Source organism: Mercenaria mercenaria, chromosome 3, assembly GCF_021730395.1.
Source record: "Mercenaria mercenaria strain notata chromosome 3, MADL_Memer_1, whole genome shotgun sequence".
Classification (NCBI taxonomy): Eukaryota; Metazoa; Mollusca; class Bivalvia; order Venerida; family Veneridae; genus Mercenaria; species Mercenaria mercenaria.
This window is the reverse complement of record NC_069363.1, coordinates 43,360,093-43,504,271: the sequence shown is the minus strand read 5'-3', so window position 1 is coordinate 43,504,271 and position 144,179 is coordinate 43,360,093. Positions and strand designations below refer to the sequence as shown.

Below are 144,179 nucleotides of genomic sequence, written 5' to 3'. Positions count from 1 at the left end.
TTTTGTATTTACTACCGGCCGATTCACTCTGATTATGTGAAAAAAAAACCATTTTTGGTCAGTTTCGGCAAGAAAATTATCATTATATCTGCATTATTCAAAACAATTGCTTTGTTTCTTTACGTTATTATTATGTGAACAACTTTTCATCTATAAGTCAATATCAATGTCTACTTTTTATTTCCACGGAATGCAATCAGAGAAATTAATTGATTTTGACATTTTTGAAATAAACGTTTTAAATCTAAGACAGTGCCTGAAAGTCTGTAAATACTCTGACACTCATTGGATCAAAATTAGCGAAAGAGGTGAGGTCAAGGCCTATAGGCAAATAATAAAGTCAATATCGTCAAATTTATTGCTTCATATCATTTCAGCGAAGTCCTTGCTACAAGTTAGTAAACATATGACACTACCTTTTCGTCTGTGTAAAATAAAGGTCCTATTACGGAAATTTATGCTAGTTTATTCTGTTTCTCCGTTTTGCTTTGAATAGTCTACGGATTTAGTTTGCAAATCCGGAATTTTCGCACTCAGCTACCTTTTATCTTTGACATTTAGGTGATTTTTTTGACATCTTACAATAGTTCGGATCTCATAGAGAAATAATTGGCCGTTTCCTTTTACATATCTCAAACAATAAAATCTTGGGACGACTTCAAAGTCGGTCCTCCCATGGGGGTACTTTTTTATCCCGCGGGGTTTTCGCTACCCTATGGGAGGTCCCACGGAGGTTTTCTCCCACTTTAAGAATTGCGGGAGAAATCCCTCATTGGGTTTTAACAAAATTTCTGAAATTCATTGTTTATTGCTGGTAAGTATTTCATAGTCTTAAATGTCGTGTTGTTTCTATATTAAACCTGAAAATAAGCGTTTTAAAAATCTCCACACTGGAGGTTTCCTCCCACATGTGATACTGGCGAACTCCCGCTGGAGAGTTCACCTGCGGGAGATTTTCTCCTGTTTTGAAAATTGGGCTATTCCTCCATTTTTATTGCAGGATTTATTCTTACTTTCATATACAGAATCTATTCTCGGTAGTTTACGCAACAATTTATAATTACAACTGACTTTCTTAAAATAATAATAATAACAACAACAAAAATAACAACAATAATGAAAATAATAATACTAGTAATAACAAGAACTCTAAATGTTATTTTCGTGTGAAGTTATTTATCCTTATACGAAATCTCGCTCAATTAAATGTATGTTAGCTATCTTTTATGAGAGGTTATAAATATGTTAATGCACACTGTATTAGCCTGCGGGCGGGTTATATAGCTACAGCAGGAAACCACCCGTCTCCTGTTACCTGTATGGTCAAAATTAAGATTTTCCTTATTTCTTTGCTAAACCTCAGTTTTTTATGTCAGATTTTTTTCAATGCTTTTGCAGGAACTTTGTTTAGGCGCATCGTTTTATCTAACTGAATTTAGCGGGACTTTTTGGCAGTCAACTCCTAATTTTCAGTCTGCTCTGCTTTTCAAGTTTGAATTTTGTTTCATTCAGGCCTGCTGTTTGTTTCTTTTGTTTTCCGTTTCTTTTAAATAACTTAGCCACACTGTGTTCCTATATTTGTTTGTTTAGCCCTTGTGTGTTTATTTCATGTGTATGTGGTGTGCGAGTGTTGTTCGTGTGTGCCTATGGGGAGGCTGCGTTTTTGGAACGTGGCTTTCCCTGTTGGATATTCTTCATTGTTTTGATTTCTTTTTTATATTTTAATATTTCATTTTTACATTGGTATATTGTAGTGTTTATGAATAAAATATTTGTAGTTTGTTTAGTTAACTTTACATGTTTATTTCTAAACAGACTGTTTGAGATTTTAAACACCGAATCTATTAAGGAATCTAAAAAGGTTAAGGTAGTTCTGCACGTTCAGATCAAAAGTTTTCTTCTACAATGTAGAGTTTGATTAAACCCTGATTTTTTTTTAATTTTGAAATATACTAAGAAAATTCGGCATACAAAAGAAATAGTGTTGTGTGCTCGACCCTTTGCAAGACTAATTTAAAAACAATTGACGTCAGACAAGTTTTTGTAATGGTAGGCTATGGGAAAATAACAATTCTGATAACATTTTTGAGAAAATAATTGTTCCTACAATGTAGATAAAACCTCACACCGTCTTAAATGTATAGGCTTTTTCAAAAGGATATTTGCCCACGCTGATTTTAAAACATTTTTTGGAATGACATAACGTGTCAAATGCTTTAATAACATATTTTATCTTAAGAAAGATAGAAACGTTGCTCTTGTAATAAATTTATTTACCGATTACGATTAATTCATAAAGTGGATTTCATTCAGGCATCAATCACCTTAAAACATTACTTACGGTTTATCAAACTGTAGAACTACCTTATATTAGAGTTACTATTGTAAAATGAGAACGTCTTCATAATGTTTCAGACGTATTTAAAGAATGAACTGTTACAAATTAACATTCTATTTGTTTGCATAAAAATACCATATTTAATATAAATCCTACTTATCAATAAATAATATTGGAACACAAAAAGATACATGTCTGTGTCATAAAATCACCTGGTAACAAAGTACGTAAAACTAATTATAGTATTCAACAAAATATTTATACATATGTATGTGCGCTGTGCGTGTGAGCGACAGTACGTGTGCGCACAAAAAGTGTGTGTTTGTGAGTGTGTGTGTTTAATAGAGATGTTTTGCAAGATGATTTCATTTGTATTTGAATTAGTGTTTGAATTAGATAATTTATATTTCAGGTCGAAGAGAAATAGTCTCCTTGCGGTCTTCAAATATTTATATATCAGGATACAGCACGGCATTTTGCTTAATATACGTGTTGAAAGCTCAAAAGACAACAACAGTTTAAAGCCAAGGAAACCAAATCTAACAAGATGATTTAATTATACTTGTGTCAATCGTTGGACATTCTAAATCATGATATTGTTTGAATATCTGATATATCGTTTGGAAATTTGCCCCTGTGCTGATGAAATACCTTCTTTCATTTAAGGGATATGTAACTAGAACGGAAAAGAACATTCTACTTATGATTTAAACTTTACAGTTTCTCATCTATAAACATAATACCAAAAGACAGCAATTACGGTACTCTCTGTGTACATCGTTATTTCCAATTAATTTATTATATTATACGATTTAGGACTGATCTGTTTATCATCAGAACATTTTGCTGGCCAGTCTCATAGACTGTCAAAAGGAGGAATTAAACTTGTGCCCATACAAAGGCATTATGTGGATTAAAATCATTACTCTGATAGTCTGCGGATTCTGAAGAAAATGCACCGTAATTGATACATAGACATTTTCTTGACAAAATATTGATAAATCAATTGATAGATCAATATCGAAGTTGGATTTTGCTGTAATCCGAAAGCAGCATAATACAAAAAGTACAGTAATTATTAGGATTTACAAAAATTGTTTCACCTTGAGTTATTTTGACTTAGGAAATTCTACACGTCTGATAAACCGGAAGTAATGGCGTGACGTCAATTATCCGGAAATATAACACAAAAACTAGGCGTATGGATTCTCCTTTTCGTTTGCCTACTTTTCTTAAAATATTCATGAGTTTGAAAACTTAAAATTTCCACAATTCGAACAAAAAACAAAAACAACAACAACAACAAAAAACACCATAATGTAAATGTTGGCAAAATTTACATATATCATATGCATGCAGGAGTATAAATGTGTGCATGATATTTTAAATTAATTGTTGAGAATATTATATACATTTGTGATACAATAGTTAAATCTAATATATGTAGTTAATACATATCTGTGTTTTATTTGACATTTGTCACTTTTTTGGTACCTTGGACAGTGTCTTGGATACCATAACATCATTAACCTCGTTTCGCGCATGTTACTGACATAACAGGAATTTTTGAGGACGAATTCTTTACAGAATTTTCCTGGAGACATATGCTTCAACATGATTTAGAGTTTGAAAGTGTCTTGTCATACTATAGAGCAAATCACTTCACATACCAAATATCTTTAAAAAGTATTGTTTGATACATTTAATCGAGTTGCTTCCTGTAGGTTAACCTAGACGTTCATAACGTCGGCTTTTAATTTTACAAATACGTTTTGTATGTGCATGTGCAAATTCTATGGAAATTCTTGACACCTCATACGCTTAGTCGTGCCCACACAATCACTGTAATGTGTATTTGTAAGTTTCATTATCTGTACTGTAAGGCTGTACATGTTCCTCCTCCGGCTACATTCATGTACTACATTTAACAATGAAATCATGATGTTGATGTAGCGAAGTCACGACATGTAACAGAGAAGCAATACTACGATGTCACGATGGTGATAGAGCGATCTTGTGACAGCAAATATCACTTCTCGCCTCCATCATGATAGGTGCATTTTACCACATTTTAGAGTCGTACCATTACCGTTGAGTTGCGTCAGCGCCAAGGTGACATTTAACTGTCGTGAACATTTCGTGTCCCAAATTCGACAGCGATAGATCGGCGGCCATTAATCTATCGTATTATTGCGTCCTGTCGGACATGCTTAATCAAATGGAAAAAAGGAAAAACATAATGGATTAACTACGGAGGGTTATGGTATTTTCTTTTTTACGCAGATATCACAAAAGGAAGTTGAATATGCGACAGTGTTAGAGGATCAGGTGCACGCAGTAGTTCGATGACTCGGTAGTGATTTCTTGCACAACTGACTAGACTAAACTCGAAAACGTTTCTATAACATTAATATTGTTACGCTATGGCCGATGTATTTTCTGTGTAAACTTCAATTGATGGAATCTATTTCTATGATTATGCTGACTTGGTATGATGCAATTGGCAGTTAGTTGTAGCCTGATTATAAGTGTTGCACCATGGCTGAAGTGTAAGCCCTTTGGGAAACTTATATAGACAATTCTTCTATAATTATGTTAAACAACTGGAGGTACTAATAGGCTGGCCGGTTTTCTTGCACTTGACTACAGAAATTATCAACTCCCTTGACAGTTAAACTATAGTTTATTGAAGTAAGAATTTCAACAGAAACAGTTCATGTCAGCAACAATCATCATTTAATAAAATTCACACAATAATTCTGTAAATAATTCACAGTTCTCAAGAATAGTGTGATAATATGGTATTTTTACTTATAAGGTCTATTATTCATTAAAGATAATAATCAAGCCCAGCCTCTGATAATTTTGATAACTGACAGTAAGCTTCTAATACATAACTCAGAGCAACAGTTAAAATTTAAAGTTGATCCAATGAAAAATAGCAGTTTTATTCAACTAAGAGTTCAAAAATGCTTATCAAAAGTTAAAATATTAAAATACTGCAGGTAAAAAACACACCAAGTATGACTATATTTGTATAAAATTTGCTAGACTTCTTTAAATATTTCTTTAAATTTATCTGACTATAACAGCCACTCAAGGCCAGAGATTTAAGATTGTGAACCCTGAAAACAGGCAGAGTAGGGTATTTATACCTCCCAGACTTCACAAAAATAGTTGTGGAAGTGCACACACAAAAGTGTGAGGATATGTGAACTCCACACAAATAAATGTGAACCCAGCTTCACATTAAAAACTGTGGAGTTGTGGAAGCTGTGAACTTTGACTGTAAGGAAACTAAAGCCAATATTTCTATTAAAACATTAAAGATCATAAATACAATTAGTATGAAAAGAAAGAAAAATGAATAATCTAAAAGATTATAACCTTAAATTTCCTTTTAAGGGCGTTTCTAGGAAGCATATTTGCTTTAAAGTTAAATGACATTTCTATCTACAGAAGAGTAAACAAAGCCTCCAGGCAGCAGTTGCTAAGCAACTACCCACAGTGCATTGCAAGTACAACAACAACAGTATGTCTGCAAAACCAGGAAGTCAGCTGTTTCTAGTGATTTAACAACAATTATCACTTTTATAAATTAATAAAGTAGGTGAGGCTGGGCTAAATCAACAGTTTCAAGATCAAACTAGATAAATAATTACTTAAAGTAGTCTGAAACCTTATAATAAAATTACAGTTAAACTTGAAGTCCCAATGAGTAAAGTAGGTCACAATATCCTGAAGTATTACATTATCCCCCTCTAATTATGTCAAAGTCCCAACTGACATACAGTTATCATATAACAAAACATCAACCAACTTTGAAATAGTAAGTTAACACTTGTTCAGTTTACACTTTAAGAGTCATTAATGTGTGCAATCACCTTAAAGTCAACAATGTGAATAATCACCTTAAGAATCATTAAACTTTTAAATTTATTAATTCACTTAATGTTTAATATCAAATTAATTGTCCTTTCCATGCTCATCTAAAATGACAGTACAACTTTAGCCCTTAAAATGTCTTGGTATAGATTAACCATTTTCATAGTACAATGTATTGTCATTTTCACACTTAAGACAAAATCTTCATTCACAATAATAGTCTTTTACTGTCACTATGCACAAGTATCAAATTCTGCTTTTACTCAGACCTTAGAGTTTTCTAAAGTTTCTCTGGAAAATGATTTCAGTTATAATTGGTTTTGTTAAATATTTCAGTTCAATTCAATTCGAATCACTTCGTTAAGTTAAACATCAAGTCTTAATGTTCAGTATTACTTTAACAAGTCCAATACTCCTCAATATGATTGTACATATGTAAGTTACCGCCATCTTAATAAAACAATTCTATAATTTTGAAGTTCATTTTTTCTTAACAACCGTTTTGAAGACCTTGCGGTTTGGACTCCGAGGCGAAGTATTTTCTTTGTGTCGGGGTGAAGAACTCCTCTTATGTAGGTCATCGGAAATATTCTCCACTGACTTTGACAGTCTAGATAATCGTCGACAACTTGACAAAGTGTTTTGTCTTGGTTCCGAATAGCACGGCTGTTCCAGTCTATGGCGGAAGTAATTTTGCCAAGTGTCTCTAGAAGGGACCTAGATGTTGTGTCTTCTGTCCTAGCTCTTCGGCTCAGGTGTTTGGCTCAGCTTTGGGTCAGTTTGGCTCAGCTTTGATACCATTATAGGTGGTTGAGTCTCGTTAGACTTGGTAGCTCCTACCTCACTAAAAGTTGGCGAGTTAGGTACCTTCTCTAAAAGCTGCCCCATTATGTTCTCTGGAGAATCAGGCTTTGGCGTATTTAGCTGTGTACTTTTCGGTGTCGCCTCCTTAGTGTTGGTCACTGGTTTTATTGTTGGAAAACCAATGATGGTATTACTAGGTTCATCCATTAGTGGTGTGCTGCAAAGAGAGCTGGGCATCTGTTGATTAAAAGCTGATTGTTGTGTGAGGGTAGGTGCTTGCCATATATTTGAAGTGGTAGGTACCGTATTTCTAGGGAATGACAGGCTGTTTACTGGTTGACTGACTTGTACCTGCGTGCATGATGGTTGAGGTGGAAGTACCTGTCGTTGGATAGGTGGTGGATGCTGCATCATTAGATTTCCGAACCCATGTGCGGTAGCGGCTGCTGGCTGCACCAGACCAAACTGAGAAAACATCTCTGGGGTGATCTGTACAGTCAACTTCTGGCTCTCGGCTGAACCCCTGTTGGCTAAACATGTTTGCGTTGGCATATTAGACAGACCGACGCTAGGCATAAGCTGCTCATCCTGAGCATCAAACTCATTTAACAGGCATTCATCTATGATGCTTAGCGGATCTTCTTCAGGTTCCCCAGTACAATACTGCTCTCTCAGTGTCAGAACCCTGAACTCTGTACCATCATCAATACTCCTTGCGGAAGGATTTTCCACTAAGAAGCGGCTGCTGTCAGAGTGTCCTCCCTAGGCCATTAGCGTATGGCGCTTGTAGCTGGTGACATGTTTCTTGAGGGCATCTAACGTTGTGCACCTGAACATGCAGAGACTGCAGTAATAAGGCGTCTCATCAAGTGAGCTATGATGTTTCAGGACATGGCCTATCACCCGATATCTAGCTTCCTTGTACGATTTGCCGGCCTTCTCGCAATAGACACAGCAGTAGAGTCTTCCCTTCTTTGCAGGCCTGCTATCCATATCAACCTAGAAAGATAAACCGAAACCAACTTTACTTTACTGACTTCAATACCCAAGTGAATACATAATTGAATGTGCACCATAACTTACTGACAGTTTCATCCAAGTCCGAAAGATTTGATTTAAAGTGTTCAACATAATGTTACAGTTACCATGGCCTTCTAGACGGGTTCTGACATAATATTTACAGTTAGCTGTTTAAATGTTCATTAATGACTTGAAATACTTCACAAATCATATCAGTTACAGAGTTAACACGTATTTACTCAATATTTAATTCTTTATTCACTGTTAATAGCTTGAAAATAACAAAATAACATGGCACATTCAAACTCATGTGTCCCTAGAATATTCTGTTATCCTTTATAAACACTAATGTTTTAAGAGGGCCTTTTTCACTTTAAGGGCCCATTTTGGCGGGTTCTGTCCTTCATAAGGCTTAAGCTTATCATGATGCACCAATCTTTCTTGGCCATTCTGGTTCAATTGTAGGATGAAATTGAACGCAGAACTCTTCTGCTTTATTACAAAATGCCCATCATAATTCTTTTCCAACTTTTGACTTATGCCAACTTTTCGCGTTTCGTGACGACACCAGACCAAATCTCCCTTTCGATAGTTATGGTAGTTTAACTTGGTATCATACAACTCTTTACTTCTTTTAGCACTCGCTTTCAGATACTTCCTTTCTACACTTTGGGCATGCAGCATTTGGCCTCTTTTTTTTCGACATGGTCGCAGTATTTCGGTACTTGGCCATTCTGCTTGCTCTGTAGGTCATACACCAAATCTCCAGGCAGTCGCACTTCACGGCCTAAGCTTAACAAATTTGGTGTTAACTTTGTGGATTCATGTGGGGTTGCCCTATACGCTCCAGCTAAACAACCGAGATGGACGTCCCATTCATCTTGTGTACCTGTCAAATAGGCTTTTATCATCTTTAGCATTGTCCTGTTAAATCTTTCGGTCTGGCCATTTCCGCGAGCATGCCTGGCACTTGTTCTGGTCTTTCTCACTTCAAATAATTTGCACAGCTCCTTAAACACTCTGCTTTCAAAGGAGGAACCCTGGTCACTGTGTATGGATAGAGGGGAGCCCCACCTTGCTACGAAGTCGTTGGCAATTCTTGAAGCACATTCTTCTGCAGATTGATTTGGCACTGGCAGGATTTCCACATACTTCGTGAAATGGTCTGTCATGACAAGGATAAATCGATTCCCGCGACATGTTATAGGGAATGGGCCTACATAATCCACCGCCAAAGTATCCCATGGTGCCCCACTTCTGAGGTGACCCAAAGGAGCTTTAGGTGTCTTGTGTGGGGGCTTATCTGCTGCACATGTGTCACACCTTTTAATAAACAGGCTGATATCTTGTTTCATGTTGAACCAGTAGTAATGCTGCTTGGTCTTTTCTGCAGTCTTTTTGGTGCCTAAATGTCTAGAAAGAAGAGACGAATGCATCTGGTATAGAATTTCATCTTCAAGTTCTTTTGGGACCAATAGTTGTTTATGTTCACCAGTACCATTCTGTCGTATGAAAGCTCTGAAGAGTACATCATTAAGTAAATGCAGGTTTTCCCACTGTATCCAATAATGCCTTGTGGCTTGGCCTTCTTCTGACATTTCCTCACTAGATGGCTTGTTTCCTGACTTCATGGCAATCATCACTGGCTTGAGGTCTGGATCTCTCTCTTGCATAGAAGACATCTCACTGGGAGACTTGACACTTAGCCAAGTATTGGAAGGCTCATCTTGTTGCCCCAGCTTTGAAGGTGCTGGTTTTTCTTTATCTTGAACTGTACGTGTCCTAGCCTGCTGGTCCTGTTTGTCTCCCTTTAACTCGAGCATCATGATTTCTGCCCTTCGGCGGCACTTTCTGCATGGTCCACACTTCAAAGGCTAGCTAGTGTCTACATCATGGCATGTGCAGTCCTTTGGTGTCTCGCATCTTGAAAGTGCATCGCAATGACCCTGTTTGACTCCTGGCCTGTATTCAATAGAAAAATCATATGGGGCTAATATTTCTAACCACCTAGCAATTTTACCATTTGGCTCTTTTAGGCTAAAGAGCCAAACTAATGCTTGATGGTCACTTCTCACTAAAAAGTGCCTGCCTAATAGGTACTGGCGAAAGTATTGAACAAAGAACACAACTGCCAACAATTCTTTCTCAGTAATGCAGTAGTAACGTTCTGATTTATTTAAGGCTCGACTAGCATATGAAATGACTCTTTCTCTGTCATCCTGAATTTGACTGCATACCGCCCCAATTCCGACACCAGAAGCATCGACATCAAGGATAAAACCTCCCTTGTTTAGAGGATACCCCATGATATCGGGACTGACTAATGCCTTCTTTAAATCTTCAAAAGCCGCCTCGCACTCTTCTGTCCAGACAAATGGCTTGTCCTTCTTCGTCAATTCTACCAGTGGTCTTGACCTTTTTGCAAAGTCTTTAACAAATTTTCGATAATAAGACACTGTTGCGATGAACTGTTTAGCCTGTCTTGAGGTCTGTGGTCGAGGCCATTGTATGATTTTTGAAATATTAGTCGGGTCAGGCCGAATGCCATCCTTAGATACAACATGGCCCAGAAACACCACCTCTGTTTGGAGCAAGTTGCACTTTTCAGGCTTGAACTTGAGACCTGCATCCCTGATTCTTCCAAGTACCTAATCTACTCTTTGTAAGTGCTCGTCAAAAGTTGACCCAAACACGATAATATCGTCTATGTATACTAAACAGGTCACCCATTGAAGTCCCTGTAATGCAATTTCCATTGTGCGCTGAAAAGTACTAGCAGCATTGTTAAGGCCAAAAGGCATGCGGACCATTTCGTACTGCCCGAACTTACAAAACAAAGGCGCTTTTTGGTATATCTTCTTTCTTCAGTGGTATTTGGAAGTAACCAATGGTCAGATCGAAACTGCTAAAGTACTTAGCACCGGCTACAGCATCTAGACAGTCTTGCACTCTTGGCAATGGATAGCCATCAGGTTTCACAAGAAGGTTGACGCCGCGGTAATCCACACATGGCCTGACTGCTCCCGATTTCTTACGTACTAAGACAATTGCAGAAGCCCAGGGTGAGGTACTTTTTTGGATTACGCCTTTTTGCATTAACTCCTCAATAGCCTTTTTTTCTTCATCAGCATGAGCCAGAGGGATCCTGCGCGGTCTCTGTCTGACAGGAGGGGCGTCACCTGTATCAATGGTGTGTTCAGTGAGATGCGTAAGACCAAGATCCCATTCGTTTCTTGAAAATGTGTCTTGATATTTCACAAGCAGACCTGCTATGGCCTCCTTTCTCTCTCGGGTCATGCCAATGGTTGACTTTTCATACAAAGCGGTCAGATGTTCTGGAACCTCCGTTTCTGTCGCCTTAGACTTTAGTTTGTCAGCAGTAACAGTATGGACCTTATTTACAGTGATGCGCCGCACCGACCCTTGGTTATCTTCTTCCCCTTCATGTTCCTGCCCTTGGACTATGCTTACCACCTTTTCAATCCTTTCCGCTTGACCTATCTCAGCATCTTGTTTTAAGACCATCTCTGAAGGGAATGGGTTCAAGACCCTGATCTTGCATGTGGCTGCTCTATTAATATTAACCAGTGTGGTAGCCATCATGAGCCGATATGTTTTCCTAGAAGTGTTCAGTTGGTTCAACAATGTAGTCTGCCCTCTTATCCCTGTCATCTGCTTCAAGACGTTCGACTGGTCCATTGAAGTTTAAAGGACTGGTCTGATCGTCTGAGTTCTGGTTACTAGCTTGTCCATATTTGTGTTCTGGTCTCTGTACCCTAAATCCTTTGGGCTTCGGGCATTCCCTAGCATAATGACCGGTTTCGTGGCAGTTAAAGCACTCACTACTCCGTTTCTGGGCTCTGGCTTCACTGAACCTAGTATTGTTTCGGGCCGACTGTGTCTGAGACTTTTCAAGCTTTTCTAGTCTTTGTAGAAGCTGTTGAATAATAGCTGTCTGACTATTTTTTAAACATCTGTAGGTTTTGTGTCATGGTTTCTCTTCTGTTCTGGAACTTTCTTAATATCTTTAAAGTGTTCTCTGCTTACTCTCGCATGGCTATAGCCTTCAATGATACTTTCATCGGTTGTAACAGCACATTCTGCAACTGCTCTTCTTGTACCTTTTCTATTTCTTCTGTCGTAATCGCTCATAGGAGTATTTCTTGTTTGTATAAAGTTGACGACATGGAACACCGCTTCATCTATATTGTTCGGCTCCTTATGGTACTCAACTTCAAACCTAACTTCATCATCATATAAGCCATCGAGAAAACGCCTTGTCAAATCTTCATCTCTTGTTCTTTGGTCACAAAACCCATGGGCCTTATCGTAAAGTCTCTTGAGATCAGCTGCAAACTCTTCTGCTGTTTCGCCTGGTTTCTGCATTCGTCTGCTGAACTTGGCAGCAAATGCCCTAGAGGTCTCAATGACCCTATACCTGCTGTTCATTTCAGAAACTAAAGTATCATAGTTGTGTAACACAGCTGGCCTCAACTGTGCAAACACAAACTGAGCTGCTTGACCCTCAAGTCTAGGGAGTAGCTGGTCTAATCTATCTTCTGTGCTCCACCCATACTTAGTAGCAATTGCCTCAAATCTTGAGTGCCAAACAGTCCAGTCTTCCTTCCCAGTAAATGAAGGTATCTTGACATCAGTTCTAGAGCGACTTAACGGCCTAAAACCCGGCTCATACGTCGGAGAATTCATTGTGCTGATACTGTACTGGGGCTGACCAACGGCTTGGTCTTGATATTGTCTAAATGGATTATATCTTGTGGCCTCATCAGTAGGTACCTGTCTGTTGTTGCTCTGAGACATGTTATAATATGCATGCTCATCAGCTACTGTATAACCATGTCCCCTACCATAGTTGCCATAGCTGACCGGTTGTCTCTCATATTCTGCAGGAGGTTGACGCTGAGTTTGCGCTGCAGGTGAGTTTGACTGATGGACTCTACGCTCCTTACTGTGACCCTCCTTCAGTGTGTGTAACTCCTTAACAACAGCTTTAAGTATCCCTGCCATACTATATACAGCCTGACCTATATCTTGTAGTGGACTATCACCCTGTTCATGACTGTTTTGAAACTGAAAAGATGTGTTAACAGCAGCATTTTCAACAGATACCCTATACTGATCTTCTACATCAGTATCAGCATTGCTAGCCGCAGAGTGTTGAGATGTAAAGGATGTTGGTAAACAAGCCGATCGCGGGAGGCGGAGTGTAACTTCGTCATCAACTTCATGTTGAGTCACGCTCTCCGTATTGAAGATTGGTCTCTCATCATTAGACATTTTAGACGCAGATTCGTATCACTAGATCCGAAAGAAAATTAAGGATCCCACTTCTGACACCAAAAATAGTGTTACGCTATGGCCGATGTAGTTTCTGTGTAAACTTCAATTGATGGAATCTATTTCTATGATTATGCTGACTTGGTATGATGCAATTGGCAGTTAGTTGTAGTCTGATTATAAGTGTTGCACCATGGCTGAAGTGTAAGCCCTTTGGGAAACTTATATAGACAATTCTTCTATAAGTATGTTAAACAACTGGAGGTACTAATAGGCTGGCCGGTTTTCTTGCACTTGACTACAGAAATTATCAACTCCCTTGACAGTTAAACTATAGTTTATTGAAGTAAGAATTTCAACAGAAACAGTTCATGTTCAGCAACAATCATCATTTAATAAAACTCACACAATAATTCTGTAAATAATTCACAGTTCTCAAGAATAGTGTGATAATATGGTATTTTTACTTATAAGGTCTATTATTCATTAAAGATAATAATCAAGCCCAGCCTCTGATAATTTTGATAACTGTCAGTAAGCTTCTAATACATAACTCAGAGCAACAGTTAAAATTTAAAGTTGATCCAAAGAAAAATAGCAGTTTTATTCAGCTAAGAGTTCAAAAATGCTTATCAAAAGTTAAAATATTAAAATACTGCAGGTAAAAAACACACCAAGTATGACTATCTTTGTATAAAATTTGCTAGATTTCTTTAAATATTTCTTTAAAATTATCTGACTATAACAGCCACTCAAGGCCAGAGATTTAAGATTGTGAACCCTGAAAACAGGCAGAGTGGGGTATTTATACCTCCCAGACTTCACAAAAATAGTTGTGGAAGTGCACACACAAAAGTGTGAGGATATGTGAACTCCACACAAATAAATGTGAACCCAGCTTCACATTAAAAACTTTGGAGTTGTGGAAGCTGTGAACTTAGACTGTAAGGAAACTAAAGCCAATATTTCTATTAAAACATTAAAGATCATAAATACAATTAGTATGAAAAGAAAGAAAATTGAATAATCTAAAAGATTATAACCTCAAATTTCCTTTTAAGGGCGTTTCTAGGAAGCATATTTGCTTTAAAGTTAAATGACATTTCTATCTACAGTAGAGTAAACAAAGTCTCCAGGCAGCAGTTGCTAAGCAACTACCCACAGTGCATTGCAAGTACAACAACAACAGTATGTCTGCAAAACCAGGAAGTCAGCTGTTTCTAGTGATTTAACAACAATTACTACTTTTATAAATTAATAAAGTAGGTGAGGCTGGGCTAAATCAACAGTTTCAAGATCAAACTAGATAAATAATTACTTAAAGTAGTCTGAAACCTTATAATAAAATTACAGTTAAACTTGAAGTCCCAATGAGTAAAGTAGGTCACAATATCCTGAAGTATTACAATATGAATTATAAAAAATACATGCACGTTCGTTAAATTATTATGGAAAGAGTGACAAGAAAGGCGCGTTCAGTTTTTTCCCGTGAAAATGCTTGTTTGAAATTAAAGTATGTGTTCAGACCCTGTGTTTTGTTCACAGGAGATAACTCCTGAGGTTACACATTTTTTTTTTTATAATTATGTCCCATTTCTTCTCAAAAAGACCAGATAATCAGAGACAAGACTAATAAAGTCAGAATATTTAAAAAACTTATCTTTCTAAAAAAATTACTATCTAGCCGGTAGCCAGACTTAAATGATTCCTATTTCCTGCAGGTTATAAAGAAGTAATTCGGTCAAAATATGCTTCCGTGTTGTAGTTCGAAAAAAGACCCCTAATGATATATGTAGATCTTATTTGTTCCATTTTAGCGCATTTGTGCGTAAACCGGGAGCCAAATGGGCATTATTTCACTCATTGAATGTATTTCATATAAAATAAGACACTTTGCATGCGTTCGGATTGTTTATTTGAAAACAAAAGTAGGGTGTTTATTCTACGGGCAGCTTTCCGAAATGCGGCAATATGAGGGTACATGACGTCTTCACTGCGTACTATTCAATACTCCTTTTTCTTTTCGTTTTCTTGTTGCAAATACTTTGATTGATGTTTTGTTGAAAATGGGTCTATCTAAAAACTGTATCGAACTGGATCTGACGTTTTAGATGAAACAAAGAGCAATTTCCTTTATTGGTATATACCTTGCAAAGATTCGGAGTTATTAATTTAAACACAACAATCTGATTTCATCCCATTTTGTTATATTTCAATTTCAGTGGTTGCATATATTTGATAAAATCAGATTACAGTTTTTATAAGTTTGGTATATAAAAGACTGGATTTGTGTTATTTCCGAGTGCAAACATTTTTCATATTGAAAAAATGTAATTAATTAGTAAAAATGAAACATTAAGTGCAATTTTTAAAATTCATCCAATCTCCCGTGGGGGTTTTCTCACGTAATGAATATGGGAGGTTTTTTTTCAAAAGTCATTTTTCAACGCGAAATAATGTCAAAACAGTTTTTTATTACATAAATTATTAATTTGAGTTAAAATATTTTGATTTGAAAATTCTAGAAAAAAACACACGTTTATTTTTCTCCCGTAATTGGTAAAGTGGGAGAAAACCTCCCGCGGGACCTCCCATGGGCTAGCAAAAACCCCGTGGCAGGATAAAATACTCGGGGTCATGGGAGGACCAACTTTGAAATCGTCCCTGGAATTCATTGTTTAAGATATCAAGAAGGAAACGGTCAATTATTGCTTTATGAGACCCGAACCATCGTTAAATGTCAAAAAATCAGAGAAAAGTCAGAGACAAAAGGTCGCTGAGTTTGTGAAAATTCCGGACTTGCAAACTAAATCCGGATACTGTTTTTGTAAGAAATATGCAAATAACTGTATATGACGTAGTGCAAATAAAGGGATAATTTGACCTGCCGTCTGATATGCGTGTAGTAAACTGTATGAGATTGAAACTATTCACAGCTGTTGTATTATTTCTGTTGTTTGTACTGGTCATTGATACACTAATACATGTTAATTGATGTAACCATCAACATGATTTATATATTAAGGAGGCAGTAACCAGTTTTCAGGGCTTCTCAGATTAGAGTCGCCTACTTGACTTTCAAATCCTCACACAATTTTTAAGCCTGTAACCACACACCTGAAATAAAAATATTTCCATATTAACATGACTGTATAATTGTGTGTCATTACAAACCATTAGCAATACATGTCCAATATCTGGTTTTCAGTTTACAAAAATGTTAAATTTGCCAATCTTTAAATCGCTAAAAATGTCCCCTGCAAATGATAGCACAGTAACCTTGTAAAATCTTAATATAAGCTCAAATAACCTTTTCGCACCTGTAACGTAATTAAACGTATTAGCGTCTGATGGCCCTTTCACGCTTCCGTAGAATAAACCTTTATTGCACGAAATTCATTTTGAAAAAATCTGAAATGTCTAGGTCTGAAGCTCTCAAATACGGAAAAATCTTACATCCGGGGCATATACTTTCAGACAATACAAAAAGGGACCTTTTGAGCGATTTGACAAAGTTCCAAAAAAAAATCTAATTTTCCATATCCTCATTAATTACATTTAGTATCAAACAAGGAAAAAGTATAATTTAGTAATATTGTCAATTTTCAAAATCGGCTTAAAAATGTGAAAGTTATGAGCATTTAAATATTTGATAAAAATGGCAGCCATTTTGTTTCCATGGCAACAAAAAACAAAATAACGGATTTATTCAGTTTCTAGATATTTGAACTGTACTTACTTATTTCTGTAAAATAAAATAAGTTCTCTACTGTTTCCAGCTATAACGAAGGACATTACCATGTTTTACATCTTACACTCAAGAAACGTATGAAGTTAATCTATCTTAAAGGTTATTTGCTAAAGAATTCAGGAGTTAGTAAATGACGTCATATACGCCTCCATTATCTGCCATTTTCTTAAATTTAAAACTGCCATATCTTTTTCAATAGTGGTCCGATTTTGAACATTCTGTCAGCATTATGAAAGGCTTGAGGATGGGTGTCATATGAAATTTACTTACTTCAGGTTTTCCTTGCACTTTAAGGGTCGCTCACTTCTTATCACCGTCCACTCACCGCTGAAGATGAAGAAAATTAAGATCGAAAACCACATTGAAAACGCAGCGTCTCCAAACCGCAACCTCAACTCACAAGACATGGATATGCGCACTTACACAGAAAACACACACGAGGACAAAACGAACAAAATTAATAGGAAACCTTGCTTCGAAACCTCTCTTGGGGCGTAGAACTTCTTCGAGAGAAGAAATCATGTTTGTTATTCTACTCGGGTATCCGCCCGTGATGAAATAATGCTCGGAGGAGTACCTTGGATCTTCCTACGCCATCAAAAATCGCCCTATTACATGTGCCTGTATTGATTTGACGTTAAACCTAACACAGAAAAAAGCGTTGCAGTTTTGAATTTACAAAGATGAACCCGATGCTTGATAGAATAATGTCAAGGCAATATTAAAGTTTATTACATACACTATTCTATTCGCCGTTAAGTTACACTGGTACCGGAAACGCCAATATTTTTCCACACACTGACGCCTGAATTTCATATCGGGTGCGTGACGTAATTCAGTGTGTGTTGTTGCACTAGTTTTTTTCTATTTAGTTCAGTATTGTCAGTCCTGTTCAGGCTATTGAACATATTAATGATATTTACATAATCTTTATACGTGTAGATGCGTATGTAATAAAAAGGTTATACTCGTTCTTCAGCGGAAGAATATTGCGCTCCTAAAGTCGCGCAATATTTCCACTGAAGAACTCGTGCATATTTCCCGATACAAAGCTAATAACCTATAAATGCTTAATACTTCATTGTCACCGTGTGATTTTTGTTATTGTTTCGTCAGTTTTTCTCATCCAGAGAGTGTGATGACATTCATATTTTATGACCTTTCAAAAAACATATTAGGCCTGACACAGTACAGTCATATTTCTGGGATAAATGTATGCTAGATATTTGACACTGGCATGCAATCCCGATGGGAGTATTCACTACTTTGACTATGCTTGCCAGCAGCTGATGTATGATTTTCTTTTCTAGAATCAATTTTTATTTTCCTTTAGTTTCAATAATTGATACAGTAAGTGCCAACCAATTAACTAATTAATCGTAGCCAAACGCTCCTCCGTCGTATCAAAAATGTCATCATTTCATTTCATTAGGAAAATTTGAAGTTTGAACCAACACAGGATTTTATGTTTTACACTTTTTTAAAATGATTAATAGTTCAGGTCAATTTTAAAATAAATGAATAGAATTTCGAACAAGAGTCTAATCATGGTATAATGTTAGAGTTGTGGCATTCTTGTATTTGTTATTTATTATATTTATTGCCATGTAAGAGGTTACTGAAAGATAATTATTTATTGATAAGTTTGACGATTTATATACAATCTTCGCACGTTGCATGATGCAGTTACCAGTACATAAGATGTGAAAGGTAAGAATAGACTCTGTGTAACATGCAATTCATCATGCATTGAATGACTATACACCTTCATCTGAAGCATTGTATTGTTTTGCATACATCTTTTAATGCAGTCAAAGAGTTTTCTTGTGCAAGTATAAAGTTTTAATTATACAGTTCATTGAATTGATGTGTAATGGTGTTTACTATTGAGGAAACGCATGCTTATGCACCAGCAGTTCGTCAGAATCCCGAGACGCGGGAACCATGGTAGACCCCTGGCATGTGAGAATGAAGGACTAATGTAAGAAAGTGAATTTACCGTGTCCATAGATTTAAGAGACAAGTATATCATATATATCATATACTATATGTATAGGTGTCGCATCTCATTAAAGTAATTGTTCTATCTATTTCTTTACGTGAATAGAAATCATACAAGTTTTAAAAGCGAAGTAAAAAAGCATTTGTTTTTATAGTAGATATCTTAGATGTACGATAAAATTCATGTTTTTAGGGACAGTACAGCTCTACTAGTTACACAGTCAATGAGAAAACAAGGATTTTTAACAACATAGTAACAATATGGTTTACTTCCTTTTTACGATGTCTTGCATAATGTTTGTGCTTGTCTAAGACTGTCCGTACGTTCTAGGCATTATCCAAGTGATCAGTGACATTCTATAATTATAGAAATCTGAAGCATAGTCTAAATACACGATTATTATCCGTAGGTTCTAGGCATTATCCAAATGATCAGTGACATTCTATAATTATATCAATCTAAAGCATAGTCTAAATACACGATTATTATCCGTAGGTTCTAGGCATTATCCAAATGATCAGTGACATTCTATAATTATATCAATCTAAAGCATAGTCTAAATACACGATTATTATCCGTAGGTTCTAGGCATTATCCAAGTGATCAGTGACATTCTATAATTATATCAATCTAAAGCATAGTCTAAATACACGATTATAATTAGTTTTCATTATATTATAAAATATGAGCTGGATTATTTTCCTTATCAGTAATTTACTCAATAGTCGAAATATTTTCATTTGTAAAAGTATGCAATGTAATATATTTGACATATTTGATAAATTAGAGCACTTGTTTTTTGCATTTTATTTTATTATATTTTATTTTGATTTGATTTTGAAATTTTATTACGAGTACATATATAATTGACTAATGTATATGAGCAACTCAGGTCGATTTAAGTACATTCTTAAACACATCGTGTAAATATTTAGCTAAACTATTTCATTTCGAAAATACTACGAACTTTTTTATGAAATACCATAAAGAGCCTAAACATCTTTTTGACAGTGATGATTATTATTCCCTTTGAAAAACGTACTAATAGTTTTTGCGTTCTCATGGTTGCGTATGTTAACCCCTACGTCCGTTTGCTCTTGTTTGTTTGCAAAAAAAAAACAAAAAAAAAAAAAACACTTTTCTTATTGTCGCCTTTCAGTAACCCACAAGGTTCCTTTGTTCTTTAACGTGACCGGTTCATAATGTAGTACCCATATCCGGAACTTTTATAGGGCGAGGGGTGGGGGTCAAACACATGACCCTTGGTTTTTGTAATCGGATAGTTTTAGCTCTTTACCACTTCCGCTAGTCCGTCAGTTCTTCTGCAGATATAAGTCCTCTTCAGTTTACATTTGATTTGGATGTTTGTATGAACTCACAGTTGTTATCCTACAAATGTTGGCAAGTCCAGAGAAATTGCCACTGATTTCATTAACTTTATTTGATGGAAATAAAACCACTATTCATTATTTTCAAGATGGATATAATGATACGAGTAGAGCATTTTATTTTATGCTAACTAATGAAATACTGTATTCTATCAGTTAAATATTTTCATATATCATCACTCACACTGTGAAAACATGAAATCTATATTTTCACACTGTGAGAGATATAGCTCCGATCCCTTGTGTATTATGTATAAATCTTAAATCGTTTGCTTAAAACAGGATGTAAATTGTATTCGCACTTTGTTCTTTATAGTATATTTCTCAATTCAAATTATTTTACATAATGAAAATTTCATAACGTTATGCAGCAAATAATAAAATAAAATGGAACTTTATGTTGTGTGCGTCTTTCTAACGTCATAACAAGTCTGACGTCATGTCTGTTTACGCGCGTCTGTTTCCCGCGCTGAGATTAAAAGTTGATGCAATTACTCAACGTAATTAAGCATAAAATAAAAAGAAAATTCGTTTGTTTTTCGTGAATATAGAATATATCTCACCTCGAAGTGAGAAAATTTTCACATTTTCACATCATCAACATACGAGTCCTATCGCATAGATTCTCGGCCTCTGTCCTCTTAATTGAAGTTGCAACTCTATATGATTGCCCTAACTCCTGGATGCTCAGCGCCTATATGCTATCACATGTAGCATTCAACTAACATATAGGTATATCCCCGATGCCTTGGCTGTACTTCGCCAATAACGCTGAACCGTCTATAAGCTGGAACTCTCCTACTATCTCAGTAGACTACCAAACTCTGGGTCTCTGTCTCAGCTTTCCGGTGCTCAGCCTATATTTGCTATTGTCTATAGCATTCAACTACCGTTAAGGTAAAGCTCCTATGCACTGGCCCTATAGCTGGAAACCTTGTTGAAATTCTGCAACTCTTCTTTAGTCTATGGACTTCACACGTCTTCGTTTTAATAATTTATCCGCCCTGACAGTTGCAATAACTTCCTTATCAAGGTACTGGGATACTGGGTACTTGAATCCTCGATGTGTCTTCTTCGATCGCTGGATACAGAATGATCTCTCACCAATCTACCTATTTATACCTTAGCAGACGTGAGCTGTGATTGGTGCTATTTATAGAACGTGTTCTGATTGGTCCAAATTTATACATAGGGTTTTACAACGAGTACTTGCTCTAACAAATATCTGGTTTACCTTAGCTATTGTATATGATATAATGTGTGATGCTGGCATCCAGGTATCGACATAATAAACCCAAATTAAATCTGCCACAAATGACCCAAATCCTATTATAAACAGCAATTCAACGATAATTATAGCAATGATGGCATGAAAAGGGAGAGAAGCACTATCTGTGTTTATATATTACGTTATCAATATATCAAACATACAGACTATTCTGACATATAGATTAATATTATATTTTGATAACTTATTTGTTACTACAAAATGTATATAATAGTTGTTTTGTTTATTTTACGACTTGCAAGGATAACTGTTTTCATTTTTCTGTCTTGTACCCATATTCATTCTGTGTGTGGCTTCTATCAAGACAACGATATAAGAATGCAGTCAGAGTTATACGAGGCTGTTACAGTCAATATCATAAATGAATTTTAGGGGATACTATAACGTTGCATGATAGTCAAGCTTGTGTAGCTGTATTTCATTTGATTTTATCTATTTCATGTTAGCAAAAGTAACTACAACAAATGTTGCACTAAATGTAGTAATTGATCAAGTTGTTAAAAGGTAAAAAGGGGGGGCTTAATTGCTTTCAATGGGCAGCTGTTCTGTGCTAAAATCAATGAGTACTTCCATTTTCACAGGAGTTGTCCCATACTGTTAATGATTTAAAAGTCTTAAAGCTCGTTGCAAATAGTTACGAAGAGGGCCTATGAGGAAACATTCAGTCTTTATTTCCATTGGTTTATTCATATAATCTTTCTCATCGAATCACACATGTACATCTTACTGGTCTCCATTATACAAGCCGTGCCATGAGAAAACCAACATAATGGCTTTGCGACCAGCATGGATCCAGACCAGCCTGCGCATGCTGGTCTCTAACAGTATCTCTAATACCAATAGGCTTTGAAAGCGAACAGCATGGATCCTGACCAGACTGCGCGGATGCGCAGGCTGGTCTGGATCCATGCTGGTCGCAAACCCACTATGTTGGTTTTCTCATGGCACGGCTCATTATAACTTATTCAATGTTTCCCATTTCGCAGATATCATGCAGATTGTCACCTAGCTTAAATTAAGTTTAGTCATTTAAAAATAATTCAAACCATTCAAAATTTAGAAACCGAAATGATATTAATGTTTATGTTCCTTCATTTAAAGATAAGGACAATATTAATATGTTTTAGCAAAATAATGAAATATCTTGCTTTGAGAAAACATCAAATGCATTTTTAACGAGCAACATTACAATATCATGATTAAAAAGTGAACAACGTCTTTTTAAAATACATTTTATTACATTCAAAGTTACGTTTTTTAGTAATTTATTTCCTTGTTAATCTTTCTTTTGAGCTGTGAAAGATAATAGCATATTTGTTTGGTACCAGTCATTTTGTTAAATCTGTTCATGCAACTCGGGTATTTATTTAGTTCATAACATTGATCTGAAGCTACTTCATCATCTGTTTTATCTGATGTAATATTAAAAATGATGTTTGGATATGAAAATGTTGTAAACGATAGGAGCAGTTATGTCTATTTTTTTTTTTTTGGTATAATCACATTCGTAGAAATTTATCACGATTTTTTTTTACCGCCCCGATAGCCTAATGGTAGAGCGCCCGCTATGAGTGCGGGAGATCGAGGGTTTGATCCCTGGCCGCATCATACCAAAGATGTATAAAATGGCACTTGAAGCTTCCTCGCTTGGCGCTCAGCATTAAGAGAATAGTGCTAGGACAGGTCAGCCCGATCTCAGTGTAATGCGACTGGATGGGATATCATGTCACAAAGCAGCACTTTAAAGTCGGGCATTGTGCTCACTGCTACAAGTAGACTGGCTGAAAAATTGTTGTAAAAGACGTTAAACCCGAAAACACACACACACGCGCGCAGCACACATACACGCACGCAGGCACAAACACAGAGAGGATTAAAAAAATGATTGGGGTTGAAGGAGGGGTCATAATGTAGTTTTGTTTAAACACCAGAAAAACAAAGGTGATAATTTTTACTTTAGATCAGACCAATAATTATATACATTTATATGTAAAGTATTGAAGGAAGTTTCTCAACTCTTCTTACTAAAACAATGTTTGAAGAATGAACTTAAGAATCTTTCACTGGCTGTGGGTTAAGTTCGTTAAAATAGTCAACCAAGAGCTGGATGTTTACATAATTATGCAACCTCTTCCAGTATTAATTACCGTATCATACAAATAAGAGAGAGAGAGAGAGAGAGGATACGTGCGTGCGTGTGTTTAGAATTAGCGTTTGTAGAACCATTTTCACAGCCATATTAACGACGGTTAGCCATTGTCCAAAGAAGCAATAGAAGAAATAAAATGAAATAAACGAACGCTCTTAAGGTAATATGCGCCACCTAACGAAAGTCAACGGACCGTAATGAAATTTTGCCGAATCAAAATTGACGATATTCCCGATTGACTGGTATTTTTTTTTCATTTTTCTGTTATTCTCCATTTTGCTGCTGTAAATCTTTAAACATGACCACTAACGTAATTTTTTCAGCAGAGCGCAAAATGACGTACATGACTAGTTCTTCGATTATCGTTTTTATATACAACTAAAATACGAAAAAAATTCTTTATTTTCAAGTTTATATTAAAATTATCTCTCTGATGATATATAATTTGTCAAGTTTCTTTCAACGTCACATCAGAGGCAAACGATTTATGAACGCAAAAGACGCAAAACTGACGTCGAGCTTCACCCAAAATTTTGCGTGAAGACGCCTATATTTCAGAAACTGCCAGATAGTTTTTTGAATAAATTTGAGCAAGCGTGCAAAATTTCAATCGCTATCGATTCCATAAAAGAAAAATGGGGGTCACCGTTTTAGATTTCGCTCTATTTACCGTGGCTCTACCCCTACCCCCAGTAAAAAATAACAACGTTTTTATACTTATTTCGTAAATTTTCATAAATTTTAATTCCGTTTCTGTTTCTGTTGGTGGATATAATGCTATTAAATTCCAGTAATGATAAAAAGAAGATATGATTAAATGAAATTATTGAAATAAATGAATGATTTCAGGAAATTGCTCTCCTATACATGACACAGAAACACAAAGAGTCCTTTTTATTGAAACACATATCGGTAAAGTAAAGTGCATTTTAGCCGAAAGTTGTATTCACCTAGAATATCGTCAATTTTGATTAACAGCATAATTTCCTCATGCACGCGTATTTAATTGATTCGCGGGAAATTTACATCCGTAAACGCGATGGCGTAATGATATTACAACCCGAACAACAGGGTGGGTTCTACTGTTACTGTAACAGTAGCGTAGCGCTACATTTCTCGTATAACATTTTCCTACTCGAGAACTGTACTGCAACTATCAAGGGATTGATTGTAATCATGTTTAACATAAAAAAGTGAAACTAAAACAAGAATCGTTTTCATAAATGTAGCGCTTTATGATGTAATTTACAGGACACAATTATCTTACAGTTATAAAGTCGGAGTATACCAGCCCTGGTGAATAACTCAGACCAGTATGCAAACAAATAAGATAGATTTTTTCTTTATTTGTATGTGAAGATAGGAATATGTGCATTAGAGGTAACTGTTTAGGCGGTAAAACGAGACTCTGTCGAGATACCGCTTATCCAAGTTTCTGAATGCCGGGTATTTCCTTTTGAAACTTCTTACAATGAAAAATGCATTTTTGTTGCATACCGTATTATACAAATAACAGTAAAAATGAAACAGATGTATAGATGTGCTTGTTTTTTTATCTTTGTTGTTGTTGTTGCTGCTGCTGCTGTTGTTGTTGTTGTTGTTAAACAAATTTGAAAATATCGCATATGGAAAAAAAGTCTGCACTGTAGACTTCAATAAAACGTTTCATAGTTGCGTATTAACCTATTTTCAATTACATGGCAAAATAAAATACACTAGTCGTATTGCTAAATGTTTCACAATTTGCGTAATGCCTGTCGGAGTACTTACATTGTTGCTTACTTTAGGTCATTATTTGTTTTACGTCAAAAACTATCCGTTGTCAAAAGGTAGTAGCGCATATAAAATGGATACGAGATACATGGGATTCACGGCAAAATCTATGCTGCCAGTATAATGGCTACCAGACATTATTTTACGCTTTCTGGATAAATGACGTTACGCCATCACTTCCAGTTAACCATGCAAATATGTTTAAAACAAATTAAAGAAGAAATAAAATAAAACGAATTGCTTTCTTTTCAGCGTTTTTGCTAATAGGCACGTATTTATACGAATCGCGTGAAACGTATGTTCGTAAACAAAATGTCGTCATGGTGTTTCAAATACAAACAACATCATTAAAGTTTTTAATGTTGTGATGCGCTTGGCATTTCTCATATGAATCGAGAACTTTTTTATTAGGAATAAAGCAGAATTTCTGTTGTATTTATATTAATCATGTTCACATAAAATTTAGAAAGTAGTACACCTTAATTTCTAAAGAAAGCTCCGAGACTGTGGGTTGATCTTATATATAAAGCAATTACTGTTTCAAATTTTATCTACGCGTTTTGAACAACGGCAGAGAAGAGACGGAGATAATACGAAATGACATAGAATCCATGAACAAAATTCCAACGGAAGTAGCAACGTTCCAAGAATAATGCAACGGTGTGCGAATGATAAACATTTACACAATAATGAAATAAATGGTCCAGATGTAAGGAAACTGTTTTATCCCAATGCATGTTAGGCCAAGTGTGGTGAACAATTCAAAACAGTAAAGACATATGAATGATATTTTACCCCGCATGAAAACAATCAAACTTATTCTGCAATTATGCTGAATTAAACATGCTTTGCGTGCAAAGAATAGCCTGCCTGATGTGTTTATTAAAACGATTTAAAAATAAGGCAATGTAGCAATATATCTTTCTTGAAACACCTTATAATTAGTAAACACTTTGATGTAAGAAGGCTTCCCAGCAGATCTCTGATAATTTGAGGCGCCTATCAGCTCCTAATACACTTTGATTTGCTTCTGATATTGCTTATAGTGTATTTTTCCTGATACAGTATGTACTTAACATACTCGTCTCGATGTACAGTTTGTTTTTTCGGACAGAGCGTTAAAAAGTTAAATAAACTGGTTTGTTGCTTAAATGAAAACTTATTTAAACGTTATTTTTTCTTTATCAATGTATGTTATATTTCAAATATTTACATCTTCAAAATATAGTCACACCTGTGCTAACACCACATTTGAACAGAGACCAGCTGACTCTAAAGACCGCTGGTTTGTTTCTGTTTTAACATTTATATGTTGTCATATTTCTGCATCCGCTTAACCAGATAGTTTTCGAGAGTATTTGTGCGGTTTTCGTGAATTTTTAAAAACTTTTCATGAAAAGAAACTTTTGTTTTACATGTAAGTGAAAAAAAAATCAATAAAGGGAGTTAAAACACGTTGATTTAGTAACCCACCTGAATGTTATAATTAAATATCTATAACACACTTTATTCCGTAGAGGGGACTATTGAGTCATCTTTATGCAGTACAGGGCACTATTTTGACTTATAGTCTCGATAACCAGATAATATTTTCACGAAAACGTTCTCCTAATTTCACGAATGTTTATTCATTTTTTCGAGAAAAGTATTGTTGTTTTTTTTTCGCGAAAGGTCATACAATTTTCATGAAAATTTTAAAATTATCGTATGCAGAAATATGCCACCATACATTTACAATGTATTTTAGCCTGTTTTAAAGATAACCTGCCAATAAAGACTATTTTTGTCTCTCACAAGGGTGTCCTTATAGATAGGATTGACATTAATCCTTAGTGGTTATGCCTATAGTTATGCCTATATTTTGTATTAACTTTCACGAATTATTCAACATGCATTTTTTCTGAAGCATAGAATTGATTGTGATTTCTATACTCTTATATGCTTGCGAATCTTGGACACTAACTTCTCAACTAGAAAAAAGGAATAAATGCAATGGAGATGAGATGTTACAGACGACTGCTTGGAATTTCATACAGGGACCACATTACAAATATAGAAGAAGTCAGGTCACAAATAACACAAGCTATTGGGCCTCATCTTGATCTACTGACAATAATCAAAAGAAGTACGGCCATGTCACAAGAAGTTCCGGACTGGCAAAGACTACCTTACAAGGGACAGTAGATAGGGGAAGGAAACAGGGAAGACCAAAGAAAAGCTGGGCGTATAATGTTAAAGAATGGGCAGGGCTTGATTTCGCAGTATCCCAAAGAGCAGCAGAGGACCGAGTAGAATGGCGCAAGTTGGTCAACATGTCGTTATTAATGCCCCAACGACCACCTCGGTTAAGGGATATGTGAAGTGAGGTGAGAGAATTGAAAAAAAATAATTGAAAGGAGGAAGCTTTGAACCTGAATTGATGAAACTTGTATATTTAGGAACAATTACCGTCTGAGGTTAATTACAATTTTCGCATAAATATAGGTCTGTCTTTTATTTGTAACATAAGGTTTCAATTTAGCTCTTTAAAATCGTAATGAAGCGAATGGGTAAGTAACTGAGAAAAATAATAAATAAACCCTTGTTTTAATGGCATTTATAACAAGAAAAAGCAAAATTGAATTAATCGTCGATCTATAACAGATGTTTCAATGCCAATGTGTGAGATTCATTCACTTTCCATTTTGTAAGGGAAGGATTATCAAGAATAATCTGGTTTCAATTAAATAATTTACTGTATTAAAAAAATTCTTTTCAATTTCCAACATATTCCAAAGTAAGCCTTTCTTTCATTTACGCTATAATATACTATCAATGCCAGCTAAAAATTTCAAAAAAGAGAAATGTATTGATTTTCTACCAAACATTAGTTAGGAACACCAAAATATGTCTTAAAAGATTCAACAAATGACAAGGTGTTATTATCAAGATAACATTTTACCTGTAACAGTTAAACATGAAACTTGCCTGTATACGTGTACCAAATGTGTATGTTTATTATGCTTTAAAAGGCGACCGAAAGAAAATTTTACTTTAGGCCTACATTTTATTAGTATTTATATAATGCACTTAATAGTACTTAATATTACCAACATGCATAATCTCTTTTCACTGAAAAAATAAAACACCGAGGCACTGCGAATATGTATGGAAGAGTCGAATTCGTTTATGCCATTTTTTCTTGCAACTGTATTTGACGTCAAATTAAATGTAGGCATTGGTTGTGCGTGAGATTGCCGCTAAACAAGTTAATATCAAACAAATCACGATAGTCCTCATACTAGCCTATCCACAATCAATATTTAAATGAGACATATTTGGCTTATCATTACCTAAAATAATGGAACTGATTTTATCACGCACGCATCAAAACATAGTGCAGTGTCTTCTTCATGAGATATATTTGATACTTCTCAAAATCACTTGTGGCAGAAGCATTTCATATGCTTATCGGAAAAAAAACGTTGAAAGTCAATTAATTCCGTGTAAAGCTTTCAGACACTTAATTTAAAATTAAGTGTATTGTTTTTTGTCACATTTTTAGTGCAAAAGAGGGAAACTATACGTATATGAAACCTCGAAAAATGTTTTTACGCTTTAACGAAATGTTGAAATGGAACTACTTAATTGCTTGACTGATTTTAATTCCAGTGAGAATAAAAACACACTTGTAAATGTGTATGTTTCTGACAGTCGATCTGTTGTCAGTTAAAACATAGCAATCACTATAAAATGTCCCCACTTGTTTCTCATATAGTTTGTAATTTAGTCCCATGAATAAACATAATGTTATTTTTTTTATTAAATACTAATGAGGTCATTGATGAGGTTTTATTTTTCATTCAAATTAATGCAGTTTCTGAGCGAGCTGCTGTAACTAAGTTTCAGCAACTATGCCAAATTGCTATACCAGCAAAATGTTTGCCTTTATCTCTAGATCTGTTTATGCATACTGACCGATATGTTCTATCGTAACATCGTTGCTCTGCATGAACCAAACATTTGAACTTTATATTATTACAATGATATATGTCACTTAAGGGAATTGTGTTACCCACCATCAAGTTTTGATACAGGCCTATACCTAGGGGCGACCCCACCCCTAAATCAGAAAAAAATTGTTGCATTTTATACAGTTTTGATTTCAGTTTAAGTAACTAATTTCCAAATATTTTGATACAAGTCTTCAAATTGTGCATCAACAAGGAGTATACCCGCCTCCCACTAGTCAAAATTGTTTGTTTCCTCAAGCAATAAATAGTGAAAAATCTGCAATAAAACTGTTTGGTTTTGGATGTTATCCCCAGCTGGGTTTTTAATATTTATTAGATAATTTGTCGTGTTTTCACTCCATTTAATGACTTGGGGATGTAGGGTCGTTCTTTTAACGTTAAGATTTTTTTCATATCCTGTGAGCTTGAAGAACTTAAGTCACAGGTCACCGAACTAGTTTTAATTTTATAGGGCATTTTCTTCACCCACTGTTTAAGCATTCTGAAATTTTGTAATATTCTGACGTTGATATTTTAGAAATATTTCGCAGCTTAATGACACGCAAAAATGCTTCAAAATAAAAAGAAAAAAAAGTTGGAGTTGTTAAGAGATTTATTTAGAAAACAATGTATAAAAATTGGTGAATTTTTATATTTTTATTTATTATTATTATTTTTTTTTTCTTTTTTTTTTAATTTATTTTTCCTGGAAAAAACAGAGTGCTATGTTGAAAACTTTTATTTCGTTTGTAGTTTGTCATTACACGAATCAGTCAGAAAAATATCAGAACCAAACCTGACCTAAATTCATAGATATTTGAAATTACCGACCCCTACCCCATTGTACATCTTACATCAATTTTCGGCAAACGTCAGCCAAAATAAAGGGTGAAAAAATCGCAACAAGTAGAATCTGTTAGGTAAAATGGTACATTATTAGCCATATATTAGCATTATTTTTTGGCAAACATTTTGTAAGAAAGAAATATTCAAAGAAACATTTATCAAAATGGCGGATATCCTGAAAAACCGCCACTCGTACATCCTTAATACACTTTTGTATGTATAAACTACCACCAGGTTTGGTAGATGTTTAGGAATTTCAATAGCTCTTTCCACAAACTTATAGGTATATACTTCCTTAATCCTTAACCTGCTAAATTTCTATAATGAATTTGTCCATCTTTCAATTTGGCCAGTACCATTAACTGTTTAAAGGGGTGCTTACATAAAACATATTGACTGAATGGCGAACAATGCAGATCTTGATCGGACTGCACGGACGTGCAGTCTGATCATGATCTACACTGGTTGCAAAGGTAAACTCATTCGAGCCCACCATGATAAGGCTTAAGGAGAAGCAGACCTCTTACGACTTCAGTGTGAATAACATAAATGTAAAGTGTTAAAGCTGCCACCTCAAGTTCACATCCAGTTTACTTTATTTCCGTTTAAGACGGTGTAAAACAACGGAATCAAGCAAACCAGTCTTTAACGATGGTCGTATTTGACCTCAGTGTTGGTATTATTCTACTCAGTTCTACTGTATATCGAACTTCTGTGTACTAATATCTGTGTAAAATATGAAAGTCTTCAAGTATTACAGTTCTTTATGACTTTGATCATGTCTAAATGAAGGTACATGCATGACCTAGTTCCCCATCCATTATCTTTTTTATTATCACATATTATCACACGCGTTCGTGTATTTTTCCAAATATAATATACAAATAGCTGTAAGACTTACCCTGAGCCCTCTTTACATAAGGGAAACAAAATGTTTATAGAGCGGAATTTTTGAGTGAACACTGTCTGTCAATCTTAATTCTGTTTATGTTATATCAGTGCATTGGAAAAGTAAGCTATCTAAGTTACCTGCTATACAGGATAACACAGTCTTGCATCTAACAGTCCTGAAATTATTTTCTTTGATTTTCTCATATTTCTAGATATTTCCCCATACTTTGACGCATATATATGCGTAGCAGAGATTGTTCTCTTTCCAGCAATTGCTTTCTCAAGCTATTTTACCTTGTGAAATTCTTTGTGTTTAACTTATTTAAAAAGATCGTCTGTTTGTTGACAAATTTCACAACAAAAAATGTCACACTTTCCCCTAGGGTATTAAATGATTTGATATTCACGTAATTTTTTTTACAAACTGCTGACCATTGTGTAATTATGCATTATTTTTTCGTGCCTAAAAAAAAAGTGCATGGTTTGCATGAGATATTATGTACATACTCACCTAAGCCTACGATTAAGTTTAAGGTGATGTCACTTTTTGAATTTCCGGTGAATAACAAAAAACCAAAGAATATTCAGTTCTTTCCAAAAACCGTTATATTATGATTCAACCAAACAGTTTCCTTTGTCTACCAGAAAGGAACAATTCGTATATCTTAATATTGAGATTTGGTACCTTTATAACAGACAATAAACTAAAACAATAGAAATTCATATGCTCCGGTGAGCTCAACAAAGCAATTTCAAGCAAAAATATTAATGTGGAATGTAAAGTAAGTTACACACTACAATATCCGACCAAGATACTTTCAAAAACAATGCATTTGCAGAATAGAGAGATAAAAATAAGTTGGAAGTCGGAAGTCAGGAAGTAATAAGTCAGAAGTGTGGAAGTTAGAAGTCAGAAGTGCAGAAGTTAGAAGAGGGAAGTAAGAAGTCAAGAAGTCGGAAGAAAGGCGTGTGGAAGTTGGAAAGCAGAAGTCGAAAGTCAGGAAGTTAGAAGTCAGAAGTGCGGAAGATAAAAGAGGGAAGTAAGAAGTCAAAAAGTAGGAAGTTAGAAGTGTTGAAGTTGGAAATCCGAAGTCGAAAGTCAGGAAGTTGGAAGTTAGAAGTGCGGAAGATAGAAGAAGGAAGTAAGAAGTCAAGAAGTCGGCAGTAAGAAGTGTGGAAGTTGGAAATCAGAAGTCAAAAGTCAGGAAGTTGGAAGTCAGAAGTGTGGAAGTTAGAAGTAGGAAGTAGGAAGTCAAGAAGTTGGAAGTGAGAAGTGCAAAAATTAGAAGGCAGAAGTGGGAAGTACGGAAATCAATTGTCCCTCCAGGGCTTCCATAGTAATAAGAGCAACTCACAGTGTTGCAATCATACAAAACACATCCATTATTTTCACATAGATATTGAGAATTTATCTAATGAGCACATGTATTGGAAACACAATTTCAATTCCGACTGTGTATTGTAGTAATGCTAAACTATCTCAGCCGTGACGTGCCTTAAGCGGAGTTGTCTTCATTTTTTTTTCAAATATTTTATTTCTTTCAGCTCAAATAACTTGTTTTCAGAAAATGATATTTAAAATATTTTAGACTGCAGTTAGCTACACATTATATGTAAAACAGATAGCGCCTACTTGAATTTTGTATTTTAGTTCGTGTGCCTAAATAACAATAATTCATACAGGAGTTTGGATTAAAATTGACAGTAATAGAAAAGGAAATAATATTATAACAATTTGACACAACATACACCCACACTGGACACTAATACCAAACTTTATATATATATACATTTTTTTTTTCAAACACCATATATGAACTAAAGAATTTAAATGATTTAAAGGCAACGACCGTATAAGCATGAAAGTATCAAATAACTTCACCGCTTGATTAATTGTGCAGGACAAATTAATACATTGAAATGAATAAATGATAAGTTCAGTGGACCAACTATATTTTTCTTCTAACTTCAATCAATTTCAAAGAAGCGTTGTCAGAACGATAGGAAATAATATAAGTATGACTTGTTGATCATACAATTCAATATCATTAGATCACTGGAGTAAAAAACAAAAGAGCCGCGCCACGGGAAAACCAACATAGTGGGTATGCGACCAGCATGGATCCAGACCAGCCTGCGCATCCGCGCAGTCTGGTCAGGCTCCATGCTGTTCGCTTTTAAAGCCTTTTGGAATTGGAGAAACTGTTAGCGAACATCATGGATCCTGACCAGACTGCGCGGATGCGCAGGCTGGTCTGGATCCATGCTGGTCGCATACCCACTATGTTGGTTTTCCCGTGGCGCGGCTCAAAAACTTATATTCTAATGTTCATAATATGACCAAACTTCAATTTGAAAGAAAGACCATTTTTTATCTAAAATTTGCATATCAGTGCCTTTAAATTCATAACTCATTGGAAGCATCTTTATACATATAAATATTGATGTTGTAATAAAATCAACAATTATACTATGCATTACAGTGAGAAATCACTAGTACAAGCTTCTTTTGATTGATATAATTAATTCTAACAGGTTTGCGTCATAAATATGCGATGCTCTCGTGAAAATCCATTTCAAACACATGCTTGTCAATTATAACCTATGATAAATCATCACGATTAGGTTTCATCTACTTAACTGAATGTGGCATAAAGTGTAATTACTTATTGCGAAGCCAAGAACTGTGATACTTGGTATTTAAGCACTTTTACAAGTAATTATCTGTGCTCATAAGTAAAATAAATGAGTAGAAATAAACAACAAGAAGTATAAGTTCAAGTTTTTATTTCAAGAAAAGGCAACTGTAATATATATTATTTAGGTTTTGAATTATATTTTAAGAGCTGGCAATTGTTTGTTTTTTTTGTTGTTTTTTTTTTTTGTTTAATTTTTCGTATAAAAATTTAAAAAATGCTTTGAATTCAGAATTTGAGCAAATAAAAATATGGACATGTAATATACATTAGGAACAAATAAACAAGAAAGTAATTAACAACAGTGTATTGGAAAGACATATGAAAGGTTTTGAAAAAGTATAAAGAAATATTTTAAAACTGTACCACATTTCTTGAAAAAACATCATTAACAGTAGATTATTTTACTGTTTGTAGGAGAAGATACAATAATAAATAACATATGGTTGACAAAGTTTGCTAATCATGACAAATATACAAACATTATTGTGACTTTATGATCTTTTTAAATATTTTTCATTCGTAAAACACTTGAAAAAAAATCATAAAATTCGTAAGCTACGTCCAACGTCTCACATAAAACTTAAGTACTTTGCTCCAAATGAATTTTTTTCCCACCACCAGTTGTTTCACACACGAAAATGCGATTTCCATTTCTACATTGAAGAAGATAATGAAACTGTTGCAGGTTTCGAAGATATAGCTCTATGTTGTCAATCTAACTCTTTAACCTTTACCATGCTGGACACAATAGATTCTGCAGTCTAGATCATGATCAGCCTGCACATCCTTGCAGTCTTGCTAATGATCTGCAACGTTCGCCATTCAATCAGTATCTCTTTGATAAGCGTCCAATTTTAACAGTAAAGTGTAATGTCCAAATTGAAATTGAAATTGAAAGAAGTTCATTATAGAAATTTTGCAGGGAAAGGGTTAATTTGGCTTTGTAAAGATATTATCGATATTAATACAATACTAGTCTCTTCGAAAATAAAACTCTGTGTTTGTCAAGGAAACCTAGTATCATTCTGAAGACTTTTTGAACTCGATTTTTAAGGACTGTCATGAAAGTTAGATATAAGCTGATGTTGTTTTCAAAGTATGTATTGTTTTTAGAACGTATGATTCACGATAAGTATAATGATTGTCAATTCATCTTCGTAACTTTTAAAGAGATAAAAAATATACAAAAAGTTGTTAAAATCAAAATGAATTAAAAATATGCAGACTATTTCGTTTTAAACCAAACAACAAATCATGTAACATGGCATGACCCTGGATATAAACTAAATGACTCAAACGTTTAAAATGAATATGAAATACGATAGGTTTGACCTGAAAACCACATTTGAATCTGCCTTTGAGGCCACTTGTATATGTTTTGAATATTATTTAATTTGCATTACCCGGCACCCGGGATGCATTTTTGTCAACGCTTCTTAGAATTATCACAATAGCCATGATAAATCTGTCCAATATTTACAACTGACAGGTTTATGGCGATAACTTGTACAGTAAAAACATAACGTATGGCAAGTGGAAGAAGAAAACCGATCGTTGTCACGCCTCAGCAAGTTTCAGTAACACTATTTGATGCTGCAGTCAAAGATCGCATCCATTCTGCTAATCACGGTAACAGCAGAAAGTTGTAAACCATAATTATAATAGATGCAATACATCTTCGTTGGCACCGTATGTATGTGAATAAAAACTGTATATAAATTTGTATTAAGAAAACTAAAAATGATACTATGTAACGTCATACAATGGATTAAAATTGAAAAGACCGACTGAAAATGGATTAGGGACATTATTATTAACATATAATTTTAATCTGATACTTGCGTATGATGTTATAAGGGTTTCAGATAATCTAGTTGCCCAAATCTAAATGTTTCATTGATAGTTTGTGTTTTGATCAGTAAAAGTGAAAATGTCTATTTCAAATGCAAGTGTTTCAGTACAAAACGGAACTTTAAGTAATGACACGGACTGGAACGTCGGGGGCGAATTCATCAACCCATTCAACACACCGCATGTGCGAATTATCTTCACCATTTGTTATGCTACAGTTTTCACGTTGTGTATTGCCGGTAGGTCATTTTGTATTAAAATGATTTATATCTCCTGTTCTTTCTAATAAGTAGTACAAGATTTAGCGTACCAAAAGGTTCCTTCTAGCGCATATTAAATATTCTTTTTAAGGGATCTTTAATAAAATAATTATGAACTATGTTTTTTGCTAGTGTACTTGCATTCTTATCTATTCATTATAAGAGTACTTAAAGTTATTTCACACAAACATGTATTTAACTTAAAATAATAAACAAATACCTTTAGATGAGCGATCCTACCTAAATATTATCAGCGGAAAATAGGCTAAATACCATCACTCTGTCAAAAATTCGGGAACCAATGTCGACAGCTGTCCTGGCACACCGCACAGATCAGAATTTGGTCGTATGTTTGCCTAATTTCACTTAGCAATACAATGGAAGAAAAGTTCTGCCATATGCCAGTAATTGCATTGCATGAATGGATACTTATAGCTCCAGTACGACTAAACTAGGAGAAAAAGGGCTTTTATATAAGTCGGCACCAACAAACTGATGGATTTGAAAAAAGTGCGTACAAAAAGTTCAAAACTTGAAAATTACAAAACAATTAATCAAAAGGTATGAAATTACAAAGTTCGAAATATTTATAGCTCAGTAAAGTGAAGAAATGCATTATACAGTTCTAGATAAAAACAAGGGAAGTAATGAAATGTTGTAATCCGGTGACGGTACGTATCGTGCAATAAATAGCATTCACAGCCAAGTAAAAAATCTCGAATAACTTTATTAGTACAGTATGTTTTGATGGTTATACTTAAAATGTTAAAATAAGAAAGTTGGTATGAAATAAAATCGTAAAAAGAAGCAGCAAAGAATGCAACCGAGAAGAATAATAGTAGACGACATTTTTGGGCGGGAGTCTATTTTTAGATGATGAATATACATTTAGTTAATCTCGATTCTACAATATGACATGTAAGATTTAAGAGTTAGATAGTTTAAACTAAATTATTGTTTTTGTAGGTCTGTTTATAACGTAGTCGTATTTCACTAAAAATTGACTTAAAGATGCGTAAAAACACATTGGCAAAGAGGCTATTTGTAATGAATATGCATGAGTACAAAATGGCGGCGCCTACTGGAATTCGGATGCCTTTGATGATAGCCTTGTATCCATTACCTGCTCAGTCAAGTGTGTCATGTTCACCATAAGTGTTCCTTCTCATGAGAAGAAACAATAAGAAACTGCACTTTACTTAGCATTAGATTTGTTTTTGTTTATTAATTATATCTTATTCACAAAATAATCTTTCGTCTTAACTTCGCACAGCTAGCTATGACATACAGGATATTTCATTTTTGTTTATTTTAGTGTAAGATCGAAATATATTTCACCCAGTGAACACTAAAATGCAATATTTTCACGAGTGGCGCAGCCACGAGTGAAAAAGTAAATCATGGTGTTCACGAGTGAAATGAATTTAGATCTTACACTGAAACAAACAAAGTTTTGATTTATTTTATGCATTTTTAACGGTTTTAACCAAATTATATCCCGGTTGTTCGCGCAATGTCACGTGCATCGCATCGTGACGTCATAATAATAATTATGTTTCCTGGTTTCTTTTACATTTATTTATAATAGAATGTAAATCTTTATGATCCTGTATTATTTTTATACATTGATACCTTTACTGGAGAATATTTTGCAAGGATTTTTTTATCATTTATAATTCATATCATTTCGCATCCAATTGTTCCGAACCAGTGAAAAATAAAAATGATCACTATTTGAAACAGTAAAAATATCAATTTCACTGTTTGAAACAGTGAAAATATCAATTTTATTTGACTGATAAATTTCAGTATTTCACTGAAGAGCATAAAATAAAATGTACGGATCCGTCTGGCCATTATGGATGAAAAACGTATAAAGCTGAAACAGTAATTGTTTGATGAAAGGTATGGCAAGGTGTGAAACATAGAAAAAGAACATTATTTCGGCACTCTATTTCAACAGAAGACGCGATCATATTTTACATATTTATATATTTTCATAAACTGGATCAAAAAATTGTACGATCTTTTAAATTTGTAAAGGTCACAAATAGGTAAATAGTTTTCCCTATATATTCTATATAAAACTGACATTTCTTAAAGAGCTACCAAACATAGCTAGACCCATTTCAGTGACAAATCATTACCTCATTTTAAAGAGTTATGATAAAACTGATATAAAATGAAGAGAAAAGTAGGGGTCGTGTATCCTCTAAGAGAGATTTCTCTGGTCACATTTGTATACTGTAAAATCACATCAAAATCACACTGCTGTGACCTGGAAGTACTACTCATACTAAAATTGAGCTTCACTTCACCAAATACAACCTGCTCTCCCATTTTTCCTACCAAAATATCAAAAATACATCTACAATGAAATTTAAACAGAAACTAGCTTTAATTTAGACCTCTGTTGCCATGCCAGGTGATAAATTAGTGTTCAAATACCTGGCAGCCATTACGCGACTAGACCAGATGGCTCCCACGCTGGTTCCTTTACTTTAGTACTTTAGTGAGTTAGGCCTATATACGTCAAACGTTACAACCATTTTATTGATAAAAGGTTTTACAACCTTCTTTCCTGTATCCAGTGCTACAGTCACAACATTTGCATGGTGAATATACTCTTCTTCTTCGAGCATTTAATTATGGATTTACGGTACTGAGAAGATAATAATAATACTAATTAACAAAGGCTATCCGTTGATTGGTACCACATGCCAGTAAAGTAACATGTATCATTATTCACGACATGGAAAAAAAACAAATATATCAAAGTTAGCATGACACTTTTATGTGCATAAAAGTAAATTGATTGTATTTAAATGCTTTATTAAAACATTGAATTTAAATGATGGCTACGATTTCTTTGTAAATAAAGTCAAAAAGAAATACAAATATGTATTTTTATGTACAATGGACAGTAATTCATTCGAATCTGTAAATAGTTTTAAAAACAATGCAAAGACCCCTCCAGTTTGTGCAAAATTTAAAATCGTTAAAAAAATTATAATTTGAGGCTTTTTAAAATACTTTAAAATATTCTGTTGCAGTTGATGTGTACATACATTGTGCTTAATGTGCTTTTATATTTGTACCTTATTCTGTTAAGATGTAAAAACTCGTAAATTTGGATTATTAAAGTTGATATTTAAGAGTACGGTAAAATGGATTAAAATGTTAAATTGTCATTAATAGTATATTATAATTAATCCTTCATATTAGATCTTGAAATACCGATAGTCTCTGTGGCTTAGAGGTCGCAACTTTGGACTAGTAGTTTTGCATGTTTTCAGATCGTTGTTTCAGACATTTTAGTCTTGATATTTTATCTATTCCTTTATAAAACATATTATGGTAGATTACTCGCCGGGGCGAGTGCAGATGTCTTTCTTATTCTTAGTCGAGCTGAAAGTCTTCAGTTGACATAGATAGTATATAAGTCTTATCAGACCTTCAAATATCAGTTGCCTCTGTGCCTGACAGTATTCTTACATGTTTTCGGAATATGGGTTCAACTCAAACTGGAGCCACAATTTTAACCATGTTTTTCCCTTGTTTTTACATTTTTAAAATTATTTCAGTAGGTTTGTGGCATAAATTGAGAAATAATATTTACTTTCTACAGACCAGAAACAGTAATGATAATAAATATGTGAAGAAGAGCCTTGGTATGAACAACTAGAATCTAGAATACTTTGTTTCAACATCTGCACGGTAACTTTCAAATTATTCTGCTTAGAAGGGTTCCATAAATTCTATACATGTTTTCTAATATAACGTTGGTTTCAATTTTTATGAATTTCAGTTTAAAAAACAACAAAAAAACAACAGTTTATAAAGTGCGTTTTATTGGGGCTAGAGGGCGTGGACGGTACCTTGCTTCCCCACTACTGTCCATGAACAGGCTCAATCAAACCGAGCCTGTTACATTTTCGTTTATGTTGTGTTGGGCGACCTGTGGTTTTCCACTTTTTTATTTTCATTATATTATGTATGTAACACGCAAAAAACACCTTTTATCTTTATTTTGTTTTCATCAAGTTCCATTATAAGTTATCTAATGTATTTTTATCAATAAAATTAATGATTAATGTTGGAAAAGAATAATAGCAATTATGATTTAATTTATTAAAGTATGCACACGGGCAGAATGTTGAGCCTGCCAGCTGTCAAGTGTGACATTGGCCTTACCACTAGGGACCTGGTTCTTGTGCATGACACTCCGTCTCATAATGGTGAACATTCATGTAAAGTTATATCAAAGTCCCACCATGCATGAAGAAGAAATGCTCCGGACAAACTTCAATTTGACCTTTGACTTCCAACTGTGACCTTGACCTTTGAGGTGGGAACATGGGGTTTGTGTCTGACACTCCTTCGTATTGAGGTAAACATTTATGCCAAATATAAACAAGATTGGTCCATGCATGTTAAAGTTATGGTCCGGACAAAATCGGACGGACGCACATACACCGACCCGCCAAAAGTGACGACTGTATCTTGCTATCCCCAAGCGGGCTCGATAAAAATCGCGAAATTCCATACTTGCTCTAATCGATAAAATCAACGAAAAGAATCTTTTGAAGCAAAGAACGCAACCAAGTAACATGATAGCAGACTCGGTTTGGTTGAGTCTGTTCTAGATTGGTAATATATTGTGCAGCATCCCACACGCCTCTACCACTGGATTAAGGGAAATAATTAAATGGTCTCCATAAACCTAAAGGATCGAAAATATAGCAACGCTTAGTCCAAAAATGGTTGTATTTCAGTTTACTATATTCAGCTTTCACTGTGTGTTTGAAAATAAATCTAAAACATTCTTGTAGGTTTATAAACATTCAGATTTACAAGTAATGAAGAATAATATTGTCAAACTAATATAACAACATAAGAGAGTCAATCCTTGGCGGATATCTTTCGAGATTTCTTTCAAAGTCTGGTCATGTTATAAATCGGGAAGATGCCCTATACTAAAACCTAGTTTTTAACTTCATTTTCATACTAGTATATTATCACGTGGAATCATGGTATTTAAAAATAGATATAAAAGTAACAAAATGTAGCATTAACTTATATTTTCATTTTAATTTCATGAAGCAAAATTAAAACAAAACAAAAACATAATGCAGATCCGTAATTATTTCGTTTTAAAACAGTTCATTTTTGTTTTAGAATTTTGGAATAAAATAGGCTAAAACACTAATGGAAAACAACCATTATACACATGGAACCAGAAGTCCGGATTATTAAGTGAAACTTTAGACCTTTTCTCTATGAAAATATATATGAGCCGTGCCATGAGAAAACCAACATAGTGGGTGTGCGACCAGCATGGATCCAGACCAGCCTGCGCATCCGCGCAGTCTGGTCAGGATCCATGCTGTTCGCTAACAGTTTCTCTAATTGCAGTAGGCTTTAAAAGCGAACAGCATGGATCCTGACCAGACTGCGCGGATGCGCAGGTTGGTCTGGATCCATGCTGGTCGCAAACCCACTATGTTGGTTTTCTCATGGCACGGCTCATATTTAGTTTTAGATTGATCTAAAAGCAATGGTCGTAAAATCATGCTTGTAAATAGTTGAACAAACTAATATTTTGTTCTGACTTCAATAATTTGCGAAGTAGTATATTTTAGAGGAATTGTATAGAAGCTTGGAAAAAAAACATATAAACACACGTATAATGAATATACGGTGTATAATTAGTTCAACGAAGCAAATGCAAACTTTCTGGGTATTTTTTTATTATTATTTATTTCACCATAACAACCTACAAAAGTATTGTATGTTGTAATAAAATATTATTGACAATTTGCATTGGGATGAGAAATAAATAGGTAGGAAATTAATTCTTACATCACTACTTGAAGCACATGCCATTAAAAGGGTCATGAAATTGGCCTTAATTTTTTCAAACGTTTTTAACAGAGTTTTAACAGGTCACCATTAAAATTCACCCATTACTACTTACTATTTAATGGGATTTTCATGACCACAGTTTTAATGCCATATATTAAAAAGCCATGAAATAAGTGTATTAAAACCCTGGTACAATGTACCTCGTTAAAATGACTTTGATTGCCATGTAAAGCTGCTTAATATAAACCATTAAAACTCCTGAAAACTCCATGAAAATTTTTAATTGGCATGAAATTAATGGGCCATTAAAAAAATACCACTTAATTCCGCATTAATTAGTAAATACTAATGAGGCCATTAATTTTTTTAATACTCTGTTAATGGCCGTTAATTATTTAAAACTTGATTAATGGTCTCATTAAATAGGTCAGATTCAATTTTAATGAGTTCGTAATGTTTTAATGGTATAGCAAATAAAGGGCCATGAAAATTTACCATCAGAATTAGACATCTTAAGATAATCAACTTCATTGTCGTATTGTTAAACTACGTATTACTACACATGTAATAGTATCTATACATATGTACTATTTTGTAAAATGCTAGAAGAATATTTTATTCTTCTTTTTTCTCTCATTATTTTGTAATGTAAACACATGTAACAGCCTCGTACAAACACTTGTCATATTGTATCCTCATTCTGTCATATGTTCATATGAAATGAGAAAATAAATTGATATTGTATTGTATTGTGTTGTACTGAGAAGGATTTACAGGTACCGGTTTAATAGATCAAGTGACCATGTGGGTAGTTTTAACAGTTTATTTAACTATTCAACATTTTTATATTGACAAACATTCTGACCAAGTTTTGATTGGTACAGACATTAGGCGTCAGGTGTATCCAAAAAGCAACTGTTGATGACAATGTCAGCGCACAATGGGCGATCACAATTTAGCTCTTCTTCAGTACTTTGTGCTCAGGTGCATGCATTTAAACAGCTAAGAACAAATGTTTGAGGGATTGCATCACAAGTAGCTCCCCAATCAAGAGTACCACACTCTTTGATTCATTGAAACGAAAAAGCCATTGGTCTGCCCATGCCCCGAATGAATTTAAATCAGACTGTAAATCTTCACAATCATGTGTACTGTTAACTTCTCTATAAACTTTAGTTTCTACTCAAGGATTGGAAAATTTGAAAATCTAAACTGGTCTGAACACATTTTATAATGTACATTCCTTACCCCACCCACTTTCTTATACAAATGCTGCTTATTTGGACAGGAAAAACAAACAACAGAGAACGTGGCATGCATCAATACGCATTAGCCCTTACCAAAATTATGTAGATTGTTGTTATCAGATAAATTAATATGTTTTCATCCGACTTTCATTGAAATAAATCCGATTTTTTGTAGGAACACAATTTGGCAAACATTCAAAAAAAATGGCGTAACTGTATCAAGGGGAAATAACTTTAATGCAACTAAATATAACATCATGATATAGTATAGACGATGTGTGTGTAGTATGTATTTATTGTGATTAAAGTCCATTTTAGAACAATATGGGACTGGCACTTTAAGCATTCAATGGGACGACTGCAAGCCAGAAACAAAAGCAAAATATTTTTTGTGCTTCTGAAAATATACGAGTCACATTTTACAGAATGTAAGATTTAATGGGCATCAAATAGCTGTTAAGGGCCATTAAGTTTACTGTTAAATGAAATTGAACCGAACCTGAACATTTAATTGGCATTAAAGCAAATTTAAGGGCCATGCATAATCCTGTTAAATTCAAAATATACAGAATTTCACTATATTTTCAAAGCCATTAACATTTTTAGCTACAAACAAAATTTTTAACGGCATGATTCATTGGTCAAAAATGGGTGTTTTAATGGTATTTTAACATGTAACCCATTAATATTGTGAACCCTGTTAAATAAAGTGATGCAAGAATTAATGTGGTTAATTAACGGTTTTTACTATTTTAATGGGTATTTTACAGGGTTTTAAACCATGTTTAATGGTATGTGCATCCAGTAGTGCATGTTTGCGTCATAACTATAAAGCCTCGTATATTAAGGAAGATGTGTACGTTCGAAAATCACTCAAACACTTGCCATTTGAAATTACTAGTATTAAATAAATGCAAAAATATCATAACAGATACCAAAAATGACATATGTCTGTACCGGTTGTGAAAAAAATAAAAATATCCAACAGGAAATCTCCACACTCAAAGAATGCAGCCGTCCATACAGCACTTCACGTGGAAACACGGTTACGTGTTAGTGTATAAACGTACACTGCGGCTGCACACATAGTCATTAATACAAATGAATGCAACAGTAACAAAGAGACACAAGCATGCATACGTACATAAAGCAATATACCGCTTTGGATTGGTCAGTAGCCGAGACGCCACTTCGGAGTTTGAACTTCTTTGGTGGCGCCGAACCTCCAATTTTCACCCCTACCAAGTTCCTAACAAGGCACATTTAGAAAAATCCTTCCTGCCAGATGAATCCGTTTCACACATATCAGTAGTCACAGGAGCACATAGTTAAACACAGATATGCTCATGTTAAAGATATATAAATTATACAAATCAAAACATGTAAACGTATGTACTAGATGACTTTACAGAAACCACTGCAACAAGGGACGCAGCAGGGCAGAGTACACTTATCAAATAGTCCGTTCTTGGTAAGAATTTAAGATCGATCTGTCATGGAGTCCCATACCCGTTATCTCACAGTCAAAGACGAAGAAGACATGTGAAGAAACATTTTTAGCTTTTACACAATCATGTTGGTTCAGCATAGCGAGAACAAAAGTTCTTATTTCCTGTATTTTATGCATCGGGCATGAAGTGAGGAAACAGAATGTTTGTGAGCCAATTTGTTTTGCAACAGAATAATGCCTACCTTTTGCTTCACACGAAAACAAAAGATACAAGTGCACCAAACAGAATATTAAAGTTTGTAAATCGAATTCGATTAGTTGAACTAGAACGGTATCAATTATGATAAACACGACCTTGACTTGAGGCAGTGCAGACGATAGAAAATGGGATTGACTGAACTCTGTAATTTTGGGAATAGATAAACTACGTAGAATTTACTGACATTCTTACTAACTTATCAAGGAGATGATTTGCAAATATCTTCTGTACTTCTGAGATCAATCGAAAAGCATTTGGTGGAATGATGGTTTGATAAAATATTTCTTTTTATGATCATAGTTATCTCTAGCCTTGTAAGTTGGGAAACACACGAACAGTTAAAGCAATGCTGATGATTCCATTTGTCGGTATATAAGCCTAGATTAACTTTATGCTGAAAATGTATTTAATTATTTTTTGTCTAAAACCTTTATTTCTGTCGCACTTCCTGGGCTGAATAATTCTTAAAAGCTTGCTACAATCAACTGATCCCGAATTCGTCCATATTTTGAAGACGATAATGGAAACATTTCTTACATTCTCAAACATCAATGGGTTTTTAGATGTCAGTGGAACAACACATCTGTCAAAATAGCAGTGTTGAACATACAGACAAACCCTTTGGAAGCATAAAATGATACAAAGCAAAATAATAGCAGTCTTGGTTTGACTGAGTCTGTTCATGGAAGTAATGGAAAGTGCAACACGCCAACGCAACGACATAATCGTAATTCTGTAAAATGGATATTGAATTGACTCTTTTATCCCAAAATACCAGAAAATATAACAACACGGAATCCAAGTTCGGGTAGACTTTTACGACCGTCACACGGCACGTAAAGGTCGATGCTGTGATAGTTCATAAAATCTATAAAACGATCCTTTCGAAGACCACCCTAGGAAATAAAAAGTGGTCTTCGTTTTGTTTTCTCTCAACAAAAGTCCAGTCACGCTAATCTATTATTTGCTGATTTTTTTGCAGTGGCCTTTAACAAGTCAAGTCAAGTCAAGTATTTGATTGGCATAAACATGTGTATGTCCACCGCCAAATAACTTTGTGGCGGTTTATACATTTATCTACAGTATTACAAGAACAGACGAGTGTAGTATAATCAATTTTCGTGATAACATATCTCTACGACATAAATTTGACATACATAAACAGAACATTAAACACATAATTAACTATTTTCATTTCTTTTTTGAGTCGCCATGTATATAAACTTTGCTAAATTAACAATCTCATTACTCTGTGTAGATTTCATTATTGTTTTAAATTTGTTGATATTAGGCCAAGAACAATAGTATCTAGGTAAAACATGTTTTTCTCAAATCATTATAAAATGGGCACACTAATAAAAATGATACTCTGTTTGAACTTTACTCGTATTACATTAAGTACAAAAACGTTGGCTTCTTTTAATATTTCTAAATCTTCCCTCTTCAATAGCTAATTTATGGCCTTTAACCCAGGTAGGAGGTCTATAGCAAATGTTTGACTACAACGAGTACATTAACTGCAGCTTCAGCAAACATTCTTTATACAGCTGATATTTAATGTACGCGTTTCTTTGCTCATATATCCATGATATCTGTCTATTGATTTGAAATGCTAACGCCCAAATCATAAAGTGGTTTTGTGAATAATTCATTGAAGTACTATGTGCTCCACCGAACTCAACATTTGCACGTGTTACAAGTAGCAAGCTACAATGCAGGTTGTTCGACGTCCATTTTGGTCTTGAATGGCCTTATTTTTCGTTGAAAAAAAAATCTCTTTTAAACTGAGTTTCTTTGCCAGGGTATATGTTTATAGTAAGAGGGGTTGACGTCAATGATTCTTCTGCAACAACATATCCATTGTTCTCACCTGTATATATAACGGTTGTTTATATTGTTGCAATTTTAAAAGATTTTAAATGTGGTCTTATTTACTTTCCCTTAGAGCATTTCATAGCAGAGAATCTCTGCTACTTTCTGAAGAATGCTGGGGTCAGCTAGGGTCAGTGTGTATTTCAACATGTAGCTCAATAAATCTCTAGGGTCTAGGCTACCTAGCTGACAATATATGAGGTAGCATTCTACATTTGGGAGATAGCTGCTGGTATAAAAGGGGTTGTTTACATGTTTTCTGTTTTTGAGGTGAAGAAGTCGCAAATATGTGAGAGAAGGAGAACTTTATCATTTTGAAACATTGCTGTAAATATTCGTTATAAAATGACTTTAGCGTAGATAAAAATATAATCAAAGATGAGCTGTGTCTTATGTATATATCGAAATTATTTTTACAATATATTAACAGGATACCGTTTATCGTACAAGAAATGGACAAAAACGAAAGAAAAAAGAGAAATGGTCGAAATGAAAATGATAACTCTAAGTTCTCAAAAGACGGGATCAATTCCTAATCATGATGCTATATTCAATGTGTGATATCCTTTCAAGAAATAGTTTTAAAAGATTGAACTGCGTGTAGAAATTATAGAACAAGGCGGCACCTGAACCCATCCAGTAAATATGCGGGCTGTAAACTTGTTTGTCAGACTAGTTGATGGAAAGGTTTCACTTTCTTGAACAGAAATACTCTCATGGAAATCGCATGAAGTTACTTATGAAAACGCTGACCCTATTAAGGGCAATCTGTTGTCCAGCAAAGTAACTTACAATGTCAGGTATAGTCCTACAAGCATAACAACTCAATTTTAATATCACAATTTTTTTATAATACATCGTAATTTTCCTTCTACACTTCTACACAAGAAAAATATAATTGTTCCATAAATGGTTATGTCTAAAATATTACGAAACTTGATACAGAGAAGGGTTTGAAAATGTTAAACTGGTCAAATGATTGACATTTGATTGTATAAAGGAAAAGATACATCAAATGCTATAACAAGGATTCTTCTATGCTTTTCTCTGTTAAAACACTCTTACGCTAGAATGACGTCACGTTAACGTGCGGTGACGTCAATGTTTTTGTTGCGACCAAGAAAGAGCGCTACTTTATTTTATCTGCTATTTTAGATTAGGGCATATTAGAATCGAAATAGTTTATAGCAGCAAAACCTGTTTCAACACTATTTATACACTCGGGCGGTAAGGCGTCGTACATATAATTTCCCACGGGCTGCGCCCTCGTGAAATTATTACGCCCGACGTATAACCGCCCATCGTGCATAAATAGTGTTAAAGCACTCTTTTGCTATGAATTATTTCTTAAATATAGTTTTCCACACTAGATGTCAGTAAAGTGAATATTACCATTGGGATTTCATGACTTTTCAGAACTAATCATAAATACTGAAATGAAATAGACTATACGCATTCCGACCTATTTAAGTATGCAGTTTCATTAAAATTTGATGTCCGATTGGTTTTCATTTATTCATAATAGTATTTCAAACAAAGTCAAACCTAAACATAACAGTTTTATATTTTTATCAAACATCAAGTCATCAATGACATTACATCATACATTTTTGCAATGAAAAGCCTTTCAGGTTAATTTGTAGAAATAACGAGTACTAGAATTTCGAACCTGCTGTTAATAAATCACTGGATTTAAGAGAAAATGTGGCATCTTTTATAATAGTTTATTTATAGGTTAAAGATGATAGTTTAAATGTTGCTGATGAAATTATTTTTCGAATAACCTTGAAAAGCTATTTAACATTCTTAGCAATTGTATGTTTTGGTAACTACTACATCCCACATGAAATGTTTGACTGTGTCGCAGCAAGCATTTGATCATGTTTTGGGGATAATTACACAATTATATTGTATATTTAAAAACACTAATGTCTGAAGCATTTTCTCGTTTTGCACAGTCATTTGAGCAATATAAAGTTTGTTCTGGTACACGTATTTACCAATAGATTATTATTGATAGATTCTAACCACAATCAAACCAAGCCTACTGCATTTTCATCAATGGCATGATCGGCGAAAATGTATTTTTTGTAGAAAATCTGTAAGAAAATGAACATCCTGTGTCAACTGACCATCGAGACAAGTGTAATATCTGTGACAGATCTAACGCTTATTGAATAAATAAAATTAACTTAAATGTACATTTCGGATAAAGTATTAATATTTCAGAACGTACGCGTAAATTACTGATTATTGTGTGTATTTATACACAGTCTGTTCGTCCTCTCCACCAGTGCTAGTGGATTTCAAGGAAGCGGCTTCGAGAGAGCTTTCATCACATTGAGCTAAATTAAAAAGTATAAACTAATAAAAGCAAATCATGAATCTTTATTTTCCCAAATTTATTATGGCCTTACAATACAAGTACGTAAAGGATGCAAATTGTTCATCATTTTTTAACACGGAACATTCATGAAGCAAATTATGGCTACTTCAAAGCAAGCTCAAATTTAAAAATGCTCAAAACCACGTCATTTCAAGACAAATACTGTATATTTTGCGGGGTAAGCCTAGGGCTAGGGTTAGTGGCATGCAGGCGTACAGGTAAATGCAAGTTAAGATTATCATTTTTGATTGATTTTTAGTACTATGTGTTCATGTTATATTGTGTCCACAGATATTACTTGAAGAATTAATTCAGAAGATATTAAACAAGCAGTCAGAAATCAGTACAAACTATATTTCCTATTAGGAAACAGTTTTCCACTTATTATGGTTTTCGTTTCTTGTATGCAGACTCATTCATTAGTCAGTTACGATGTTTTTATTTATATTTCTAGGACGCACATTAGGTACCCATGTTTGAGTTACATTAACTGTTAATTAACACTTAATTCCATGCAGTCTGCGATATACGAGGTAATTGCTGTCAATAGGATAACAGAAACCAGTTTGTCACTCTTCACATTTTCTCCACTCGGACGGTAATATAAAATGGTATAAAATTCAAATATATGTAGCTATGTTTGACTTGATTTATCTATTGTCTTTTGTAGCAACTGTAAACGTATATACGACTTTGTAGTAATCAATATTAGTTAGTTGAAGGATAAATATTAAAATATAGGTTTTGTAATTTTGTTTCAAAATAAGATATTTGTTAATGCACAGATGAAATAAAGGCTTGAATAAATGAAAAATATTCAAAATGAGTATGCCCATTCAAACAGGAGTTGTAGGATTAATCCTATCATTTTCCACATAAATACATACATGTACTTTGTTTTCATTGCTCCAAGAATTCCAAGAATTTCAAAACTTTTGAATAAATTGTATGTTGCGTATTCCACATTCACCACCTTTGGTAGATCTCCTTTTGTTGAAATTATAAAGTACAGTCGTTTGAAAAAAAATCAAACTATTAATAATTTCAAGAAATAATTTGATCTATATGTTATTGTACAGTCCAATAAAAATGTTATATAGATGAGATTTGAAAGATCGAGATCGTTTCGCCGAGTAAACATTTGCTGTTGTCACAGAATAATGGTTTTGTAAAAAGTGCAGAAATAATGTTGTAAAAAACTGTTCAGTGATATGAATTTTGAGATATTTAACATGCTGTTTTGCATCTGTTTAAAAATGTGTGACCATAAAGTAAAAATTGCCAATCCATATAAAATATTTCCTAGTTGTTCTTACTGGTGTGCTATGGATGGAAAAATATTGTATAAACCGTTATTTTTGTACAAACGAATCTGTTAAAAGGTCCAATACTAAGGAAAGTGAACATTTTAATTTCTTTTAAAAAGCACAGAAACTTATTCATTTTATTGGAAAATGAAAGTTGGTATGTAGAAATTCGAAATAAATCGCAGTATATGTACAATTATTTTTCTATGAAGTATGAAGAAAGTTAAAAAGACCTGGGGGTCATTCTGTCGATTCATTGAAATTTCAATATAATACACATACATTTCTTTGAGTTCCAAAGACCTTCTGTAAATTTTGACCTGCCAATCTTCATTATTTAGTGTCTTGCAGAAGTTTATGCACTGGCTATGAAAAAAATTGCCAACTCACTTTCCCTTAGTAATGGACCTTTAAGTAACTGTTTTTGACACCAATTCATATTGGTAGGATAAGAATGGTATTTTATGTAAGTATATTAAATTACATATAAAGTCTCACTGGATATTTTTCATTCCTCTTGCAGGATAAACTAAAGTTTGGAAAGACGGTAATGTGGTAACATAATGTTACATAATGAACACGATTTTTTTACAATATGTCATCGTCGTATCAAATTGTTAAAGCATTGACAAATCAGTATTTTTCAGTAAAAGTAGTTCCTACATAAATGCGATAAAGCGGATCGTCCTTCGATATGCAATATCGTTTCACCCGATCCTGTCCGAGTACGCGTGTAAATGCATATACATTTTTTATGACTTTTCGTGCAAATATGATTTGTCCGCCACTTATTTTATTTGAACAGTGATACGGTGGTATCACCGTGCCATTAATTTCTGACTAGTTTGTTCACATTATTGTTTTACAATTGCGCATAATATCTATTCAAAACCTTGGCTTAGGTATGGTGGCTGATTTTGTGCCATTTCGTTCTTTCGCGGCGGCACAACGACAAACGTTGTAATGGCGACCTGCCAAACGTCGCCTCGCCGGATGTAACCCCGCCAAACGTTTAAGATATAAAGCAGTAATATTTTAATAGCTATGATATATTTATTAGTCCCTAATAAAGTGTTACCAGATGAAGTTACTAACTTCTACCCTCACGCCCACCCCATCCCTTGACTTTAATTCATCAGTGATTTCATCGATGCGTGTCTTTAAAATTCTTGAAAGTTTATTTTTTCAGTATATATAGATAGACAGAGGACAATATGCGTACGTGCGTGCGTCCATCCGTCCGTCCACCTGTCCGAGTCCACATCTGCATACTTAGGTGGTTATAGGAACAAAAGGAAACTGTACTTTTTCGTTGATGTCATTCATTCCGTAAGGCTTTTATGTGGCTATTTTTAGCTCACCTGTCACGTAGTCCGTCGTCCGTCCGTCCGTCGTGTGAACACGATGCCACATTTTGCAATCAATTTTATTCAAACTTGCACACAACTTGTATTGTCCTCACATATCTCGGTTCCTTTCGAAAATTGGCCAGATCCCATTATGGGTTCCAGAGTTATGGCCCTTAAAGGGCCAAAATTTCCTATTTTTGGCTTGTGAACACGATAGAGACCACATTTTGCATTTTGCTATCAACTTTAAATCAAGCTTGCACATAACTTGTATTGACATAATATCTCGGTTCCTTTCGAAAACTGACCATATCCCATCATCAATTTTGAACCCAGGGTCATATTTGAACAAATTTTGTAGAGGTCCACTAGGCAATGCTACACGTCAAATATCTAAGCTCTAGGGCTTCTGGTTTTTGATGAGAATATTTTTTAAGATTTTCCTATGTAAAATCAAGTGACCCCTGGGGCAGGGTCAATTTTGAGCCCGGGGTCATGATTTGAACATATTTGGTAGAGGTCCACTAGGCAATGCTTCATACCAAATATCTAAGCTCTATGGCTTCTGGTTTTTGAGAAGAAGATTTTTTAAATTTTCCTTTCGGTTGCCATGGCAACCAGAGTTCTGCATGTAATTCAATTCTTTGAACAATTTTTAAAGAAGACCATCCAAGGAACATTCCTGTGAAGTTTCATCAAAATTGGCCTGTTGGTTTAGGAGGAGATGTTGTTTAAAGGAAAGTGTGGACGGACGACGGACGGACGTACAACGGACGGACGGATGGACGCCGGACGGTGAGCGATCACAATACCTCACCCTGAGCACTTTGTGCTCAGGTGAGCTAAAAACTGGTCAGATTCCGTCATGGCGTCTAGAGTTATGGCCCCTTAAAGGGCCAAATTTCCTATTTTTGGCTTGTGAACACGATCGAGAACACATTTTGCAATCAGCTTCAATCAAACTTGCATAAAACTTTGTATTGGCAAAATATCTCGACTCCTTTCGAAAACTGGCCAGATCCCATCATGGGTTCTAGAGTTATGACCCCGTAAAGGGCCAAAATTTGCCATTTTGGCTTTTGCAGCCGTATAGAGAATTCATTTATGGTTTGATTTGATACAAACTTGCAAAGTATCTTCAACAAAAATACATATTGGATTCCATGATGAATCTGTCAGATCCAGTCATAGATTCCAGAGTTACGGCCCCTGACTGACCCCTGAAAGAGTCAAAATTTGTTACTTTTTACCTTGTAAGTTAACCAGCAAAAAAATACATTCTGTAGCTTATTCTCATACAGATAGCCTGATTTTATTTGCGAAATATATACATTTTGACAAGTTTTTTTTTTTCATAATTTTATAAAGATAAGGCAAAGAACAATTTTATTGGTATATAGCCACTATAAACCTGCCAACTCTGAAAGATCACTCCTGAGAATACTTTAAAACAATCTAAATCACTGCTTCTCTAACATTAATACATTTGCATTGGCTAATTTCGGTCCTGTATCTTTTTTAAAGATTTTAAGATTTCTAGAGTAACTTGATATCAAAAAATATTCTCCTTCTTAATGCTTCTATAAAAAAGACACGTTATCTACCTACTCCTTTTTTCTTATTAATTTTTTAACCATGGTGGTCAGATGATTTGACCTGGCAATGGAACCATTAATTGTGAGAGACAGCTCTGTCGTGAAAATGATAGTCATGTCGCCCTACCTCTTGAATATTTCTACTTCCAAACCATTTTCCCGGTACAAATCTTATTTCCAAATTATAAGTAATTTAGTCGTCTGCTTTGTATTCTTCTCGCATTTGGGAATCCTCAGAAATTTCCTACGAATCTTAATTTTAAAAGAACTAGTGTTTGTATAAAAGGCTCAAAGGGTAAGCGAAATGAAAAATTATATATATCATTTTTACACAGATGAGTTGAGCATAATTTTTCTTTGAAACATCGCCGAAGCAGAAACTAATATTGTTTCCGTTTTTCGTATTTTGCGCAATATATCTACGAAAATGACCCTAAATTTTGTCCAAAATTAGACTTTTACTACTGACTTCAATGGATAAAAAGGTTTGTTTGTTTGTTTTGGGTTTAATGCCGTTTTTCAACAGTCATAAGGGTGGTAATATAAATGCTTCGAAAGGTAAGTGAAATAATGATCTTACAATTTCTAAAATTACACCATCTTTTAGAGGAAAGATTATATGAAGCAATTTCGTTATCTTAAACCATTTAAAAGGCTTCTTTATTTTATGTGTCAAAAACAGATAATACCGATTAATGGAAAAACTGAAAGCTCGATATGAGGAAAACAGCGTTTGTACAACTATAATTTACACTTCCTTTTATGTTTGTTTTGTTAACATGCTCAAAGATCTTTTAAATCGAAAAATCTGCACTGAGGGCTACACTGTAAAATACAGATATAATAGCGAACTGTGTCGCCTAATGTTGCTATATATAGCTAACTATACGTTTAACCTTGTGTTGGTGTATTAATAGTATTCACATTTTTTACACAGTTTTAGGAACTTGCATATACTATTGAGTTGAGATACCATTGACTTAGCTATAAGGCAAGAAAAAGGAAATACACCATAGAGTGAACTCCTGCACATTTACCTACAAGAGTATCGGTGACAACAAAATTTCTGAATAAAGAGCGTACCGTTGCAAATACTGAGCCGAAAGTAGCCTGTTATAGACATTTCTGCAATTAATTCCACGATATGATGTCTGTGAAATGAAAGATGTTGTATAAATGCACAGAAACACTGCTTTAATTATCTTACAGAAAAGCTTTAACAGAAGAGTAAAAACGATCTAAGAACTTAATCGATCACCGTGACTACGCCACATTCGTCAGTTCCGTTACTTTAAGACAATTGTTGCGTATATCTGCGAAAAAGGGCTAGTAAATACACAGCAAAAAAGGTACTAGTATTCCGTGGAAACGTTTGATTCATTGGTATACCTTTCAATCGAACAGAAAATGAGTATTTTCCACCTCGGCCGCTGATAGCAAAACTTGTTTTTACCTTAGACCGGCAGTTGCCGGCCCATAGAATGTACCGATATGAATGATCAAAAGAGAAAGATGTTTAAAAACTTTTGAAAAATATTTTGATGTCAAAATAGCATTTCAATAACAAGTACGTATGTAAAACCATGAGCATTTATATTTTGATATACCTTATAGGATATACTAATCCTATAAAAAGTTCATTTGAAAATGACTTATAAGCTCCAGAAATGGAGACAACAAAAGATAAAAATGGCCTTGCCAAAGCAGCAACATGTACTTTATATAAATTGCTATTTTCTGCTCATATTACTTTTTATACAAAATTTTCAGAGTCTCACTTCCAAAATTAGATGATTATTCACTAAAATTTGAAAAATATTGGAAAAGAAAATACCTTTGTGGCGGTGAAAAAGAATCTTGTTATTAAAAAGTTACACATAACGTCTTGGATGGACTCACTGATGGAATAAAGAAGATTAGGGGTAGGGCACATATTTGATTAATACTGATATGTTATTTCGAAGAGTGAAAAGACAACGTTTTGCGGGGCGACGTTCGGCGGGGCGACAACCGACGAGGCGACGATCGGCGGGATGACGTTTCTTGGGCGACAACCGGCGGGGCGACGTTTGGAGTGGCGACATTCGGCAGGGCGAGATTTGACGGGGCACAATAACGACGTTTGTGTTGCGACAAGACGAAATAGCGAAATGGCACAAATCAGCCGTCATACCTGTGGTATATTCTACCGTTTTGGAAATGTTTTATGGTCAATGGTTTCCAAAAAATTAAGTTTTTAGCACCAGCGGCTATTGAATTTTTTTTCCTTTGGATCCTCTGTGAACGATATTTGTATATTCAGTTAAGTATGCCTGGTGCCTTGTCAGAAACAGGAATTTTAGGTGCGTATCTATTGTTCGTCGTATTACATAAATTTTATATAAAGTCTGTAGCCTTTAAGACAGATATAGACATGCAAATTTAAAAGAAAGTACAACTTCTATTTCAATACAAAACGGAATTATAGTCGACGACGGCGTCAGGTTACGGCGGAGAATTGTTTGAACCTAAAATATGAATAATGAATGAACAAAGCAAACTATCAATTAAAAAAAAAATGTCGTTGTCCGATATTTGACCTAAAATTGCTGAGATTGCCATTTCTTGCAAACTTTGCGCCAGATTTGTCAATATTTTATTTCAAATTGTGGCAAATAATTGCATCGCCGGGGGATAATATTCTCTGTAAAGCCAATAGTTCCGGAGTTTTAACACAAAAAAAATGTATATTGTCTTCTTAATGTCTCTTTGGACACTTTCTAGTTTGAAAGGTTTCAAAATAGTAGCATGCTATTATTTTATGATAAAACGTGTATAATAACGTACCTTTTCACACTTCCTGTATCAAAAGCTTTTGAAAGCTTTCAAAATACAAACGTTTATCACTTTATCTTTACAATAAAACGTAATTTAAAATGTATTACAGATAATGGAACGATTTTCAAATCAAAAACAAAATAGACGGTTGTTTAAAATCTGCAAAACACACGCGTTTCAAGGCAGAATGAATAATTCATTGTAAATAAACTTGTCAATGAGCCTTTTAATAGACACGTCGTCTGTCGTACTGGCCTGGGTGTCGGAAATGTGCATTAATCTTCTTTTGGGTGACATCTGTACGGACAAAAAGCGCCCTTGAGAGATCATCAGAATATACCGCTACTGGTGAAATATGCATTTTTCTCTTTAACGGGCCTTTAGATTTGTGCTCCCGTATAAAGCAGACATAATTATATTATCCTTCCATTTAAAGGGACTAACCCACACATATGTTAGGCGAAAAAGTTATTTCTCTCAAAAATCCATAAAAGTGAGTATCCTGAAAGTGACTAGTGGTACAAACTTATTGACATAAGATTATTGTGCAGAAGGTAGAACATTTACGTTCTTCTTCCATTTTTACCAATATCTAATATTATTTTCACCCACTTTATCATTTTTCAGTGTCATATTTATATTCTATGGCAAACTTGGTGGAAATGAACATGTTAAAAATTTTCACACAAACTGAAACTTGAAAGAGAATGTAGTAATTTATTATACTTCAGAGATGCTAAAACAAAGGAGCGTTGTAGGACCACATTCGTAGCAGATCGCATTTGTAACAGATTTCGTACGTATGCGATCGCATTCGTATCAGGTAAAATGTGTTACGAATGTGTTTGTCCAACATGGGGGTTGACAATAGAAGCACATATGTATCATGTCGAGTTTTATACTGCAAATGTTTAATCAGTTGGTTGTCATCGCAACATCATTAAACGACTGCCATAAGCACCATCACAAGTTAGCGTCGTCGTCGTCGACGTCAATAACGTCATAAAATTATTTGAGCCGCATCATGAAAAAATGGGCCTTCGGGAACTTTCGAGGCTTTGCAACCAGTGTGGGCCCAGATCAGCCTGTGCATCCGCGCAGTCTGATCATAGCCCACACCGTTCGCTGTTATTTCAAAGAAGGTTTATTCTGCCTGAATATGAAGTTTTCATAAATGCACAGGTCGGCCTTAATATAGAGTTTCCGGAAATTCACGAACATGTTCGAATGCCAATTTTCCCGTGATTTTGCTCAATTTCTATTATCATTTCTGCATCCACTGCCACTACCACTATAATATGATTACAACTTCAGCTTCTTCTACTGTTACCTCGACTAGCTGAAATGTAGACCCACATGCTCAGGTCACTGGTTCGAATCCGGTGGCGACATACATTTGTAGCTATCTTTCGTTATCCAGAGCTGTCTCAAGCTGGGTGACAAACAGGAAGTTGCTATGTCCTGGGACAAATTATATACAACTTGTCATGGGCGGAGTCGTTAGCCTTAAGTCTAGGAGGGCCCGACCTTGTGCTAGCTGCGAATTTATGTCTATGAGATTTTAAGAAAATACACCTTGGTTTTTAATTACCCTAAACCCACTGAGCTCGCTTGTAAGGAAATGGGCCTTCTTTTATTATAATCCCGCCGTGAAATAGCGGAAATTGTGCGTTCGTGCAGTTATATATAGGTTCTTGTCCTTGGTATAACTTGCCCATGCATTGTTTGATTTTTAAATTATTTGATACAAATGATCAGCATGAATAGAAGGTTTGTTGCGATCATGATCCATGTAGCTATATCCAAGATCAAGGTCACAGCTTTGAACTTAGATTTGTTTTGTTATTTTGCTGTTATATATACGTTTGTGTCTGGATCATAACTCGCTTTAGTCAGATTTCAAATACTTTGGTACAAATAACCACCATTTATTGACAATCTGTAGTGATCATATTACACATATTACTGCAAACGACTCAAATTTTGGCACCCTGTAGAATGGTTCTGATGAATATTATGTTTGTTTGTTGGATTCAGAGCGCCTGTTTTCAACAGTATTTAGGTAATACAGTTTAGGGCAGTTAATCTTACCATTGATCCTACAACGGACCAGTTCAAGATGATGATGATGATTTTGATGATGAAGATGATGATAATAATGATGATAAAAATGTCAAAAATATTAAAACCAGTACAACAGAATCTTTATGCTAGTAACAGACAACTTCCCAGCTGGAAACAGCACCGATAGGCGAAAATAGCAACAGATAATTATACCCTGGCTCATATTCGAGTTTACACTCATACAATCGTTTACGGGTCTGGTAAAACGCACCGATACACGTAAAGTCTTAACTGGGTGGATGAGAGACACAATAGCTCTGGAAATTCCGGCTCTGACTGGGAATTCAACAGGCTCCGCCGGTTTCGTAATCTGCAAAACTATCCACTGCATCACCCTCACCGATGGAGTTACTTTTGCCGCTCCTATAGAGATAAAGAAATAAGAATATTTCCATAGGAATGTAGACACCAGGCCAGGCAAGAAAACTTTCTTAGTAAATATAATCCAATAAAGTTCACGTCAGGGTTTTGAATCGGACATATTTCATTTGATGTATCCACTGTCGTCAGTGTAAGTTTTTTTTTAATTTTTGATGTTCAAAGCAATGCGAATTGACAAAGATAAACAAAACAAAAACGAAAAACCTATCTTGCAGCGAACCCGCGCACGCCGACGACATCAGGATCAGAACAATAACATTGAGCAGTCTTCGAATAGTCAAGCTAGTCACTATTTAAAAGTATACATAAATGTACATATACCCGGTGTTCTACGGAAACAAGCTTTTACAAGACTTTCTATGTTAGTTGAGACTGCCTTGATCTTGTTTTTAGTGCATTTTATTTGTTGTTGAAGCGATACAACCAGCGATTTGCCGATTATAAAAATTGAACAGTGATTGCATGTGGTGTGCATCTTCCCCTTTAATCATACATATTCATTTATTCATGCATTCAGTAAAAATTTAATCTTACAAACCAAAACCGATATGGGGAATTTATAAGTGACATGTACATGTAGCACCATGCTACTATGAACAGACCAGTCATGATAACGGTATTCTTTCCAAGTTTAATTGCCAGATAACAAACCAGTACCAAGATATTAACCTGACCGGAAATATCCCTCTAATCAACGAGAGGGTAGTCATGGCCCACTATCGCTAACATGAGTAAAACTACACTAAACATGTTATTAAATCTGCGTTTTTTTTTTTTGCCATTTCAGGGGCCATAACTCTAAGACAAATAGCGTGATGTGGCTACTCTTCGAGGAAAAAAAGCAAGATATTAATGATATATAATTTCAATGCAAGTTTGGTCAAAATCAAATAATAAATGTGATCTATGTCATGTTTACAATGCTAAAGTCAGCAAATTTTGTCATTTTAGGGGCCATAACTCCAGGACAAATGGTGCTATAGAGCTGGTTCTCGCAAGGAACCGAGATAGTATAGACCATTGTGTTGACAAGGATAAAATCAGCATGTTTTTTTTTTAGCCAATTCAAGGGCCGTAACTCCAAGTAAAATGGTGCAATAAGGTTGCTTTTGAAAGGAACCGAGATCTTATAGATATATAAGTTGTGTGCAAGTTTAGTAAAAATAAACAAAAATATGGTCTCTTGCTCGTTCACAAGGCTAAAATCAGTAATTATTGCCATCTCTGGGGCAATAACTTCAAGACGAATAACGTGATATGGCTGGTTTTTGAAAGGAACCGAGATATCATAGATATATATACGTTCTGTGCAAGTTTTGTCAAAATTAAATAATAAATGTTGTCTCTATCGTATTCACAAGAAAAATGTGAACGGACGGACGGTCGGACGACGGACGACGTACAAAGGATGATCACAATAGCTTACTTTGTTACTTCGTAGAAGTAACTAAAACATGTTACAAATGTGTTTCAGATGTAAAAATGCACTTTTTTGTTCATTTTTCCGATTGAAAATGACATGTGACAGATGTGATCAGACGTCACATCAAAAATCGGCATCGATCACATTTGTCTCAAAAATTGTTACAAATGTGCTCGATTTCTGTTACATATGCGATCTCATTTGTAACACGTGTTACAAATGCGATCTGATACGAATGTGGTCCTACAGAGCGTCTATATTTAAAAAATTTCAAGAGTGCAAACGTTAAACATCCCTGTTCTACCTTTGTTTGTCCATATAGTTAGAAATCCAACGTCTAACACCTCTGTCAAGAAATTTAAATCTTATGATTATTTTTTTCATTTTGAGAACGTTTGGTACGACAAGCCTAACCGTTAATCGGCAGTTTGGGTACGAATAATTTTTTAAATTATTTAATGTTGAATAATTTTGATGCAATAAACACTGTTGCAGTAAGGGATTATGAGTTTATTTAACATTTAGTATCAGCAGTTTTTTTTTTTTTTTTTTTTTTTACTCAAATCTGTTGTCCGATGGCTTGCTATAGATTGCCATTTCAGAAAAGCAATTATTAATATTATAACTGCAGTTTCATTTACGACACATTTTTTACAAACCTACAAACTGATAAAACTGTAAGACACCTTTCTTGGATTGGGTCAGCCAGAGCGAGCCTCAAATATCTTTATTTTTGTCATTTTCCATTTTTTTTCTACATTATTAGCTACATGACCTCTAGAACAGTATGGTATGAAACAATGATAAGGATCAACCACTAACTAAATATTATCGCTCCAGTTCAAGGACATGAGGTCAAATTTTGTGATCATAAATTTGCTTATTTGCATTCATATACTTTATTGTTTTAGTTAAAGTTGTTTTAGTTGCACAATTTACATTAAAATGGTTGTAAGACATATCTGGTAGCACTGCATATCTGCGCGTTGTGGAAATAATTGTTTTGCTGGAAAACCTGGAATTATTTTCAGTGTTGTTGTTAGGATGGTCTTAAGAACAGGCAGATTTCTCAAACTTAGTATACCTCTTGACTCTGGTGGCAGAAGCCACAAAATAAAAACATGCAAATTTGAAGGTGCCGCAACATCCACGAATAACATAAACGTAATAATTATGGACGTTTTACATACATTTTATTGTAATGTTAGAATTATGGGTAATAAAATGGCGTCATTTGAGAATTCTGTCACGCTATCCAACAATAAGTTCGTATAATTTCTCATGATTGTGCTTAAAGTATACAACATATTAAGTGGAATAGTTTCGACAATAATAATACGTAATAAACGACACGAGCATTTGAACATTTAACAACAAGAATGTTGAACAAGTATGACATGCATACAATTTAGGATCGTCTGGCCCACTGTAGCATGAACACAACTTCCTAGCAACTTGGTACAAATTTCTATATGCATGAGCATTTCCCGCTAGACAATCGCGGTAGATTACGACCGAAATTGCGTGTAGCAAGAGGGGAGAGCTAGACAGTGACACGTTGTTTATTGATGGCGAACATGTAAAATGTTAACCAGGAGATCTAAAATTCTAGTATGAAACTGAAAAGAAAAAAGATCGTGTATTTATTGCTAACTTACTGACAATTGTCTTAGAAACATCGTATTTTACATGTTTCAGTTTCTACCTTAATTGAAACAGGTTTCTTTTCAATTCACTCGAGCAAAATTTTTTACTAAGAGTAATAGAGCAGGGTCATGTTGGTATTAAACCTGACTTCATTGATTGTGATAAAACTATTGCTGGTATTGATAGCGGGTGATTCCCTATGTATATAACTATTAGTGATAATAATAGAATATGTAACGCTTGTGTTGTGAGGTTATAAGATTTTTGTGATGCTACATATTTGTGTGTATGTGTGTGTGTTCGGGTTTAACGTCTTTTTCAACATTTTTTCAGTCATCTAAACGACGGTGTCTACTTGTTGCCAAACGCCGTGGACACGTGGCATGATACCCCACCCAGTCACATTATACTGACACCGGGCTGACCAGTCCTAGCACTATCGTCTTAATGCTGAGCGCCAAGCGAGGAAGCTACTAGTACCATTTTTACGTCTTTGGTATGACGCGGCCGGGGATCGAACCCGCGACCTCCCGCACTCGAAGCGGACGCTCTACCACTAGGCTGCCGAGGCGGTATGCTACATATTTGAGATTAGCTAACGGGCGACCGACTTTTATATGTATTTTAGCCGGTATTCGTGTAGTGCCATGGATTTGGTGCCATGGATTACTTGTTGTTAAGAGAAAATGACTTCAATATATGAGCCGTGCCATGGGAAAACCAACATAGTGGGTGTGCGACCAGCATGGATCCAGACCAGCCTGCGCATCCGCGCAGTCTGGTCAGGATCCATCCTGTTCGCTAACAGTTTCTCCAATTCCAATAGGCTTTAAAAGCGAACAGCATGGAGCCTGACCAGACTGCGCGGATGCGCAGGCTGGTCTGGATCCATGCTGGTCGCAAACCCACTATGTTGGTTTTCTCATGGCATGGCTCATATTCTTTTATGTAAGTGCAGTCTTTTAGAGAGATATAAAAACAGTTTGACTACTGCATTACAAATTATTCAGTATCGCTGTAAATCCGCATTGCTGTAATTTAAGTAGTAAATCACAGCATGTGTACTGTAATTATAGAAGTTTATTTAAAAGATCACCACCGAGAAGATTAAATTAGTTCAACATAATTACAAACTTTAATAAAAATAATGTTCAGGAAAAATGTTCTATGAATGTTTTAGTTTTGAATTTATTCAGTCTGTGATGTAGTAGATCCATGTTTCAAAGGAATAGCCTGTAAATATCGTTCGCAAAATTATGACAAATCCTGGTTTGATAATAACCCGATATACTGGTACTGACGATAAACTCGGACAGATGATGAAGTCGACCACCTTCGAATTATTCTATTGCAATCGGTTATTTATATAATTGAACACGCCGTCTAATAGAAACCACTTACAACACCAGCTGGTGTACACAAAAACAAAACTGGTAAATATTCAGTATAAATAAATGACTTAAATTTATCTGTTTGAAAAATATTTATCCAAAATTACTGGGGAAGAGGATTTTTTTGCGCGTGCTCACTGTCAAAACATGAAGGCCTGACAATGGGTCACTTTTCATTACTTGATCCGGAATGACTGTTGCAGCATTTTTGGGAAACTTTCAATATAATACTATAGAGATAATTTTGTAAATGACAAAGTGGTCGAATTTATCATCGGTCAACATTCGTACAGACTCCATTTTACATATCCATTTCAGGGCCTCACTTCGTGCGAGTTTGCTTACTAAATATAAATTCAAATTATGTCAATTTTTCAGAAATTGTTAAGCTTTATTTTGATACCTACCATTGATAACAATTTGCAGAATTAAAACAATTACAGGTAAAAAACGTCATTTTCTGTCCGAGTTTATCATCGAGAAATTGCAAATTTTCCGTGTAAATAAAACTATTGACAATAATGTCTCATAATGTAAGTCCAAGAATTTATATAAACTGATTTTGAATCTTCGTGAACAAGAAATCGTAAGAACTTACACACGTGAAAACTGAGCCACAGGATTTTTGGCGTCGCTTTATTAAACGAAAACAAATGGCTGGATGTGATTTTCTAAAAATGTCTAACAAGATTAAATAAACAGCGGTTGACGAGGTAGACTAATTCAGCGAAATAGTTACTTTTATACAAAAAAAAATCCTGTTTATGAATTCGATATGCAAATTTCAGGAGAGGAGGTCATAAAAATCGCAGTTAGAAATCTGTTGATTGAATACTTTACATGTAAATAGGGCACATTACAGGTTTATTCAACTTTTATTTTTTTACTTTGGACTAATGGTTTTATTGTTTCTCTACGTAAAAAGGGCGATAATAAAAATTTAATGCTAATAATTACAGAGGCATCACACTGTTCGTCAGTTTTGAAACATTATTTACAAGAATTTTCACATAAAGAGGAGAACAATGGTTTGACGAGGACATTTTTTTGTAAGATGCACCTTTTGGTTTTCGAAAGGGATGCCGCACACTGGATCCTCAATTTAATTGTACAAATCGTCATCTTAATTCCAGAAGCGTTTAAGTTCATTTTTGATAAAATGGAGTGTTTAGTGTCGTTGGATTCGTCTCCAAACACTCTACAACATACAATAACTTATATGCGTGTAGCTCTAACATAAAGAGGGTAAATTGCTGTGCCACAAACGTCTAACTCACCCATTTTACGTCCAGACAGATCTTAAAACGCGTTTTTCACAACGAAAACCATGTACTTTTATCAGCCTTAAAAAGGAACCCGACTCTGTGTCATTTTAGTATCAGTAAGTTCAAGACAAGGGCAAAATAATTCGTCAAGAATGTTCGCCATGTTTTTTAATGACCTTGAATGGGATTTACAGAACAGTTCAGACAACGGTCTTACTCTGTATGGGTTGTGTATTATTAATGTACTATTTCCTGATGATATGAGCCACGCCATGAGAAAACCAACATAGTGGCTTTGCGATCAGCATGGATCCAGACCAGCCTGCGCTTCCGCGCAGTCTGGTCAGGGTCCATGCTGTTCGCTAACGGTTTCTCTAAATGCAATAGGCTTTGAAAGCGAACAGCATGGATCCTGACCAGACTGCACGGATGCGCAGGCTTATCTGGATCCATGCTGGTCGCAAAGCCACTATGTTGGTTTTCTCATGGCGCGTCTCAATTATGGTAATCGTTGGCAGATTGTAGGAATATTTGCAATACTCTCTTTAGATACACTGTATGAATATTGTGATATGTGGGGTCTTGAAGTAAATACTAGTCGTATTTCGTAGAAGGGTTCCTATCAAAGCGAGTGAAATTGTTTTTTAATAGTGAACCTATTGAAGATGACAACAATCTTAATTATTTATGTGTAAACTTTAATTACACCTAGTAGGCAGGAAAGGTTTTAATATGTTTTATTTCGTAATATGAATAAATTTCATTCGGATCCCTGTGTTGCACATCAGATTTTTTAGTCATATTTATTTTCATTATTGAATTATGCTTGTCCAATGTGGCGATTTACTTTTTTGCAAGTTTCTTATTTTTCAAATAGTGAAAGTAGCAGATAAGCCCATCGTGAGGACCAAGTATCTAAAATTGTATGACGAACAGTGAAATATGAACATAGTTTCGGAGATTTCATAGATTTATAGATACAGATTAGAGTGTGCTATATGACCCGTATAAAGAGTATATCAGTTTTTTTCATGTAGAAGACCCTTGAAATAGTTATGTTATTATTATAAATGTATGGGTTCCGAGTTGCGTGACGATCTTAAAGAAAATGAAAATAGAGGATCGTCACGATTGGCTGTTCACTATTTGCACAATATTTCTATAATGTGTTAATGCCTTAACGCTAAGGAAACTGTTCTACATGTACATTGTTTTCATATATATAATTATACACATATTAGAACTTGTGCAGCAATAGTCAGACAACAATCATATATATTTCACTGTATGATATGTAAATTTTATGACATATCCATCATAGTTATGTCAAACTGTACAACGGAGAGAATGATTCAAACACAAAAGTCATAATATTATACCTGGCATTGCATTGTAAAATGTATCGTTTATCGTTTAAGCATTGTGGATAAAATAACCTATTTTTTTCTAAATACAACGTCTTTTTATTGTAAGGCCGATAAATTTAAGCTTGTTTTCTCAAATTAGCAAATATATATATATACTAGGTGAAATTTATCTTCTTATACAATACGTATTGTGCATTTCCTGTCATTTTTCGGTATTCTTACTGGTCATGCCCAACGTCCAGTCTCAAATCTATGTAGACATTCCATTCTTAGATTCAGCAGAAACCAATTAAACACAGAGATTTGAAAGAAATGCAGTAATTAGTAATCATGTATTTGTATGCTTTCATAAGATCCATTAACAATATCTGCCATTTATAAGACTCTGTAGTCTTTATATAGTTAATAGTAAAACCTAGGTCCGCGAAATATGGAATATGGACCAATTTTCCAAAATATTACCATATTTGGCCTGATGGCGAAAAGTTGACAAGCAAAAGTCCAACAATGCACAGTGTCTTGAACACAAACCTCTCCCCTACCTATTCTGCACAACAAAACTACTTGTCAACTGATTACTTTTTTCAGTACTCCTTGCTGAATTATACCTTTGTTGTTTTGACATTTGCATGTAGAGCTAGCAATCGACATTTGCAGTTTCGCATCTGAATGACTTCAGGGCGCTAATTCCGTCACTGTCAGTGGAATGCTGGTCAGAAGTTATAAAAATGTCCATTACAGAGCACCAAAGCACAACATCTGCATTGAATATCATTTTGAAGAAAAACAAGGCCTACAAATTTCAGACTTTCTTTTGTTTTAAGATTTTGTTCCTGGCCAATTCGCATCTAAGGCTGCTACCTTATTTTATTGATAAAGCTTTGAGATTGTAAGTATTCAAATAGGCGCGCTTGTATTCTTTATTGTTGTTGTTTTTTTTTTTTTTTTTTTTTTTTTTTTTTTTTTTTTTTTTTCATTTAGAGGAAGTGACATTTTTAGTTATGGAAGTAATTTCAAATTTTACGAATTTTACGAATTTGACGTTTGATAACATCACCTTTGATGGCTTTGATAATCCTTTCAATAAATTGCACGTGCGAACTATGTTTATCACGTGCTATGCATTCGTTTACATGATGTGTATTAGTGGTAAGTTCGTTTCTTATGAGACTGACCTTCATATCATGTCACTTCTTTAAATAAGATAAACATAAATTATGTTGTTTCCTTTTCACGCTTAAAAAGAACATACAGGAAAACAGGATATGCGCAGGCTTATCTGGATCCATGCTGGTCGCAAAGCCACTATGTTGGTTTTCTCATGGCGCGGCTCATATTATTTATCTCAGATAAAAGTTGATAAGAAGGATAGGAAGGGTCCTATGTTTTCTTACAAGTTTGCTGTCAGTTCCAATTAAAAACTGCAGTTTGTGTTTAAGACCAAATAGGAGGGCTAGGGATGTAATAAATAATAGGTACAAATGTAGATAAAACAACTAAAAGTACTCGAAAATTAATCGATTTTTGTCATTCTTACCTAAAATGATGTCGCTGATGAGAAACCAAGATGTGGGGAAACACCTTAAAAATCAAGTTTTGCCTACTTTCCGGAAAAATCTCAATTTCCTCAAAATATGCAAATGATATACCAGGTCTTAAATTGGTTTTTATAACTCAATTCTGGTCAGAAAGTACCTGTTTTACATCGGTTGAAGCGATCGTTCGCTGTTGTTGTCGCAGACTACATTTTCGGTTCAGGAAAAATGCGGTTAATGTGACTGTCATTTATTCTTACAAAGTAGAGAGGGCTTCCGGATTTGCATTGTTGTTGTTCTTCTATTGAGAAGAAACACTTAGAATTGGTAAGTCACGCTTGACTGAGCAATTGACCTCGAAAACTGCTGTCATTAAAAGCTGGCCAATCAAACTCTGTGACCTTTGAAATAACATCTAACGTTAAAATTATTCTTTCCTAATTGAGGCGATCCTGGCTGAACGCGCTCTGCAGATTACATATTACCAAACCCGAGGATGGAAAAGTAGCGTTTTTGAAAGATGCCACACATCTTATTTTTCACAAAGGTTAACATGCCGTTACCTTACCGCTGACCTGCATAGTCAATATGTAAAAACAAACCCCATTGCGACCCTCTCATTGTGCGCAACAATTTTTCGCATTACCCGGTAAATGTAATCTGACATTGTTTAATTCATTAGCAAAATGTTCGTAAAATATTTGCTTGACATGACCTTTATCAGATTATTATTTGGTTCATCAAACGATTGCAGTAAATTTATAGCCTTTGCATGATTAATTCACATTTTATCAAATCCACTTCATCACACGCTGCTGTACAAATTACGAAAAGTTTTGCAGTTAATATACACTTTGGTATTTTTCACGCGCATTCGATACCTATATGGTGACAGTACACTCGTATTGCTACTCAAACTTTATTGGCGTTGCAGGCAAGATAACTTTAAGCTGTCATTGTATCACTTCAGGGTGCTGTAAATCATAACATTACCTGACATATATCTGACCTATCTGACCTATGGTCAGATTATACATTCCTACCGACTGTATTCCTTTGTCTTGTCACACCTAATTATACATTATCATTGTAGAAAGACTAGATGGCATGCTTAAACAATATGTCACATCTGACTATACAATATCATTTTAACTACCGCATAGCAAGAATAAATTACATGTTTTAGCATTTCCTCGAAAATGAAAATCATATGAAGGGTTGCAACAGGGAACAATTTGATTGATGACTTTTGACAAGAGGGGCGAATTATTGAAAGTCCTACATAACATTCCTGATATTCTTTTTATACAGTACGTTTTTCTCTGTTTGCACTGAAAAACATAGCTATTCCATTCATAGGTTACTCTAGCTTAATTCGTTTAAGCTGAAACAAAATAGTAGCAACGTCATGGCTGTATCTCTATATTTAATCATCATCATCGTTCCGTACAAATATTCCATACTGCATAGTCTCTGACTGAGATTTTGCGGGTTTTCTTGCATGCGACTACAAGTAAGCCGAGATTTAATATTTCCTCTAGCACTTAATTGTCCCGAACATATTACTCCGAGGGTTTTATATTGTTTCTCAAGCGATCAAAATCTGATGTCGAGCGATCGACATATCTCGATCAGTTGAGTTTTTATTTCGAGAGCACGACATACAATCATGGGCGTAACACGTACAATATCAAGAGAGACAAACGATATACAGTACTTGAAATATTACCTTACGTGCACGACGAACTACACCCCTCAGACCATTATGCACATCTTCGGGCAATTATTCCGTAAATATATATGAGCCGCGCCATGAGAAAACCAACATAGTGGTTTTGCGACCAGCATGGATCCAGACCAGCCTGCGCATCCGCGCAGTCTGGTCAGGATCCATGCTGTTCGCTAACGGTTTCTCTAATTGCAATAGGCTTTGAAAGCGAACAGCATGGATCCTGACCAGACTGTGCGGATGCGCAGGCTTATCTGGATCCATGCTGGTCGCAAAGCCACTATGTTGGTTTTCTCATGGCGCGGCTCATATTATTTATCTCAGATAAAAGTTGATAAGAAGGATAGGAAGGGTCCTATGTTTTCTTACAAGTTTGCTGTCAGTTCCAATTAAAAACTGCAGTTTGTGTTTAAGACCAAATAGGAGGGCTAGGGATATAATAAATAATAGGTAGATAAAACATCAGTTGTGTGTTATTGGCTTAAGTATGTGTCCATCATACGACCGTATAATTGTGTTTTCCTGTATGTTGATTTTGTTTTGCCCGTCTATCCATTAACATTAAATTAAAAGAAAAAGTTATTTTGTCCAAATTAAAAAAAGCGTCACGAAAATTCGTAACCATTTTACAAAAAAAAAACTCCTTTTGACGAGGAATTGTCTGAAATTAATTGTAAAGAACAACAGAGTTTTTGCTATTTTATTAGAAGATTGTTTTTATGCGTCTTTCTGGACGTTTTCTAGAATGTTATTCTGGCAGAGTCATTTGTCTGATTTCATGACACAGGTTTCTAGTGAATATAAAACAGTGATATTACCAAGTGAGGTGTCTGTCAAATTGGATGCTAATTTGCAACCGCGCTGGTGGAGGCGTACGTTAGATTATATTTATGTAATGCTTTTTGAAAAAATAATTATGTACATACGTCGTAAGGATTTGAATACATTAGTACTAGAAACTTGGACATAGATTAACTAGAAACATCCACGTCCAAGAAAAGCAGTAGCCTGACATTGAAACTATGTAGCCTATAACAAATTTCCACCCGCACAGAACGCATTCAGTAGACAGATATAAATAGATAAGACAATGTTTTCTGATAAAATGTGAAATGAGAACCCTTTAAAAAGAGAAATAATTTCGTTGCATATAAAAAGCATATGAGCCGCGCCATAAGAAAACCAACACAGTGGCTTTGCGACCAGCATGGATCCAGACCAGCCTGCGCATCCGCGCAGTCTGGTCAGGCTCCATGCTGTTCGCTGACGGTTTCTCTAATTCCAGTAGGCTTTAAAAGCGAACAGCATGGATCCTGACCAGACTGCGCGGATGCGCAGGCTGGTCTGGATCCATGCTGGTCGCATACCCACTATGTTGGTTTTCTCATGGCACGGCTCATATTTTGCTTAAGATTTGTGATGCTTCTTTTGGACAAGTAATATAATACATATCATAATCAATATCACATATGTTTACAAAAGCAAATGAGCGGGCCGCACCATGAGAAAACCAACATAGTGACTTTGCGACCAGCATCGACCCAGACCAGCCTGCGAATCCGCGCAGTCTGGTCAGGATCCATGCTGTTCGCTTTCAAAGCCTATTGCAATTAGAGAAACCGTTAGCGAACAGCATGGATCCTGACCAGACTGCGCAGATGTACAGGCTGGTCTGGATCCATGCTGGTCGCAAATGCACTATGTTGGTTTTCTCATTTCTCATAGCGCGGCTCAGATGTCTTTGAATTAACCTTGAATACATTTTTACTTCATTTTCTGCCACTATTTTGGTTTTTTCTATAACTTCCAGCAATATAAAATATGTACCACAAACCAGAAAAGAAAACGTTATGTAACAGGTTCAAGACAATTAAAATGCTTCGAAAAATGAGAAAAGACCATGCATCGTAGCAGAGTAAGACAGCGTAACATTTAATGAAAATATCAGATTATTGTTCATTTCCATGTGCATCTTTTTCTTCATAAAACTATTCTTCTTGGTACAGTATACGGTTATTCCCAGCGTTTTACAAATACGGTGGTCTTCGAACTCATTAATAATTTTGACATATCAGATAATAGCCCACTGAGTACGATTTGGCGTTAGATGCTCATAAATGGTTAATTCAATAACATTTACGATTGCAGTGTTCTTCGAACTCATTCATGAATTTATTGTTACCATACGGACATATCGCATTAAATAATAGCCCGATAAGTACGATTTGATGCTGAAATGGTTACAGCCTTTGCATGATAAATGCTTATTTCAGCAAATGTATCGTTCGCTATTGTAATATTGATCTATAACTCAGAGAGCCTTAAATTCTGTAATAAAATATGAATGTAATTAATTAATCGACACATTGACACATACATTCGATGAATATCATAAATTCTGGTATTGCTATTCGAATCATAACTGACATTGTATTGAAGGGATAGCTCAGACTTTTTTCTGCTCCTAAGTCTTACGATATGTATCATTGTCTTATCATTGTCTGACATATGCCAGGCATATGTTTAAAGAAAATACAATATTATGTCTCTCCTAATTACAAGAATAAGTGAATGCCTTTAAACAAATGTCAACATGATGATTTACCAAAATATGTTAATTGACATTTACTTTACGTATTTAATTAACAAACACATATGTAAAAATGCTCCGTGTTCAGGTATTATAATATTGTGCATAAAATAAATTGTTTTGCTTCTGACATGCGGTTGTTTTATTTTTCATTGTAATGAAATGGAATCATTTTGATGCAGTTTGTATATACACCATGCACGAGTCCTGTTGCAAAGTGAATGATCAAATGTCGATCTACGTCCGTACTGTATGTAACACTTTGATCTAATTTTACCCGTTCGGTGCCCCCGTTTCACAAAATTGTCTATGATCACTGACACCTTTGGTTTTGCTCCCAATGCATTTGCGTGTTTTCTTGTTTTCCAAGGTTCAATGAGAATCTTTGCAGTGGCACATACTAAATGCGACAGTAAACTGGTTAATTTCGAATGAATTAGGCGCATGTCTCAAAAAAATCGATTGAAAGACGGATAGGAAAATATCAGTGATTATTTTTTTGTGGAAGATCTTGTGAAAAATAGTGGCAAGGATTTTGGCATGTGTAAACGATTATAAAGGAATAGGCAAGAAACATTTAATCGCCAACACAAAAATATAAAGATAAAAGTGTATTTCTTGGTCATTGGTCATACCATTGTGAAGACATAAAGTACCACTGCCTTCGTAATACCTGCATGTCAAAGCATTCTTTTACTTTCCTTAACCCTTAGCCTGCTGCAGGCGAATTTAACAGCCTTTGCAAACAGCTTGGAACCAGATCAGACGCCGATTAAATCGGCGTCTGATCAGGTTCCAAGCTGTTTGCTACTCTGACAATATTTCTTCCAATTTTGGAGCAAACTGAATGAACTTTACTATTTTAGCAGATGACATTTCCAGCAGACGACAATTTATCTAGCATGCTAAGGGTTAAGTCATTGCATTCTACATTACTCCGTTGCTTTACTACAGGTAACAAAATTAAAACAAATGTTAATGACCCATGCATACATGAATACAATAGTATACATGTTGCCTGAAATAACGCTGAGGCAGGTTCTATTACGGAAAATAAACTAAAGATTTCGTCAGACAATTTCAATTTGTTATTTAGTGGCGATCAAAGGAATAATGGATAGTTCTTAAATTCTGCCCATTGTGCTGACGAACCATTACACATGCTCAACTTCAAAAGCTTACTTGTTACATATACTAATGTTACTTTACACACAATATTTCGCACATAAATCATTGCATTTCTGTCTCTCCGCCTACCCACTAATGTTTAAAGTATACGTCATTTACAATTTATCAATTCACGCACAATTTGCTGGAGTTAAATTATCACGCGTTTCAATTATGTTAAAAGAATTAAAGCCCCACCACGACCTAGTGACCTACGTTTTCCTCCCACATGAACTTCGTGCAAATCATTCTGATAACACTTGTATATTACAGCTATTCTACAAGATGACAGGTGGACAATTTAGGCCCTCCCTGAATTAACGCGATTCTGTTAAAATAGATTTGCCCCTAAATGGCTTAAAAACGGGACTACCGTAAGTAACGGGCATTTAAGCTTGTATGTTTTCAATTACGATTTGATAGAAGACGTTGTGTCTGAAATCAGTCCGTCCTCTATGATTCATGTGGAGAAGTTGGCAGTTACATTTGGAGAACCGATTAGCACTGGTACAGAAAAAAGACTGTTGAAAACTGTTGTTAAACCCCACAAGAAATCTTTTCCTCAAGCATGTCCTATAAAATTCGGCAGATGAACAATTTAAAGATGCTTTGTTTTTTTCTGCCTGCTGTAACGGATACGGATATAAAACACGTGCCTTATTACATAGTATAGCCATATGGAAAATATGTCTTATGGACATTTTTATTAAATAATTTCTCAATAAAATGTATTGTCATATAAATATTTCCTTCCTGATATTAGTAATTTATACAAGCATACCATTTTCGAAACGTTTATAGTAGATGTATTACTATAACTTGATGACTTTATCATAGACGTATCAACCACTTGAACATTAATAATGACAATTTGTTGAGTGGCAGAACATTTCTGTCAGAACATAAGTAGGTTGTTATGTTCTAAACATGAACAAAATATGACGAATATTCATGCAGCTAACATTTTAAGTGGACTTAAGTTCCTTAATTGTATTTAAACATGCGAGTAGCAGTCGCTTTGTGCTCAGTAGAGCGTAACGACATTCTCCTCGCAGGGTCCGAGATATAAATGCATTTTATTATTATATATATTAAATACATATAACTGCATTGCATTTTCACTTATGCCACATATCCTGGTTTGAAAACATGATGACAGTTTTCAGGATGCAGACATTTATAACATGTACATACCTTTATTAAGGGTAAATAATAATTGCCATCAAAATCTCTGAATCAAGTCGGTCGCTTAAAGACCGCGCAATATCACGTGCGTCAAGATATGGTGAATAGTTGTTCTCTGCCTTCGAAATCTACTTAGTCTCTAAAATTTGAGTGTTCATATGTCCGTCTGGGAGTACTTGTTCAGAATTTATGCCGCTTTTTGCGACAAGCTGCTTGTATAAATCATTCTTTTGAATTTTGATTTTATATGGTGAAATCATGCTTATATAATTAATATTATATACGTTTAAAGTTTTTGGAAATGGAAAGTAGATCTATGTGACATCGATTTTCATAATTTTAGGGAAGCTGAATGTCATTCAAGGTAATGTTTTACATGAATCATTGAATTCACTTATAAAACCAGTTGAAATAGATCCGTCTGATGACGTCATAACTCGACATTCTCTGTTATGTTTCCAGGAAATAAACCCTTTCCTTTTTTACTTAGGGGTATGAGTTCAAATCAGATGATGAGTTTACATTTACATTGATTTACGTAACACTGATACTAGTACTGTTGTCCAATTATAATGTCGTTTTCAAATTTTCTTCTGTCACTACGTGAGACAGTTTATATCATATCTGTATTATGGACACGACAAATATCTGGCATATGTTGGAAAAATGCATTCCTATGGACACATTGCTTTGTGTGTATGTCACATCTTATTACATTTATAATTATATTACCGCTTAGAAAGAAAAAAAGGCTTGATTTAACACTTTCTTCCAAAATGTAAACCATACGACGGGTTATTGGAGGGAAAAGCTTGATTCATGACATGTGACATTTAATGATGAACCATTGGGGTTGAAATAGAGAATTCAAAATCCGACATACTTACCCATTTCCCTTCTTATACCTCAATATGCACATTATACAGTCAATGCTGCCAAGCTCATTTAAATACATACAAATAACACACACTTGCCAGGGCCCTGCCTGTTACACAACAACTTAGATAATTAGGTTTAACTCTCGCAATCTGAAAATGCCTTGCGCCAATTTGCTTCGTATATGCAAGACATCTGTCCTCGAAGTTGGAAACAGAGACTTAAACTTTATCATGCTAATTGTTTCTCTGCCACTGTTTAATATGCACATATTTCAATGAAACGTTTCAGACTTTTTTATTCTGCAGCGTTTGATTGCCAAGCAAAATTTCAGCAATATGCATCTGCAATTATAGACAAAGTTATGATATATTGAATATTTCCCGTCTGTCAGTTTTAGCTTTTAAAATAGATTAATATGGAACCTACACTTCCCTAAAATCACCAAAACTAGATTTTTTGTGTTTTCTCATAATGGTATTAACGCGTGTTCCGTTGTCCTGATATATTCAGCAGTGCACCATATTTAAAATCAGACTGGATCAGGATAACTCAATTGTTCTTATCTTGATTTAATGGGATAAATGTAAAATACAAGGATCATTTCATATTACGTTTGTATAACAAGACGGATGTAAGAGCTTATTTATGATGACAGCTACTTTTTCACTGCATGGTTTTTGTACTCTAAATGGCAGAAGAAAATATCATTTACATTAGGCAGCTGTTTCTCAGACATTACTGTCGATATTTATTCTGAGTCCAGCCAAACAAAACAGCAGTAATATTCAGACTGTATCACTGTATGTTTTCATCACCACGGTACCGTATAGATATTGTCATAGTTTCTGGTGGAAAGCTAGCAGGTTTTTCTGTATGCGACTCCACATAAGCCAATATTTAATATACCGTTTTACAGCACTTCATTTATTTCCTTGAGCGCTGTTCACGAGCAATTGAAATCTAATGTCGAGCCTTCGACTTGTTATCTCGATCAATTGATTTATTCCGAGCTCATTTGTGATTTCACTTCCGGACTCAAACGTCTGCCACTTGCGCTTATGTCGTATGACAAAAAAAAGCGTTCATGCCTTCCTTTAAGCTCTGGTGAGTTCTTGTATCAGTTTCCGGTTTTCCTGTTGTATAGTTTTTGGGTGCTGTACAACTTACCTTAAAACCAGTATTTTCAGTCTTACGAACGCGCATTAATTTGTCTACCGTAAGTGTGTATCTTTCTGTGCACTGAGCTCAGTCGATTTTCATTTATGATGCATTTTCGAAGCCTAGCGTGTAATACAGATCTAGTGGAATTTTCATCTTTTTGAGCTGCAGACGTTGATATTTCTTTAAATTCAAAAAAAAAGATACATTGTCTAGATTTAAGTTCATAGTATATTTGTGATATAGTCGCTCTTGTTGCTTTTATGTCAGTAGTTTGTCTTGTTTCTTCACAGGCGTCTGATCCCAGCTTAAAAATGCGTGTATCTAGCGTTGCTATTCTGCTGTTAATTTTGGGGACTTGCTCTTCTATTGTGTCAAGTTAGTCAGCCTTTTGTAAAAACCTCGTAATTTGGGTGTAACTTGGCGCTTGAGATAATTGTGAGACTTATGAAAGCATAAATATCAGCGTTTTTAATGGAGTATATAGGCAATTAGGCGAATTATAAAACACTGACTGTGGGCTGAGTGAGGTATTTCGCTCATTGCATAGCATTCTGAACTCTACTCAACAACCTGGATGTACCCCCGATTCAGCGCTCTAAAGCTGCAGGAGAGTTTATAATAGGATAGATACAGTGACTCAAAACATTAAACCCAAAAATCTATGTAGATTTATTTACCGATCTGTTACCAGCACGCATCTGCCGTAAGTTCTGTTGAAGAAAATACACATCTTAATGACAGAAAATATCGATATTAATATAATACTTTGTATATGTACATACTTCTGAATAGAATTTTAACAGAACACACCGCTGAGGACAATAATTTTCATATTTATTATCATTGCTAACAAGCATCGAACTGGTATATAGTTATGAGTAATTTAGGTTATTAAATCAGCAACTTTTATTCATTTCATAAGAAAAAGAAATTAAGGAAAATGTCAAGTTTATAAGATACACGTTATAAAGTATTAAATTACTCTATATCTGTTTACGATGCTAGCAATACCTTTGTTATCATAAAAAGTGAATAGCTTTTTTTAACTAAAAAATACAGGATGTCGGTAAATGATATGGTGTTTATGGAAATGAAGACTTTTATTGATTAAGTTATTTCTTAATTATTTGAAAATTAATGAGTTCAAGAGCGGTGCATGGCGGCTGAAACTGAATCCTAACAAGCGCACAAGAAACATATTCGAATAAACTGATTGTGTTGAAGCACACAAGTGTTGGTTTTATTGATTTTTACGTATTATTTGAAATATTCTTATTCTATTAGTTGTTATTGGACTAACATTGTATTTCACTGTCATTTTCGTGGGACAGGATCATTTCCATCCTTGGCCCCAACTTGGGGGCCTCCAGATTGAGTGGTTAAGGTCGCCGATTTCAAATCACTTGTCCCAAGCCGCTGTGGGTTCGAAACATCGCTAGTGATGTAAAGTTCCCTCCGTTAGGAAGCCCTGCAGTTGGCTTACGGAAGGTCGGTGGTTCTACCCAGGTGCGTCCATGCTTGAAATCATGTCCGGAATGGCATATTGGGTCTGCATCCACTATAAATGTTGGAAAACCGACACATGGCCATCACTGTATCGGTATGACATGAGAAAGAATTAAAAATTTGTACCACTTATCCTGTCGATGCCTGATGACCTTAGATTGAATACTGCTTAAGCCGGTGCTAGGGGGCGTGGGCAGTGTTGCATTTTCCATTACTGCTCATGAACAGACTCAATCAAACCGAGTCTGCAATTTTCACTGTTTGCTTTGTTCTTGGTGCTTCCGAGGGATCTGCTTTCCAGATTTTATTTACTTCACAACAGCGGGTGTTAAGTGCTGTTTGGCGGCCGTAAAAAGTCGCCCCGACTTCATCTTAGTGTTGTTATATTTTCTGGTCCTTCGGGATCATTGATTTCATCTCATTTAGATTTGAAGATTGAATACTGCTTAAGCCGGTGCTAGGGGGGCGTGGGCAGTGTTGTATTTTCCATTACTGCTCATGAACAGACTCAATCAAACCGAGTCTGCAATTTTCACTGTTTGCTTTGTTCTCGGTGCTTCCGAGGGATCTACTTTCCAGATTTTATAAATGGTAAGATAGCGTGATCAAGTGTGTTTACCAAATCTAATATATATGGCGTTATAAAAGAAACAGATGGATCAATGATGAATGATGAATAGTCCATTTCCACCGCCTCGACAATGTGTCCTTATACAGATGTTTTAGATCCACAAATGGAAAACGTGAATGATAAATGAATGCTTCAGATGAGTAAAGATGCTTAACTTCTCACCATTCATGAAGAAATGTTCCAAATATTAAACAAATGACTCAAACTTAAAGAAAGAGCCAACTTACCGTACACGATGTTATGTCCTTAAAGACGCCACAGAATAACTTTATTCTTTTGTATTTCCATGATAGTAATTTTACATAATTTTCATGACAAAAATGGGTAATACAACTATCTAAAACACATTGACAGTAATATATATAAGGCCAAGACAATGTGTTTAATGTCTAAACGTTGTTTTTAATGAATGAAGCAATATGCACAGTATTTAATATATTTAGCTGAGTTTAGATCAAAGTGTGTTTCTACAGGGTAAGGTAGTTATGTAAACCTAACTAGAAAGAGATCGGCTAAATGAGTTTTCAGATGAAGTTATCAAAACACAGTAATTCAGTGAGGGCCTAAATTGTCCTACTCCCATCATGCAATATAGCTGTATAATACTAGTACTATCATAATTCTATTCACGAAGTTCATGTAGGAGAAAAAGAAGGTCACTAGGTTGTGGGGGTCTTTAATGTTTACAGCAGCAGTCAGTTATCTTTAGCTATGTTGATACTCCTGTCGTCGTCATCCATGTGTTACATCTTTGAAGTTAAAACTCAAAACATCACAATTAGTGAAACTCAAAATGGCAACCTAAGTATTTTCTCAAACTGTTTGAATTGCGTTATCTTGATTTAAAAACTGTGTCAACTTATAAAACAACCTTGTCAACATTCTATAGGCCATGTTTTCTACATGGTGTTTATAAGTATGAATATTAGTCAAACTGTTTGTCTGTTTGAAATCTAGGTCACATACCAAATTTCTGTTATCTGTATTTAAAAACCAGGTTATTAAATCAAATTATAGAAACACATCGTTATTACTCTAGAAGTAATATCTTCTACCGAAATTATATGAAACCTGGTCAGAATATTTATCTGTTAGCAACTGTATGTCTAGTTTGAAACTCGAAAATTAAGTCAATAGGTCAAATAATAGAAAAAATTGTTAACACTCCAAAGGCGACAACTTCAACATGATCTTCTTTAATCACAGTCAGAATTCTAGTATTTAAGAATAGGTATACTATAAGAACCATGGTCGTGAACGGGAAAATATACTAACCGATTTCAATCGCTTATTTCATACCTAAAACACGCAGTTCAGTAAATGTGTACTATTGATATTAAACAAGCGATAATTTATCTTCATTCGTGCACCTGTCACATTGTCTCAATATTCCATATTGCAGAGATGCTCCACATATTTTATGCTTTAGTCAACGTAGTATCAAAGACAAAACAAGTTTAGTAAAAATTTAGAGGTTATAGTTTTTTCCCTGATCTTCATGAAACTGTCAAAATGTTTATGTTTATGAATTCCAGGTTGAACTTTTGGTAACTTTTTGTCAAATAACTTATATGCCATTTGTTCTACAAACACAATTGGTAGGTCTTAAATGATATTTTGTTCGTAACATAAACATTAAATTAATGTTCTCATACAAGGTCAGAAGTATGAACAAGTATTATGTGTATGACATCCCAGTTTATTATTATATTTGACAGGCAGAATTAAATCTCTCATCTGATATTAGAAAAACAAGGGCTAAGATCTCATACGATAGCCACGATTCAAGAAACAGTAGTGTGTGATGAGTGTAAAAATGATTGACATTTATATAAAAAATACAAGGACAAATATATTACAGTCAGAGAACATGGACAAAATAAATAAATACAGAAATACAATTTGACACCACATGTGAATGGTCAGCGGCAAAAACAAAACTGAGCAGAAGGCCGCTACAGATTATCCAACAAGCCGGGGACTTCATAACAGATCTTAATTCCCACCGGAACTGAGCCGTTTTGATATCTGTCTCCTGGTCTGTTTGTCGGACCTTTACTTTTGGTTTTCATGATACTCTGTGTTTTGTAATGACATTGAGAAATGTCTTTATGATCCTTAAGTTTGGCTATATAAATGTGTATAAATTAACAAGAGCATTTTCTTGTTTTACATACCTTCTGTTGCCATTGAGTGTGCTAGAGATTCATGGGGCGGGGTGAATATTATTTATATGAGTCTTGTGACTCTGAGATATAGTAGGGGTTTAGGATGAGGTTCAGTGCGCACCATAAACCTGTTTCAGCACCCAAATTGTGGTGTTTCGCTACCCTACGGTGTTCTTTTATTTGCTTGTTTTGTCTTCATTGCATATTTTACCTTGTCTACGTGCTGTGTGTGTTCGTGAAACATATTGTTTTTGTATAGACAAAAAATATCTTCATTGGAAAAGATGACGTGTTTATCGACAATAACGGCAAAAGACTGCATTGTCATGTATATTCTGTTACAGATGATATACCGTCTGTATAAGAATGTTGTATCCCTTCAAAAATCAAACACCTGTGAAATGATGATTTATGCCAAAGTTCCACCATTTGCAACGTCCTTTAGTAGTGCACATCAAACCTGCATGTTCCGGATTTGCATAACAGTGTGACAGGTTTTATTCTGCTCCTTGATATCTTGGGAGCATTTATTTAATGATTCTAATATCGTCCTAATGGCACTAAATTATTTTCATACCGTATTTATAAGAGATAAGATTGTTTGTGATTTATTTTAGTGGCTAATGCCTTCCAGGACTTTGCAACGACAGGAAGGAAGAAAATAACAAGAGGATATTCAACGAATGTTTTTCCATGTTGAGTGCATTAAAAGAGTTAAATAAAATGATAAAATGAGAGGTTCTGTTGAGCATTTTAGTGCCTTTTATTCAACCATTTTAATAAGCTAAATGTTGGAAGACACGAATGTAATGTTCGTTTCGTCACATGTTAGCTTACATGCGGAAAAACCGACATTCCTTCTTTTGCTGGTTATAGACCAATTAAATCGACCAAAGTTGTCAGGGACCTCCGTAACCGGGTGGTTAAAGTCGCTGACTTTGAATCACTTGCTACCGATACGTTGCTTAATATGTGGAATCGTATCATGTTAGGAAACCAACATGCTGGCTTACTAAAGGTCGGTAATTTTATCCAGGCAGCCCCTCATGCTTGAAATAATGTTTGTCTGAAGTGGCACATGTGGCTTTCCTCCACAATCAAAAGTTTGAAAGTCGCCAGTAAGCTACCGTTCTGTCGGTGTGATGTTTAACCATCCAGCCAACTCAATTTTATTATACTAGTATAATCTATTATCAGTTAAACTACATATATCAAATGACGACTGCGTTCATACATTTATACTCATCTTTGCAGCACGTACGTCCACTACATATTATTATTTCAATTCAGTTATTGGTGCTTAGTTAGTTCTACATTAAAAATACATCCTTTTATATGAATATTTGATTACCAAGATAAATTTTATATACAAGTTTCAAAGAGTCAAGATGGTTTACATATATACTAACATATGTACATAATAAAAGTGTACTAATAAGTTAACCTGAGAAAAAAAATCTTCTAACATTGACCAAAAAGCTATGGTAGAATATACATGCATTTGCATGCATGCTTCTTAAAGCTTCTTGCAAAACTGTGTCTACCTCTTCCTTACCCAAGTGCCTATTGTAATTATATGTAATTAGAAGGAGTGAACGAAAGTACGTTTTTATGGTTATGTGTATAAATACAACCGTATTGGGTATTGCACGTTTTCAATAACATCTTTTCTAATATATATTTAAAACATTTTCGTTCTGTAATAATAAACAAGAAAACGTTGTACGTGCATGTGTTTTTTTCCTGTCAAGCTATCCCTCATCTATCGTCCAAACGTGTTTCCTACAAAGAAACAAAATCGATTTACGAGTATCATATTTCTATTGTCCTAAAATTGTTTTCCTTCCTGAGATTAAAAACGCTTGTTGCTTACATACAAAGTTTCCTGGTACATCATTTTAAATGAAAGTTGCGAAATTTGTGGTTCTGCCAATCGCCAGACTATTTAGTATCATTTTAAAGACAAAACTTCATCAGTATCCAAAAGTGGAAAAGAAAATAATACCAATCCAAAACTAGTTTAATATCTAACATGCAATCGAAATCCAAAACTAGTTTAATATCTAACATGCAATCGAAATAGTTTCAAACTTTCCAGTATGAAGTCTGCAACATCACGACTCGTTTCGTACACACTTCAAAATGTTATCAGAGAAGTATCACAGTGTAATTGTACACAGCTTCTCCGTTGTTTTGTCTAATATGAAATAAGCTAATTGAGAGAGAAAATTCTTATCTATAATCCTATTAAATTGTGAAATATACAAGTAATTGCAGGTGAACAACCAACGTCGTAGAGGGACAATTAAGTTTCACTAGAAAATAGTTTAGTTAGATTGCGGTTAATGTAAGTGAATGTCAATGACATGTTAATAAGTCAAATCATGATCAAGAATGCAATAGATAATCAGATCTTACCAGGCTATTTCATACACTGTTGTTGGTTACTTGGTATATGAGATAATATCTTGTCGGTCATTTCCTTTTAAATAATTAACGCTTACTAGCTAACAGAGAAATGCGTTTACTTTAACATGTCGTCAGAATAGATGAATATCAATATAATTATGGAATTGATTATTCTAATTCTACCATTCAAAGTATACATCTACATATAGTGAAGCTTTTCTCCAACTGACTGGCATAGGGCAAGTCAACGCAGAGTTTTGAGGCTCAGAGTTATAATTTAATGCTACTGCATTTTGTCACAGAAAACTGCGTTGACCATGACCAAACACTGGCTATTAAAATCGCGCGCGCGCAAACACACACGCGCAAATGCACACACAGCTTTTCAGGATACTTTGTAAATTATGTTAGATATAAGTTTATGTTACTTCATCTTTCTGCAAGAAAACAATAATATTAAACTTGCAGTTCATTGAAACTGTTTAATGCTGTTCTGACATTGTGCTATATCAGATTCATGATGTCTTATGTAGTAAAGTGACATTGTCCTTCTAAATGTTAAGGTAATCAAAAAATCTACGTATATTTCGTGTTTGATAAGATGAACTTTGTTTTTAAATACGTTATTTTTTTTTAACTTGTTACCATCAAACGATTCTGATAAGATTTTTTTCATTGTAAATTTCAGCCGTTTTTTTAGAAGAAACATCAAAACTTTCTATTTTGGCATGTTGTTTTAGAGATAGTTATAAAACGTTTCGGATATCTTAGTTAGCTTACTTTTCCCTTTATGTAGTGTGTAAACAGTTCATGGACCAAGATTTGACACAGGGAAATTACGTCTTTTGTTTAATTCTTAATAGTGATAGCATTAAAATTCTAAAGATCCAACTACCACTTATGGAGACCTTTAGGATGGCGTATACCTTGTATCAGGTTAATCTAACAGTAGTTAGATATTTCTAAGCTGAGAAAGCAACTCGGTAAAGTATTTAGGTCTATTCACGAGAGTTTATAAAACATGCAACACCCTTTACGCACCCAAACAGCTCCTGCTTAAGTTAAGCGTAACCCTCTCATGAAAAAACATAAAACTACTCAACTCAGTTTTACCAAAGGACCAGAAATAATATGCATCGCTGACATATTTCACACCTACAGCAAGAAGTATATTTGACCATTATACTGTGTATTTCCCTAAGGGTTTTAGATAAAAACGTATGATTTACAGTTTGTTCTCAATTGACTCAAGATATTCGGAGTAATTTTCTAGAATTTTATTTTGATTTCTTAAAACTGTAAGATGTTTAAATCTGCCATCCGACCTTACTGTTACAAATTACAAAATGATTAAACTAACATTCATGAAGACATTTTCTATTTAGAATCTACATTTCAAAACTAATCAGTTTTAATAAGAAGCAAATTGTTACCCCAAGAGATCTATCTGAATGATATTTTTTTTATTATGTTGTTTTATCGACGCACAAACTCTTGTATCTAAATTACATGGAATGTAATTTCATCAATGTTTCTGATAATGCGTACATTCAAACTAAGTAAATGGCTATGGAGATTAGAAATATTGTATTTGATAAAATCTCAAAACGAGGTTTCTTTTAATGATATATAAATAAAAGTATAGTGCTTCATTAAAGCGCTGTCATACCTGTATTTAATGGCAAGTACGGACAGGTTGATTGTTATAGGAAAGAAGGAATAAAATCTGTAAGAAGATTCTTTGGAAGTATAAAATGTAACCAAGCAAAATAGTAGCAGACCCGGGTTGATTTGGTCTGGTCATGAGAGGTAGTGGAAAGTGCAACGCCCCTCACGCCCCCTAGCACCGGCTGAAGCGGAACTCTATTACCCACGAACATCGAGTTGACTCATGATCCCAAATGGCCAGAAAATATAACAACACTAAATCCAAGTAGGGTGAGGGTTTTTACGGCCGCAACGCGGCACTTAAAGATTGTTTTTCTGACAGATAATAAAATCTGTAAGAAAATCCTTTGGAAGCATAGAATGTAACCAAGCAAAAAAATGGCAGACTCGGTTTGATTGAGTCTGTTCGTGAGACCGTAGTAGAAAGTGCAACATCCCTCACGCCTTCAAGCATCGGCTTAAGCGGAACTATTACCCAGGAATATCGAGTGGACTCAATAATCCCAAAGGGCCAGAAAATATAACAATACTGAATCCAAGTACGGTCCAATTAAATCCTTTTCATCTTGCTTTTTCCATGCAGACACTGTTAAATGTGTGAGAAAAGCTTGTAATTGCCAATTATATTAAGGAAAATAATAATATTGGTGCCATGCACGAGTATTTTAGGCATCCTATCTAGTCATACAGCGTACCTTTTTACGTAATATATTAAGTGAAAGTTCCGTGTTATACTTGATAAGAGGACTCCAAAACAAACCTGATATTTGACCTGTTTCTGACTTTAAAAAGTTGTAGTATTAAATAAAATAAGTAAGAAGAATCTTTGGAAGCACAGAACACAACCAAGCAAAATGATAGTAGAGTCGGTTTGATTGTGTCTGTTCATGAGAGATAGCGAAATATTCAACACGTCTCAAGGCTCATAGCACCGCCTTAAGCAGAATTCCTTTTTAATAATTTTGAATGGACTAAAATCATTAACAACACTAAATCCTATGAATTTACACTTTTCTTCTCTGCACTTACCAACTACTGTTGTGATAGGTAAATTATCTGTAAGAAAATTCTTGGAAGCATATAACACAACCAAACAAAATAAACCAGTCTAGGTAAGACTTAGTCTGTTCATGATTTGTAATGAAATATACAACAGCTCACATGTCCTATAGCACCGGCTTAAGCGGAATTCTGTCACAGTAAAATTAGATGGACTCCATGATTCCAAAGGATCGGAAGATAAACACTGAATCCAGGTACGGGGAGATTTTCTAACCATCACACGGCACTTAAAGACTGCAGTTGTGATAGATGATAAAATCTATAAAAAGATCTTTTGAACGTAATCAAGCAAAATAATAGTTTTCATCGAATCTGTTCATGAGAGGTAACACCTCTCACGCTAATTAGCACAGACTTTTGCAGACTTCTGTTTTATTAAATCTGAAAGGACTTTATTGATTTCAAAGAAATAGTAAATATTACAAAACCTTTTAACATATCACAACAATTATTTTCCAATATTGGCTACGATACTTGACATCTTGAGTAGTACTGAATAGACAGCCAACACCCCTCTCCCCCACCCCAACACACACACACACACACAGTTTAGCTCAGTAGAGAGAGCGCGACACAGCGTCGTGAGTTAGGTCACCGGAGGACGCTTATATTATCTATGACAACTTGATAAAATATGTTGAGTTTAAAATCATTACTATAACAGAGGAACCATATACCTTTCTAATAGGGATATGTCTGTAGGTGGTGCACCTTTTCGTTTCTTCAATAAAGGGAAACACAATATACGAAAAGCGCAAATTAATTAAATGTTATTCTATATCTATTTTACCAATCCAATCGTGAACGTCCATTTGCAACACGTGACCGTACAATATATTACCTTATTGGACGCACGTGCGTACAAAAAAAAACCCTGTATTTTTCCGTATTTGAACAGTTCAAATAGTCCCATGTTAAACATAGGATAAAGCCCGAAACGCGTGAAAATGTTCCGAATGTTAATCGGGTGAAGTAGGCACTCTAAAATCAGGAAACAGAAATACAATATTCAAAGAATCAGTATTGATAAAATAAAATAGTATAGAATAAAAGGATATTTAACATTGAACTGTACAATACAATTGCGGCTCGTCCATTATGGTTTTCTCAGCTGGGTACTCGTCCAAATATATCTCTGTATTGTACAGAACAATGTTAAATAACCTGATATTATTTAAGGAGGAAGTATACCTTAATATTTGTATGTTCGCATGCCCAACCGGATACTAAGGTGAGGATTTACGAAACTAAATCTGTTTGCATATTTATTCTTCTAAAACAAAAATCATTAACCTGTGTCCGATCTGATATTTAATGGTGAAATAAATCTGAAATAATAAATAGATTACTGCAAAAACGCTATAAAACATTGTTGAGCTAAAATGACGTCATCGACGTCATGACGTTGCGTGTCTGTTACCGAACAAAATAAATAACTCTTATCTTGAAAGTGCAAAGTTTTGAGCATTTCATTCTATATGAGCTATTTGTAAAACAGCCATTTATATTTGCCGAAATATTTTTATGAGTTTTTCGTTTTGAATAATGATCTTTTATGTACTTATATCAAAATGTCATGCAGAATGTAAGAAAATGGATGATGGTTACTGATGTTATTTGGAATATGGCTGGATGCGAGGATACTTACTACGGTCTTTTTCAAATAAAAATTTGGGAGGTTGATTAGTGATTCCTGTACTTCCGTTTCCATTGATAACTTGGTTCTTATATACTAAATCTATGCTCTAAAATTGTTTATATTTCAGTAGACAATAGTGATATATTGAACTGAATCAATGTTACCAATGAAACCAACCCCGTTGCCTATATAGATTTTATGTAATTGTAAAGTTAAAAGGCGTTGACACTGGTCTATAAAAGAACACAGTTTCAATTTTTTATCTATATTTCAACATTATCCATGAAAAAAAAATTATTGCAACAGTAAAAAAGTCAGAATAGGAGTACCGCTCTAAGTATTTTAAGCGTAGATATTTGTTAAAATAAATGCAAATAAAACGAACATATTACTTACTTTGAGAATAAAATTCTTTAAGCTACATTTAACGAGAAAGATAAATTTATCAAATAAATGTCTAAGACAATACGATAAAAAGCAAGATATAACATAATTTAGACACCTCTGTTGCCATGGTTACTTTAAAAGTTAAAATAAATGGGATATCATGTAAAATGTTTGCTGTTCTGCTAATAATATTACTCTAATGTTCCATTCTGGCCATAAAGAGAATGACACTGGAGCCGTCAAAAGTATCATACATAGTTATTTCTTTTTTAAATGAGAGAAAATGCGTTACCATGGAAACACGAGACCCGCGGCAGATACAATTAAACCTTATTAGAAAGCTAAAGTGCATTCTAACAAAATTATCAACCACACAGACTTCTACGGATAATGGCGCAAACAAAATACACTAAATAACTTTACAGTGCCATGTACTTTAAACCTGGTGAAGCGTAAGGGATAAACGAACTTGATATTGAGGCAACTAAAAAATTAATTAGGCCCACGAAAAGCAATACCTGGCTACGGTTCAATTAATTTGAATTTTTCCTGCTGACAAGGTATCTACATCCTTAAATAAAACTGTCAGCCTTCAGATTTCAGACAGGTGTTGTTAACGCTGTTTGCCAAAGTTTACTCCGTCTTGCTTGAAAAAAAAAACAAGGAAAAAGATAATTACCTACAATAATACAATATGTATAGCTTATAGTCTTGTGTTTTTCTTTTAATATCTTCCTAGTTTTCACTTGAAGGTGTGAATTTTAATCTTTTAGCTGCACGTCTATTTTTCATTGGAGTTCTCTCACTGATACTAGTATTGAATCTAAAGATGTTGATAAAGAAAATGAAAAATGAAAATAGCAAAATTCCAATTAGTATGAGACTGAAATTAATTTTTTTCGTAAAGATTGCGACAATAAAAAGGTATTAACACTGTAAAACGGATGTACCTAATTTCTCTTACTGTCATTGAAAAGCCTGACCCAGGCGGTTATTTGAACTCCTTGTTTCAAGACTCTTGTCTTTTTTATGTTATAATAAATAGCCGTCTTCACTGGAAAAGCAATACATGTAGTTGGAACCTGAATCTCCTGTCATGCAAGAAACAGATCTGGATTTATTTTCAAGCTGGAAGTTCCGGGAAGACATTTTAAGATATAAAGAGCTTTTTGCATTGAAAATGTCAAAGTGATATTACACGCAGCAAGTTTTCAGCTGGAAATAAAGAAAGGTGTAATAAAAAGTATTCTACACAACAAAATAAACTCTAAATGAACCGCATTTAAGTCTCTAAGGAGACAAAATTACTGTTCTACAGACATTTTAAAGTCATTAAATAGCAACTGGGTAATTAGGAAAATGTTGTTTGTTTTTGTTTTTTTTTTTTACAGAATAGTTGTATCATCAGCTTAATATTAGTCAGAAATTTGCACTTAAGGAGATTTGCTGTGAAAATAATACAGTAACTTTAAATCAATTTTTGCACCACAGTTCAGTTTTGAAATCGTCAGCTTTTCATAGATTCAATCTACACAGGCTATGTGAAAGTTTGTTTTAATAGGATTTATTAAGAAAAAAAAACAAAGATAAATATCCAACAGGGAAGGCCACGTTCCTAAAACGCAGCCTCTCCAAACTTTAACCCAGCACGCGGACGCGAACACGACCGACACATGCATACACACACACACACACACACACGCACCCACGCACGCACGCACACACACACACCCTAGGACAAAATGAACAAATAACGGAACACAGTGGGGCATCGCCTTGGAACGGTCAGTGGAAATACAACCACTGGGGAGCTTAAACCGGTTTATTGTACACCTAACTCCACTCTTACCTCCACCATGTTCCAGAGTCACAGGAAAGTGTAAACAGAAGGTATCCCCGCCAGATGAAACCCTAACATACGCAATGGCAACAGAAGGCATTTCATGTAAAACATAAAAATACTTCTGTATATTTATATAAAAAGCAATCCTAATGAATATCCAATCCCTTTGCAGAAGACAGAGCAAGCAGGGAAACACGTTAATGAGAGTTTTAGTGCTGTTATATTTTCTGGTTCTTTGGGATCATGGAGTCCATTCAACATATGTATAATAGAGTTCCGCTTAAACCGGTGCTGGAGAGGGGGGGGGGGGGGGGGGCGTTAGAGATGTTGCACATTTTTTTATTACCTCTCATGAACAGACTCAATCAAACCGAGTCTGCTATTATTCTTCTTGTTGCATTATTTTATGTCTATTTCGTAAATCTTTTTTGTTCATGGCCAGCATAACAATGGTGTAAACCGTTTCAGCCGTTACAATCATTTTTGTTCATACGGTGTTAATTGAATTGTTTATTGGTAAGGAAATTCTGTAACTGTATATGCCCAACATATTTCATTCTGCTTTACGTTGCATATACACGCTTTTGCTTTACTCAGTAATCAACGTAACGAACGGTTTTCTACAGATATAAATATTCGAAAACTTATTTTACTAGAAAATCTGTAAGTTCAACTGGAAATACGGAATGCATCCAAACAAAACAATGATGGATTCGGTTAATATGTTACAGACAAAAGAATAAACTGAACAGTCTACATTTTTTTTCCAAAATGTAATTTTGTCAATAGTTACAAACACATGACATACTAGTACTTCAAAATGTTTTTATGTATGAAAAGGTTTTCAGAGATTACTAATAGTGACTTTTCACACACAGTTTGAGCAGGCATAAGTCTTGTAAGGGTCAAGTTTTAAATGTATAACAGATGACTGCGACAAGAAATTGGAATATTTTTTTGCTTGTTGCTTAGTTAAGTTTCTTTAAATCTTAACATGTTAAATTCATTCCTTAATCCATTGCTTAATGGTGTGAGCAAAAAAAAACAACAATCAATTCAGTTTCAACGAGATGCATTTAAATCTCGAAGGTATATAATTATTGATATATTCTAACACGATTCGATTCATTTTCCTATAAAACAAAGAAAGCTGAAAACAGTGAATTATTATACAACAATTCACTGTTCTGACGTCACAATTATTACGTATTGGCGTCAAACAGCATAGCGGCGCGCTGGAAAAGAAACCGATTGAAAACGAGCAAATATTTAATGAATGCCGTCAAGGATGTACTTTAAAGTCCTTGTTAGAATCGAAATAATGTATCTCATTTAGTGATGTGCTCTTGAATAAAGTCAGTGTTTGTCGTTCAGATACGCCCTCGTGATATAATTCCTTCGCATCTGAACTCCAAACAATGATTTATTCAGCGACAAATCACTAAATGAGATATATTATTTCTTAATTTTCATATTTCCGTTTGAAATGTTCTTTTTCTAACCAGTTGTTTCTTTTTTGGACCGTTTCCTTCAATTTGATTGGCTAACAGAATTTTTTTACAAGTGTGTAAAACAAATTTATTCGGATAACTTTTGTGCTGCTCCCGATGTTGGACTACTTTTTTCACTTTTTATTTATACTGCCAGTACTTAAAAATGATTGACTTGAAAACAATGACCAAAAAAAGAAACAAAAGTAATAAATGTCATATTTTTTTTTGTTTTACGAAACCTCGTGCACATATCTACAATAACGGCTGTGTACTTTACAAGTGTGTAAAACAAAAAGGTATGACATTCATTTCTTTACTGTTTTACCATGAGAAATCTAGATAATGACGTATCAAACACTTATATTCTTTTATTTAGGAAGTGTTTCTTCTTATACCTATTCGTATATTTGATTTTAAACATATGTTGTCTGGACCAATTTGTTAACTAAATCATTTAAAGAATTGCCATTATAAAATGAAAGAGCTAGATGAGTTTATACTGGTGTGATCACAATTATCAAAGTCTTTATCCTACTTCTTTATAGCGCCCTGCTTTGAACGTCTGTCTTTGTCTTTTCGTTCATCAATACCGTCCGTGTCTGGACACCTTTGAGCTCCTAATCTAATGTATTAAGTTGGCACAAGTACATAACTACGGCATTGCTCAGTTAAGTTAAGTGCACAGAAAACTTGAGAAGACCACTTGCATTTAGGGACCATTGTGTCGGATTAAGAGACCACTTGTGTTAACAGACCACTTTTTGTCCTTCGTTGAGGTTGTCTGTTGATGCATATTGTACTGTGCATTAGACATTCTCTTTTTGAGCCGGTTATTCTCCCATATTTTTGTTTTCGGAAGAATTTTACTAATGATTTATTCCTCTAGTTACTCAAACAAGAGGAGAACTGACACCTGTAAACATGTTACAAGGTTGAAGAAATAAAATCACCATTAATATAAGTAAAGTATGCTGTAGTTAATTCATAATAGATGGAAGTCAATAAGCGCTATCTCTGTTGTGTAATAAAATCGGATGCATAATTTATAATTTAATCACATTCGGGTACTTGAAGTAAACAAAACCGATGTCATAATGCTAAAATGCTGATCAAATATAATAATATATACACAAGTATTTACGTACAGATAAATGCTTTAAGTGTTATGCGATTGATAATAAACCAGATATCAGGCAAACAGTAATTCAAGATGTTTGCTGAACAGGTACACGTTTTTACATTTAGGACTAGAGAACAAAAACGATATGAGCCGTGCCATGAGAAAACCAACATAGTGCGTTTGCGACCCGCATAGATCCAGACAAGCATGCGCATCCGCGCAGTCTGGTCAGGATCCATGCTGTTCGCTTTCAAAGCATATTGCAATTAGAGAAACCATTAGCGAACAGCATGGATCCTGACCAAACTGCGCGCATGCGCAGGCTGGTCTGGATCCATGCTGGTCGCAAACGCACTATGTTTGTTTTCCCATGGCGCGGCTCAAATATAGTTGCACATTATCATGCAAGGAAATTAATCAAAAGGTTATTATCATATTCCGTTTAATTTCTTCCTGTTCATGAATTTTGATCGACAGAAACTTTTAATGCTTTCGATAAGAGTAATTTTGTAAATTTATCAACATTTCAAAAATTCATTTCCTGCAATTCAGTATGGACACAATTGATAAGCAATCCTTTACAAAAAGGTTTGGGCAACAAGCATATTTTACATCTTGATACAAAAGACACACTGACCTCGTTTCTAAATTTATTAGTAAATTTTTGGACAGATCTGCTGCTCTAACAGGACACAGAAAGTAGCAAATACTTTTTTTTTTTAATAAGAACTCTTTAAAGCCTTTTTTTACTTTTACTCGATCAATCTTCTATGTATAGAGAAAAAAGAGTGGGACATGCTCGGTTATAATAACCTACCTTTAGCATTTATAAAATTTAGCTCGTCTGTTTTTTAGATATCTATGCGGTAATGTCGTCACTTGAACTTCGGCGGCGGCGTTGACTAAGATTTTTGTTTATTAAGATCCATTATGTTTCAAAAATTATACATTTTGAAAGAGCTATATAATTGAAACATTTGATTGTTATTAGTTGAGTACGTTGGCCAAACCCATAACATTAATTTTGTTTCATTTTGTCAGAATTATATCACTTGTTTACATAGATATAGAATATGGAAATTTTGAATTAGCTGTACCTTTTTACTTGAAAACTACTACACGTGCTACAGCCTGGAAACTTCAACTCACTGAATTAGTTTGTAGATCAAGAATCGTACCCCATGTTGCATTTTGTCAGACCGACAGTAATCCTGTTATTTACAGATTTTTATGTCAACAAGAATGTAACACTATCGGTCTTATCTATAATTTTAGAACATCAATTGCAAATTTGAGCGATTCACTTGCAACAAACATCTGTCTTTTACATATAATGTTGGCTTACATCTCCGATACAGTTGTGGTCGTATCTCTCACCCATTACATGTTTATGCAAATTGTCAGATCAAGTGAGGGGGGCAGTTGAATACAATTAACCTTTGAAAACACTTTCGCCTAAAGTAAACACTCTTTGCAGGTATTCGCCATTTTTGTTTCCTGCAAACATATATCATTTTTTATTCCGTAAAAAGTTGTCGATTTCTATCTTGGACCACTCATATGTTTCTTGTTATCCCCAGTTTCTTAAACAATTAGCTATATAACATGTAAATGTATGCTTTTGCGAAAATAAGTGTAATAAAACTGCATGATGTAAGACACTAATTGAGTATTAGTTTCAAATTCGTAATCTGATGAACAAGGTTATGGAACCACATTTGATATTTAAATACGGTACGCGGTCCTTCAATACAGCAAATGGTCATAAATGATGTATTTCTTTTTAATTATTCCTAGATACGAGGGCTGTTAAAAATTAACGTAGACTTTATCTCGAGGTTTTTATATGCTTTTATGAATCTTTCTAATAACTTAACTGCAAATTTAATGTGATTATGATCATACAGTCAGGAGTTACGCCTCCACGAATACAGTCACTTACAGGAACCCGGTGAACTGTAATCCTACTTTACTGATGTTTACGTCATTGTGATGTCATGGAGATGCTTTCATAAGTTTTCATTAACTTATACTTGTAAATTTTGTTTTATGAAATATTATAAATAGTACCTCAGTCATAATAAGTTAGTGGGTTAGAAAAGTGAAAACAGTATGAACACTTATAACAAGCATCCGAGACACCGTGAGAAGTTAAGCTTTATGCAGGACGTCATAGATTGACGTTAGCGTCGAATCATGGATTATTTGTTTTCTCTCTCGACCTTCGCTGTCATTTAGCAATGCTGGGTTATATGTGAAAAGTTTGTACCACTAAGATCAAAACACAGATGACCGTCTATTGTTGTGACGTCTGATTCATTAGTTTATAAATTTCAGTTGGTGTTTGCCAACATCTCCACTTAACAAATGTCTGATTAGCTGTGCAAGCCGATGACGATTATCTGCGTTATAAACAGCACTAACCACTTAGTTTAAACGTTGTTTACTTCTGCTTCCCGCGTCTGAATGACACCATACTTTCAATGCATGCCGCATAGACGTGTTGTTGCACTTTGGCATACTTTCAGGTAAACAAGTGGACTATCAGTGCGAATATTAACGGCCGAATTCAAATCATGAATGGTGAAAAAGCGACTGCACCGGTTAAGCGTAGCTATGGTTATTAAAACGTTCTACGCGCTTCGCCTACTGGTATCAGAAAAAAATGTTACAAAAAATATATGACAAAATTGCGAATTAAAATCGTATATTTCACATTGCACTATATACACAGAAGTTAACGTTATTTTTGTAACAGCCCTCGTATAACGTCGATTTATTTGGTCTTATTGATTAGTAAGTTTATAGGTTTTTGGCGAACCGGTGGTACTTCAAATGTAATGATAGTTTAATACATTTTCTCAAGTAATGGTTATTTAATTCATGACTTTTTTTTTATTTTCATGTAATTATCAGTTACTTTTATAAATAATAAGATTATAATAACAGGTTTTCTTCATAGACAAAAACTATATGGGTTTTGTTCAACACACCGTTAAGAAGGTGGTATCGGGTGTGAATAAGCAGGCAAAACTAAAATACCAAATAAAGTATTTCAACATGATATTGGAAGATGTTTTTATTCTTATAGTTAATAAATGGTAATCGAAGTCAAAAAAGTAGTTTAAAGTCCTCATATGTTAGTATCCGTAAACATTTTGATAGAGAAGTTCAGCATAAACGCATATATTGGTATAATCTACAAGAAAACTTGCTAAATGAATGCAACCAAAATAATACAGATTTCTGGAAATCTATTGGCAAAATAAGTGTAGGACAGTGTAAAAATAAGACTATACCTTTAGAAGGTAAGTTGCCAGTTGGTAATATCACTAATTATGTTCAAGACATTCTTGACAAGTGGAAAACAGATCTTAGTTCATTATACAATAATGTTACGTATGATGATGCAAACGGTAATCATGATGAAAGTAGTAATTTTTATGATGCTGAACATGTATTTAACCGTAGTATTTCTATTTTTGAAGTAAAAAAGATCATTGATGACATAAAAAAGGAAATCTTCTGGTATAGACACTATTCCCTCAGAGGTTCTACAAAATGATACATTAGCATTATTTATGCATTCATTGTTTAATATATGTTTTAATAATGGTGTTGTACTAAGCATATGGGGGAAATGTATCATTAATCCTATCCCAAAGTCTTCCAGTATGGATATGAGGGACCAACTATCTTATCGAGGAATTTCATTAGCAAACTCTATATATAAATTATACTGTAATGTCCTGAATGTAAGATTAACAACATGGGCAGAAGAACAGGAAGTTCTGGTTGATGAACAAAATGGTTTTCGAAAGAAACGTAGCACAGTTGACCAAATTTCATGTTTTACCAATATTATTGAAACACGTAAAAAATTGAAAAAGTCTACAATTTGTACGTTCATTGATTTCAAAAAAGGATACGATTTTATTAATAGATGTAAACTTTGGAAGAAATTGGGCAGGAACATTATTTAAATCTGTTAGATCTCTTTATAATACTGTTTTGTCTTGTGTAAAAAAAAAAAACAAAGACAAATATCAAACAGGGAATGCCACGCACCAAAAACGCAGCCTCCTCAAAACGAAACCCACAGACTTAATGGATTTTATACTGATTGGTTCTATGGCTCATGTGGATTGAGACAAGGCTGTGTCCTGTCACCTCTTTTATTTAATTTCTACATTAACGACTTGGCTACATATTTGAAGTCATTTAATAAGGGAATATCTTTTGGTGAAGACACAATCTGTATTTTACTCTGTGCTGATGATATTGTTTTCTTAGCGGAAACCGAACCTGATTTACAGTTTTTATTAGGCCGCCTTAATGACTGGTGTTGTTCAAATGATATGTTTATTAATACAGATAAAAGTAAAGTGATGCATTTTCGTCCTAAGTCACTCGTCAAAACTGACTTTGAGTTTCACTGCGGAGTAAAATCTTTAGATATTGTTGATAGATATTCTTATCTTGGTCTTGTATTAAATGAACATTTAGACTATAACATAACCGTTAAAGCTGTAACCCAAAGTGCAAATCGTGCCTCAGGTCTTTTAATTGCTAAGTTTTAAACAGGTGGAGGTTTTACATATGATGTTTATAAGAAACTGTATGATTCCTTAGTGAGGCCAGTCATTGATTATGGTTCTTCTGTCTGGGGTACAAAATCATACTTTTGTGTGAATGCTGCTGTAAATGGTGAAATGGGGCGATATCACCCGGCTATACGACGATGGAAATCTGTTTATAATTTCTGGGCTCGTATTTCTTCATATCCTGATAACAGAATTAATAAACGTATCGCACAATCAGCAAATGTTAAGTCGAGTCATAGATGTAAGAACTGGTTTCATAGTGTTAAGTCATATTTGATTAGTCTAGAGCTGAATGATTTTGTGATATTAATATTTCAATACCTAAACATACATTTCTAGCAACAATTAAAGCAAGGTCTATGTGTATGTATGTTAACGACTGGAAATCCAAATTGAATCAGGTTAATAGTACGAGAGGTAGAGGTAGAAATAAGTTACGCACTTATTCATTGTTTAAATCTGAATTTGGTGTAGAACAGCATTGTAAAATTATACTTCCAAATAATCATCGTTCAGCCTTTAGTAAATTCCGCTGTGGTGCGGCACCATTGAGAATTGAAACGGGACGTTATGAAGGTTTAGAAATTGAAAACAGAAAATGTCATTCTTGTGAATGTATAGAAGATGAAAGCCATTTACTTTTGGATTGCAACATGTACTATGACATTAGAGTGGACTTGTTTAATAAAGCCTGTTTTATAAATCCCAATTTTGGTATTATGTCAAAACAAGATCAGATAAAGGAAATATTTTCCAACCCATTATTGATTAGAGATAGTGCTAGAGCCTGTTTTAATATTTTAAAAGAAAGATATTTTAAACTATGTAATAATGTACAATCATCTTTTACTGTCTTTAACAAAATAAGATATCTTTTAAACTATGTACAAAATGCACCTTAATCCCTCTTCTCTTTGTTAAACGAAACTTTTTATGTTAATTCTAGAATGCTACTGCTAATCAGTTCCTTTATGATATGATCATAGCGGATATTTGTTTTCTTACACCATTTTTTACAGTGCGCGTTTGCGCCCGTTTTCTATTCTCATTGTCTTATTATAAACATTTTTAACCTTTGATTAGCAGTAACAATCTAGTGTTTAGGATATGTATGATAACAACTCTGACTGTTATTTATACAGCAATGTAGATGTCTATAAGTAGTTTCTTGTAATTCATTTATGAATGGCAATGTTCTTTAGTTATATGTAAATTTTAAGTATAACATGTCTTAATGTGATAACATGTTTTAATTCCATGTATATTATACATCGATGAGACTATAATAAAATAAATAAATACACGTATAGACTCAAATACATATTGTATGTGGCTAAACAATACGGTATTTGGTATCGTTTGTTGTGGGATTAACGAAGAAATATGTTAAATCATAGTTTTTCCTAGACGGCTTTTGAAAATATGCATAAAATATACATATTAAGATACAACTATATTTGATTTTGAGTAGTCTGGCTTTCTTTTCCAGTCAACATAAACAGTTTTGCCTTGATAAATTTCATTCACATGGCGAAAATTTTATAATAAGACTTATTTAAAACTAATGTTTTAATCTGCTAAGAAATACACTTATTTTATGTATATAATGAAACATTTCCACTTTTTTCATTGCTATATATTTGTGTGCATGGAAAATTACAGAAATGAAGTCTGCTGTAAATGTGGTTTATAAAGTGTGCGGCTTCATTTAGAAGAAGGTACATGTAGAAATGAGAGTGTTTACTTTTATGTTTTGATAAGAATCTTCGTTTTCGAAATCAAGTCATTTATATTCATTAAAATTATCAAGTTGTTTTTTTTTAATCATAAGAGGCGCAATATACATTCTTTAGTCAGCATTATATAACTCTGCAATGTTATTTACCAAACTCTATAGTTACAAATCTTAAAGAAATGCATGAGGGATTTTTCGTTTTCGGATGAAGCTGCATACATTTTTAAGCGAAAACATATAAAGAATCTAACAGTGTTAAATATTTTGAAATAAAAAATACTGCAATTTCTCGGAATTCTTTCTATATTCGTTGTATAAATATTGCAACATAAAAACATACTACTTGTTTTGTACTGCAGAGACGTATGAAGACAAATTTTATATGTTTAATAATGGCGTATTTCCTTCTAATAGACATAGTTTTCATTTGTTGACTTCGGAGAATGAATTGAAATAAACAACAAAAATATAGGTCAGGATGTCTTTTTCAATTTATTGCATGTTCTGTACTTTAACAAACGGAAACTACCAAAATATACAAAATGTCCTAACATTTTCAATCTAAGTTAAAAAAAATTAGTCTCGAAATTCTGTAAATTGCAACTGAACTTGGCAGACGTTACAAGAAAGAGAAAGTATAAGAGGTCAAAAAATAAAACAGCTGAATAAACCTGTGTAAGACCACCTCTGAACAGAGACCACCTGGCTCTAAAGACCACATGTTTTGTTTCCCATTTTAACATTTACAGTGTATTTTAACCTGTGAATAAAGACCACCTCCCAATAAAGATCACATTTTGGCTCTCCCAAGGGTAGTCTTTATAGACAGGTTTGTACTTCCATATTATGAGTGCAAAATGCCAGATCCATATAAAACTTTTTGAAGAAATTATAAATAGATTTTGCTCAAAATAAATTCCTAGATACAGAATATTACAATCCTTTATACAAAAGTGATAGACGCCATTCATTTTCAAGGAAAAGTAGATTTTTGATAAGAATCTTACCTAAAATTGCCAAAAATCACAAGGAAACAGATCTTTTTTCTGCCCTCCAATTATGACAAAAACTGCTTTCATAAGTAGTTCTTAAGGTTAGCACCCCGTCTGCAAAAATGATGTCTTCCAACAAAATATGCAAAAACCTGTCAATGTAATTTGTAATTTTAAAGTATTTACACTGGTAATGTGTTGATACTTTGATCGTTTAATATCAACAATACGAGTAATGTAGTGTGTACTGAAATATATGCTTTTGCAAAGTAGTGTGTAATTAGAATGATTTATTTGCCATGTAATTGACCTTATGTCTGATATTAAGTAATATTTCTTTAACCTATATCTTAGCGGTTTAAAGATAATGCGTTTATGCATATCTGTAATCAGTAGAGATAAATAGTATCATATGGAATCGATTAGTCTAGCTGAAGTTTATACCTTATATTCATTCTAAGTGTTTTTTTTTATCATAATACCAGGCAATATAGTATCCAGTGCATACACGCAAGACAATGCGTAAGATGAATACAAAATGTTGCTTGTCCACACGAGTGTTTGCGTTTTATGTATGGCGGCCAATGCAGAATTGTAATGTTTATGTTTTGGAATGTAACAGAGCATTTTTAAATTTAAGATGAAGCTCTGTATTAGTTGTTGCAAAGTCATGTTTCATCATTATATTGCAAAACAAAAAAAAAACAAAAACAAAAAAAAACACGAAGATTCACGATGATACACTTGATATTTTATATATTTTGAAAGAATAGTATGTAAATTTCCTTCGATTGATATATTTATTTATAACTGATGATCATGATCAAACAGCTTTTTAACTTATTTTCCTTACTTTTGCTGTAACTCTGTGATTCCAGCAGGTACACAAATTTTGATTCCATACCTCATGTTTTTATTTCGATGTAAATGAGATGTGAAACAAAAATTTGTAGTCCTGTTTGGCGCCATATAACCTATACTGTGTTGGTGCCCAAATAAATAAATAAATAAATAAATACTTTCCTTACACTTACTAATGGCAGCAAACATTGTTTTTTCTACATAGCCCCTTACATGCTAGGTAAACGTCCCTTTAGCAAGACGGAATTGCTGAAGAGTTTTCAATTTATAGTAGGCATGAGAGGTTTGGAATATGGCAAAGGTTCTTTGCGGCGATAAGAATGATGGTCATGCATCTGCTGTTATTCTTGTCATGTATTATTCGTGCGGTGTATATCGCGATTAGTAGTCGAGAATCAGGGAGCCTTTCTACAATACCGTATATAATTGACTGAAGTGATTTTGTTAAAACAACGCGAAGACAAACGTAACAGATAGAAATCCCTATATGAAAAATGAAATAGTATAATGAATGCAAATAAATTTGAATGGATTACTGTACAGTTATTCAACGGGAAATTTGTAGTCTTGTGCAGAGAATGCTTGTTTTTTGTAAAGACGTCAAACTTGCAATATTCTCATCAGAGAAATAGTCTCGTGAAAAAGGTTTTGTGCAATTGTTCACATTTGCTAAAAGCAGAATAATTATGTCTGCAGCACATGAAATGATAAAAAATAAAGGAGTTACACCAAAGCTTGAAAATAGTAAAGAATGTATAAGAATGTTTAGAATGTTTATGACTTGTATGTGTATTATTTTAGTCCCGATTACACAAAGAAAGTTGTGCAAACGGGACCCGTTGAGTAGGAGTTGATTTGACAGTTGGCAAAAAAAAAGAGATTTAGAGATCAAGTTTGAAAATGGCTTTTTTTTATCTCAGCAGGCCACAAGGTCAAACATACAAAACTTTTATTAACTTTTTAAAGGCAACATTTCCCACTTGATCTCATATTTGCCAGAATGTTTGTCTCTAAGAATTCTTGACGAGCTTAAAAACTTAATTATTAGGTCAAGTGATGTCTAATTTTCTACTTGATCATCATAAATATTTCTCAGAACGTTGATCTCAGTGAAATTTAGGAGAAGTGCGAAATGGATTTCGAGAGATGAAAAAATCTAGGTCACTAGTATAAATCATAGCAAAAACTTCACTACATTCTTTAAGTCTGATTCTCTTGCTTGATCTTTATAAAAAGGATCTTGCAAAAGACCGCCAACATTTAAAAATAAAACAACTATGATACGGATTTGAATGATCAAACAGTGTACAGATCTATAAAAAGAACCTTTTGAAACAGCGTGGAAAACAACCAGAGTTAATGAAATGTGCATCGTCAAGCATCTGCTGAATCGGAATCGTATTATGAAAACATTAAGTGAATGAACTTCAGATTTACAAGAACTTGAATGAAATAATTGCAACAATGACATATTTCATTACAATAACATGAAAGTATATTTTGATAATTTTACTAACATTTGAGAAAATATCATCTTAAATATATTCAATGAGCATCTTTTTAACTATAATAATTTATTTTAGATTTTGACTATTAAAGTGGCAACTTCTCATTGAATGAGCTAGGTGTGACTAAATATACATTGTATAAAGGAACTGTGCATTTAGAGCCACATTCAAAATGTTTCATGAATGAATAATAGTTTTTTGCTTAAAAAGTCTTCAAGTTTTAAGTGGTAGTACACATTTATGCTCTGCTTATCTATACATGTATTACATGTGTACTATTCTAAACCTATCACACAGTACTCTTTGTACAAAAAACATGACGATTTTATGTTTACAAAAATACAATGGAGTTATTGATCCATATTTTCAAGTGAGACTTCGGGTCTAGTATATCTTTGACTTACGGAAACGCCCTAAGAAGAATTTGCTATGACATTCATTTTTATTAAGAACACAGTTTCCATTTCTTTGGGGTACGTGATGTATTATTCTGTCATGTTATATTCTTTGAAGGGAGTCATGTAATCAATACATTTATAATCGAAACTATTTTTAATTTTCAATGGGAAATAAAGATCGGAGCACAAGATGAAAAATGTATTTAATGGGAAATACAGAGACGTAAATTTTTTTGTATAAAGTACAATGTCAATTTACATCACATTTATCTTAACTTATCCATAAGGAAAAGTCAAAGAAATGCTCCAATTTGCTTATTATGTGAAAGAAAAGACAAATATTGGCGTTTTGTGCATCAAATTGTCAGTTGTCCCACAAAATTGAAGTTTTTGGATTTTATTTGAAAAAAAAGTGTAGATAATGCCAATAACATAGACACATCGTCCAGTTAAGATAGTTATGTGCTTTTGAAACAAATATTGCTCTACAATGTAGAAATTTACTAAAAATATCCAAGGCATCATTATATCAGAAGAAAATTCAGCCGCTGAAAATAGACAGTTTCGTATACTTGATTTTCTGTTATATCGATTTGAATAAAGCTGTCCTCCGCTTATATATTTGCAATTGGCTTGTACAAGAAAAACGAGCTTTTAATGACATTTTTCTGTTTAGAAAAGTTCCATACCGTAGAAATTGATGAAATGATTCATAGATGTAGCTCATGGTCAGTGAAAAGTTGACAATCAAATTGTATAAATCTTCAGATGACACTACTTCCAGATAGAAAACAGCACCGATATTGCACAAACTTTTTGGGGATTTTTTTTTTTTATTATTTTAGGGTTATCTTAATATTTAGCCAAATTGACCAGTAATTAATTTGTCCAAATATGTCAGTTGGTGACAGACATAACAACAACACATTAAAAGAAGAGTCAGAAAAGTTGTAAAGTATTTCTACAATTTAGCTTTGATTGGAGTAAGTAATGACTGTTGACGTAACGTTTAAATAAATATCCAATGTTTAGGCATAGGAAATAGAGATCAATATAATTGCACCTTAACTAATCCTACCAGGTGTTCTGTATTACAAAAGTGGATCTATTGTGACATTTTGATACAAGCAAAACTGTATTATCTGCACTATTATTTACCTACTGGTACTTCATTTTATTATTGGCTTGTTAAAAGTTAATTTTTTACCATATGTAAGTTGGCAGAATCATAGGAACCATGTCTTGAGGGGTAAATCAAACACAAATGAATAAATCCTTAATGATTTTGTTGTGCAAAAATGTATGATATTGTGTCTAAAACAGTTTTCATTTTCCACTCAATTGTGTAATTGCAAGGGAAGTAAACTAATAGATCTCTACTTATAAGTACTAGCCCAAGGCAAGAGTTGTCATTCTTTGTGGATCACAACTTTAAATTAAAAATTAAAACTTCTGTTATTGATATTAACAAAACTATCATAAACTTCACATTTGTGAAATCATTTTTTGGTTATTTCAAGGACTTGGAAATTAATTTCTAGACTTTATTTAATGTAATACTATCATTGAAAATTTTAGGGTCTATCTCTGCAATGTTGTCCGATATTTGACTGTTATCTGAATTGAAGAAATGGAGCAACATTTTATTCGATCAATGACGGCTGTCAGGTAATAGACACTCTCGTACCGTTACGCTTATATTCGTGGCAATATTGGAATTATTTTACAACTGCCACCTCTGTAATACTGTTCGTAAATTATTGGGGAGTGTTGAGAGAGAGTAAAGAGTTACGGATGTCATGGCAATACACCATTCCTTGCTAAAGTGGATAATAGTTTTTTAATTATGGAAGTTAATCTAAATTCTACGAACGTGACGTTTTATAACCACACAATTGACAATAACTATGAAAGTAATGGCTTTAATAATCCTTTTGATATATTGCACGTGCGAATACTATTTATCACGTGTTATGCCGTTGTTTTCGCTTTTTGCATAGGTGGTAAGTTTCTGTTTTATTTATAAGATTTGTCATTTTTCAGATGCATATTTACTTTCTTATAACTGAACATGCTGTATATGTGAGGTTATTAAGCAGTGTTGAGTACATTACTGAATTCTATTGGACGAGTACAACTGCAGTAATAACCAAATTTTGACGAAGCGAATGCCGAGCCAAATTGAAATCAGTACTGTACTCAACACTGTTAAATTACCTCTTTGTTTCATATTTATAACCTCTATATTTCATACCATAAAAAAAGAGAAGTGACCAAAAAATATTCAAACACATTGAAATGACGGTGGAAAACATTTCCATACACTTTCCAACAACTATTAGAAGTTGAATTTGTTCTCTCATAATATGTATGTTAATATTAGATGTGTACATTATCATGATTTTATACTAGCGCCCAAAATGTGAAAACAACTTTTCATCATTCTTTTACCGAAACCTTGATCATCGGATAGAAAATTTCTAACTAAGAAATGAGTGCTCGGAAAAATTGTTCCGTCCAATATGAAAAAAATATGGATATTTTGGTTTCTAATCCAACATGAAAAGGGGCATTTTTTTCACTGTAGGTTTCGGATATTCTTATATATACTAAAAAAGACCCTGAATACATTTTAAATCACACAGTACAAAATCTGGTTTCTACTGTATCGTTCACGTGACAGACAGAAAAGCTCCCAATTTGTTAAATTTATATAGGTATGAAATACATTTGTATTACCAATTACTGTGTTTGTTTCAATCATTTATATGCTAATCGGTAATAATCTTTAAAATGATGTCTTTAAGATATATACAGAAAAAGGTTTTTAAAAGACATGAAGTTATTACTGCTGAAAAATAAATACAAGTATGATACAAAAATGTTTCACATATGAATATTTTTATTGTTATATAATTTTGTTTAAGATAGGACAGAAATTGTTGTCATATTAATGGTCTTAGTCAAACCTTAAAGCAAACATTTTATGCACTCTATGTAACATGCCTGTCAATGCAAACTGATACTTTCATTGCAGTTGAACAATATAATTATAATGTAAGAATTACCATTGAAAGTAGTTGCGCCAAGTAATAACTTTCCTTTGGGCAATACGCCATAAACATAAAATTATCAACATGTTTTTTTTCAAATGTAAGTACAAAAAGTGAAATAAAGGAGAACCCAAGAAAAGGTTTACAATCAGACGAAACCCAATGTTCACAAAGTTGAAAACTTGAATTATAATTTTGCCCAGGACATCATGTATTTCGCAGCACTGCTACAAACATTTATCCATAGGATCCCAGCAAGCAATTGGTAAAGTGAAGGTAATAGCAGTTATCATATTCCTCTCAATTAGACAGTAATAATAATGAAAAACGGGGTTTGTACTCGTATTAAAGTGTATTTCATTGAACAATGCAATTTAAATCGACAGTCTCGCAATATTACAATATTTAACAGGATAGTTAGAATATATACGTAGGTTGAAACCAATACTGTCCTTGTTCGATTTAAAAAGCCTAGAACGAAATTTGAAAACAGATGTAAGTTTTAATGTCGGCTTCATGGACTTTGTGTTTATCTATGAAATATGCATTAAGCCTTGTCAGCAGTAATAACGAAATAACTTATTCAAAGTACAGATTTGCTTCCACTGAACCTTTACAAGTGGCATTTTGTGAATAAAAACAAAAGAAGGTTTTAGTAGTTACCCAGTGTTTATACTTATGGTAAAGGATTATTTAATTACACAGAAATTTTGTAACTTTATGACGACCAAAATGACACACAATTAAATAAAAACACCATATCAACACTGTGGTAGAAATTTATTCTTTCTTAAATTTTAAGCAACGACACTGTCAAAGAATAGATTATCTGCGTTATATTATCTATTACCTTTTTCTGAACTTTTATTTTTCGATACATAAATGTTTTTCATTCAACAAAATAGTTCAAAATTGACAGATTGGAAATGTCTAAAAGAAATGCCTGCGAAAAAGAATTGAAAACCAATTGAGCCGCACCCTGAGAAAACCAGCATAGTACATTTGCGACCAGCATGGATCCAGACTAGCCTGCGCATCCGCGCAGTATGGTCAGGATCCATGCTGTTCGCGTTCAAAGCCTTGTAGTTTTGATTTTCTGATTGTTCCTTAAATACTTTTGTTCATGTATAATGATGTAAAAAGAACGGAAACTAATCAAACTGTTACACCGTAATTTAACTTGTCCTGTTGGGATTGTGTTTCTCTCAGTAATTACCCAAGTCGTATTCACATATAACAATGTTCAGGGAGACTGTATTTGAAACACATTAGTACTGACGAGACAGACTGCGGATGGAATCAGAATGAATGTGCTCAATCTGTTAGATATTCTTTCCATAAAATTGCCTTAATCATCTTAATCAACATCTGTTATCTGACAGGAATTTATAATTTGTAACATTAAAGAGTTGGGTGGATTTTTAAACCGGCATCATGTAGAGACCGTACAAGAGTTCTTCGCGTACTTTGATGTTTGTAAATATAATAGTTTTAAAAGTGTATGACATTGTAGCTCGACCCGATTTTTTTTGTTCTGTGTTAAAAAAGGTATGCTTGTATTATTTTATATATGAAACAAAGAGCAATCAAAAATGATTAAAATAAAAACGCGAAAGTTTATTGTTGTCACTATCCTTCTGTTTATTCATATTAATTTTATTACCGTTCTCTTTTTTTTTCTTTCTTTTGTGATAGTTCCGTTCTAAAACAGACTCTGAGCGGTCATGTTTCGTGGAATCCGGGTTCTAAATAGTTATGTAAAAGTTTGAAAACGGCAACGATCTTTCATATTTTATACTTCAGTTTAAACATATAATTTACTTTTGTTTCAGGCTAAAGTTGAAAATGACAGCGATTTAGCGGCTCTATCCTGCTATAATATTCACGTTATTAAAATTTGAAAAAATACGCATACTGATAAAAACGATGGAAGATTTTATCTGATTGTTAAATATGAATATGGTCAAATGCTGACAAAATCTTAGCCGTATTTTTACTCTAATCAAGGCGTTCATCTAACTTTGGTGGAAAAGAATATATCAGAAAATCTATTTAAAGTAGGCAAAAGTTATATTCACTCATTTTATGAACTATAAGTAGATATTTTATTGTTTAGATATGACTTCAAACTTAGTATTAATAACAATGTTGTGAAGAACGATGCTTTTAATCATTTAATGAAATCATATCATAAATCCTCGTGGGAAAAAAAAAAACGTGCATTTCTTGTTCGTATCAATCAATAAAATAATCCGAACAAGTTCCAGACATCTTTCTTCAAGAATTGAACTCTACGATATTTAAGTGATTAAGTGATTTTACAGTTTCTAGCCGTGTGGTATCGGAGGAATGAGACGTATTGTACCTTCTTGCTAGGTGCATTTTTTTTTACACATTATCTTAATTTATATGTATTTCAGAGAGTTTTAATCAAAATAGTGTGCACGTGTGTGTGCGCGCACGCGCTTGTGTTGAGCCTGCACTTCATACAAATTTAAAGATGTTTATCATTATGAATGAAATATCATTGTCGATTTTCTTTTACACTCGGTATTGTAAAATAATGTCTTCAAATGACAACAAACACTTTGTAACACTTTGACAACAATATATATATAGCGGAAAATATATATACTCTCTATGAGGAGGCAATAAAGATATCTATCTATCTATCTATCTTCTAAAACATGTGGAACGCGTTTTGCTTTTAACAGAAAAAGACATTGAAATTTATAGGCAATAAATATTTTTAACTTTAAAATACTTATTGTAGTTAATAAATTATGTGCAAATTAAATGGCACAGTAGTAAACAGACGAAAACATGATTAACCAGGATGATATATGTCTGAATTGTCTATAAAAGATAATGAAGTGGAATTTTATTATAAAATAAAAATGATTAGGTCCATGATCCCAAAAGTCCAAATCACTACAGGGAGTCGAAGTCAAGATCTATTTTCCGGCCGCCACTCTAATCTTAACGCTTACTCAGAATAACGTTATTAGAAGAAAAATGGCATTGATTTTAACCATGGTATATATTTAAGCATAAAATATAGCCTCAGATAATTATAAATCTTAAATTTCGTTTCGCAAGGTTTATCAAGTCTAGGCAACTCTGGGTTGAACCAATGCTGTTTTGGTAGTTGGTAACCCTTACAGTTTCGTTTCGGTAAGGATTTACACCTATTGTTTAATGTAGTTTATATATTCCTATTATATGAACAGCTAATGCAGTTCTTGGGCTCGGTGAGCTCATGGTTAATTTATTGGTATTATTTATTACAAGTAAAGTAGTGTTTGCTTCTCTTCTTGACTTTGATACATCTAAACATAAGAAATTGATTATATTGTAAGTTTAATGTGAAATTTGTACTCATTCACTGATATGTATAAGTTGTCATTCTACCATCTTTAAACACTTTGCGAAGTCAAAATTTAATAAATCAATTGGTACTACATTTGTAGCAAGTTAAAAATTAAGAAGTGCAATTTGAAATATTTCAGCATGTATTTAGTTTAGTTTATTTTATATGTGTTTGTATTGATATACTCTCTCGTATACACGCTTGTATAGTATATGTGACGATGAACTTCTATGTTCAAGTCAAGTTGTCAATAAAATTTCTGTTCTGTTCTATTATTTAAGTATCATTTAATTTCTATCCTCATTTCTTCTATTCATTTGAAATATTTAAAATATAACGTTGTATCTCAGTCTATTTAATAATATTTTGGATTTTTTTCGGTGCGAAGACGTTCAACGTCCTCTTTCCTACATTTGTTTTAAAAAATTATGTCTGTTCAGGAAAGCGGTTAGAATTGCATCTGTATGTTTATTTTTCTTAGCTGGCTTTTGTTTGCTACTTTTCTTTGTATCATTTCACTTATTCTTAGTTATTTTCTTTTCAGTGATACAGCTTCATGAAAAGACGACAATACACTGCAAACGAGCATAACCTATTCCTAGTTACGAGCTATATAACATTCAATGATAATCTGAATTCCGCTCTTATGAAAAGCAGTTTTATAACAAATTATTGGCATATTAACAAGAAAGTTATTAGGACTGAAGTAAAAAAATCTTCAAGATTATTCAATGATTATGAGAGTTTTGATGTAGTTTCCAAATCAAAATGAGCCGCACCATGAGAAAACTAACATAATGCATTTGCGTCCTCCGCGTAGTCTGGTCAGGATCCATGCTGTTCGCTTTCAAAGCCTATTAAAATTAGAGAAACCGCTAGTGGATCAATGCTGGTCGCAAATGCACTATGTTAGTTTACTCATGGCGCGTCTCAAATGATACAGCATAGACTAAACCACCAATATAGCCAAAGTGTAAAGGCGTTCACATAACATCTAAATTATTTGCAGATGGCTCATTATCTCTATCCAGTTCTCCTCCTAAAGTTAAATTGTTCTGTGTTATTAATTAAGAAAATGAGGCGTTAAGTCTGCATAACAGGCCGCTCATTCAGTGCTCATTATCATTCCTATCATTCAAAAAATACCACAGAAATGGACATATAAAATTTACTATTTTGTTTAACACGTTGTCATGTCAGTAGCTTATTATCTTTCATGGAAAGAATCTCAAAAATATAAAGACGTGTGTTGCATTACAGCTGCAATACATATAATGTATGTACACAGCTCGTCTCTCTGCTCTGTTTAGTCGCAGACGATTTAGATGATATTTAAAACCGCTTTTTTTAAAAATGTATTCAGATGTCACTTGAACTGCAGAAGAAAAATAATAAACGCAGTAACTAGACGGAATTTTTAGGGTTATGAATAGCACTTTATGAAAGTCTTCAGATTGTTGCATCCTTTAAGAAAAATTGAAATTTTCTAAATAATACAGACTGTTGCGTTTTCAGGGAGTAAAATTTCATAAAGCGTTTCGTAAGTGTTCTTGACATTTACCAACATGCAATTCTGTTATAGCGATATTTGTTCCAAATTTTAATGAGAAAAACAAACAGTTGTTTTCATATCCCTGTAATAAATAGAATCTTTAATTGAGCTATTTTAACGGCATTTCGCCTCGGCTGTCTTTCGATAATTATAACTAAATATATATATTAATAAATCATAGTTGGTACATTTTGAAAGTAGTTATAACTCACACATTGCACGTTTCTAATTACTAAGTGTAGTCTTGGATGAACGAATTGTGTTATTATAGTGGTGAATTTAATACTTAGTTACCGCTAATTCTAACTGACCTCACGTGACTACACAGACATGTACGTGTAGGATCCTCTTAAATTTTTTTTAAATGCTTGTCTGCTTTTGGGCTTTAGCTAAGCTGCAATAAAACGGAAAGTAGCTTTAGAATGCAAACTTATATACAATTGAAATACATACAACATTTCAACCGTTATATTAAACGCTATTACTGCTGAAAAAAGCTACATTGTATAGAGACTTGCCCTAAGCCCTCTTTATACAAGAAAAACAATCTATTTATAGAGTGAAATTGTTGAGTGAACACCGTTTGTCAATCATAATCCTCTCTATGTTATATCAGTGCAACTGAAAAGTAAGCTATCTATGTTACCTGCTATACATGATAACACAGTCATTTATCTGACAGGCCTGAAATTGTATTCTTTGATTTTCTTATATTTTTAGAATTTTTCCCCGTGTATGGGTAGCAGAGATCATTTTCTTTCCAGCAAAAGCTTTCTCAGCATATTTTACCTTACGAAATTCTGTGGGTTTTAGCATTTAAAAAAAAAGATCGTCTATTTGTTGTGTGTGACTTTCACCACAAAAATGACATACTTTCCACAAGGCCATTAAATGATTTGACCTTTACAGTAATTATGCATGATTTTTGTGGCTAGAGGTAAAAAATGTATGGTTTACATGAGATACAATGTACATTGCAACCTAACCCTACAATAAAGTTAAAGAGGAGTTGTCTTCATTTTTTCAAGATCCTTCACCCAGGATGTTATTTTTTTTAGCTTAAATAATTCTTTTTCAGAAAATGATAAATATTATCTTAAATATTTTTTCACCGAAAAACAAATGGCTCGTATTGGTGTATTTGTTATATATGTTGTATTAGTATTGGCTAATTGTATTATCATTTCAGTATAATAACACTATTTTGGTATTTATTCTATCTCTAGGGACAAGATTTCTAAGTCGGAATCAAAACTGATTCCATTCGATTAATCGACAAGCTGCTTCCACGAGAAAATTCTAACATTGTCACATACAGTTCACGCGTGATTTCATTCGTTGAAGGTCGCTTTCGCATAGGGAGACATTTTTTTTTAATTCTGTAATAACAATATCTAAACAGCGAATTTCTCTTGGGTGATTTCTGTTGTATTAGTAATATCGCTTCAAATCCGTTTTTTCAGCTGATATCACAAATGCTTTCATCATCAAGCGTCTTCGGATTCAGCCTAACAAAACCCAATTGTCCCCCTTGCTAAAAATGAAACCCGCTGTCAATATAACTTTCTGCCTGCGAATACCAGATTATATACAATTTATGGTCTGTTTTGTTAAATAAATAACGATGACGATGATGATGACTGATGTCGATGATGATTTTGATAAATGAAAACAATGAAATTCAATACAAATAATGATGATTGGTTGAATTGTGATGAGTGATGTTGAAGATATTGATGATGAGTGATTGTGATAAAAATGACGATAAGGATACTGGCGATGAAATATAATCCATTATGATAAAAGCTGATGATGAATGAATTATAATTTACTGCAATGTAAATGTGTGCTATTGTGTGTCCCGACAGTCCATATATTTTTGTGGCTTAATTTGAGGACTTTATGATGAAATGTCCAAGTTGATAATTTGTTAATTATTCTACGAGTATGTTACAATCTTTTAAGTGCGGATTCAGCTTTAACATTGCTGTTTTATACACTGTGTTAGTGTTCTTCAAATAAAGCATCGCATGGACTCACGCAATCGCTTATTGACTTTTAATGTTTACTTAGATATGAAAGTTCTTTCAATAGAGGCATACGTCTGGAGACATTTTCCTGTTTTAACTAAAATACTTGCAAAATGGTCACAGAAATCAGAAAGTCAATTTGATATCAATCAAGAAGGACTGTCCCACATGCTGTCAAGATCTTTATCATATTCGAGCACAAAACAGAAATTAATTAAATCATTATGTATATAATACCAAATTACCTTACAGAGCGCAGACTGTCTTATTAATCATTTTGTCAAGAGATCTTTTCATTGTATGTATTAGCAACTCAGCGCAAGTTTTACTTTCACTTGCATTGTACTAAGGGTAGAACTATGAATATACATAGAAATGAAGTTTTCATTACATGATATGTGTGAAGAAGTTCAGTGAAACAAATCTATTTTGTCAGTTATCTTACAAGAAAGAACGAATTTTACTATATATCATTGTGTCTAACAAACAGTCTGCGCCTCGTTTTGGATAACAATGTGCAGGTAACTCTGCATGTAACCACGGAATGGGAAGAAGGGTCTATCATACCATATGCACTTATTATGATAAGTAACAGATATTGAATGAAAGAAAATGAATGGATTCCGATAAATGAATGGGTGTTGATAACGATGGTGACTATGAATTAATGAATGATGGTGATGATGATGATGATGATGATGAAAATGAATGAATGAATGATGATGATGGTAATGATGATGATGATGACGACGATGATGATGATGATGATAAGTGAGACAACAAGTGAACTGTAATAAAAAAGAAAACCACAGATCTACTTTTTGATTTTTTATAATCCACGTGGGAAAAAAAACATTGAATATAATATTTTTGCGACAGGAGTTTTTAAATACAAAATATAATAAATCATTAAATGTCTTTCTAACATATTTCCGCTGTGACAGTATAAAAGTTTTAATGAAAAGCTTGAATAAAATGCGATAAAATAAAGTATCATGTGCACTTATGAAGTGCGTATGGGTTGCATAGACACAACAGAATTTGAATAGCCGCGGAGCAGGGCTTTAAGATACGTCTCTGGACAAAAGAAAGGCTGAAAATGGCATAAACTCAGTTTTTATGTGAGTCTGTGCAGCAACTGTTACAGATTAAATCAGGAAGGTCTAATACGTATCAGTTGTTCCAGATTAAATGAAAACAAAATTTGTAGCGGAACTTTTAATAGTTGTTATGTCAAATATCAAACACTGTCTTTTCATTGCTAAATTTTGCTAAGTCATATACAGACATAATCATGTGTTAAAATTCAATTTATTATTAAATGGATAAATAGTGACTTTAAATAAATTATCTAATTAATAAAATATATGCTTAGATTAGAATGTAGAAAATTTATAAATAATCTGAAGTTCTTGATACTATAGAAATGGCATTGTATATTGGCACTGAAGGAAGTGATATGACCTGGTGGATTAATGCTGAAGAATATATCACACCATCAGAAATTATTTAAGATAGTATCCGCATGCGCAATGACTGGCTTACTTTTGTTCACAGTGTTAGGTTGCTTATCGAGTTATCAGTGAAGGCATGAAACGGTTTCGAATATATAATGACCACCCCCTGTACTGCATAACATCATTGAATCAAGTAGACACCGTCGTTTATATGACTGAAATATTGTTGAAAAAGACGTTAAACCCGAACACACAAACACATTGAATCTAGGAACATCATGATAAATAAATACAGTCTACAGTATCTACTTAAATAGCGCGCGAATTTATTTCTCAAGAGATTATATTTTCCATAATCTTATTCGTAGAACGATAATAGAAAAAGCGAAATACTCACTATCACTAATTAAGCAATCAGTAACCACGGTGAGGAATAACCTAGATTTAAGCCGTTTTTCTTACATAAATAGACAATACAATTGGCCTGTCGCTTCTGATTGTCGAAAAGAAATAACAAATTTTGGTTAAACTGGATATGACCGTGACTTTTATTATTAAGATATCATAACATATAATTTCCAAAATATCATAGCATATTGTACGAAATACAGCTATCACCAAATGAAGTTAGTAATGAAACTTTCTTGATGAATGTCGTAGAAGCAAAAAAGACGATGTTATGATGCTTAGAGTATTCCGATATGCACTAAACAATCTAAGGAGTATGGAAGTGTAGGCCAGTATGGCTACAGAGAGTCCGGATTTAAATGTACAACGAATTTGTCTGTGCAATGATGATGACACAAATCAAGTTTATTTGTATGATCACACAGGAATAAAAACCTTTAAACAACTTTTTCTCATGAATCCTTCGTTTGATCAGCACCAAACTTGGTCTGTAACATCAAGTAATGTCTTCTTTGTAATTTCTTTAAATGGTTCCGCATGACTGAGTGTAGGGGCCACTAATGCACTTCTTCTCATAAAGCACTTTATGAATGATCACCAAACTTGGTCTGTAGTATTATGATAAGGAGTTCTCTAAATAGAAATCATTTTAAACTTTGTCTCATGAACCACTTGAAGAATCATCATCAAACTTGATCTTTAGCATTCTAGAAAAGTCCTACCAATTTTGTTATAATTTGAAAAAAATGTCTTATTATGATTACAAATTGATATCTGATTGATAAAATTAATGATATATTGATAGAAAATACCGTAGCCTCCATAGATATATAAGTTTTTAATAACATTCTACTCTTTGCTTAATTTTATGTTTGTTTTTATTTTTTTCCCCATTCATTGATAAATGTCTTAATTTTTCTTTAGATGAATGACTGTTTATATGTATTGCACTACAATTTTCAAAACAATTTACCTTAACAAAGCATTGTATTGAAATTGATTGAGAGGCTACTTCCAGTGCTGATGGCAACAAAACAATTATTTGATATATATTTAACAGAGAAAATGCAGGCAAAATCATGTTAATTGTTAGATTATCAAAGTAGATAAGAAATCAGTTTCTATAAAGCATCCGGTGAAAAATTGATTAGCTATCATGAAGAAATGTACATGCATATGTCATAATAATTAAGCCGCGCCGTGAGAAAACCAACATAGTGCGTTTGCGACCAGCATGGATCCAGAACAGCCTGCGCATCCGTGCAGTCTGGTCAGGATCCATGCTGTTCGCTAATGGTTTCTCAAATTGCAATAGGCTTTGAAAGCGAATAGCATGGATCCTGACCAGACTGCACGGATGCGCAGGCTGGTCTGGATCCATGCTGATCGCAAAACCACTATGTTGGTGTTCTCATGGCGCGGCTCATATAGTTCAAACAGTTGTTCACACGGATAATCTTAGAATCAAGATATTAAATAGAAAAACAACTCGTGTTGTGAAGTCACTTTTACTCTTTGTATTAGTTTAAGTTACTGTTTTAAATTTGTAAGATACTTGGTCAGTCAGTTTCAGGAAAAGTTACACATAATTACTTCTTTGTTACATAGTCAACTTTGATACAGAATTATTTCAGTTATTTTCATACCGGTATTAATAGGATTTCTTTTTATAAATTCATGATAATGTATTAACTTTATATAAATGGCCGGGTCTTCCTCCACCATTAAAGCTGGAAAGTCGCCATATGACCTAAAATTGTGTCGGTTCGACGTTAAAACCCAACAAAATAAATAAATTGTATAAATGGCCAGATATTACTATTAAATCACATTGATGTCAAAATATTTTCAAATGTCATTAGAAAAGAGAAATAAATAAAGATTTAATGAAGGTTTTACACTCAATCAGTTCAAAATGTTTACACGCCAGAAAACCTTTACGAAACCACATGAATTGCATATTCATTTTCTTCTTGAAAGAGCAGTGTATTTTATGGCCTGTCATTAAATCACAATATTCAGTCAATTGGTTAATAAGCACATGGTTAAAACAGAAGCTGTGTGCTATCTAAGTGCGCGCTGGTAGATTTTTATGACTCAAAAAGATTATTTGAAGAATATCAATCGTCGTCTAGCAAGGTTTCATTGAAATACAAATGGTTACGGCACCTGCCTTAAACGTACTTGGGTGCGAATGTAATACTGTCCTAATAATATGACATAGAAAGCAACCCTCTGTAACCAACAAACATTTAAAGAAGGTTGTAGCACGCACAATCTCGGAATATCATGAGACTGTAATGTATGCACATAAAAATATTTGAGACTGCCCCAGTCAAAATAAGAAAAGTAATATTTAAAAAACTACTATTTCTTACTGGTAACTGAAAGGGTTTGGTTTATTAGGTTAAAAGCTATAATTTCCTCCTCCTTTCTGCACACACATCTATTTCAGCCGGATTTTTACTTGAAAAGTGCGCAAAGCCTCAACCAGTACTATGTCATTGCTGTTAAACATTCACGCACTGTAGTTGAAACCATATTTCCATGTCAAAGAAGGTGACATAATTTGAAAAGCTCTGTAAAAAGACAATGCTCTGCTTTTCAAAGGACTTCTATTTTTATATATTTATAACAGTAAAAGCGATATAGATATAAATACATTTTAGCCACATTATACATCGACTACATTCATATAAAGATATCAAAAGATTTTTTGCAGTGTATGATCTTGGTCAGTAGGTCAAAGTTCAAGATCACTTTTATTTTTTGTGTTCGGAGCACAACTTTAAAGCTGTTCAATGTATTGACATTGAACATGGAAATTAAGGTGGTGGTGATAAGTTGATTTGAGGAATGCAACAATCTACATTACTACCCCGGCCCCATGCCACACACAGATCCCATACATTACCTCCTCTCTCACTCACTTTCCCAACCAGAAAAAAGAAAACTTTCATTTTCGAGGAGTGCAACACAATTCACAAATTTCCATCCACTCGATCCCCACATATTCAACCCACCACATATCCTCCCAAAACCTAAAACTCACTTTAGTATCCTTGTGCCTTAGTAATCGAGTGTATGTACCAGGTCGTTAGGTCAAGTGTCATGGTTGCAAGAATTTCAAGGTCCAAACATGGCATATAGGAGTTCATGTCACTCCCCCCCCCCCTTCACCCCCCCCCCCCCCCACACACACACACACATACAAACAGAGACACACAGACACTCATTGACCAAAATCACTTTTTGTTTATTTTGTCTATAGCTATCTGTCATTGCATATAAAGAAATATTACATTTATTCGAAGACAGATTTCAAAATTGTGTGGCTTGGTTCTCTTAAGCTCGGAATACCATGTAAAAGCAGTAGTTTTGGTACAGGAGTGATGCTTAGCTGTAATCCTTGCTCAAAAATAGTTGTAAAAGAGCTTTCCTCAAATGTATAAGTGTATAAGTTTATATACTTTTAAAAAATCATACTCAGATGCAGATCTTTGTGATTTAAACGAATACGCCGCCTAAAAGTATTTATGTTATCAGTCAACACGCTAATGTTACAGTCAATATTTTTTTTCAAGTCTTCACGAAAGAAAACCAGTCATTTTTATCCTCCTATATATAATTGAATTTAGTATATATATATAAGTCTTTCAAAATCTGAGGCAGGTGTCTGTATACACCAGACTTTCACTTTTATCTTTAACATTTTAACATTGAAACTTACTATAGTGCAACGTAATAATAAATAATTCAAAGATGGTGTGTCAATATCTTGGCATTTTGACAATAGATATAACGTACATAGAGCCGATTCCTTGAAGTGTTTGTGCCGCGAGCAAACCAGGTTTTTGTATCTTTTGGGCATATAGGATTATTTGTAAATTACACAGACGGATAACAGCCGCCTTATTAGACACAGGGGTGTAATACAAGTGTATGGGAGCTGAGATATAAACACTTCATTACCGCTATTAACCACTATTCCATCTAACATGTTGAATTGTTGGTCTGTTGCTGAACGTTTGTTAGGATGTAATGAAACGGACAATTTTTTGCAAATACAGTTCATACGTGGTTTTAAATCTTTCACATCATCTGAAATCTGATTTTATTATCACATGTTATACATACAATTGTCTGGAAAATATATTATTTACTTCAGACAATCAACGGCCAAAACAAATCTCTTTATCTCTCTCTCTCTCTCTCTCTCTCTCTCTCTCTCTATTTGTAAAATTATATATATTTATACCATTACTTCATGGAAAGTTCTAAATGTTCCAGTAATCCCTGCTGTCGTTTTCTGAAAATAAAACTACTGAGAAAATCTGTTGTATTGATTCTCAAACAGAGGCTGTTACCAAAGTTTCTCACTCGTCAAAGTTATTAGCAGTTACTTTACACCTGAAAACATGACTAATTAGCAAAAATGAATAAAGTCATATATAAATAACCTATCTATATATTTTTATAACTATGTAATATAAAGTTTTGAATTTTTATATAAATTTAAACTTTTCAAAACTATTGTGAGCCAATACAAATAATGTAGAATATAATACAAACACTAAAAACATAACAAATAAAACTAAACTAGATTCTAGAGTATGGTATATTATACAATTACTGACCGTTAGCCATTGTATATGGTGTGATATTCACCAGAAGAAAGCAATATTGACCGAGACGTTTGCCGTAATCGATATCACTTTATTCTGATGAATGAAATGTAGAATTCAGACATGTCGAGCCCGTGAAACTTTTGAGTTTGCACGCTGATAAAGTTGTATTGTTTGATTTTAGAATACGTACAACTTTGTCTTGTGTAAAACGTGACTTATGATAAAACGTTTATAAACTACAAATAGACATAAGGTGGCTCTATATTATGTAACATAAGCTAGCACTAAATTAAAACAACAGTATTAGATGTATTTATTTATTGGGTTTACTGGTTTCAGACCAGTTTCCGATAAAAAATGAGGGTTTTCAATATATTAATTTTTAAATACACATTGTTTACAAAAGTAATCTACAAATTGTTAAACCCTAGTCTTGACTCTTTGCAAGGATGTAAACAATTCCGACCTTATCTGCGCATGCGTCCAAAAACAGGGGCTCCAAAGGGCAGTCTAATTAACGTTAATTGGTTTATCTACAGTACCAGTTTCCGATAAATGGTTTTTTAAGCAGTTTTAAAATTGTTTTGACTGAAAATCTTTTATACTTTTGATTTTAAATTATGTAATTAACCTTTACAACTTTTTCCCATAAATCGTACACGGTGTGGCTATCTTCCGTTCCGTTACGTACGGTACCGTACAGCACCTGTACAATCATATTATGCAACACTTCAGACAAGCACCTTTCACATCGTGTATTTGTCTAGCTTATAAACAGTACTTTATTTGATTACTGTATACATTGTACCCCCGGTGTATGGGAGTTTTATATTGATTTTAAGTCCTTAAGCTGTGTTATATAGATTTAAAAAAGTAATAAAAAAAAAGATAAAAGTTTAGGCGGAGGCTGGGATTCGAACCCACGGCCTCTCACACCTGAAGCGAGCGCTCTACCTTGTAACTAAATACCCATGTGATGCAACAGTAATATAATTTCCATAATATTTTATCTAATTATAAAGGGAGAGTAATTCTACAACGGAGTTCAAATCATAAGCTCAGGATTTACCTCCCTGGAATAGGACAAACATGGGTTTGTCTTCCGCGCATGCTCGTCATGTGGAATCCCTCAGATGTAAACAAAACAAAAAGTTGATTGCTTAATAAAGAAGGTAGAATTTCTCTGTAAACATTGTCATTGATGAACGAAATTTCGCTCGATGCTTGCTTGTGAAACAGCCTTCCAAAACATATAGTACTCCCTTTATGAAGGGTTACATGAATGGAGAAATTACGAGAATTCGGATACTGTTACTGTTCGGGTATTGGTCCGATACCAGTAACGTCGCACCGACACAAATTTAAGTCATATGGCGACTTTCCAGCTTTGATGGTGGAGGAAGACCCCAGGTGCCCCTCCGTGCATTATTTCATCACGAGTGGGCACCTACCTGGGTAGAACCACCGACCTTCCGTAAGCCAGCTGGATGGCATCCTCACATGAAGAATTCAACGCCTTGAGTGAGGCTCGAACCCACATCGATGAGGGGAAAGTGATTTGAAGTCAGCGACCTTAACCACTCGGCCACGGAGGTCCACTAGTATTAAATGTAGTAATAATAGCAAAGCTATTGTCTCATAAAGTATAAGAATTCTTGAACAGAAGCTTTCACATTTAATTAGTGTAACACGTGGCTTTTTGCAATGCCATTAATGAATAATTAAACGTGCTGAGACAGATCGGAGTAATTAACAGAACCGTTATCTCACTTGATGTCATTTGGGATCAAATTGATGAATTGATATTTAGTTTAAGATTTCGTTAAGTTTCTTGGAATGCTGACACAATCCGTAAGATTACCACTAGGGATATGCATCTGCTATTTAATTAGTGTGGCTGATGGGGCAAGTCGTCGGTTCAACTGGCCAGCTTTCAACTACAATGCCCGGAGTAGTATTTGGTTTCTTCTATCGTGCAATAAAGCTAAACATTTCCCATATTATTTAAACATTTCAAGCTCAACAAAACAAAGAAAGAAACACATTTGATTTAAGTAACTGGATTTGGCAAAGTCTTGTGCACGTTATTTATAATCGGTGAATGCATAAAACTAGGACATAGGTCACATTCAGAGAATGCAGCTGGGGAGGCGCGTTATAGGAACGGGACGAATCCTACTTTTTTCTTTTTTTCCTTTTTTTATTTGTATGAACATTTATTTCATACAGCCGATAACAATAATCATAGATTTAGTTTTCATGTGTAAAACTTGTCATTAAATATGTATTTGCACTTATTTTATGAAATTTGTTTTCGTTTTGGTTTTCTTTACATAAGTTCAATTTCGCCTTGGTGATTAATAAAACACTCTTTCGGATTTAAGTGTACTATCAAAAGTTTTTCTTAAAAGAAAACAAAAGCAAATACAATTTACCTTTTTTGTTAAGATTAGGATAAAGATTCATAAAAAACGTTTACGACCACCTTGTGTAGTACACATGCACTCACAAAAGCCAAATCCACACAGAGTTTTGTTCCTGGAACATTCATCAAATTAAGCTTTCATGTATAATTTATGATCGAGGTAAATTACACAGGACGATTCTCAAGCAATGGCAGTGTAACTGCCCAAATGAAATATTAGTTAAATTCGTGAATACTTTAGGAATACGAAATAACGCAGGAGGACACGCAATGTTGATGATAGAGTGAAAGTTTTTGTATTTAACCCTTATCCTGCTAAATTTCTATAATGGACTGGTCCATCTTTCAATTTGGACAGTACCACTTATTATTCAAAGGGGTTTTCACTGAAAATTTACTGACTGAATAGCGAACAGTGCAGACCATGATCAGACTGCACGGATGCACCGGTCGCAAAGGCAGAATCATCTGCCGCCAGCAGGCTAAGGGTTAAGGCTCATCTACACTATTCAAGAAAACTTGCACAAGATATAAATCACAGCAACTTGTATAGTGTAGACAGTACATTGTGTCCCCCGATTGTGTCTTTTTGAGTGGCAGTTTCCAGATAATTTTCGGCTACAAGATCTTGTAGCGTTTAGAACTCATCCTATTTGTTCTTGGATGGTAGTGCTGTCAAATGCTCTGATAAAGGGTTTTTGAGGAGGAGCACCTGCCCAGTATGGTATTTTGTTTACATTTTTTCATTAAATGTGTATTGAGATCTAATATAACCATCATTGAATGTTTGGCTTTGATAATTTAACAATAAACATGGCAGTGTGGACAGCAGAAAAAAACTGATGTTTCAATTGAATGACATGCTCAAAAGCGAAGTTTATATAATTCAATAATAAAATTATATCTAGTACTCCAGTGGAAGAGTAACATCAGCAAGTTCGGTGTTCTCAAAAAGTATTTTGACATTATCAATGATGTTTCTCACAAGGTTACTTATTAACAAAATATGACTGTCTTATCATATTTCCTGAAATAATAACTTTTAAGTAGCTTTGTTCTTCAACTGGGTATGTATCACTTCAACTAGAGTTTTTCTCAATCAATGTTTTCACCAATGCTTCATTTTTTAAATGTACAAATATTTGATCTTTATAAACACTTTGTACCCGTATCATTTCGGCCATCTTTTTTATTTACCTGTCATGATTTCCCTCCATTTAAAATTAATGTGTCTTCCAAGTTCAAGAAATATTGCAAAGCACTAATTGCTTGTACAAGATATAAATTATCTAGTGATTTATGGGCCCTACAAGATTTTCTTGTAGAGTGTAGACGGGACTTAACAAAGCTACACGTTTTATGGGAGTTAATATAGCAATATACAGTGGAACCTCTCTAATCCGAACATGCTCGGACCAGAAAAAAGTTCCATGTCCAGAAATGAGACCGTGTTTTGAAGAGTATTGTCCCTTGATTATTAAGCCAGATTGGTTAAATTTGATTGCTTCCCTTTATACCATTTTTAACGCGAGTATCGATTTTTGTTAATCTCTCTTATCTTAATAATCTTGCCTATACACTGGTTTTGTTAATTAGGGGTATTGTAACGACATGGAATAAAACTTTTTACACAAGCGGAGTTTATACTTTGCCCGAGGCTTTTTGCAGTATATCCTTCAAATTGGTAATTTTGACTGATAATCGGGTTTTTGTATCAAAATTGAGAGCCGGGAAGGTTATTCCCATTACTTAGCGTAACTTTAGATATGTATTTAATCTGTGCGAATCATAAATTAAAAGTTAATTAATTAAAAAAATAATTTTTAAAATTTAAATATTTTTATTCAAACATGTCAATTTAAATAACACTTTTAGATTTAATATGACAAAGACGGAATTAGATCGACGTACATGTTTATTATCTGATACACATAACATTGTTATAATAACATAATCGAGACAGTTTGCCTTGAGTAAAGCGTTATTTCCGTAACATATAATGTGTCAGTTAGCCTTCTTAAGAAATATTGCATTTATTTCCAGATATCTATAAAAGTATTTCTTATTGTTGTCGAACGATTTGTAGGCCAGTGCCTTTAACATTTAAAATATTTTTGAGGGCGAAATACATGTGTATTTCAGGTCTCCTTGAAAATGTGTCTTTCCAGTTTAAAAAGGTTTTAAATATTACGGATCCGTGGCCTGTAAATGCATTTTACTTTACAATAATGTGAATTTGGATTTTGAACGTTAAGATAAATTATCAAAATTTATAACTTCATATCCATAATTTATATTTTAACTTTAAAGTGTTTAGACAAGAGCCGTAATAATTGTCCCTTGCCGCGGGGCATGTCAGACAAACAGACACTAATCCAATTAGTAACGGTAATAAACAGAAATATGTCAGCATTTGGTTAACTTTTTGTCAAACGCGTTATTTGACTTTATCATACATATATGCAATCATTACAAGCAAGAAACATGAAATTTACACCCGACCCAATGGACTTGTATATCTAAGAATAGCGATATTAATATTTGAAACAATTGTAGAATAAAACAATGAAATGAAGCTCTCGCTTTGAATGAAGACTTGAATAAATGAATTTTAGTTAATTATCAGTGATACAATAACTGCAGCCGAATAATATGTTTTCATATTTGCCCATTACTGTTAAGTGACTTATGTGAAAATTGAAAAAAAGAGTAAACTGCAAATGTATGTTTTAATGCGAATATCACTTTCATTGTCCATGTGTTATATTTACATACATGTACAATATTCAAGTTTAACTATGAACATGTAGCTTTTTATGATAATCAACTTTATGTTATGTTATGTTTTAATGCAATAAATAACTCTGGTAGTGAAAATGGTTAAAAAGTGGAATATCTTTTATTTAAACATGTAATTTAAAATAACTTTATTTTAATTTAATCTGACAAAGTAATGACATTAAACACCATGTCTGTTTAATTCAGAGACGTGTACCACTTTATTCGGTGTCATATGTACACGTGTACTATCATGACGGGCAAAATTTGCCAAATTAGTAAAATCAGTGATATTCAAACGTTTAAGGAAGCAAGAAGATATAAAAATAACTTAAAAATAAACTCATTGAAAGAAAGATTAACTTTTCAAAGTTATTCAAATAACTTAATAAATGTTGAGACATTAATATAAATATAAGAATATATCATTTTAAAAGACCATACAAAGCTTAAAATCTGTCATTTCCTACAGAAATCAATGGGACTCGGGATCAAAATTAGTTACTTATTTTGAACGCATAGGGAAGCAAGAAGATCATATCCTATTTTATCAAAAATTATATTGAAAGAAAGTACAAACATTGCAGATTACTTCAATAACTTAATAAATATTGTCAGATAATGCTTTTGATGTCATTTGATGTGTTAAAGTTTTTCTCCTTCTATATTTCAATAGGCGTAAATTGACCGATAATGGCTAATCGATACACTCGATAAGCTGTATTCAGGGGAGACAATTTCGCCAATAAGCCAGCAAATTGGCTTAGATTTCTGGGTATGGGATTAGAGGGGTTTTCGGATTAGAAAGGTTTCTAATCTAGACTGCATATCCTCTGTATAGACCTGTTTAGTGTGATGTCAATTAACATGTTAATTTAACTTTTCAATATCAATTATAAATATTGATTTCATTATTTCTACATTCGCAGAAGGTAGCTAAAAATAGAATAATATTTTACATGTCCGGCAAAAACTGTAACACACACCAAAAATAACGTTCCTTGGATATGAGTTATATGATTATATAACAGGAAACATGTCACCGTAAATCACCAACGAACATATCAATTTTATAAGCATTACTAAGATTTTTTTAATGGATCATGAAGAACATTTAATTTTATTTCATTAGAACTCCGCCTCATTAACACTCTAATCGTATACCATACTAGAAATGCTTTCCCTTGCAATCATGATGTTTATGTACATATTGTAATGAAAAATGAAATAAAATCTCTCACAGACTCTTTAAAATGTGCTGCATGAAGACGTATTGAAAGAAAATTGTTTCTGCAAGTTGTCAGGAAGCCCTGTAAATCAGAATTAAAATATTAAGAAGACATTACTGCTAACAGTGACAACAACAATTCCCAAATGATGCAAAATTAGAAATGCCGGCTAGCTGGTTTCAGTGTGAATTACAAGGATAAACACATTTTTCAAGTGATGGCAAATTGCACAAGAATTCTTGAAACATTTCAGACCGACTGATAAACCGACATGCTTACTTAAAAACTGAATGCCTAATCAGGGAGGCCTCTGGCCGAGTGTGGTTCAGGTAGCTGACTTCAAATCACTTGCCCTTGCCGATGCGGGTTCGAACCTTGCTCCGAGCGCTGAATTATTCATGTGAGAAAGCTATTTAGCTGGCTTACGGAAGGTCGGTGGTTCTACCTAGGTGCCCATCCTCGGTGAAATAACACACGGAGGAGCATCAGGGCTCTTCCGTCACAATCAAATGCTGGAAAGTCTCCATTTGACCTATAATTGTGCCGGCGTGTTAAACCAAACAAAATTTGATGCCTGATCAAAGCGCTTTATAGAACAAATAACGTCAGTGTATTTTATATAAAAAAAGAAACAACATAATGTAGAATGAAAATATCACTAACGTCTTAAACGTGTTAGCATTAATTGCAAATTAGTTTATAAGGTTTATTTTCGTCTTTTCCTTGAATTGTTTTAAATCCAATGCATATCATTTTGTTGTATCTTTATAAGATACTATGGCGTAATCGTTCATACTTTCAAATTCATGTATGAATTCCAGCCTTATATAAAAATGTTTTCATTAGAAAAACTACGTGTGTGTAAACAATGTCTGTAAACTCTTTAGTTTCCCTTTTATAAAAAAAAAACTTACAATAAAAGGTAATAGTAAAGCTCCCTGAAATAACAAAGTACCCATCATTATCATATATTTACTGAGTGTAGGAATAAGCCCAGTATGTCATGGACAGAAACAGGCATTTCAAATACTGTTTATGAACCGAGCCTGCAACATTTTCATTTTTGTCGTGTTGGACGACATATAAAGTATCCACTTTTCTCTATTTAAAATGAAATAACAATACCATGCGCGCTAAATTCAGTATCCCTCTGCGCGCCTCGTGAGATCCAATCTGGCAAAATCCACTCGAGCGGAATACAGCATCCCAGATCGAGCTACTATTATAATAACCCTATTATATTACTAATACACACATGCACGATATACACGAACCCATACTAAAGATTGTTAAATTAGCGATACTGTAAAGCCGACTGATATTGTCGTACCAAGAGAATAATTTTATTCACAAATTCAATGAACAATGTAATTTCCTATTGTGTTATTTCAGATATTTGGCAAAGGTTTGAATACTTGGTCAATATTGTAGAAAGTTTTATTGTAGCCGATGTGTTTTATTACTGCCCTCTATGCTTCTGGCTTATACTTTATTATTTATTTATTTGGGTTTTACGGCTCACCAACACAGTATCTGGCTTATACATTCATATACAAAATTGAAAGTGGCGTTTTTCTTACCATTTCATTATGTGTATTTTCTATTTAGACAATTCTTTCACTGTTTTACACATAAAATAAAGAACACTATTGAACTTTAAATAGCGCATTTAATACTTAAATTTAACCAGAAATGTGAGCACTTCCAGTTTATTCATTATGTATGTTAATATATACAGTATTTTGTTTTCCATTTCTACCGTATCTTGTCATATTATGCGCTTTGCTAAACTTGCCAACATTTATGAATATCCTAGCCATTCTATTTGTTTGCCTAGACGCAAAGGTGCCGTTTACTTTAGTCATTTAGCCACATATCTAGCCAAAAGCAATATCTGAATGTCTTTGGGCAGCATGGCATGTATGTAAATAAAAGCACGTGATATACAATGATTTGCATAATGTTACAACAGAGATACTTGGAAATAACTGAGATAATGGTAAAGACGCTTTGGTCAGAAAACCTGTGTGTAGCTTTCAAATTCATCTATTTTCGTGGTTGCGAACTAACAAAAAATTTAAAATTTGCATTAGATGTGTAATTGCTAATGTAAATTACTACGAAACATAAGAAAAGGGTTCTTACATAAATTAAATTCCTTGGGTAAACGTTGTTCTAAATTCTTATGCTAAAATTCTCCATCTAGGTCGGGAACTGGGGTAGGTGAATCGCATTTTTAAAAAACCTCCAGTGCAAACCTAACAGGTAATAAGTATTCACAGTCCATATATAAATTTAGAAAATTAAATGTTAAACCTTTGAACAAATCCATCTCTTGACTGAAATCTATTAACCGTCTGAAATATTATTACATATTGTAGAAATTTTACTACAATAATGCTGATAAACCCATCAAAATTCATCAATATCCTACTAGCTAGTTCAATATGCCTGTCTAGTCGTCATCAAAACTGAAAATTATTTTGCCGTTTTCGCAATCAGTTTCGCCACATTATGCCAAAATCAATTTCTGGAGCAAATTTCGAGGAGGTATTTTGACAGCACCAATGTTGTAAATGGTGTTATAAAAACTTCTCTGCATAAATACGACAAGCTGCCTTTCTACATACACACTAGTACAAAAGTCAGAAATAAAAAATGTAGACCTTTTTGAGGAAAAAAGTTAAGTGTTAACTCAGTCAAGCACAAATGACAACAGAATTTGCTTAAACTTTAATTCCATTTACATTTTTGGTGTTTATACAACAATAACAAGGACGTTTTAGCAAAATTGCTACAGGTACTTTCGCAGAGCCAGCAAATACTCGATAAAGCACACTTGCAAAATTAGTGTTTAATGCATTAACAACATGGGCGTTCATATAATATAATCTTACGTTTTTATCTTTGGATTTTATAGAATTTCTACGGTGTTTTGCAAAACCGTGGATACTTATTTAAAATGTTATTGCGTTTTAGGATCAGCAAAAAACATCAGCAGACATTTGTCCTCTGTCTACTTCCAGATGGGTTTCACTAAGGTACCTTGACCAATCAACGTCAGTGCAGTTGGTAGTGATTTGTCTGAAATTCTTGTGTAACGATGTGTTATGCTATTAAACGTATCTGTATTAAACTTTTATGTTTACTGTATCGTGTCAGAAAAACTCAGTATTATTTATAGCGGAAAAAATAGTAGATTTAAATAAACACCAAGACCTTAATCTATATATAAGGAACGCTTTATGTTTCCGTCGTCTTGGTTTGAATGTGTAAGCAAGCACCTTACTGTAACATTATCAAACCATTTCACCAATTACCACTTCTATTTTTTTTTTTTTTTGTTCTTTTTTTTTTTGAAAACATTAATTAAACAGTAGATGGGGTTTTCCGAGTGGACAGATTCAAATAAGATAAATGGGATGGAAATTTACCTAATTCCTTCAAAGGAAATAATAACGACCTACTAACGCCTGCATACAACTTGCTATCTATCTACTACATAGGAATTATCTACTCTACGTTTGACTGACATTTTCCTTCGTAAGCTTTATTAATTGAAGAGTTAGTTATTTTAGATATCAGAATAACGGGTATAATTTAGACATCACCTACATTACTTTATTACAGCCCTGGTTATTATGTATTGAGGACTTTCCTTTTCGAAAGAACACCATAATTATCTTAAGAAACACCGTCATGCTTCTTTTTTCTGGTCCTATATTATTGTAATTTACTACGCTAGACTGAGGAAAGGGTGATGGAATGTTGAGCGAGCATGTCTCTTACATGCGTAAAAACATCATAACTGCTTGACTATTGGTGTTACAAGAAATTAACTCTATCGGAAAATAGCCATAGCTTTCCGAATATCTAAACACAATACATAAACGATGTTGGTCGTTTTCTTTAAGTGGTGATATGTCTCTCATAAAATGTGTTCCGTGAGTAACAAGTAATTTGTAGAAATCTCTTTACATGAACTGAAAGCAAATAAACAGACACACATATAGAATTATATTATGCTTATTTGAATAATATTCGCAAAGTAGAAGTCCAGATAGTCTATTCTTCATCCAGACAAACCCATCTCATCGAGACCTTGTACAATTCATGTCCAGTGGATATTTTAGTTTTGTGTAGCCACAGTAAAAGATTTCCCATACTTCTCAGTGTTCTTATATTTTCTGGTCGTTTGAGATCATAAAGTGCATTCAATATCTCTGCTATAGTAGCAGAATTCTGCATAAACGGATACAAGGGGCATAATGGGTGTTGTACTTTTCATTATCTTTTATGAATAAACTAAAACACACACAATTTTGCTTGTTTGAATTATATGCTTTCGTCTATATTTAACATATTACTTTTCCTTATTTCCTGCAAACAGTTAAGGTGTTTTATAGATTTCAGCTACAACCCTAAATATGTTTAAAAAGTTATAAAAGATTAAAACGAGATTTTAAAAACAAATGTGGGGTTTGGATGCACTACGTGAAAAAGTACTACATTACGAGTATGAAGTCTTTAACCACTCAAGCACAAGTCTAATAATACTTATATTCGTTTTGTAATGACTGCGTACTGTTGTAGAAGGAATTCATTAATAAAGGGTTTGGACAACCAGTCCAAGTTTTGTGAAAATCTGAACCACATGTTTTTAAAGTCAATGTTTCCAAAGAAACACCCATTTTACAACTAAATATCCAGAAATGAAACCTTGAGTAGTGTATTGTGCAACTGTAAATCATACAAAGAAAGAGCTGTTTTGACAAGAAAATTGAACAGCATACAGAACATATATAATTACTCAACAAAGTAATTGTCAATTTACTTATATATGCATTAGTTTTAAGAAAATCACTGCATAATGGGGCCAACCTTTGAAAGTTCAACGCTTTTAAAAATCACATTGTTTTCAAAGAACAATTATATATTTTCGTTTTGATGCATTTGCAATAATGTCTCGGAGCAGAAAATTCATACAACTTAGTTTATCATAGTTTAAAGCAGAGGTTTATTTTATTTCTTTACAAATGAAATTCTTTTTTAAAAGGGGACAACTCTCTTTGAGGATATTTTAAGTATTCAGTGGTACTGGGCAGCAAGTAGAAAATGTACTGGACAGGTAGATTGTTAATATAGATGTTGCTCGTTTACGGTTTGTTGATATACGTCTAAACATTAATGGATGAAATGGATTATGCATTTTGGACATCCCTGACCAAAGTTTCTATATGAAAGTTTTATTCGGACACTGGCCGGAACACAATGTTGTTGGGTTTTTTGTTCGCTTTTGTTTTTGTCTTTCTTGTTTAGCACCAATAGCCCTTTGTAGCCGCTGTATCAAACGCAGTCCTCTTCGTAGTGCTATAAGTATATGTAATTAGGAAAATTTTATGGTATTTCTTTCTTACGCTTGGCTTAATCTTCCCACAGTTCCGTTCTTGAAAATTTCAAAAGTATAAGTAGAATACCTAGAAGTATAAATGAGCCGTGCCATGAGAAAACCAACATAGTGCGTTTGCGACCAGCATGGATCCAGACCAGCCTGCGCATCCGCGCAGTCTGGTCAGGATCCATGCTGTTCGCTATTAGTTTCTTCAATTCCATTAGGCTTTGAAAGCGAACAGCATGGATCCTGGCCAGACTGCGCGGATGCGCAGGCTGGTCTGGATCCATGCTGGTCGCAAACCCACTATGTTGGTTTTCTCATGGCGCGGCTCAAATTATAAATTTAAAACGTAACCAGATCCACACATTCAGGTCAATGTACTGGAAATATAAAGCAGACGGAATACCACACGTAGTCGTGAAACGTATCTTTTATATTTTTATATTATTCTATAGTGAGTCAAATTCCACAATCTATTTTCATTTATTTCAGGTAATTTCATGGTGCTGTTTGCCATAGCAAGGAGCCCACGTCTTCGCAGCATGACCAATTTTCTGCTGGCCAATCTTGCCATTGCCGACTTCTGTGTTGGAACATTCTGTGTTCTGCCTAACCTGTCCACCTTCTTGCAACAGAATTGGATTCTTGGAAAGGTTTAAATCTTATTATTTATGACTTATTTGTTTCTGCAATTATACGACCACAAAAACATTCACTTGATTCATTTCTATAAGGTCGTCACATTGTTTCATATAGGAGTCCATTTCCTTGGGCTGCCGCGGGCGTTTTCTTAGAAAGCAAAAAAGACAAAAATACAGCGTGAAAAGCCATGTTCACATGTTCAAATGTTCACATTTACACAAACTTATGCAGAAATAATAACCTAGAAGTGAAAAAAGCACCACGGGAATTTAGAACTAGTTTCGTGGGTCCAGACTTTTCTCTTAATACCCCACCATGTTCATATATTATCAAACAGCTTGAATTAATTTATTACCACAAATCCCAGTATTAAGTTCTGCTAGAGTTGTGTACTTTGCTACCATAGAATCAGATAATGTTGCTGCACTTGCTCAGTCTCTCATATGATGTTATGTCTGTTAACATTTGCTTATCTTTTTATAAGTATTTTATTGTTCGTTGGTATCACTTGAAACTAAAACAAATTGTTTTCCTGTTGTTTATGTACGTATTTAGTAGTATGCTTTTACAGTTGCGTGACATAAGATATGATCAAAGTTTATCAATATATCTGAATCCAGTAAAATTGCCGTGATTCAAATTCGTAGCATCTTGAGAGGTTTTATTACCAGTGTGATATCTGTAACAAAATTTCTTTCTGTCACAAAATAAAAATAAAAAAACCAGAAGTTTGTTTTAGTATAAATAATAAAAAGAATACAAATTCATTCACGCTTTGTTTTTGTCAATATTCTTTATAAATTTGATATTATCTTTGTTTGTCTAAGACTTGACCAGTTGATTTTAGTCATATCCGTTACACATACACAGTATTCAGTTTTATTCAATAATGATTTAAACAGTATTGTACTGTTCTAATCAGCAATTTTAACAAAGATCACCCATCCATGAGAGGAAAATCTTAAAATCCACTGGGCCCGAGTTAATTTGATATATGTCTTAGGTTTGAAGAAATGAAAACTATACATTTACCACACACTCTTTTCTAATTCATTTGATTCAGTAGCGAGTCGTATCCAGCTTGTATTATTGCATTACAGATAAGATTATATAATAAATATGATTTGTTCGATTTCAGGCAATGTGTAAGATATATTATTATATCTGGAATGTGAGCTATATTGCCAGTATCATCATTCTGACGGTTATCGCTATAGAGAGATACATCGCCATCATCCATCCACTGAAAGCGAGACACTTCATGACTACTAAGAGGCTAGTGTTGGTTCAAATTATGACATGGTTTATATCTCTTGTCTATAACATTCCTTTTCTCATATTCTACGATACAATTTCGTTTTCCGAACATGGGAAGGAATTTTGTTATTCCTCTTTTCAACACACAGAAGCCTTAAAATGGCTTAGTTTACTTAACTTGATAATTTGGTATATTATTCCACTTTTACTAATTGGATTTATGTATTATCGTGTGGCACGAGCGTTGTGGAAAACTGCAGTAGTATCAGCACTCCGTCTACAGCCTTACCCTGATCCTGAGGAGGTTTCAACACGCACGTCAAACTTTCATAATGATTCCTTCCGAAATACGTCTGAGAAAAATATACGACAAAGTCCGAACTTAAGCGGAGACAAATCCGAACTATCGCATGGCCAGTCTTTATCTAGTGGAGAAAGTCAATATTCTGAGAAAGCCATCTTTACTTTTAAGGGTAAACATGCGGTTACCCTTGTCTGTGGTATTCGTGAAAGAGGTGAAATATCACCGCATGAAATCATATGTCTCTGCCCGAATTCATCCAAGTCGGATCGCTCGGACTCAGACATGGCTGTTCAACTATTTAGAACAAATGAGATGGACTCGCAATCGTACACAAGAGGGAGCAGTTTTAGACATAGCCGATATAGACAAACGTATATGTCGAACTCCAGGCGTGTTGCGAAAGCCAGAAAGAAAGTTATTCGACTTTTGATTTCTGTGGTTATAACTTTTGGCGTGTGTGTATTGCCTCATATGATGAAAGTGCTCAATCATTATTGGATGATATTTCATTTGCCACACTCTGTAGATACGATTCTCTCACCTGTATCCTTCATTGTACTGTATCTGAATTCAGTGTTGAATCCGTTTTTGTATGCCATTTTCTCAACCAACTTTAGAAGAAGTTTTAAAGAGACATTACCTTGTTTCTGAACGCGTAGGAAAACGAATAAATCAACGTGAAGTTTCTTGTACACCGTGCCACGTTAGAAAATTTCATCGATGTTTACAAAATAGAGTTGATCACAATCTTTTAAGTTGTCATTATCTGAATTAACAATGTCTTAAAAATACTCTTATAGGTCTCTTTTGGATTAATAAAAGCTCCATTATGATCAATTTATAATAGAAGGAAACTTACAAAAGTAATTTTTACTAAAGCAGCAAAGACAGCGAAAAGAAAGAATCTGATTGTGAAATGAATGACATTGAACTCACGTTTGTATCATATTTTGCACATTCAGCACAATTTTGTCTATTAACATATGCCTTATCCGTTGCATTTGCAATGCCTTCAATACAATAAATATTTCATTCATTAAGACATTACAAAATAATTGCAAACTTGGATTTGGTTCGTTGCAATGCAGACAAACAATGTTGTTGATAGTTGCTTGTGTACGCTTTACGATTTTTCCACTCTGCTGAATATTTTATTACATCAGTGGCATTAGCAAAGTAGTTATTGACATTAGTAGTTTCAGTAATTCAGTAATTACGAACAATTGTATATGACTTTGAACACTGTATACACAATTTGAAATAAAATATCGTTTTGACCAGAGTACTTTAATTCTTTTCAAAATGTCTATTCATGTCGTGAACGTATCTTTCCAAATATAGAAATATTTAAAACCTTCTATAATCAAACTTTTTATTGATTTATATGATATACGTCGGAATTGTAAGAGAACCAACATTTACATCATTATATACATTTTACATGTATTATTCTATTTTACGTTATTCAACAAGATCTCTTAACTGGTTTTGATGATACTTTTGTAGTTACAGCAATCTGTAAACTTACTTCTACCTTTTCCGTAATAGGGCGTTTCGAGGTCTTTTTTTCTGTGAGCATAAAACAATACCATTTGTATTATGAATCAAACGAAAGTATTCTAGGTAAGAGGAACTTTCAAATTCTCTTGAATTTCGTGAATTTTGAATTTAGACCAAAATACTTTTTGATAAAAGTTTTTCCTTGTATACTTCTGTCATGCTAATCTTCAGAACGAATACTTTGATTTTATATGTCGATGAATATTTGCATAACTTTTCAGATTTCATAGTTCGTTTATAAGCCATATAACTTTGTATTTATACAAATTCGAAATAAAAAGACGTTTAATAGGCCAGGGAAAACAGTTTTGGCTATAAAATTAGTTTATTAAATGTTTTCATAAAAAAGATAGCCCTACTAACAAACCTCCATGACCCTTAGAACAATATATAACTTACAGCCCTCTTGCAAAATAAAGACGCCATTTGGTGGAACAAACAGTTTTCCAAAGGATTTTTTTACAGATTTCATTAACTATCACAACAGCAATTTTTAAGTGCCGTGTGGCGGCTGTAAGAAGTCTCCCCGTACTTGGATTCAGTGTTGTTATATTTTCTGGTCCTTTTTGGATCATGGCGTCCATTCAATATATGTGTAATAGAGTTCCGCTTAAGCCGGTGCTAGGTTGCACATTTCATAACCTCTCATAAACAGACTCAATCAAACTGACTCTGCTATTATTCTGCTTGGTTGCATTCTATGCTTCCAGAGGATCTTTTTAAAGATTTTATTTATAGAAAACTGATTCTAAATTGTGTTCATTACTGCTCTTTCATTTCGTTATTGTCGTATTTCTGAGAACGGCTTGACGTGCTTCCTTCGTACGATGTTCTAGGAAATACACAAATTTGACAATTGAAGAAGGATACATTTGAAACACTTTAAACTGATACAGCATCACTGCATGGCAGTTTTGGGAGGTAATACAAAATTAAACGTAATTTAAATTACATGTAAATTTTGAATGCAACTGCATTAAAGTGAACGTGATGTAAATTAAATTTCAAAATTTACTTTCAATTTACTTTGCGTTTCATTTTTCATGAAATTCCTAAATTTCCTTTGCATTTAAGACGCTTTTAAATAAGGACGCACCCTGAGAAAACCAACATCGTGCATTTGCGACCAGCATGGATCCAGATCCGCGCAGTCTGGTCAGGATCAATGCTGTTCACTTTCAAAGCCTATTGCAATTAGAGAAATTTAGTGGATCTTCATGCAAGTAAACTTTGAATGCCATTGACCAAATTGAACAAAATGCAAGTCTGTATAAAAAGAAATTGGTTAACCAAAATTTCATATAATCCCGAATTTAATAAAATGATGTTGAATTAAATTTTACGCAATATGTTTATATCGTAAAAAGTAATGCCATGAAGTTAAGGCGGGGATGGGTGCGGATAGTTCAGAATGCCTCACAAAGGCCCGTGTCCAGTTTGAGGTTATCCATGGTTAATCTCGTCCAAGTCTCTTACATGTGTTTTAGGATCGATATTCCAATATTTATGCAGACCGCTCACACGAGGCATAGCATACAAAAGTTACAGTTAACTGGTTTCTGTATTGTGTCATAAAAGATAATAATAGAAGTAATTTTATCCAATGCTGGTCGCAAATGCACTTTATTATATGTTCTAAAAATAACCTGAATTCCATTGGCTGAAATTGCTCATCATCTTTCAAAATGTATTTCATGTTTAATGGTTAGTGGGTTTTCCACATTACTTTCTAAAAATAGAATGGAAGTTGAACTGACATGTGGCTCTAATTACAATGTAACTAAAACAAATATAAGTTACTTATTCATAAACCTGAACCCATATAATAAAACAGTTATAACGCCTCGGTCAATATTGCCATCTTCCGGTGAATATCACATCATATCCAATGGCTCAAGAGTCAATAATTACATAATGTTGGTTTTCTCATGGTGCGGATTATGTTTATTGCAAAAATCTTCGTCATCATTTAGAACAACTTCAACTTAATTTACACAAACAATGAAAATCTTATACAGAAATCGTTAAGTTAGAGAACACTAGTTACAATGACAAGCTTTGAAACATGAAAACCGCATAAATTTATGAGTTATCGAAATTGTATAAAAAAATATCTTATTACAATTTGACATTCCAAACACTAATTCTATCTTGTGTCAACGAAACAAAATCCTTTTATTTGGAGCAATTATCTTATTTATAATGATAATATCAACTACAGATTTTAAATTTATGAACATTCCTTATAAAGGCAGTTACAGCTTCATCACTGATTTATCATTGATTCCTACATCATATTGTTTACATTATTTTTAGAATAACTTTTGACAAAAACACATAATTATATTCCACTACTGATATGCATTTTATGAAAAAAGGTATCCAAGTCCATCCGAATACATTTCATACTTATTGACTGGTCTGCATACTTTAACGTTTAATATTGCCATATCGCAGTTATAGCACCACAGCCGTAAAACTGGACTAGGCGTCGTATGAAATACAAGATTTGCAAAATCGTGTCGGGGCTGTGTAGAAATAACTTATAAATTACTGTATTTTTACGCTTTATGCAATTTTGAAGTTACCGATAACAGAGAGAAATAGCCAATTTTAAATATTATTCTTTATGAATGTTTGTAAATGTCTTGTCTATCAAGACATTATACCTGCTTACGCTTCGCTATGATGTTAATATATACATAGAAAAATAGTATCGGCAAGAGGTAATCATGGCGACGCTAATGGCCGCCAGTTTTAAATCGAGAAATTTGATCCAATAACTAGTGGGCAATGATTGCTATAGATCGTCTTCTGAGTGTTAGAGCTTAATCAGGCTAGAATGTGCAGCTTTGGAAGAGGATCATAATATGCTCAAATTTTTGAAAGTTCCAGAGGCAGCAGAAGTTAATTGCATACATAAGTGCGACAAACACTGGCTGCTTTTTATGTCTTTAAAACTTGGGTGGAAGAAATGCAGACAACTGGAGCAATCTGAGAATGTTTTTGGAAGGCCTATTTATAATAGTTATCAGCCCCAACTTTGCAACAAATTTGGAAGATGACATTACAGTTATATTACAGACCAGTTTAAAATCCATCAATCCGTCCACGAGGAGATGTCATTTAAAAGTATTCAATTTTTATTTTTAGCGGCCACTAAAAGGGACCAAGTGCCCCCCCCCCCCCCCCCCCCGCCCACACACACACTTTTGAACAAAATTTGCAGGGAACCTTATTATATTGATACAGATCAAGTCAGATGAGGATCCATTAAGCGGTTCATGAAAAAAGTTGTTTAAAGACATTACTTTTTTAACTGTAACGGCCGTTAAAAGGGTCCAACGCCCCCATTTGAACAAAATTGGGAGAGGACCTCATAATGATGCTTCAGACCAAGTTTTATTGAAAATCCATCAAGCAGTTCATGAGAAAAAGACATTTAAAGGTATTTCAATTTTTAGCTCTAGTGACCCGTAAAAGAGACCAAGCAATCTCATTAGAATAAAATTAGAAGAAGACCTTACAATGATACTACAGACATATGTTGTTAAAGATCCATCAAACGATTCATAAGACGAAGAAGTTGAATGGGTTTATTTTCTATTTTTACAGCTAGAGGTCCCTAGAAGAGACCAGGTGCCCCAATTTGGGCAAACTTGGGAGAGGACTTTAAAAAGACGCTACAACCAAGTTTGATGAAGATTTATCAAGCAGTTCATGAAAAAAGGTCATTTAAAGGTATTTCTGTTTTAAGCTTTAGCGGCCCCTAAAAAGGGGTCAAGCACCCAAATTATAAAAAGATGGAAGAGGACCTTACAATGATACTAAAGACCAAGTTTGATGAAGATCCGTCTATCAGTTCATGAGAAGAATTTTTTTAGTTTTTTTTTCTATTTTTAGCACTAGCGGCCCCTAAAAAGGACCAGGCACCCCAATTTGACCTACCTTGAGAGATGTTCTTATAATGATGCTACAGACAAAATATGATAAAGGTCTATCAAGCAGTTCATGAGATGTTTAGCTCTCTGGCAGACGCCTAAGTGGGGCAAGCTGCAATTTTTGAACAACAAACTGGATATAGGACCGTGACATGATGCTACTGACCAAGTTTGGAGCAATTCCGACCAGTAGTTTCAGAGGAGATGTTATCTGGAGAAAAGTATTGACAGACGGACGACTGACGAACGGACGACAGATGTTGAGCGATCACAATAGCACTTTGTGCTCAGGAGAGCTAAAAACTTGAAATGGACTCCTTCTGAAATCGAAAAGGTATGTCATGTCTTTATATCAGTTAAGTTTATACTGTGTTTTTATTTTGATTTAGTTGTGAAATAAAGGAATATATATTACAATCGGCGATGTACCCAACCTTCTTCGTTCGTCGTTCCCCTTCTTAGTTAAATAACCTGATAAGGGCTTTCAGTTCTTCGTATTAATTTGAGCCGCACCATGAGAAGACCAACATAGTGGCTATGCGACCAGCATGAAACCAGACCAGCCTGCGCATCTGCGCAGTCTGGTCAGGATTCATGCTGTTCGCTAATGGTTTCTCTAACTGCGACAGGCACTGAAAGCGAACAGCATGGATCCTGACCAGACTACAAGGATGCGCAGGCTGGTCTGGATCCATGCTGGTCGCAAAGCCACTATGTTGGTTTTCTCATGGATGACACGGCTCATTTTATTAATTCCTAGAAACAAACTGCTTAGATATATGCACGGTATGATTTGTTTATTAACAGCCGCAACTGAAATACAACCTGCGAAATAACGTGGCTCGGTGACATTTCCAATGTAAAGTTTGTGTAAAGCATTTATACTAAACAAATTATTGGTTGTTACAAAGTTTCATATAATAAGCCTTACAACCGGTTTCTTTACTAATTGTCAAAATTTTAAGCTCAGTTGAAACACACAAATTCTGATGGTCAGCAAGTAAAAGTATATCCCGAAATGAATTTTGAAAGCAACATGATTATCGAATTTTTAGACATTCAGATATGTATATTTTTTTCCATGTCTTCTTACTGCCATTTTCATATTCGTTATAATCGAGGAACCGATCTTATCTGAAATTGTTTTACAACATTTATTTCATTTGTTGTAGCTAGTTCATCTAAGTTCATCTTAAGCGATGAGGAAATTTCAAAGCTTGGAATTCATTCACGATTTTTACTTGGATCCTTAACCAAAGTAAAGGTCAGCTGGGAGAAATAAGACTATAGGCCGTGATAATGCAATGAATAAACATAATAACTACTTTTCATTAGCGGTAAATTATATAGCCAGATTATTGTCCCGCTAATTGTAACAAAATCTACTGAAAATGCATGCAGTCATAATTTATCACATTTGTACTGAAATTTCTTAAGATTTCGATGCGCTTCTATTTATATGACTTGGAGTATTTGTGTCAAACTGAAAACACCTATATTTGATACTCATTCGGTCTAATATGAAGATTCTAACAACCTTTTACCAGCTCCTTTACCAAGTGGAAAAACTACTTGGATCGCAAAAACTAATGGACTTAAGAAATAAATATAACACAGGCGGACGATCAATTTGCAAATATTTGCAAGCTAGCATGTATTGTCGTAATAGAGATATTTGTATTAATATAAATGCTTAACTTAGCAAAAAAAACAAAGACAAATATCAAACAGGGAACGCCACGCACCAAAAACACAGCCTCCACAAAATGAAACCCACAGCAAGCTTTGCTAAATAATCACCATTTAGATAATATTCGAGATTAGAACTGCCATCGAAAATTCGAAGTTGTTTTCATCAGTACGTGAAACATTTAATGTTTCAAATCGGTTGATTTTTTGTACAAAATGATTCAATAATTGATGTTAAATAGAAACATATCACGTCCATGAAATGCTTTCTTCTTCAAATCATATATATCAATAGTAGATGTGTCCTCCGTTACATACTCCAACTTAAATAAATACTGCCATAGGCTTTTGTATAATCTTCTTTGTGAGTCTATTATGTGACGTGTATGCAAACAAAGTTAAGTACAGAAACAAAGTTTGTTTAAAATTCGTTTTATTTTCTCTGGTCCTAGTCTTTTGGGATGATGTAGTCCATTCAATAGATGTGTAATAGAGTTCCGCTTAAGCCGGTGCTAGGGTGCGTTGCATATTCAGTATTTCTGATGAACAGACTCAATCAAACCGAGTCTGCTATTATTCTTTTTTGGTTGCATTCTGTGCCTCCAAGGAATCTTTTTACAGATTTTCTTATTCGTACACTTTCTGGTGTATTCACTGAAAGGGTCCCTTTTCTCGAGACGATAAAGAAGTTTCTCAGTCTGAAAAGATAAAATATATAATCTAAATAAGGGTGTATCTTCGTAAGTTCAAAGATCAAATATATCTGCTTCAATAATATGTTGTTCATAATTGCCCTTCTGAACCTAAAGATGACGTCTCAACACGATAACTTTATACTCTCTCATTATTTAAAAACATTCAATACTCATAAATAATTTGTAGTTAGTACGGAAGACCGACAGCTGTTAAAGCTAGCACATATATGCTGTTGATACAATTATTTGCCATTATATAATACATTCTGTAAGAATATTCTGTTGAAGCATAGACTAGAGACTATTAAAAGTTTAAATGAAATTGATATCATAAGGAATGTTCAAGATCTAGATCCACTATTATATAAGTGTAGATCAATTACAACAGCAGATCCCGTAGGCCATGAAGATGTGTGCAATGGTAAACTTATAATTATAAAGGTTAAATATCTATAAACATTTTAATATATTAAAACATATTCGTCAATATTCTGATAATAACAGTCCTGTAACAATTCTGAAGAAACTACAACCAGACTAAGGCTTTAATGGTTCAAAGGAAATAAGCTGAAAAAATTATTAAATTAGAAAAGTGCTTTAATATATAACAAGAATGATGTCATTACACACACCCACTTAAAATGTTTGACAAAATATAAAGTCGTAACAGGGAGCTAACAGCTAAATAAATAATAAAACTTGATATTACCGACAGTATGTACATGTTCGCTTGATGCTGATGTTCTGTATAAACATTCGACATTGAACTGACAGAAAACTGTTGAAGGAGTTGAGAACACAACGTACAGATGAAGTTGTAATATTATGAAGGCTAAATATGAGTGTAATATGATGAAGTCCAAATTTAGTTGTAATATTATGAGGCCCAAATATGGATCACCCGGCATAAAACTCAACTCTGTATACCAAGTAAAATTGAAAGGTAAGAACTATGGGTAGATTTTCAAGAATCACTAGACACAGCAAACACACCCTTAGTCAAACATTATAAAGTAAGCCCGCCACAAACTGATAAAAAAGTTAAACAACAAGATCATTTTAATTATAAACTAGATATAAAAAGGGGGATTAGCATTGGGTGTTTAAAAGGGTCGGGAAAGGGAAAATCAAGGGTAAGAATTTAATATGGAAAGCCACGTTCCAGAAACGCAGCCTCCCAAGACCACAAACCACACCTCTTCAAGCATGATCGTGCATAAGATCAACATACACATATGCACACACCCTGGCACGCACACATAGAAAATGGCAAAAACAAACAGACAAGTAGGGCGAAACGAACAAACAAAGGAACAAAATGCAGCACCGGCGGGGCCAGTCATTCGGCGTGACGACGTTCGGTAGGGCGGTATTCGGTGGGGCGACATTCAGCGGGGCGAGGTTTTTCGGGACGAAAGTCGGCGGAGTGACGTTCGGCAGGGTGACTTTTGTCGGGCCCCATTCGGCGGGGCGGCATAACAAGTTTGGTGGGGTTACGTTCGGCAGGGCACATTCGGCGGGACGCCATATCGACGTTTGTCGCAGAAGGAAATGGTAAAAATCAGCCACTATACCGTTGGGATTAAAACCTCTTGTGTGAACAAGATCTTTCTTTCTTCATACTGACACTACATACGTCGCGACTCGAGTCAGGGATAAAGGACGGTGTCTTTTTCCTCCAAGAAAGTGATTTTAAAAAGTATTTTAATGAGAACTGTAACAATTGATGCCTGTTTAAGACTTATATAACCTTTAACACACATGGGATTTTCTAGGCAAATATGTTATTTATCAAGTAGATAAAACCTGAAATATAGTATGTTACTGACACGGTTATGTGTAAAACCTGATCAGCTGCCCGTTTATATTTCAATCTGCGAAGTACATATGTTTGTATACCATCGCCCTGTCATGCAGAAAGGAAATAGCTTTCAATTATAAAGAGTCACGTTGGGTTTATACACAGTATATATTGCAATAGCTGGTTCTCATCTTGCCAATGAATATGCAATTGCTCGCTCAGAGAGCAACTTAAAAATCCTCCATGGGACTCGAAAGCGCCGGCATTTGTCGTTGTTCTTAAACAGAAAATTTCGCAATACAAACCCGACTGGAACGAAGCAACACTAATAACACAAATATGAAAACAATTATAAATGAAAAATGAATACTTCTTTGACTGCAAATGGTTAGTATGCATGTCTGGCTAGAGGGTTAGTGCAACATAGTACATTGTTTCAACAGATGTGAAACAGCATACATTGATGTCATACTGTTTTGCTTTGTATGTTTCTTTGTCCTTTTTGATGTGTTTGGTGACCTGTTGAGTTTCCATTTTTATATTTAACTTTATCTTAAATGCAGTTTTATGATACAATGCTAACAACAGACCATTTTTGACAGTTTATACCGCTATTTCAAACTGAACAGTAACTTTCGCTCCATTAAACTGTTGTTGTTGGAAACTTCATTATTGATAAAAAAAGGTCGTTTGGAACAGTTTCGTCTCACAAAGAAAACATACGTGTTTAATTCGTTAAATTATGCAAGATAAAATCCCTTCCCTGGTTTTAATAGGGTAAATTTTGTATTAATCTTCACCATTTTTCTTCATTAAAACGTATTACGGATTCAAAATAATTGTCAGCTATTTCATGGTTTTAATCTAACATTTTCTCATATTTCTTTATTTGGAGAGTAATTCTAAATTAGGATTAGTTTTGGAATATTTTCTATCTGTAAATTGCCTACTCATTTTTGTCGCACTCGCCTCTTGAAAATTTAGGACCTTTTACATAAACAGGCTCTAACATATGCACATTTCTATCAGTCTGAGAGAAATGTTATATTTCATAAAACACAAATTAACAGACGTAAATGTATACATATAGGCTGACACTCAATTTTTAATGGAAGGTATAGAACATGTATTGATCAATTTTTGATCAAAGAATCTTTTCTTGGTTCAATATATCGACATACAAACAGCACAAAAAATCGGAGTATATACATGTATCACGCAATTCTTACTATGTGCGAAAATTTTGAAATAAATGGATTCCACCCAACCAAGGTACTTTCGTATAGATAATAGGGACCAGAATGCTCAAATGAGTCCGAATGCTCGAGTACTCAGTCTGGTCAGGATCCATCCTGTCCGCTTTCAAACCCTATTGCAATTAGAGAAACCGTTAGCGAACAGCATGGATCCTGACCAGACTGCGTCGCAAACGCACTATGTTGTTTTTCTCATGGTGCGGCTCCATTGTATCTGTAGTAGTATTTGCTTTTGGTATAAAACTGTCTAAAACCCAGCTTATAAATAAATTATGCACTGTTCACAGATTATATTCATTAGATAATTTAGCTCACAAATGCAAACGTTATACATGTACTAATACCCTTGTTAGAGGATCATTTGCAGTATCAATTGAAACAAACAGTTTGTTTAAATATATATTGCAATATGTTATAAATAAATATGATTTGATATTTAGGATATTGTTGTAGTATGATTTT

General features: G+C 34.1%; 1 protein-coding gene across 2 annotated transcripts; it reads left to right on the top strand.

Annotated features, from left to right (window-relative positions):
• Window positions 1-35,763: 35,763 nt before the first annotated feature.
• LOC123524902 (trissin receptor-like) lies at window positions 35,764-134,047 on the top strand. Of its 2 annotated transcripts, none has more exons than XM_045303508.2 (3): window positions 35,764-36,211; window positions 131,065-131,225; window positions 132,353-134,047. In XM_045303508.2, the coding sequence occupies exons 1-3, from the start codon at window positions 36,052-36,054 to the stop codon at window positions 133,424-133,426; spliced, it is 1,395 nt and encodes a 464-aa protein (XP_045159443.2). In that variant the 5' UTR covers window positions 35,764-36,051; the 3' UTR covers window positions 133,427-134,047. The 2 variants fall into 2 exon arrangements, with proteins under 2 accessions (XP_045159443.2, XP_045159444.2); XM_045303509.2 differs by lacking the exon at window positions 35,764-36,211 and adding an exon at window positions 103,957-104,250.
• Window positions 134,048-144,179: the final 10,132 nt, after the last annotated feature.

Excerpts from the sequence above, each read along its gene's own strand:
- LOC123524902 (XM_045303508.2), top strand. The coding sequence starts at position 36,052 with ATGTCTATTTCAAATGCAAGTGTTTCAGTACAAAACGGAACTTTAAGT. Across the intron at positions 36,212-131,064 it reads TTTCACGTTGTGTATTGCCG|GTAATTTCATGGTGCTGTTT; the intron begins GTAGGTCATTTT and ends CATTTATTTCAG. Across the intron at positions 131,226-132,352 it reads AGAATTGGATTCTTGGAAAG|GCAATGTGTAAGATATATTA; the intron begins GTTTAAATCTTA and ends GTTCGATTTCAG.